Source organism: Oncorhynchus mykiss, chromosome 2, assembly GCF_013265735.2.
Source record: "Oncorhynchus mykiss isolate Arlee chromosome 2, USDA_OmykA_1.1, whole genome shotgun sequence".
Taxonomy (NCBI): domain Eukaryota; kingdom Metazoa; phylum Chordata; class Actinopteri; order Salmoniformes; family Salmonidae; genus Oncorhynchus; species Oncorhynchus mykiss.
In genome coordinates this window covers 23,938,017-24,082,195 of record NC_048566.1, presented here as the reverse complement: position 1 = coordinate 24,082,195, position 144,179 = coordinate 23,938,017, and the positions used below count along the sequence as shown (strand labels likewise).

At 41.7% G+C, this 144,179-nt stretch overlaps 7 protein-coding genes across 17 annotated transcripts; all 7 read right to left on the bottom strand.

Annotated features, from left to right (window-relative positions):
* Nucleotides 1-1,180: 1,180 nt before the first annotated feature.
* On the bottom strand, nucleotides 1,181-4,521 carry tmem147 (transmembrane protein 147). 3 transcript variants are annotated; one of them, XM_021625604.2, is made up of 7 exons: nucleotides 4,248-4,521; nucleotides 3,851-3,967; nucleotides 3,380-3,449; nucleotides 2,802-3,004; nucleotides 2,526-2,610; nucleotides 2,240-2,361; nucleotides 1,181-1,823 (listed from the first exon to the last, which is right to left on the bottom strand). In XM_021625604.2, exons 2-7 carry the CDS (start codon nucleotides 3,925-3,927, stop codon nucleotides 1,703-1,705), a joined length of 678 nt encoding a protein of 225 aa, XP_021481279.1. In that variant the 5' UTR covers nucleotides 3,928-3,967; nucleotides 4,248-4,521; the 3' UTR covers nucleotides 1,181-1,702. The 3 variants fall into 3 exon arrangements, with proteins under 3 accessions (XP_021481279.1, XP_021481289.1, XP_036798959.1); XM_021625614.2 differs by having other exon boundaries at nucleotides 4,238-4,454; XM_036943064.1 differs by lacking the exon at nucleotides 4,248-4,521 and adding an exon at nucleotides 4,092-4,110.
* A 1,449-nt stretch (nucleotides 4,522-5,970) lies between these two features.
* On the bottom strand, nucleotides 5,971-12,827 carry LOC100135863 (glyceraldehyde-3-phosphate dehydrogenase; the record flags this gene model as incomplete). The annotated part of the gene is given in 10 exon segments (NM_001124246.1): nucleotides 5,971-6,377; nucleotides 6,518-6,615; nucleotides 7,798-7,960; nucleotides 8,208-8,359; nucleotides 8,503-8,584; nucleotides 8,725-8,843; nucleotides 9,114-9,204; nucleotides 11,364-11,470; nucleotides 11,667-11,763; nucleotides 12,768-12,827. Coding segments are annotated over 10 exon segments (1,008 nt in total). The 3' UTR covers nucleotides 5,971-6,307.
* Nucleotides 12,828-27,531: 14,704 nt separating this feature from the next.
* LOC100136301 (potassium-transporting ATPase alpha chain 1) lies at nucleotides 27,532-40,515 on the bottom strand. 2 transcript variants are annotated; one of them, XM_036943049.1, is made up of 23 exons: nucleotides 40,448-40,515; nucleotides 39,635-39,762; nucleotides 39,385-39,495; nucleotides 39,203-39,262; nucleotides 38,887-39,090; nucleotides 36,655-36,768; nucleotides 34,597-34,731; nucleotides 33,945-34,062; nucleotides 33,100-33,368; nucleotides 32,699-33,007; nucleotides 32,453-32,587; nucleotides 32,090-32,282; nucleotides 31,541-31,716; nucleotides 31,244-31,380; nucleotides 30,864-31,014; nucleotides 30,600-30,768; nucleotides 30,281-30,435; nucleotides 30,062-30,185; nucleotides 29,697-29,842; nucleotides 29,051-29,184; nucleotides 28,756-28,857; nucleotides 28,567-28,658; nucleotides 27,532-28,372 (listed from the first exon to the last, which is right to left on the bottom strand). In XM_036943049.1, the coding sequence occupies exons 2-23, from the start codon at nucleotides 39,644-39,646 to the stop codon at nucleotides 28,344-28,346; spliced, it is 3,075 nt and encodes a 1,024-aa protein (XP_036798944.1). In that variant the 5' UTR covers nucleotides 39,647-39,762; nucleotides 40,448-40,515; the 3' UTR covers nucleotides 27,532-28,343. The 2 variants fall into 2 exon arrangements, with proteins under 2 accessions (XP_036798944.1, XP_036798949.1); XM_036943054.1 differs by having other exon boundaries at nucleotides 39,635-39,730; nucleotides 40,448-40,479.
* A 25,736-nt stretch (nucleotides 40,516-66,251) lies between these two features.
* Nucleotides 66,252-80,631, bottom strand: LOC110538629 (transmembrane protein 91). The gene is made up of 2 exons (XM_021625568.2): nucleotides 80,036-80,631; nucleotides 66,252-66,908 (listed from the first exon to the last, which is right to left on the bottom strand). Exons 1-2 carry the CDS (start codon nucleotides 80,414-80,416, stop codon nucleotides 66,756-66,758), a joined length of 534 nt encoding a protein of 177 aa, XP_021481243.1. The 5' UTR covers nucleotides 80,417-80,631; the 3' UTR covers nucleotides 66,252-66,755.
* Nucleotides 80,632-84,833: 4,202 nt separating this feature from the next.
* LOC110538573 (phospholemman) lies at nucleotides 84,834-97,877 on the bottom strand. Of its 8 annotated transcripts, none has more exons than XM_021625488.2 (10): nucleotides 97,701-97,840; nucleotides 96,413-96,499; nucleotides 95,902-96,018; nucleotides 90,274-90,321; nucleotides 89,798-89,836; nucleotides 89,564-89,590; nucleotides 89,315-89,389; nucleotides 89,090-89,126; nucleotides 88,895-88,938; nucleotides 84,834-85,742 (listed from the first exon to the last, which is right to left on the bottom strand). In XM_021625488.2, the coding sequence occupies exons 3-10, from the start codon at nucleotides 95,906-95,908 to the stop codon at nucleotides 85,723-85,725; spliced, it is 297 nt and encodes a 98-aa protein (XP_021481163.2). In that variant the 5' UTR covers nucleotides 95,909-96,018; nucleotides 96,413-96,499; nucleotides 97,701-97,840; the 3' UTR covers nucleotides 84,834-85,722. The 8 variants fall into 8 exon arrangements, with proteins under 8 accessions (XP_021481163.2, XP_021481189.2, XP_021481180.2 ...); XM_021625514.2 differs by having other exon boundaries at nucleotides 89,798-89,833; nucleotides 97,701-97,839; XM_021625505.2 differs by lacking the exon at nucleotides 95,902-96,018 and having other exon boundaries at nucleotides 97,701-97,839.
* Nucleotides 97,878-107,237: 9,360 nt separating this feature from the next.
* Nucleotides 107,238-111,786, bottom strand: LOC110538617. The gene is made up of 5 exons (XM_036943026.1): nucleotides 111,464-111,786; nucleotides 110,870-111,042; nucleotides 110,444-110,588; nucleotides 110,143-110,265; nucleotides 107,238-110,040 (listed from the first exon to the last, which is right to left on the bottom strand). The coding sequence occupies exons 1-5, from the start codon at nucleotides 111,603-111,605 to the stop codon at nucleotides 109,991-109,993; spliced, it is 633 nt and encodes a 210-aa protein (XP_036798921.1). The 5' UTR covers nucleotides 111,606-111,786; the 3' UTR covers nucleotides 107,238-109,990.
* A 1,095-nt stretch (nucleotides 111,787-112,881) lies between these two features.
* LOC110538566 (serine protease hepsin) lies at nucleotides 112,882-135,423 on the bottom strand. The gene is made up of 13 exons (XM_021625461.2): nucleotides 134,942-135,423; nucleotides 134,341-134,466; nucleotides 128,615-128,713; nucleotides 123,840-123,881; nucleotides 123,602-123,740; nucleotides 121,973-122,092; nucleotides 121,852-121,892; nucleotides 121,381-121,546; nucleotides 121,007-121,203; nucleotides 117,224-117,319; nucleotides 114,664-114,806; nucleotides 114,221-114,385; nucleotides 112,882-114,122 (listed from the first exon to the last, which is right to left on the bottom strand). Exons 2-13 carry the CDS (start codon nucleotides 134,357-134,359, stop codon nucleotides 114,069-114,071), a joined length of 1,281 nt encoding a protein of 426 aa, XP_021481136.1. The 5' UTR covers nucleotides 134,360-134,466; nucleotides 134,942-135,423; the 3' UTR covers nucleotides 112,882-114,068.
* Nucleotides 135,424-144,179: the final 8,756 nt, after the last annotated feature.

Sequence of the window (144,179 nt, the reverse complement as noted above, 5' to 3'; positions counted from 1 at the left end):
GCCAATGATTTCAAGTCTGTATGTAGGCAGTAGCCTCTCTGTGTTATTGATGGCTGTTTAACAGTCTGATGGCCTTGAAATATAAGCTATTTTTCAGTCTCTCGGTCCCAGCTTTGATGCACCTGTACGGACCTTGCCTTCTAGATGGTAGCGGGGATGAACAGGCAGTTGTTGTCCTTGATGATCTTTTTGGACTTGTGATATCGGGTGGTGTAGGTGTCCTGGAGGGCAGGTAGTTTGCCCCCGGTGATGCGTTGTGCAGACCACACCACCCTGTGGAGAGAGCCCTGCGGTTGTGGACGGTGCAGTTGCCGTACCAGGCGGTGATACAGCCCAACGGGATACTCTCAATTGTACGTCTGTAAATGTTTGTGAGAGTTTTAGGTGACAAGCCAAATATCTTCAGCCTCCTGAGGTCCCCCAGAGGGCTTGAGATGGGATGGATGGCCAACACAAGAAGCAGTAAACCCAATTCAAGAAAGGAAGGAGCGTTTGTAAACCTTTTCACTGTCTATCTGTTCCCCACAGCTATAGGGTATGCAAACAATGAGACGTCTCACCTAATGTTGCAACCATTACAAATAGGTCTACCTTGCCATTGACAACAAGTTTCAATACAGATTGGTCAATAGGTTTCCACACAGACTATTCTGGTCAACAGGGTTCTATACAGACTAGACTGGTCAACATTGTTTCTACACAGACTAGACTGGTCAACAGGTTTCCACAGACTAGACTGGTCATTGTAAGGCTAACTACAAGGGGAACAATCTATTATCTCCAGTGAATTAGAAGTGGCATTCCGGTGGTAGGTGTGGAGCACCGATCCTTCAGATTGGAAAGGCAATATGTGTGGGAATCTGGACACAACAAGAGTATTCATCATTCAAGGACAAGCCCACTACTGTACAGACACCAAGTCACCATGGAAACCAGCCGAATTGGGTCACACAGTACATAATGGGGTTTGTAGTAACAGTATGCGTGCACGTCAGGTGTGAAAATGTGATTTTCTTCTCCTTACAACACCACACCATACATAAAGCTCTCATACGAGGAGCCTGAACTACACCTCAAAGTTGAGTACAAATTTGACCTCCATCTCCTCCCTTTTGTAGATGTTTTAATTAGATTTTGTATAGTATATATTGTGTAATAAGCACAATGCACAACTCAAAAGTAGCATATGAAGTCATTTATTGGCCATTCACACACACCTCACTAAATTTCCATAGAGTAGCATAACCCACTGTTACCATGTCATGTAATCTTACAACATAAATAAGCCATTATGCTGCTTCAGTCATGTGACAAGAAGTGTGCCAACATTTGTATTTCATCATGTTGAATGAGATTAAGTTAATCTCTTTCATACCTGCAGTAATGCAGCTGAGCACACACAGTGTAACAACAGTATTGTACCATCTGCTTACATGTTAAAGTAGTATAGTAATTGTACTACAACGCTTAAGAGTCATCCACTTGTTATAAATACTCAATCTACCGTACTAATTCCAGCACAATAATAAATCATACATTTAAAAAAAACAAGTATCATAACAAAAAAAGTCTGAAATCATGAATGCTCATATTCCTGCCATCTTTCTGAGCGATACAAAATTAATCTGTACAGGCGCAGTCTGGTTGAAAGGCCCTGTGTGTGTGTGTTAAAGACCCTCTTTGTTTGGGCTCCCAGCCAGTCTCAGTTGCTGTGCACCAGTGTGACGAAAAGGAAGAGAGAACAGAGGGAGATGGATCCAGTGAGCACCGCCTTCACCAGGAGGGCTGTCCAGCTCCCCAGCAGGAACACATGGACAAACAACCTGAGAGAAGTTAGAGGACAGAGGAGAAAATGAGTAGATGTCTATGAACAATTATGATTATGGTTGTGTAGCTTTGTTTTTTACCAATATGTCAGTTGTTGGCTACCATGAAACTGATTGTTGCTAACATAATTACAATGGATTATGACATGAACTTGGAGGTGTCATTGTTTTCAGTACCATTTCAATACTGTATTGTTTCTTTTGAAAAATAGGGGTTGGTTATCCAGACCATTACACAACTGTAGCTAGCTGTGTTTATAATGACATCTAGTGGTGTAGAGAAAAACTTCAGTTCCCTCCCCAGAACAGATGAGCACTATGAGCTGAAAACCAGCTCTGTGAGGATGACCATTTCTACAGTATGCAGTTCCACGGTTCCCTTCCCTGGGTACGTTGAAGTACGTGATACTCACTCCATGAGGAAGGCCTTGTATACACACAGCCCTAGCAGTACAGTCACAGGCAGACGGAAGCTCTTCGGGAGGTCGTACCGCGTGAACATCCACACCACTGCTGCCATGGCGATATAGTGCACCTGAAATAGAACACGACACCAAATTTCCTTAAAAACTAGACTTCTTCCAAGCCTGCCACAGGAAATGTAATGTTGATGAGTATTCATTATCTAAGTATTTACTGGAAGTCTAAATAAATGTATATTTGATTCAGCAGTATAAGTGTCAGTGCAAGGGGATTTACCAGGCTGATGTTGGAGTCGAAGCTCATCTGTATGTACTTCCAGTCAAACTCAATGCCTCTGGCACCCACCCATAGAGGTATACACCTGGATGACAGGGCAAGAGGATTAAATACAAGAGACACCATTGCAATTAAACATACTGACAACTACACTAGTGAGCTTGGGTAGTGAATGACTATAATCTACACTGAAATTAATGTGAATCTGGAATGCACCCAAAGAGATTGAAAGAGAAACAGCAGGGGGACAGAGAAAGATAGAGAAAGAGAATGTACCTTGACATAACGAGCTCTGCTGTGGCCCATCCCATCGCTGCCACCATGATCTTGTACTCTCCCTTCCCTGCGTTCCTGGACATGACCAGATGCAGGCCCAGAAGGTCTGCTAGGTCCACCGTGGCCTTCATAAACTCACCAACAAAGTCATACACGCCAGCTCCTCCCTCCCACGTAGGGAAAAATGTGGCCAGAAATAGCATCTGTAACAGAGACATTGTTAATGCAGTAACACATTTTTTTGTATTGTCACATATACCGGATAGGTGCAGTGAAACATGCTGTTTTACATGGTCAGCCATAGTTGTACTGCACCCTTGTAGCAAATTAGGGATAATTGCCTTACTCAAGAGCACATTGACAGATTTTTCACCTTGTCGGCTCGAGTATTCAAACCAGTGACCTTTCGGTTACTAACCGCTAGGCTACCTGCTGCCCTAGTAGGATACATATTAACTAGTAATAACTAATAACTAGTAGGCTACATTAGTAATCAAGCAGTTTTTAGTTCCTTTGACAGAATGATGGTACTTTTATTGCTTTTCAGAAAACAGACAGTTCGGACAGTCAATGTTCACCTTGCATAGCTGCACAAATAGGTAGGTAGCTCCTGCTTGAACACATCTCCAGAATGCATTATATTCTGATCTACAATAGGGATCAAGAGAAAGACATTGTTTAAAACATTCTAGTATACAGACACATGGCTGCCTAGAGTGGCAGGAGGATTGGCTGACTTCCTCTCAATCTGCTGACATTTCCATGTAGATTACATTTCACCCTCTAAAATATTAATTATATTTAACTCTGCAAATTAGTTAAAATCAAATTATTATTTACAATGACGGCCTACACTGGATTCGAACCAGGGACTGTAGTGATGGCTCTTGCACTGAGATACAGTGCATTGTGCCACTCAGGAGCCCAGTAAGGGTGACTAGCTAGTGAACAGATCATTAAAAAATATATGTTCAGTAGCTAAATGTATGGGGTAAACTAACAAATTAATCCAATGCATTTTATATAGTATGAGAGGTGCTGATACTTACAATCCACTGCATTTGTAGGTTATAAAGTAGGGAAAATAAGCCAAGGCAAAGCAATTCCCGAAATGAAATAGCGTCATATTGCCAGGGAGTCCAACACTGGCGAATCCTCCAACGAGTCTGTGAATGAATGAAGACATGATGGCTGTTAGCTAGCAACAATTATCGACACAATATTAGCAGGCTAACGTTAGTTACTTTAGAAGCATTGGAGCAGATAATCTAACAGTGACGTTAACGTTACTTGCTAGCATCCTCTCTTCCTGCACGCTCAAAAGGTTGCTTCCGTGCAAGGTCTAACCCATTATAAATTTAAATATGTTAGATAAGTTAAATGCGTATAAAGAACACACGTCTAAATGAAGATCGACACGAATCATTTAGAAATACCTGTACTTACTCAGGTTGACCGAGGGATTATTAAGATGCTAATGCTAGTTTGCTAACGCGTTGGTAGAAGGACGGAAACTAGTTTTCCAGTAGTTACCACAGCCACAAAGTCGTAATTGGCTATATCGTAGAAAATTAAAAACAAAAATGTGCCTTTTGGTCTTAATTTAAGGTTAGGGTGGTTATGCATAAGGTTAGCAGTGTGGATTTTCTAAGGTTCCAAATCAGATTTTAAGAATATAAATTGTAGAAATAGGCGGGGTTTATAACTTTGTGGCTGTGGTAACTAGTAACGACCCGGAAACTACCAAAATCCTACCATTAAATGATTCCGCTATTCCTTGATGTCCCCGACCTATGGTTCCGCTCGTGCATTTGGACAGAAACTCAAATAGGGTCGTGTAAAGCAAATGGACGGAACGACAGAACGGAGTCATGGTTAACCGTAATAATTTCAAGGCAGGACTTCGGCAGTTTCTGACAAGATTGTTTCGTATGAAAAGGTTTACAAACTCTGATTTCTGATGTTCATGCAACGAGTAAATAGTTCATGCATTGTCGTTGACATGAAAAAAACAACTAATGACAATTTATAGGTTTAAGGATATTTGCAGCACTATAGCAAGCCTGGACAGCCGCTAGTTGGCGCTATTATCCACTGACAAACGACGTTAGGAATAATAGCGTTATCTTGCGGCGGCAGGGCTACACTAGTCAAACGTCGAGTTAAAGGCCCAGTGCAGTCAAAAACGTGATTTGTGCGTTTTAAAAATATTTCCAAACTATGAGCTTGGAATAGTACTCTGTAAACTGTAAAATTGTGATAATGCCCTTTTAGTGTATGAGCTGTTTGAAAAGACAGCCTGAAATGTCAACCTCTTTTGGTGGGATGGAGTTGGTCTGCTCTTGCTAAGAAAATTTGTTTTCAATTAAAAATGGTCAAAAATAAATCACAGTAAGGTACTTAATTGTTACCCAGAAATTATTTGATTGAGCTATAAAATGGCTACATTGAACCTTTAAAGCTCATTATGGTCATTCAGGCATCTACAATGTGCAGTAGTCTAGGCTACTGTCTAATATAGAAATGTACAACCATGCGATAATGACATTCCAAAATAATGGATGTTGTGGCATTTCATGTGAACAGTGTTGAATGCAGAAAATATACCGGTCATTTGGTTTACCTTATTGTGCTACAATATTTGCCACTAGATGTCTCCTGCGATTTCCGTTAGGGCATGATTAAATCACTTGCAATTGTGGACTAACAGAACTTTCAGAATGCATTTGCATGTTCTTGGAGAGTTGATACTTGATTGAGAAACTCAGTCCCATGGCCTTACACCCATTCAATTCTGTCAGATAACCTGGCTGAGAAGTCATCCAGTGCAACATGCATAACCAGATTGATATTGAATTTGCCAATCATGTTTGACTCCTGGTCCTAGGTCCCAACAAGGGTATGCAGACTTTTGTTCCAGCATAGTATTAAAACTGGCCTGGCTAAAGCATCAGCTATTTAAACTGTAGTTTAGGGATTAACATGTGTATGTTCAAATAATGCAAATGTGCATACAAAAGTCAAATCCTGTCATTAATGTAACAAACATCAACAAGCATCATCTTCATGTTCTGCATCCTGAATGCAGATGACGACTTATGTCATTGTGAGAGAACATGTTCTTATAACACTGGGCAAACAGGAAACATGAACAACAAGGCAAGACAGAGACATTTGTAAAGATTTATTACTTTTTTAGTTACAGTAGCTTGTCTTTCTCACTTGACTCTTAAACTAGAATTATTTTAACACCAATATTACATGGTAACAGCCAGTATGGAAACATCACAGCAATGTTCTGGGAACACATACTGTCAAGTCAAAAACGTCTCAGTGGGACTCTCATAAAGGAAAAAACAAATACTTGTACACACAGCCTACTACAGAGACTAAGTTGTGTTGTAGAGAGTGGTGGAGGGCTGGGGGTACTAGGGGTGTGACACTGGAGGGTGTGAGTGCATGTAAAAGGGGGGTGGGTCCCATTGCAGCTTTCTGGAGCCGGACAGTTACTCCTTAGAATGCATGTACAGCAACAGGTCAGCGACACGGTGGCTGTAGCCAAACTCATTGTCATACCTGGGGAAACACAGACAGACAGAGTCATAGTTTAGTGGAGGGCTGAGAATAACCAAAAAAGGGGTCCAGCATTAGCAGGGGAGGAACTATAGAATTAAGAATGATTGAATATTTACTCTAATTCTAAGGGAGTTATTTACCAGGAAATGAGTTTGACAAAGTTGTCGTTGAGGGAGATGCCAGCGCCAGCATCAAAGATGGAGGAGTGGGTGTCGCCAATGAAGTCAGAAGACACAACCTGGTGGGACAGGAAATAAGCAGTGAGAAACCCACCAACAGAACAGCTGCAGTATACAGAGATCTATGTCATCTGGGAGCCCTGCTTTTAAACTACAACTTACTAATAACGCATATAATTGCCAGTAAAACTGAGCTCCATTGCCACCTCTGCTCATCTTTCATGTTGACATACATATTTTGTAATTAACTTCTAGGGTAGGGGGCAGCATTTGGAATTAAAAGCATGCCCAAATTAAACGGCCTGCTACTCGGGCCCAGATGATAAGATATGCATATAACTGGTAGATTTGGATAGAAAACTCATTTCCAAAACTGTTAAAATAGTGTCTGAGTATAACAGAACTGATTTGGCAGGCAAAAACCTGAGAAAATTACAAAACCTACTTCCTGAATGGATTTTTCTATTCAATGCCATTACAGTATCCATTGACTTAGGACTCAAATTGCATTTCCTATGCTTTCTACTAGATGCCTGTCTTTAGAAATTGTTTCAGGCTTGTATTCTGATAAATGAGGGAGTAAGACCAGTCTGAATGAGTGGACCCTGACGTGTCAGAGCTTTTTCATGCGCAATCCCGAGAGAGTACCTTTCTTGTTGACCTTTAATATTGACAACGTTATTGTCCGGTTGAAATATTATAGATCATTAAGGCTAAAAACAACCTGAGGATTGAATATAAACATCATTTGACATATTTCTATGAACTTTACAGATACAAATTTGGATTTGTCTGCCTGTTTTGACTGCGTTTGAGCCTGTGGATTACTGAAGAAACCGCAAACAAAACAGGATTTTGGATATAAAGACTTCAAACAAAAGGAACATTTATTGAATAAATGAATGTCTTCTGAGTGCAACCATATGAAGATCAAAGGTAAGGGATTAATTTTCTCTCTATTTCTGACTTGTGTAACTCTTCTACTTCTCTGGCTACTGTTTAATGATTTATCTGCTGGGCTGTGTTCTCAAATAATTGTAAGGTATGCTTTCGCTGTAAAGCATTTTTAAAAATCTGACAGTGGTTGGAGTCACAAGAAGTTAATCTTTAAACCTATGTAAAATATGCTTTGTTTTCTGAATTTTTATAATGACAATTTCTGTATTTGGCGTTCTGCAATCTCACTGGATGTTGGCCAGGTGGGACCTAGCGTCCCACCTACCCTAGAGAGGTTAACTTACAGAGTCCTCAGTGTATCCCAGGTATCCCTTCATGGGTCCTTCGGCGGCCTTCTTGACAGCCGCCTTGATCTCAGCGTAGCTGCCAGGCCGGGACAGGCGGCAGGTTAGGTCCACCACTGATACGTCAGCCACGGGCACACGGAAGGCCATGCCAGTCAGCTTGCTGACAGAGAGAGAGAAGACTTACATCAGCACTTGTATAATCAGTCTTTTTCATCACGCACACATCTGCATTCAGCATCTTTGATAAGTAGTAGGCACAATCACATAAATGTATGCAAACACCCATCACAGGAGGCTGCTGAGGGGAGGACGGCTCATAAATGGCTGGAATGGAGTCAACCACATGGAAATCACATGTTTGATGTCATTCCAACCAGCCTCCTGTGACACACACACCATCTACTGACCCGTTGAGCTCAGGGATGACCTTGCCCACAGCCTTGGCAGCTCCGGTGGAGGCAGGGATGATGTTCTGGTGGGCACCACGGCCATCGCGCCATGCCTTGGCAGAGGGGCCGTCCACCGTCTTTTGGGTGGCGGTGTAGGCGTGGACTGTGGTCTGAGGACCAGAGAGAGAAAAAGATGAGCATGGTTTCCATAGCGTCAGCAGATGTGTCAATATGGACCACAGGAACAAGAGACATTCAGATGCTCCCTGCTCATGAAGATGCATGGACAGTCTAATGGAAGAAAAACACTGACCATGAGGGCCTCCTCGATGCCGAAGTTGTCGTGGATGACCTTAGCCAGGGGGGCCAGGCAGTTAGTCGTGCAAGATGCATTACTGTGGATGACCAGAGAGAATTACAATAGGTCACCAATTCAGATGAATCAATTATGCTACCCTTATTAAAAGGTTGACAATTCTTGTGAAGAGTTTGCCCTTTGATCATGAATGTATTGGTCAGGAATTAAGGGACTCACCTGACGATGGTCATGCTGGAGGGGTCGTACTTGTCCTCGTTGACTCCCATGACGAACATGGGGGCGTCAGGTGAGGGGGCGGACACAACCACCCGCTTGGCACCACCCTGGATGTGGGACTGTGAAAACAGAAAATAAAACACATTGAGAAAGTCTCAAATCTTGAATGCACATCTAATACATCATATTTTATGTTTGTGTCTGGATCTGACTGGTCCTAATACACCTGAGAACTGTTGATAAAGTCTTTAGAGTTTCATAGGTTTATTTTGGAAAAGTACATTAGGGTTACTTATCTGGCTGGCGCAAGGCATTGTGGAGCACTATAGTCATCAGTGCTTGACAAGGACACAAGTGTGTCAGTCTTGTGTCTGGGTACTGCTACTTACAGAGGCCTTGTCAATGCTGAGGAAGACTCCGGTGGACTCAACGACGTAATCGGCACCGGCTTTACCCCATGGGATCTCATGGGGCTTCATACTAATGGGGAGAGAGATATTAAGGAAAGCTTTGACTATGTACAGTCGTGGCCAAAAGTTTTGAGATTGACAAATTCATTTCCACTAAGTTTGCTGCTTCAGTGTCTTTAGATATTTTTGTCAGATTTTACTAGGGAATACTGAAGTATAATTACAAGCATTTCATACGTGTCAAAGGTTTTTATTGACAATTACATGAAGTTGATGCAAAGAGTCATTATTTGCAGTGTTGACGCTTTTTTCCAAGACCTCTGCAATCCGCCCTGGCATGCTGTCAATTAACTTCTGGGCCCCATCCTGACTGATGGCAGCCCATTCTTGCATAATCAATGCTTGGAGTTTGTCAGAATTTGTGGGTTTTTGTTTGTCCACCCGCTTCTTGAGGATTGACCACAAGTGGGATTAAGGTCTGGGGAGTTTCCTGGCCATGGACCCAAAATATCGATGTTTTGTTCCCCGAGCCACTTAGTTATCACTTTTGCCTTATGGCAAGGTGCTCCATCATGCTGGAAAAGGCATTGTTCGTCACCAAACTGTTCCTAGATAGTTGGGAGAAGTTGCTCTCGGAGGATGTTTTGGTACCAGTCTTTATTCATGGCCGTGTTCTTAGGCAAAATTATGAGTGAGCCTACTCCCTTGGCTGAGAAGCAACCCCACACATGAATGGTCTCAGGATGGTTTACTGTTGGCATGACACAGGACTGATGGTAGCGCTCACCTCGTCTTCTCCGGACAAGCTTTTTTCCAGATTCCCCTTTCTGATATTTTGGGGCTTAAGAGAAAGTGACTTTACCCCAGTCCTCAGCAGTCCAATCTCTGTACCTTTTGCCGAATATCAGTCTGTCCCTGATATTTTTCCTGGAGAGAAGTGGCTTCTTTGCACCAGGCCATCCTCCAAAAGTCTTCACCTCACTGTGCATGCAGATACACTCACACCTGCCTGCTGCCATTCCCGAGCAAGCTCTGTACTGGTGGTGCCCCAATCCCGCAGCTGAATCAACTTTAGGAGACGGTCCTGGCGCTTGCTGGACTTTCTTGGGGGCCCTGAAGCCTTCTTCACAATAATTGAACCGCTCTCCTTGAAGTTCTTGATGAGCCGATAAAATGGTTGATTTAGATGCAATCTTACTGGCAGCAATATCCTTGCCTGTGAATCCCTTTTTGTGCAAAGCAATGATGACAGCACGTGTTTCCTTGCAAGTAACCATGTTTGACAGAGGAAGAACAATGATTCCAGGCACCACCCTCCTTTTGAAGCTTCCAGTCTGTTAGCATGACAGAGTTCTCTAGCCTTTTCAACACTCACACCCGTGTTAACGAGAGAGTCACAGACATGTCAGCTGGTCCGTTTGTGGCAGGGCTGAAATGCAGTGGTAATGTTTTTTTGGGGTTCAGTTCATTTGCATGGCAAAGAGGACTTTGCAATTAATCTGAGCACTCTTCATAACATTCTGGCGTATATGCAAATTGAGGTAGCAGACTTTGAAAATGAATGTGTCATTCTCAACTTTTGGCCACGACTGTACAGACTCAGTGAGCATAGCCTTGCTATTGAGAAAGACCTGGATCTCAAGATGAGACTATGTGCACACAAAATGAGGTGGAAACTGAGCTGCACTTCCTAACCTTCTGCCAAATGTATGACCATAGAGACACATTTCCCTCAGATTGCACAGACCCACATAGAATTCAAAAACGAATCCAATTTTGATAAACTCCCATATCTATTGGGTGATATACCACAGTGTACCATCACCGCAGCAACCAGTGAAGAACACCATTGTAAATACAACCCATATTTATGTTTATTCATTTTCCCTTTTCTACATCATTACAACACTGTGTATAGCCATAATGACATTTGAAATGTCTATTCATTTGGAACTTTTGGGATTAACATTCAAAATGGGTGAATATTTCCTTTAAGCCTCAGTGTTAACACTGAGCTGGGCCTTGCAGACAGGTGGCACCAGCCCTCAAAGGCCAATAGCAACACTGAGGAGATACTGGCCAGAGGGATTACAGACCACTGAGGTAATACTCTGAGCCAGGGAGAAAGGGGCACACACATTCAATCAACCTAGCCCCATAGAATGGAACTTCACTCAGATGTACAGAAACGCTGCACGCACGAGCACACGTGATGATGTCGTCACTCACCACTGGAATACGGAGATGGAGTGGTCATCCACAATCAGCTTCCCGTCCTCCATGCTCACCTCACCCTTGTAACGGCCGTGGGTGGAGTCATACTTGAACATGTAAACCTGTGGAGAAAGAGAATGTTGGAGAAAACCTTGATGTTCTCTGACAATGTCAGTTTTGTTTATCAGTTCATTACACATGGGGTAATTGGTGTGTTATTACAATAAATACTACCACATAATACTACCACTGATTAATATGGCAGGGTGCCATGTTATATGAAGGCTGTTGGTTGAGGGACTGAAAGACTCAGCTCACCATGTACTGCAGGTCGATGAAGGGATCGTTGATGGCAACGACTTTGATTCCCTTCTGCAGGCAGGCCCTGAGGACCAGGCGGCCAATACGGCCAAATCTGGACAGAGAGGGAAAGGCTGGATTCAGTACAGACACAGGGCGACATGGGATTTCTACCCTAAAAAAAATAAAAATCTAAAATCCCCTCGTGATGCTGCTAAACTAACATGTTTGAGTTAGGATTTACAAATCATGTGGAAGGGTGAGTGAAGTAGTGTGTACTTAACTGTGTGACTCAGATGCATGTGCATTGGTGTGTTGGTTTACAGTGTAATCCTTATTATCTGTTAACAGTGCGGTCCTCCTCTTCCCATCTAACACTACGGACTCCCCTCAACACCACACCTTCTGGGGCTGGTTGCACCAGTTGGTCGTAACTATGTCCAACGTAAAATGTGCTCTACGCTGGACCTAAAAATGATCCCTGTTACACCACATGTTTGACCACACACGGCTATTACTTTAAAGTATTTCAATTAGCCTACTTTATTCCAATATCTTCGTAATTTAGAGGGTCATTCCCACAGTAATTATTGATTGACCCATCCAGATGTGGTTTAGAAAACATGCATAGTGGTGGGCTTTGCAAAGTGATGAGACGTGCCTCGCAAAGTTCAGAATGGTCACGAGGATGGTAACAGCCTAGTAAATGGGCGCAGGCTAGCAACCATCATTATAAAGCATCAAATCTCATGAACGCCCATTGCTTACGCCGGACTTAGCTACAACTAAATTCTTATCCCAAAGTTGGACGTAGCTACGCCCTAACTAAAATGTAACAACTTTTACACTCAACTGGTCACTGATGACAACCTCAGGCTCTGTGGGGGCTGACAGATACCCATAGGAAGACGACCAATGTCTGTTCAGTGTTCACTGTTTGCTGCTCCTAATTGCGATTTACACCATAGATCCTTCAGTTATCAGTGTGTTTTGCAATTGCATTGCTTCATAGCCTGTTATTATTACATAACTCTTAACAGGGGCTGGATGTCTGTGGGTCATTTTCCATTATTTTTAATGGCAGTGTTTAACACCGTTTTTGATAAATGTAATGCTTACCCGTTGATTCCAACACAGAGGTCTGACATAGTTGCTGTTGATTGGGTTGTAGTGGTGAACCTGAAACAAGACAGAACATGTATTGCAACAAAAGTATCTCCCTGTAGAAACAGCAAAGTCTTGCAAAATGTACAGCTTTCACAAAGAGGGTAGGCCTAACTAACACCGACTCCTCCCAGGCCGTCTATTCCCACAGAGCCTAGAATCGGCAATCACTTTTTTTCTATAACAGAGATAGTAGTACCACAGTTTAATTTGTCCAGTTTAATTTGTCCAGTTAAGTAACAGCAGTTAGCTAAGTCAAACACTTGTTCTGCTATGTAGTGAAGGACTAGGTGGCCTAGTGATGGGAGGTGTAGGTTAGATTTGTGTCCCTAACTTGGCTACGTGAGGCTCCATTGTCTCCAGGCCTGTTTAACATGCCAGACAGAGAAGCAGCAGGCCCAGACTTCCTATTCAGAGGACTTCCTTTGTCGACTCCAGGGGAAACTAGCCCAGTATGGAACAAACACTGGGTTCTGGGCTCCTCCCTTCTAGACTGTCTCAATCCACAGGGGATATCAATCAGTAGCTCTCCTCTGCAATGTTAACTCTCACTGTATTACCAGCCGGTAGGACTGGTGCCAGGCCAGTCTCATTACTTTCCAGAGGCTGCGGTGTGTAAGGAACGATAAAATACAACCTTCTGGTTTAATAGGAGACTAGGCTATTGGTCTACTTTGACTTTTCCAATGGTCCCATAATCAGAGGATTGGACACAGACATGCTTTCTGTTCTCAGCTCAACTTGCATGGAAACGTATAAATATGAGCCTTAGGATAGGCACATTACTTATGAGCAAGCTGCTGTATGTGTGGCATTTCTGACAGTGGCTGGCTGTTCTCTGAATTTCAAGCGCTAGACTAGTACTTTTAATTCACCACTGGTGCAGTGAATGGAGTTTGAGGCCCAGATGGCATTAATTTTGTAGTCGGTGTGACTGCGTAAGGTGAGGAGGATTCACTGTGAGCTTGGCCCAGTTGGTTCATTATAGGCCAGTCAATCCAGACAGCATATGCAGTGCATTCTATGGCTCTTTAAAAAGACCATGGGTTGGAGGAACAGGCAGATTAGGATAAGCCAGCTGGGTTAGTTGCAGACACTTCCTGTAACTAGAAAGCAAGTTATTACAGCTGAGACTATAAAAATAAGGCTTTATAGTTTAACTCGTCTTTACATACTGTTTGACCAAGTCAAAGAAATGTGCAACCAAATTATATAGCCTAGCAAAAAAAAAAAAAGAAAAAAAAGTGGGTTAGCAGTGCTGAAGGTAATTTGAGGTTGGGAGAGGTTTGAACACATTTAAGGCAATACTTGCAAAATACAGTTGACCAATAACAATGTCTGGTACGTGTTGGAGGATGGACCGCATAACTAAGTTACTACCGTTTGCTAACAAAGTGATGCAAGAATCAGGAAATTCCTGCTTCTTCATTTTGCGTCGATGAAAACATTTGTTGGAAATTGATGTGGCAAACTCTTCTCAATGTTGAAACACTGCTGTTATAAACAAGTCCTAGCCCTGGGCTATAGATCTATCAATGCATCATATTTATCATAATCTGTATTGCTCTATACAGTGGCAAGAAAAAGTATGTGAACCCTTTGGAATTACCTGGATTTCTGTATAAATTGGTTGGATTTACATCTACGTGGACAGACAATTTCTCTAGTCTATATTGAATACATAATTTAAAACAGTCAGTGTAGGTTGGAAAAAGTACGTGAACCCCTAGGCTAATGACTTCTCCAAAAGCTAAGTGGAGTCAGCTAACCTGGAGTCCAAGCAATGAGACGAGATTGGAGAGGTTGGTTAACGCTGCCCTGCCCTATAAAAAAACCCTTAACATTTGAGTTTGCTATTCACAAGCAGCATGGCCTGATGTGAACCATGCCTCAAACAAAAGAGATCTCAGGAGACCTAAGAATTGTAGACTTGTATAAAGCTGGAAGAGTTACAAAAGTATCTCTAAAAGCCTTGATGTTCATCAGTCCACGGTAAGAAAAAGTCTATATGGAGAAAGTTCAGCACTGTTGCTACTCTCCCTAGGAGTGGTCGTCCTGAAAAGATGACTGCAAGAGCACAGGGCAGAAGGCTCAATGAGGTTAAGAAGAATCCTGGAGTGTCAGCTAAAGACTTACAGAAATATCTGGAACATGCTAACATCTGTTGATGAGATGTTAGCATTCCTCCTGACCGTTGTGCAGGTCTGATCCGCAACTACAGAAAATGTTTGGTTGAGGTTATTGCTGCCGACAGAGGGTCAACCAGTTCACATACTTTTTCCAACCTGCACTGTGAATGTTTACATGCGTGTTCAATAAAGACGTGAATTTATAAGTGTTTTTATCTTACCTTTATTTACCCAGGCAAGTCAGTTAAGAACAAATTCTTATTTTCAATGACAGCCTAGGAACAGTGGGTTAACTGCCTGTTCAGGAGCAGAACGACAGACTTGTACCTCGTCAGCTCGGGGATTTGAACTTGCAACCTTACGGTTACCCTGTTTAAGCACATTGTCTATTGTAGTGACTTAGATGAAGATCAGCTATGACAAATTTATGCAGAAATCCAGGTAATTCCAAGGGGTTCATACTTTGCCACTGTAGGTGACATTTAAACCAATAAATCAAATGACAGACCCACTATTAATCCAGTTCAACTGAAAAATACTTCCCTATTGATTTGTCCTAGTCTGTCATGACAGTGATTTTGGCTGCACATGGAGGTCCAAGCGAACAGAAGTAAAATAACATTTAGGTCTCAAAAAAAAAAAAAAAAAAAAATCCGTGACCATGTTCAGTTCAAAGGAAAGGTAAATGTAGTTTCTTCTCAAGTTAAGATAAATCATTGGGCCATAACCTAGCCTCGCTGTAACCTTACCTAATTAAAACTCAGAAATTCTAAGGTTATTAACACATCAGCAACTGACAGTATGAGCAGATGTTACGCCTAAAATGAGACCATGAAAAGGCCTGAGTGCCTCTTTGTAAACTAATCAACAAGTGAAGGGGGTCACCATAACCTCAAAACCAGACACTGATATAAAAACCCTGGACAGATACCTTCTAGCCATGACTCTATAGGCTATCCAGCTTGTCAAATTAACATCAATAACATTTTAGCTAACCCTAATCCTTTTCCTAACTTTAACTTGCGCAGCAGGTTAGGATAATTAGGTTATCCGAATCAGCTACGAAAAGTCAAATCTGACGTTCATTTGACAAAAGCTGGATCCCTATTTGAAGGGAGTCCCAGTTATCCTCCATTAGCTTTTCCACTGAGCGGAAGGTCACCGAAATGGGTGCACAGAAACAATCCATACACGGAACAGAACTAGTACTGAACTCTGGGCATTAGGCTAGACTAGTGGGAACAAAGCCCTTGGGGCAAAAACACCTCAGACCAATCGAAGCAACACTTTGGGCAATCAACACAAAATAGCTATAAATAGGCCTAGGTTCTTCCAATGGATTATCTGGTTGTCTAATGTCTAGCACCCGGTTCAAACTGTCTGGGTGTAGGCTATAACGTGAGGGCTATGCAAAACTACATATTTAATTGGACTAGCTAGTATCATAAGGTCAAGTAAAGTACCTTACTGAATGGGCTTAGGATCTGTAGTATCCTCCAATGAGCAATAAATCATAGATCTCCTCACAACTCCTCTCTACAGCTTGCAGGCCTATATGTAAAACTGCTGTGCTGCAGCAAGGGAGAATTTAGCACTGTCTTTGAAAGGACACAGGATTGCCCTTGCATCTGGTTGGTGTAACGTTAGACGACTTGATAATCTGTGCCTGTATTCCTGTGTGTGGCTCCCACCGCAACTAACCCAGCTGGTTTATCCTAATCTGCCTGTTCCTCCAATCCATGGTCTTTTTAAAGAGCCCCAGAATGCACTGCGTATGCTGCCTGGATTGACTGGCCTATAATGAACCAACTGGGCCAAGCTCGGTGAATCCTCCTCACCTGACGCAGTCACACCGACTACAAAACGAATGCCATCTGGGCCTGTCTGGCCATCTTCAATTCTCCTTGCCACAGGCATCACAAGGTGACCCAGCCATTAGTGAGACAGTCAAACAGGCAGTCCGAGAAGGCTCCATGTTAATATCGTGTTCACACCTTCCCTTTCAGCATGGTTCAATCCACAAATCAACTCCATTGCACTAGTTCTATCACCTCCATGTTGCTTCTTGAGAAAAAAAGAGTAGACAAGCCTCACGCCTGTCTCGTCAAAAGAAAATGTAAGCCGGTTGTGTTATTGTGCCCGTGTGTATTATTGTCTGAAGTACTACCACCCCACTTTTGGTCTCAAGAGTATGCAAGTGGGCGGACAAATAGAATCCTTTGTCGAGGGGACCAATCAATACTGGACTTGTGTTCTGGATGCCTCAAGATGTCAAATGGCTCTCAAGAGCTGAAATGGAGGAATTCAACAGGCACAGGCTGCTGACATGGTGGTTACTTAAAGCCCAGCACAGACAAACGGCACTGTTTGTACAGGCCTATAGGATCCACCTCTGCTTCAGACTCAACCCCAATCAATTATCTGCCTGTTCTACTGAAAACTGACACTCAACATCAGGTTTAAATTAACCATATGTCTGCATACCAACAGCCCATGATCAGGTTCCAAACACTGAAAAGAGTAGTTTGATTGTGTCATTCAAGCAAAAGCCTGAGCCATGGTATATTTAGAGCTGGCACAATTACTATATAACATTGTAACAGATGAAGACTGTCATGAAAATAAAATGACCTTCATAACACACGAGTACCAGTCAAGTCTGGACACACCTACTCATACCAGGGTTTCTTTACTTTTACAATTTTCTAGTGTGCAAAGACGTCAAGGCAAAAGGGTGGCTACTTTGAAGAATCCAAAATATATATTTATTTGTTTAACACTTTGTTACTACATGAGTCCATATGCTTTACTGCATAGTTGCGGTGTCTTCACTGTTATTCTACAATGTAGAAAAGTAAATAAGTAGGTGTCCAAACATTTGACTGGTACTTGTTCCGGAAATTTCTCATGGGAAGTTATTCCTAGGAATTTTGATTAAATTCAGAAAGGCTAGCTTATAACAGTGAACCTTTGTGGGATACATAAGGCAATTCTAGGTCTTGTGGCATATTTCGGTAAAACTATCCCCAATTCAATGGCATTGCAACCCTCTGCATGCACAGTGCATTCTTCCATCACATGCACAGCTGATTCAAGATCTTGCACACTAATGGGATGCTATTGAGCCCACACTACTACACTGTCTGAGCCAAGGACTACATGCCTTCTGGTAAGTTGATTACAATACTGGGTGGGGTGAATATATTTTATGACATACATGATTAGTAAATAGTAGCCTACAGCAAAGTGCATTTCTAACTTGTTAACAATTTTTGCAAGTTAGTTTTTGCTACCATGTGAGTTTTAGCTTGCTAACTGAGGAGTGTTAATTCACCTGTTTCCATACATGTTTCATTTTAAAACACTTCTTACAATGGAGTTGTTTAGTTTAACTATTTATCTGTACATGGATATTTTTTATTTTTTTACTAATCTTTACAGAAAAATGCCACAGGCACTATCTGATGTGTGGAGACATTTCACTGCAACTAATGTTAAATGAAAAGCTGTGTACATTTGCAAATACTGTGCCAAATCATGTGAAGAATACAACAAAGATGCAGAATCTGCCCAAGTGCATAAAGTTCCCTCAGTGCTCACAACAAGCAACTTCTGACAAGTCCCTCTACTTCTATTTGAGGTGAAAATGATGATTCAGACACCTTATCGATAGCAACAGCTTATGGTCCTACTGGAATCAGAAGTTTGACTCAATGGAGGAACTTAGTCGGAGATGCTGTTGAAGGTCTTGCTCGAGCTGTGTATGCAACTGGTTCCCCTCTGATGCTCACAGGCAATGTGTATTGGAAGAGAATTCTGAATGTTCGTCCCCCAGCATACACCCCTCCAACCTGACATGTTTTATCTACTCATTTGCTGGATGCAGAGTTCAAGTGAAGGTCAAAGAAATTATGAAGAAAGCAGACTGTATTGCAATCATCTCTTATGGGTTGTTGAATGTTTGTGGGCAAGGAATAATTAACTACATCTCCACCCCTCAACTAGAGGTCGACCGATGATTTTGCAACGCCGATACCGATTATTGGAGGACCAAAAGCCGATACAGACTTTTTTTTTGTAATAATGACAATTACAACAATACTGAATGAACACTTATTTTAACTTAATACATCAATAAAAATCCATTTAGCCTCAAATAAATAATGAAACATGTTCAATTTGGTTTAAATAATGCAATAACAAAATGTTGGAGAAGTCAAAGTGCAGTATGTGCCATGTTAGCTTTTTTACATTTGAGTTCCTTGCTCAGAACATGAAAGCTGGTGGTTCCTTTTAACATGAGACTTCAATAATTCCAAGGTAAGAGGTTTTAGTTAATATATTATTTATAAGACTCTATAGCATTTGTATTTCATATACCTTTGACTATTGGATGTTCTTATAGGCACTATAGTATTGCCAGTGTAACAGTATAGCTTCGTCCCTCTCATTGCCCCTACCTGGGCTCGAACCAAGAACACAGCGACAAGTCACACTCGAAGCAGCGTTACCCATCGCTCCAACAAAAGCCGCAGCCCTTGCAGAGCAAGGGGAATAACTACTCCAAGTCTCAGAGCGAGTGACGTTTGAATCGCTATTAGCGCGCACCCCGCTAACTAGCTAGCCATTTCACATCGGTTACACCAGCCATTAGGCTGATAGGCCTGAAGTCATAAACAGCTCTGTGCTTGTGAAGAGCTGCTGGCAAAACGCATGAAGGTGCTGTTTGAATGAATGCTTACGAGCCTGCTGCTGCCTACCGTCGCTCAGACTGCTCTATCAAATCATACTTAATTATAACACACAGAAATACGAGCATGTCATTAATATGGTCGAATCCAGAAACTATCATTTCGAAAACAAAACATTTATTATTTGTGAAATACGGAACCGTTCTGTATTTTATCTAACAGGTGGCATCCCTAAGTCTAAATATTCGTGTTACATTGCACAACCTACAATGTTATGTCATTATTACATAAAATTATGGCAAATTAGTTCACAATGAGCCAGGCTGCCCAAACTGTTGCATATACCCTGACTCTGCGTGCAATAAACGCAAGAGAAGTGACACAATTTCACCTGGCTAATATTACCTGTTAACCTGGATTTATTTTAGCTAAATATGCAGGGTTAAAAATATATACTTCTGTGTATTGATTTTAAGAAAACCATACACACCAATGCCTAGGTATACACAGGACACGCTAGATAAACTAGTAATAGCAACCATGTGTAGTTAGTTATAACTAGTGATTGTTTTTAATAAGTCTAATGCTAGCTAGCAACTTACCTTGGCTCCTACTGCATTCGCATAACAGACAGGCTCCTCATGAAGTGCAATGAGAGGCAGGTGGTTAGAGTGTTGGACAAGTTAACTGTAAGGTTGCAAAATTGGATCCCGAGCTGACAAGGTGAAAATCTTTCGCCCCCCCCCCCCCCCCCCCCCCCAAAAAAAAAAAAAGATTTCCGTTTATGAACACTTGAAAGCAACCCTAATAAAGCAGCCATTCCGATTAATCGGTCGACCTCTACCCTCAACCAGTATTCAACAAGAGCATAGACAGTCTCTACATTGCAGATGAGCTGAAGGCAGTTAAGGACCTTGAACCACAGAAGGTATTTTGCATTGGTGACAGACAATGCAGCAAACATGAAGGCTGCTTGGTTTAAAGTGGAGTCCTACCATCACATCACACCCATTGGCTGTGCTGCTCATGCATTGAATCTGCTCCTCAAGGACATCATGGCACTGAAAACAATGGATACACTCTACAAGAGAGCCAAGGAAATGGTTAGGTATGTGAAGGGTCATATAGCAGCAATCTGCATCACCAAGGAAAGTGAGAAGAATAAGAGCACCACATTGAAGCTGCCCAGCAACACCTGTTGGGGTGGTGTTGTCATCATGTTTGAAAGTCTTCTGGAGGGGAAGGAGTCTCTTCAAGAAATGACCACATCAGTCTGCCGATATGGACAGCCCCATCAAGAAGATCCTTCTGGATTATGTATTTTTGGAAGAGAGTGGTATAAGCAGCCTGAAACCTATAGCAGTAGCCATTGCACAGATTGAGGGAGACAATGCCATTGTCTGATGTTCAGACTCTGCTTGCATATGTAAGAGAAGAAATCCGTACTACCCTGCCCACTTCACTGTTGCTCCAAGCAGAGGAAACTGCAGTTTTGAAATACATCAAAAAGCGTGAAGACCTCAGCCTGAAGCCCATACATGCCGCAGCTTACATGTTGGACCCCAAGGATGCTGTCTGGTGCAAAGATCAACAAGACCTATGGTGTCATCACTACCGTGTCTCGCCACCTTGGGCCTGGATGTGGAAAGGTTCTTAGCAGTCTTGGTGAAGTACACTTCCAAGCAAGGGCTTTGGGATGGAGATGCAATATGGCAGTCGTGCCAACATCTCATCATCCACATGGTGGAAGGGACTTTGTGGCTCTTTCCCCTGTTGCCTCCATCATCCTCCAAATCCCACCAACAGCCACCTCAGAGCGCAACTGGTCCTGGTTAGGGAACGCACGCATCAAAGCATGCAACAGGCTGACCAATACAAAGGTTGAAAAATTGGTGGCCATCCGGGCAGATATTAGGCTTTTAGAGCCTGACAACGAGCCATCCTCAACAAGGTTGGAAAGTGACAGTGAAGATGAGGTCTCAGAGTGATGTTCAAGAGGTGGACATTGAGGTCCAGGGAGAAGGCATGGAAGCCTGAGAGGAAGACAGTCTAGAAACTAAAGCTTTGGTTATCATTTTAGATGTTGAAAACATTTTTGGGAGATGTGATGGATCATTCGGTATTCTGTTGTACAGTGAAATCATCCCATGTGAAGAGTCAACTCATTTAAAGCTCAATTCGTAACATTTTTATTGGGAGGATTTAATCATTTGCAATGATGTCTATTTAAGGTAAGGTAAAAGGTTTGTGCTAGTCTCCATATGATAAATATATCCAATGCAAAAAACAAAAAAAAATCTATATTCAAATGGTATTAATTTGCATACATTTCCATTAATTCCCATGGAAAGTTGCCACCTCTGAATATTTCCCAAATTGTGCAACCCTACTGGTACACACACACTATTTGGTGTGTGGAAAGAACAGCTGACTTAAAACAGGAGCCGGGCATTCATGCGGTTGACGCCATTTCAGCTGTAACATGGACTCTACAACCTGATGAAACTTTGTTGCTCCTTTCTGAACCAAGCAAGATGCTGTAGCAAACTAATATTTGGTTGTCTAAGTGATTCCCCCTCCCTGCAGCAGCACCTGGAGTCAGGAGTGGAGGAGAAAATGTGGATCTTACATCTATTCCGGTGACAGCGGTCATTTGGTTGACCAATAACCGCCATCCAAAATTCCATGACCTGACCGCCACATCCCTAGGTATATTGACCATCATACCAATAATATGTCATAGCAAGGTATTAAAAATGCCTGGGGTAATAAAGCTCAATAAGTACTTTGTTTTAAACATCCACCATTGTTAATTGTCTGGCTAGACAGACTTGGAACAATCAGTCAAGTGCTATGGGGCTACTCTGTTGGGGTGCAGCTGTCCACCCCTCCACTCACCCAGACAGGCACTGGTCCACAGCTACAGCACCAACCCATTACTGGGGAGAAACAGGGTGCCTGCAGTAAGTGGGTCATTCACCCCAGGAGCATACAGATACACTCAGGCAGAAAATGGCCCAGACAATGGGACAAAAATAAAGTGGGTGCGTCTCAATATGGAAGTTTATGAAAGAGTTGGCCTTTTACTACAATATTCATTCAAATGCTGACAATCAAGAAACAAAGCAAAAACCAGCGTGTGGCTGTGTTGAGGGATGAGGCAGATGGAAACCATTCCTGTTAGCAGAGGTGAGCCTGGGAGCCATTTTGAGGAAGTGCTGTGTCATACCACCACGTCCATTTACTGTGCTGCACACAGGAAGAATGACACGCAACCAGGCAAATATGATGCAAGAGGCAGGCTGAGTAATTGTAGGTAGATATTTACAATGCAATAACAATAAATATACTATAATTTCCATGACCAGCATTGTCATTTGCATAGAGAGAGGACACACATTAACCTCTGTTGACCTCTACAATCTGTCTTAACCTCAGCAGAGAGAGAATGAAAACATGCTGCCTCACACCCACCCTCTCACTGGCATTTTCTACATTCCCAGGCATGTCTTGAAATGATTGTAGCTCAGTAGTTTTCCACTGTTGAGACCTGAGCCATGAGGGGCAGGCCCTGATACTAGAGACTGAAGACTGCTCAGTATTCACCATTCAACCTGCTCACGGACTGCCACACGCCTTTGGAAAATAAACTGCATTAAAACTCACGCAGCCCCACAGCTAGAATATTATTTTCAGTAAATCAATATATCAAACATCTTCTGTATTTATGAAACAAACGCGATTACCTAACATTTTTGGTCAAAAGCATGTTTCATGATCATTCTGAATCGTTTGAAAAGTCTGATTTTATAGCCTGCAGCTAAACTATTGTATGTGGGCTAATCTCAAATGTAGCAAATAAACCTCTGATAACATTCTCAGACTGAGAACCAGTACAGTCTAATATGGTTGGGCAGCTGTCAGAGAGAGCGGCATGATTCTACAAGCCTCAGCACCTTGCCTATTTACTGTCACATGACCGCCCTCACTGCAGACAGCCAGTCAACTCACGCAACTAAGTATCACACCATCAAGGCCTAGTAATAGACGAATGTAGTCAGCTTTGTCTGGACAAAACCAGAAACTTAGGAGAAACACAACATCCATGTGATAATTTACTAATGTCATCTTTGGGGAAGTGATAGCTAGCTCTAACCCCAGCATCAAGAGAGGACACCGTCAGCAAGAATCAAATTCAAGCCTAGTAGAGCCAGGAGGTGTGGTTAACGATCAACCCAGGCAGTTATACAGCTAGTGATGGGCTGCATGTTGCATCAGCAGTGCTTATCAAGTTCTCACCACTATATATAAAAATAGGCCTACATAAGGCAGGTAAAGAACAATGTGTTCCCTTTCACAGACAAAACTGATTCAACAGCCACACACTAACAATACAGGTATAAAGAACACACGGATAGGATTCTTCACACACACACATACTGTAAATAATGGTGGGGGAAATATCTCCATGGTAACCTCAAGGTGATTAAGTGCATACCAAAAAAAGGAAAGCGCATTGAGCAGGTCAGAGAGAGGGAGTAGAGTTTGAGGGAACCACCTCTTTTTACACAGGAAGACACTGGTCGTGGTCGACATTGCAGACGACTTCAAAAGAAAGTCGAGACTGGCTGATTAACTTGCACCATAAACAACTAATCCATTTAATTTGTAGATCAGTCTCAATTTTCCCATGATACATCACAGTTTCTCTCGAACACGGTCTTTGAGTCAGAGTCTCTTAGCTGCAGGCATGTTCAGGCCTAAAACAGGACTAGGTCCTATCAATAATCACACGACCAAACCAGTACATCATCTTGTTTATATTAGGCCTTTGCAATCAACACCCTTAGCAGTCTTCCAAAAGGATACTTGACACAATGCACATAAGCAGGCCAAACTGGATAAATTAGCAGTTTACTAATTTGGATGATGATATGCATTACATATTGGTCATTGAATACATTTTGAAATATATAATTATTTCAACATGCCATTTCTGTTCTTTTGGATGAGGAATCATTTTATATCCAGAATATAATAAGTGGTTTATGCAGGAAACAATTAATTCAGCAGGGAATCATTCACTCAAATAGGCCAGGTCTGTAAAATGACCTTACAGTATGATACGACCTTCATCGCAGTGATGAAAAGGCCCATCTGGCGATGGCTGCCTCTCCATCCTCCATAGTGACCGTAGTCGAAACCTGTTGTTCGTGTCTTTGCAAACGGTTGACATCTTGATTAAAGTTTAAAAACATGTATATTTTAGCAACTAATACAATTAGCTACAATTCGGACAAAGTAACCTAATCGGTAGGCACATTGATGCGACACGGCACACCATGGCTTCTCCCTTCAGAGAGCGTCATTGGAATCATGCGAGTAATCTTCAATCATTATTACTGTCATACCCAAAATTAAAACTGTCAACATGAATGTATCAATTACAATTCAACATCCACTTCATAAAAAAAAAGTGGGCTCGGCTTAAATTTGGCTACATTTCTTGGTTTAGATTTTACATCATTGCCACGGTAACATTCTAGAATGCTCTGACGCAATCAAAAGAATTCATCATGAGTATGTGGTGAGGCACGTAGCCAGTTAGCTAGAGTAACATTTCTGGGATTTCCTGTACAGACATCTATGCCAGAACTCTTTATTTACACCGAACATTTGATACAACTATTTAGGGTCAGATGTGGGGAAACAGATTAACTGGTTATTTATTGCATGAAGACAATCTAAATGTTGTATAAAGCCACAATATTCGTTCTCAACAGTCTTCCGAAAAACGCATCATCGTTCGAGCTACAGTGTCACATAACCTCTGCACATTTTACCTTCTAATGGATGAATAATGCATTATCTTGATGGTCTCAATAAACGCTCAACTCGTGTCTTAATAAATAAGATTAGTATGTGCTTTGCATTAGTTGGCAAACTACACGTCATATTTTCAGAAATCAAGTTGTACAGAAACGTGAATTATTACACAAGGCCATAGGCGCATCCTTTCCCCGCCTCCATCATTTCCTGGCTTTGTAATGTTAAAGCGAAAGGAGAGGCTCAGAAGTAGCTACTGCTACACTATTACAACAGTATTCAAAAAAACAAAGACACATATTAAGCAATAAGTACTACAATGACTGTTGTAGAATAAGTCATTTTGTCGATTATACATACCTTGAGGAGATGCTGCAGTGACTGTGCAAGCTGAGAGAACAGTCTTCCAAATTTATAGCAGACACGTGACACGCGTATTGGTCTAATTGCCCTAGAAACATGACGTCACTTGATCTTCTGCTGGGTCACGGCTGCTATGGAAACCATAGAGAACTGGGGGAGGTTGCCAAATTATGGGCTCCCGTACCGGGAGGATGCTGCAAACTGATTTTTTAAATTAATAATTTTATTTAACTAAGCAAGTCAGTTAAGAACAAAGTCTTATTAACAATGACGGCCTACACCGGACAAACGGCCAACTGCCCTATGGGACTCCCAATCACGGCCTGGAATCGAACCACGGTGTCTGTAGTGACGCCTCTAGCACTGAGGTGCAGTGCCTTAGACCACTGCATCACTCGGGAGTTCATGATGCCCTGCACATCCAACCAAGCATCAATTGAGTATTTAGAAATATAAAAAAATAGGCTACGAATGTTTTTTTTTTATGAACAGAAATCGAAATGAGTATTTTATATTATTTTCACACACTGAACCATAACCATACTAACGGATCATTAATGACAAAGTCGTTAATTTGCATAATTTGATGGAAAAATCTGAGAGTACCGCTCTAAAATTCCACATGCTGCAGCACGTGACTATCTGGGCACGTGTTCTGCAGAGCATCCGGTTTCTGGGCTACGTGAGCTATGGTGCGTGCTTTGTGGAATGGATGAAAACCGTGTGAGACCACATTGTGGTGAATCCATTGTAGTTGCACGCGATCTCAATGTAATAACGTATTTCACTAATCTAATTTCTGAGTGTAAAATAATATCTCAGGGAAAAAACATTTAAAATATACAATTCATTTATGGAAAGGGGATACCTAGCCAGTTAACTGAATGCATCTTCCGCATTAAACCCAACCCCTCTGAATCAGAGAGGCGTGAGTTCTGTCATTCACGTCATCGGCGCCCGGGGATCAGATATTGTTGGGTGTTAACTGCCTTGCTCAAGAGCAGAATGGCAGATTTGTCCACCTTGTCGGCTTGGGGATTCGAACCTGTGACGTTTTGGTTACTGGCCCAAAGCTCTTAACCGCTATGGTTATGTATGCTACCTAAACGTTGAGTTTTGAAGTTGATTACAACAGACTGTATATTAAATGTTACATCGCATATGGTGAGTTGCGTAAAAATATCTAAATGTATAGGAATAATAATAATATGTGAAGCCAATTAGCTGTCAAACCACACAGTCCATTATGTCAAACCATGAACACATTGTTGCCCACTTTTCTCAATGGCGCCATCGTGTGGTAGTGCACTGAAATGATCCAAAAGAAAAGGAAGTACATCAATGACTTCATATCCCTCAGATCCCCCTTTTCTTTCAGCAATATCTTTCCCCTAGGAGAGCAGCACCACCAAGAGAGTCAGGAAGTGAATTCTGTAAAGTCATCCAGGTGAGAAGTCTACCCACAACCCAGCTCAGCCAATGGCAGTCCAGCTCAGCTACCCACAGCAAAGCAGACTGTCTGATGCTATGTGGACCGATGTAGGAGGACAGGATAAGATTGGATCGACCAGAGGTAGACTGTGCTACACAATGTACAACCCCCCGAGTGTCTCTGGCTTTTAATAAAATGGATTAATTCATTTGAATTGAAATTATAATGGTGGTGCAACATTTCAGGTATCTATCTAGAATATGAAGTCATACAATACGTTATATTTGACACACTTTATTAATACAAATACATAAATACAATGCATATAGGCTACTGTACTACCAACATTATCACCAAGAAAGAACCCTTGACGGCAAATATGTGTGATGTTATACATAAAAAGGCAATGGAATTCAGAAACAAAAGGCAATCACCCACAGACATCCACATACTACATTTACAAAAGGAAATGATTCCAAATTCAAATTGATATGACAAACTCACATCAAGCATTCTATTTTTTTGTATTAGAACATGGAGGTGTGTCTTTACAAACATATCACAAAATAATTCATGGTTATTGTTTCAATGTATAAGATTTGGTTCCATATCAGAAATGGTTAAGGATATTCAGAGCTATACTTGTACAGAGTTTGGCAAACCTTGTTTGATATTTAAATTGTATTGTATTGTATTGTAATGGAATGTTTGGGACCAAGATGGAGGACAGTTTGCTATCCAGACTTCTCTGTATAGCAGGTTGACGTTTATAGTCATGAGTCTTGTCCTAGAGGCATAACTGAGAAATTTCCTCTTAGGCCAGCTGCAAAGTCAAATTGGGTATATTGTAAAAAATAATGAAAACAAAAATGTGTTTTTCGGTCTTAATTTAAGTTTAGGGTTAGCCATTTGCTAGTGTGGTTAAAGTTTGGGTTAGGGTTATAATTAAAATCTGATTTTATGACTTTGTGGCTGTGCCAGCTAGTGACCACTGCAGAGCAGAGCTGCCTCCAGAACAAGATTCATGATGGAAAATGCTAACCTGCATCTTTATACCTATGTCTCTGGTCTAGATATATGCCCTCTTCTCTCAATAATACAGCTCCTGGTCCCACCAACCTGTGATAGGGGAATGGAAATAATCTGAATTAGGGCTGACTACTGCAAGGAATGGATGGATCGATGGATGATAAATAGATGGATGGATGGGTGGATGGATGGATGGATGGATGGATGGGTGGGTGGGTGAATGGATGGATAGATGCATGGAGGGTGAACGGATGGACAAGACAGAGGCAAGAAAGGCTACTTACTTCCTGGATGTCTTCTGACCCCCAGCTTCCTGATCTCGTCATAGACAAAGATTAGAATTCCGTACGGGATTGGAACGAACCACCATTGGCCCCTGTAAGGGGGGAGTTACACGCATGAACAAACCAACATGAAAGTCATCAAAACAATGACAGAGAAGATGAATCGACAACCATTCAACAGTACAGTACCTAATGGGCATGAAGTTGAAAATGTTTGGCATCCCTGGGCAGTAGCACAGCAGGTTACCCAGTAACAGCTGGAAGACGATGGCACTCACCAGCACCTTGTTCCTGCACACAAAGGGAAAACATGGAGGATGGTCAAATAATGTTTTATTAGTCCCATCAAGATTGATACTTCCCAAGTTATTATGTTGGAAGCCTTCTCTGCCACCATCCTTTCATAAACAATACATTTCATAGAGTATATTATTGTTTGTAGGGAGTAAGAGACATTTGTTCCATGCAGTTAACATCCACTGACCTAAAGAAGCCCTGCTGGAAGATGGACAGACGGCGGGTTTTCCTGATCAACACATCAGCAATCTGGCAGATCTCAATACTGATGAAGAAGACAGTGTAGCAGGTGTACTGCTGATACAGACGCTGGGCGTATGTCTGCAGAACAGAGAAGACAGGATATTTTCAACTGGCATTTCCAGGAGTTACAAGTAAGTGACGGCGCTGTAAAGCCACATGCACTTGTCCATTCCTGGCAATAAGACACACACACACACACGCTTATCCTACAGTAAGCCACCCACACTCAACCACTCCTGGTCATATCTATCCTACAGTAAGCCACACACACTCACCCACTCCTGGCCATGTCTGTCATACAGTAAGCTGCACACACTCACCCACTCCTGGCCATGTCTGTCATACAGTAAGCCACACACACTCACCCACTCCTGGCCATGTCTGTCATACAGTAAGCCACACACACTCAGCCACTCCTGGTCATATCTATCCTACAGTAAGCGACACACACTCAACCACACCTGGCCATATCTATCCTAGGGTAAGCCACACACACTTAACCACTCCTGGCCATATCTATCCTACAGTAAGCCACACACACTCAACCCCTCCTGGCCATATCTATCCTACAGTAAGCCACACACACTCACCCACTCCTGGCCATAGCTGTCCTGCAGGTCCTGCAGATGGACGTCCTCCCAGTGGGACCTGAGCCCCACACACAGCAGGGGATACCAGCCCTCCTGGGCCATCGCTGTAAAGTAGTCTGTGAAACCAGCGAAAGACTGGATTGCGCCTGGAGAAGGGGATAGGGGGAGAGATAAACCAAAAGAGAGGGAGGGAGGAGAGAATTGAACATGAAATATGTACAAATAGACTATTTGTAGGTTATCACCTTGAATATTGGTCAATAAATCATTCAGCTTCAAGGATCAATCGGACTCAAAGGACCTAGTGAAAAAGCAAGGCCTTTTTCATACATTTACATACTACAGGAGCAGACATGAACCCTCACCAATCTGGAAGTAGGAGTAGGCAGCCAGAGATTCGTTCACCAACCTATCCTTACGCGGGTTCCTGGGTTTCAGATGCATAATATCACTCTCAGCCTTCTCATAGGCCAGAGACACAGAGGGAAACTGTAGGATAGAAGAAGGATAATCGGCATCATTCTAGAATGGTCTTATAGTGCAGGGAGATGAGGGGTGAGGAAGAGGAAGAGGAGAAGACTTACAATGTCAGTGGCCAGCTCAATCATGAGGATGGTGATGCAGCCCAATGGCAGAGGAACACTGACAGTGATGTAGATGAGGTAGGGTGTGAGCTCCGGAATGTTCTTGGTCAGTGTGTACGCAATAGACTTCTTCAGGTTGTCAAAGATCAGACGGCCTGGGTGTCAGATATGGTCGAAATCAATCCCTCAATATCAGTATTACTTAGTATCATGAAGGCTTATCTTTGTGAAACCAAATATTGGTTCACAGGATACATTTCAAACCCTGTTAAAATGTCTGTTGTTGTGTTTTGCGATTTGCGAAGACACTCTCACTCACCCTGCTCCACCCCTGTGACGATGGAGGCAAAGTTGTCATCCAGCAGAATCATGTCAGCTGCATTCTTAGCTGCATCGGAGCCAGCTATGCCCATGGCAATACCGATGTCTGCCTTTTTCAACGCAGGGGAGTCGTTCACCCCATCGCCTGTCACAGCCACAATGGAGCCCTTAGTGAGAGAGAAAGTGAGAGAATGAGACAGAGAGGGGGGGAGAGGGTTTGAGAGAGAGAGAGGGGGGGGGGGGGGGGGGGGGGGGGGCTCACCAGGCGCTGACAGCTCTCCACGATGATGAGTTTCTGCTGGGGGGAGGTGCGGGCGAACACCATTTCAGGGTGACTCCTCAACGCTTCGTCCAGCTCTTCACTGCTCATGTCCTTCAGCTGACCACCACTGATCACACAGGCACGGGCATCCCTGAAGACCACATAGAATAGATGAGAATATGATAGAATAGAATAGACATGTCAAATCCACTGACAGGGCGTTATTACCTCCAGGAAGTATTAGGAGTTCTCACTCCTTCTTACGTGATATACAAACTCTGTATAATTAGTCAAATATGTCACAGGAGATTCATCAACCACAGTGAGAGTCAGAGTCCTAATCCTGCAAGACTGTGTTGGTGTTGGGGACCAAGACCCACCTCCTGTTGACCTGCTCCACTGGGATGCGTTTCCTGGTAGCGATGTCCTCTACTGTCTCACTGCCCTCTGTGATGATGCCAACGTTCGCAGCGATGGCTCTGGCCGTGATCGGGTGGTCGCCTGTCACCATGACTACCTGAGTGAGGTCACAGTGGAATGAGTTGATGTTGGTTGGCGTGACACAATGAGGGAGACTGTGATGGCCTGTTACATTGTATTAGCTATGTTCTAAGTCTCCTTTTTTCTCTTTCTGTCTTTCTCCTTTGCCCCATCTCTCCCCCATTTTACCCTCGTACCCTTATTCCAGCCGTGCGACATTTCATGACAGCGTCAGGCACAGTGGCGCGGGGCGGGTCGATCATGGAGATGAGTCCAGCGAAACACAAACCAGACGTGGTGAAGTTCATCTCATCGGAGTCAAACTTGTAACCACGAGGGAACTCATTCTCATTTAGATAGATGTGACAGAAACCTGGAGACAAATGTTTGGACAGATTGGAGGGGTTAGTGGGTATTTATGGGCCTAAAGAAGAGATACCATTAAGTGTTGGGGAAGCTACTCTGAAAATATTGTTTACCAAGCTACAAATTAATTCACACTGGAAGAAGTTAAGCTACACTAAAGCCACCATTAAGAAAAACTTAGTTTACTTAACTAAAGTTACTTAGAAAAGTAATTCACATCGTGATATGATAATTTATCACAAAGTAGTTTATCTAAATCTGAAATGTCATAGACTACAAATTGCAAGAACAGATCACTCTGCAGTCAGATGTTAACAAAATGTAGTTCAATTACTAGTTGTATTACATGTAGTTCACTACACCCCAACACTGTCCCTTACCCAGCACTCTCTCCCCCAGGCTCCCCAAGTCCATGTATGCAGTCTGGAAGGCCTCTCTCCACTGTTCATCCAGGGGCATCTCCTGGCCCCTGATCAGGATGGTGGAGCAGCGCTCCAAGATCCTCTCTGGCGCCCCCTTCATCACCAGCAGGTAGCGCAGGTCCATGGGGTCTTCCAACTCATGCACTGACAGCTACTCGCCACCGGTGGGAGAAAGAGTACGATTCAAACACAAATAGCTCCTTCTGGTAATGCCATTAAAGTATGCCTAATAGTCACATGACACACCTATACAACATACTGTAGATTATATAACACACTTTCAACTGCCTTGAAATCAGATCAGAAAACCAGGCCTCTTACCTGGAACTTGTTGGTGGAGTTGAATGGTACTTCAACAACCTTTTTGAAGCGTTCCCTGTATTCCATCATGTTCCCTATGGCCAGCTCAGTGAACTTCAGCAGAGCCGTCTCTGAGGCGTCGCCCACCACTATTCTCTGTTCCACATAGGTGCATTGGAAAAAAGATAACTCATAAATCATATAGTTTTCATTGATGCTGTGTCTGTGAATGAATGTGTCTGTTGAGGCTAGTGTTTATCAGCTCACCCTAGGAATAGGCAGAGACTCCTGGTTGGGTTTGAAGATGGCCCGGTTACAGAGTCCTGCCACTCTTGCCAACGATCGCCATGTCTCGGATGATTGGTCAAAGCTCTGACCTGATTGGTCCTCTGTGGTGTCTGCGGCATGGATCACATTGTCGAACCACAGGTGGGCCACGGTCATCCTGTTCTGGGTCAGAGTGCCCGTCTTGTCGGAGCAGATGACCGAGGTGGAGCCCAGGGTCTCCACAGCCTCCAGGTTCTTCACCACACAGTTCTTCCTGGCCAGACGCTTGGCCGTCAGCGACAGACACACCTGGGGGGAGAGAGAGGGAGATGGTTGATGAAAACTGTTAATAACCAACTTGATATAGGCCTAGACAGACCAGAGCCTCAGTGTTGACTCACAGTGACAGTAGCCAGCAGCCCCTCAGGTACATAGGCCACCACGATGGCCATGAAGAAGATCATAGCCTCCAGGAAGGCATAGCCGATAAACATGGCCACCACAAAGAAGGTGAAGCCAAAGAAGATGGCCAGCCCAGCAATGATGTCAACAAAGTGCTCAATCTCTATGGCAATTGGCGTCTTCTCATTGCCTACGCCTGACGCCAAGCTGGCAATGCGGCCAATGATGGTGCGGTCACCCGTGTTGATGACCGTTCCTGTGGCCACTCCTGGTAGGGGCCAAGCAGAGAAAAGGGGATTTTAGATTACATTATGAGTGTAATGTTGATGTTTTTGCAAATTTTTGCTGTTATGAGTGTAATGGTTTCTGTGGGAATCTTTTCTGTGTGTGATTTAATAAGGCTTGTGTGTCTGTCAAAGGAGGCTGGTGGTGGAATCAATGGAATGGTACCAATACTACCAAACACATCAAACACATGGAAGCAACATGCTTGACTCGGTTCCATTTATTCCATTTTAACCATTAAAATGAGCCCATCTTCCTTTAGCTCCTCCCACCAACCTCCTCTGGTGTCTGTCTGTAGTACCTTTCAGGCAGTGGTGGCATTGTGTATGTGTGTGTGTTTATGTGTGTGTGTGTGTGTGTGTGTGTGTGTTTATGTGTGTGTGTGTAGCATAGATTGGTGGCACCTTAATTGGGGAGGACGGGCTCATCGACCGGAATAAATGGAATGGTGTCTAACTTAAACACATTGTTTCCATATGTTTGATGCCATTCCATTTACTCTATTCCAGCCATTATTATGAGCCGTCCTCCCTTCAGCAGCCTCCTCTGATGTGTCTACCTTCCAGGCAGGTGGTGGAGAAGAAGGCAATGTTCTTAGTCTCTAGGGGGTTCTCGTGGGTACACTCCGGGGTTTTGCTCTGGGGCTCTGACTCTCCTGTCAGGGATGAGTTATCCACCTGGAGAGGATGAGGAGATCAAGGAACTGACAGGGTTATAAACATATGAAACCGACCAGGGTTAAATTATGGGTCTTCTGCATAACCTAACCCTAGCCCTAACCCTAGCTTCATGCCAACACCCCGGGTCAACCTTAAACCTAGCCCTAACCCTAGCTTCATGTCAACACCCCGGGTCAACCTTAAACCTAGCCCTAACCCTAGCTTCATGTCCACACCCCGGGTCAACCTAAAACCTAGCCCTAACCCTAGCTTCATGTCCACACCCCGGGTCAACCTTAAACCTAACCCTAACCCTAGCTTCATGTCCATACCCGAGTCAACCCTAACCCTAGCTTCATGTCCACATCCCGGGTCAACCATAATCCAATCTTCAAACCTAACTCTAACTATAACCCTAACACTAATCCTAACCTGAATCCTAGCTCTATGTTCACATTCCTGCTCAACCTGCATCAACACCCTTAGCCATTACTTCTAGGTTGAAAGTGTGTTAGTAGTCTATAATGGGAACTGGTGGCCTAGTGTACCTACCTTACAGCCCTGGGCAAAGATGATGCGGATGTCAGCAGGCACGCGGTCACCACCCTTGATCTCCACCAGGTCGCCCACCACCAGGTCCATGGCATTGATCTGGTTCTTCTGCCCGTCACGGATCACCAGGGCTTGCTAGAACGAGATATATGATTATACCAAATCCCCGTATTTCAATGATTGATTGCCTTGGATCAGTGCTGTAGTGAGTGGATTATGATCTGTGTTGATGAAAGGAATAGTTTTGTCTTGAAAGTAAACGGTTTCTTACAATAACAAAGTAACTGTTGTATGGGTATTTAGGGCCAGGAGTGTTTCCTGGTCTGGTAACATCTTCAGGAAACACTCATGGCCCTAGTTCTAATGTATTTCCCTAGTTCTAATGTATTTCCCTAGTTCTAATGTATTTCTCTAGTTCTAATGTATTTACTTAGTTCTAATGTATTTACTTAGTTCTAATGTATTTCCCTAGTTCTAATGTATTTACTTAGTTCTAATGTATTTACTTAGTTCTAATGTATTTACTTAGTTCTAATGTTTTTACTTAGTTCTAATGTATTTCCCTAGTTCTAATGTATTTCCCTAGTTCTAATGTATTTCCTTAGTTCTAATGTATTTCTCTAGTTCTAATGTATTTCTCTAGTTCTAATGTATTTCCCTAGTTCTAATGTATTTCTCTAGTTCTAATGTATTTCCCTAGTTCTAATGTATTTACTTAGTTCTAATGTATTTCCCTAGTTCTAATGTATTTCCCTAGTTCTAATGTATTTCCCTAGTTATAATGTATTTCCCTAGAGAATACATTATAACTAGAGAAATACATTATAACTACAGAAATACATTATAACTAGAGAAATACATTAGAACTAGAGAATACATTATAACTAGAGAAATACATTATAACTACAGAAATACATTATAACTAGAGAAATACATTAGAACTAGGGAAATACATTAGAACTAAGTAAATACATTAGAACTAGGGAAATACATTAGAACTAAGTAAATACATTAGAACTAAGTAAATACATTAGAACTAAGTAAATACATTAGAACTAAGTAAATACATTAGAACTAGAGAAATACATTAGATCTAGGGAAATACATTAGAACTAGGGAAATACATTAGAACTAAGTAAATTAGTTATAATGTATTTCCTTAGTTCTAATGTATTTACTTAGTTCTAATGTATTTACTTAGTTCTAATGTATTTCCCTAGTTATGTATTTCCCTAGTTCTAATGTATTTCTCTAGTTCTAATGTATGTCTCTAGTTCTAATGCATTTCCTTAGTTCTAATGTATTTCCTTAGTTATAATGTATTTCTATAGTTATAATGTATTTCTGTAGTTATAATGTATTTCTATAGTTATAATGTATTTCTCTAGTTCTAATGTATTTCTATAGTTATAATGTATTTCTCTAGTTCTAATGTATTTCTCTAGTTCTAATGTATTTCTCTAGTTATAATGTATTTCTCTAGTTCTAATGTATTTCCCTAGTTCTAATGTATTTCTCTAGTTCTAATGTATGTCTCTAGTTCTAATGTATTTCCTTAGTTATAATGTATTTCCTTAGTTATAATGCATTTCCTTAGTTATAATGTATTTCCTTAGTTATAATGCATTTCCTTAGTTATAATGTATTTCTCTAGTTATAATGTATTTCTCTAGTTATAATGTATTTCTCTAGTTATAATGTATTTCTCTAGTTCTAATGTATTTCTCTAGTTCTAATGTATTTCCTTAGTTATAATGTATTTCCTTAGTTATAATGCATTTCCTTAGTTATAATGCATTTCCTTAGTTATAATGTATTTCTCTAGTTCTAATGCATTTCCTTAGTTATAATGTATTTCCTTAGTTATAATGCATTTCCTTAGTTATAATGCATTTCCTTAGTTATAATGTATTTCTCTAGTTCTAATGTATTTCCTTAGTTATAATGTATTTCCTTAGTTATAATGCATTTCCTTAGTTATAATGCATTTCCTTAGTTATAATGTATTTCTCTAGTTATAATGTATTCTGTAGTTATAATGTATTTCCATATCTTTACCTGTGGCACTAGATTTTTGAAGCTGGCGATGATGTTGGTGCTCTTAAACTCTTGGTAGTAACCGAAACAGCCAGTCACCACAACAACAGTGATCAGAGTGATGGCGAGGTACAGCTGTAGACAGGTGTGGTCACAGAGAATTAGTGATGAAACAAACAGTCACAATATGTTGACGCTGTAATACATGTTATTATCGTATGTATTCCCCTTTCTTCACATACAGTATTTTCTCCTTCAGCCTCCTAGTGCAACTTTAGCCTTTCCTTCACCCTCCTAGTGTAACTTTAGCCTTTCCTTCACCCTCCTGGTGTAACTTTAGCCTTTCCTTCACGCTCCCAGTGCAACTTTAGCCTTTCCTTCACCCTCCTAGTGTAACTTTAGCCTTTCCTTCACCCTCCTAGTGTAACTTTAGCCTTTCCTTCACGCTCCTAGTGTAACTTTAGCCTTTCCTTCACGCTCCCAGTGCAACTTTAGGCCTTTCCTTCACCCTCCTAGTGTAACTTTAGCCTTTCCTTCACACTCCCAGTGCAACTTTAGCCTTTCCTTCATCCTCCCAGTGCAACTTTAGCCTTTCCTTCACCCTCCTAGTGTAACTTTAGCCTTTCCTTCACCCTCCTAGTGTAACTTTAGCCTTTCCTTCACCCTCCTAGTGTAACTTTAGCCTTTCCTTCACGCTCCCAGTGCAACTTTAGCTTTTCCTTCACCCTCCTAGTGTAACTTTAGCCTTTCCTTCACGCTCCCAGTGCAACTTTAGCCTTTCCTTCACGCTCCCTGTGTAACTTTAGCCTTTCCTTCACCCTCCCTGTGTAACTTTAGCCTTTCCTTCACCCTTCTAGTGTAACTTTAGCCTCTCCTTCATGCTCCTATTGTAACTTTAGCCCCTCCTTCAACCTCCCAGTGTAACTTTAGCCCCTCCTTCAACCTCCCAGTGTAACTTTAGCCCCTCCTTCATCCTCCTAGTGTAACTTTAGCCCCTCCTTCATCCTCCTAGTGTAACTTTAGCCCCTCCATCCTCCTAGTGTAACTTTAGCCCCTCCTTCAACCTCCCAGTGTAACTTTAGCCCCTCCTTCATCCTCCTAGTGTAACTTTAGCCTTTCCTTCACCCTCCTAGTGTAACTTTAGCCCCTCCTTCACCATACTAGTGTAACTTTAGCCTTTCCTTCACCCTCCTAGTGTAGCTTTAGCCTTTCCTTCACCCTCCTAGTGTAACTTTAGCCTTTCCTTCACCCTCCTAGTGTAACTTTAGCCCCTCCTTCATCCTCCCAGTGTAACTTTAGCCCCTCCTTCATCCTCCCAGTGCAACTTTAGCCCATCCTTCATCCTCCCAGTGTAACTTTAGCCTCTCCCTCAAATCAAAATCGAATTTATTTATATAGCCCTTCTTACATCAGCTGATATATCAAAGTGCTGTACAGAAACCCAGCCTAAAACCCCAAACAGCAAACAATGCAGGTGTAGAAGCACGGTGGCTAGGAAAAACTCCCTAGAAAGGCCAAAACCTAGGAAAAAACCTAGAGAGGAACCAGGCTATGAGGGGTGGCCAGTCCTCTTCTGGCTGTGCCGGGTGGCGATTATAACACCCTCCCAGTGTAACTTTAGCCTCTCCCTCACCCTCTCATTGTAACTTTAACCTCTCCCTCACCCTCTCATTGTAACTGTAGCCTCTCCCTCACCCTCTCATTGTAACTGTAGCCTCTCCCTCACCCTCTCATTGTAACTGTAGCCTCTCCCTCACCCTCTCATTGTAACTTTAACCTCTCCCTCACCCTCTCATTGTAACTGTAGCCTCTCCCTCACCCTCTCATTGTAACTGTAGCCTCTCCCTCACCCTCTCATTGTAACTGTAGCCTCTCCCTCACCCTCTCATTGTAACTGTAGCCTCTCCCTCACCCTCTCATTGTAACTGTAGCCTCTCCCTCACCCTCTCATTGTAACTGTAGCCTCTCCCTCACCCTCTCATTGTAACTGTAGCCTCTCCCTCACCCTCTCATTGTAACTGTAGCCTCTCCTTCACCCTCCCAATGTAACTTTAGTCTCTCCTTCAACCTCCCAGTGTAACTTTAGCAAACACTTCAACTCTCTCCTTATCCATCTGTCAACAATCCCTTCCTCACTATTCTAATATTGTTCAACATTCCTGCCCTATAGTCTCCTACTTCACCTCTTCCTCCACCTCCTCCTACCCTTCGTCTCTCCTCCCCCTTTTTGTCTCCCCGCCCCATCCTCCTCACATCGTCAAAGCAGCCGAGGGTTCCCCTGGAGAACTCGATGCCGAAAGCAATGAAGCAGATGACGGCTGCCACCCACATCAGACACTGCAGCCCTCCGGCCAGCTGACGAGCAAATTTGACGTACTCTGGGGTCCCTTTGGGGGGCAGCAGTTCGTTGGGGCCGTCCCGCTCCAGAACCTCCGCTGCTTTGCTGGACGTCAGGCCCTGAGGGGATTTAAGGGGGAGGAGGGGGGAGAGAGTGAGATATTTACTCTATATTAGCAGCAGTCTGTTTCATCACACAGACAGACGGACAGAAACCCCATAGCTTAGTTACCTTGGTAACACTGGTGGTATACCTCATCTCTAGCTCTTCTATTGTGATCTCGTGGTCATCCTGTAAAGATTGACAGACTGTTAAAGCTACAATGAATTTATGCTGCAATTCTGTCCCATTTAATTTAATTTGGCATATTCTCTCCAGCGCTCTCTCCTTCTGGTCTTGTGAACCACACTCACAATGTCCATCTCCTTCTTCATGCCCTCTAGCCTATCCTTTTTCTTTATCTTCTTCTTTTTCTTCATCTTGACGTCCACCTCTCCATTCATCTCAAACATGTCGTAAGAGTCCTGGAGACAAAGAGATGACATCCTGTATCATCTCGCTAGGGGGTGAATATACAATATCCTTGATCATTGAAGGAAAATCTCATCTAATTCATGACAATTTGATCAGAGCTTTGATTAATCACACAAATGGGTCACCTACCCCTTTACTCATGGTGGAGGGCCTGCCCAAATCAATTGAAGTCCAACGCTCAGTCCTCTCTCCCCCCGAAATCTTGGAAGCGTCTTTATATCCTCACTAGGAACGTTCCTCACAGTAAAATCACCAACCTCCAGAGCAGGACCAGACTGTTGGCTCAGCTTTATATACTACTGCACCACCTTCACCTTCTCTACCCGCCCCAACATGGCAGTGTTATTTTAAGTGTAGCCAATGTCACCCCTATTAAGGTGAATGGCAAAGCGTCCCCTACCCACTTTCATATCAGTGCCAATGGCCTTGTGCGTAGGGCTTGTACCTGTCTTATCAGAATACACATGTTTCTACGTTCCCTGATTAACTGTAAAGCTATCAAGAAGGTCAATGCCGTTCCAAAGTCACAACTACTTCTTTCACTTGTGATAGGACAAATCTGTATTACATCAAGGGTGATTTTCTTCTCAACTCAGATACACATTAATTGACTGATATATTGACACTGAGACAATGACTGGTTCACCCCATTCAATGACTGGTACAGATATAGAAGACATGAATTGGATGAAACACATCTAGTGAGAAGTAGATTCAAATGCCTTGTATATATAGTATTATAGTTCATTATTTGCCCTCAGGAGGGCCTAACTTACAGTGTATATCAGTGTAAAAAATGGTAATGGTCAATTCAAATAAAATACAGTGGTATGGTCATGCCAGGCCAGTAGGCATTTAGAAATTGAGACTTTTTTTCTACATTTCCTGTTTAGGGGCCAATGTCAGAACACCTTATCAGTGGAAGAGTGTGTAAATACTTACAGTATTTGTACCTCAGACTGCTAAAAGGTGTGATGGTGACACACTCCACATTGGCATCACTGCTGTGTCATCTGCCCTTATAAGGAAAGAACAGTTGAACATTAAAAACGAATTGACACTCACAACCTCTTATGTAATGCTCCGTGTTCCCATCACAAAGACACCAGTTGGGTTTGAGATGTACTGGCGTAATACTTTTATTACTGTTATTGAACTACCACAATGCCTATTATAACTCTTATTGAATTAAGTGAAATAATGTTTCTTCACTGGGCAACATCCATCCAACAGTGAATTCTATCATCTGTCATTTTATCAATAATTTTCCATCATGTTTGTAAGACATGTATTGTAAGCACCCTGAACAGGTGATTTTTATAACTAACCCAAGTCTAACCCATGACTTGCCTAGTTAAATAAAGGTTAAATTAAAAAAATATATATTTTAAAAGAAAAAATGTGCCAACCAGCGTTGAGCTAAACTGAGCCAGCTCAACTGTGAATGGAAGCCAGTTTGGATTTTGGCGTCACTCCTATCAAATCCCATTAAGAGCATACGTCATTGACAGAAAAACTTGAATTGTTGCATCTGGTTGTGTTGTTGTCCTCCGGAAGCTAGCTAGCTAGCTAAAACGGGCCCTTTCCTAAATTAGCCATTGATGGAGATAGGGATGTGGACTTGTGGTTTAACTTAATTCTCCGTGCTGACCAATGATTATAACAGCAACTCTGATCTAACCATTAGTTCATACATTGTTGTGCCCCTGGCCTGAGAGGATGAAAGTTCAATATGTAGCTAGATGTAGAAGGCTAATGTTAACTAGGTAACGTGTCCCATGAATGGAAGTTAGGCCAGCAAGCAAGCATTTTAGCCAGGTAGCCTAGGACAACAAAATAAAGTGTGTACTGTATGACAGAGTGGTAGATCGTTTCGTCAACATGAAAGAGAGGAGGATGGCATTGGCGTTTCTCTACAAGTAGGGTGAGTCAACATGCTTGCACGAACGCGCACACACACACACCCACACAGAAATCAGAACCATAGACAGCCACATCATATTTAGCTTCCCTTGATTGATCTAAATTGTTTTTGGTATCTTTTAGTTGTCGCCTTATTAGACTAAGCAGAGGTAATTTGATGATGTTGAAATGTTGAAGTTGAAATGGTGCTGGAATAGTGGAGGCAGCTCCTGTTTTCTTTGCGACTTGCGGTAACTCTCTGTGGTTCTAAATCAACAGTTGTTTAGTGGTCCGGAAATGTCAGAAACATTAACTTGTTTGACCATGCTGTAGGTCATGTAACTAACTGTCTGTCACATGCAGTATATTCTTCGTGGACTTCACTGGACAGAGGTTGCTATGATTAAACAAAGGTGTGGTTGAATTTATTCTGCCACTGTGCTTCTTATTGTCTCACCCTTTAGGCCTTTATATCAGTCGCGCGGCATATGAATTAACAGGTTATAGAGCAAACAATGCAATTATCACAATACATAGGTTGTAATATGTTTTTTTTTTTTTGGGGGGGGGGGGGGGGGGGGTGATGTAACCCACACACCGCTGCTGTTCATCGACGAGATTATGTGCAAAATGTAAGCAAAAATCCATCTCGCTCCATCTGATCCCACTGCTGGCCACTGGGCTTCCTCTCGTTATCATATTTGGTAGTGAGGGGAAACGCCAAGCGGATGCTTCACACTTATACATCCGGTTCAATTTCTGGCTCATTGTTCTAACTGTGGTGGAACTATTAGAACAACATGAAACAACATGGAGATGCTTTTCAAACAGGACACTAGTGTCCTAATCTCAGTAGGGTAGAGTGGGCTGGAATTGGAATGTGTTCCACTTTATAAATCAGAGAGGTAGTGGAGTGCCCACCGCTTGGAAAACACTTACACCAATCACTTAACAGCTTATCCATGGCTTGGATAAATGCACAAACTACAATGGTCCTGTGACAATACAGCATTGAGAGTCAAGTTTAATATGTCGAAATACCATGCACAATATGTAAACACGTTAAAAAAACAAGTTCTGCGAAATGTAGGCATTTCACTAATAGGTGAGCAGTTGTTGTCCAAACCCAAAGTGAAGTGGTCAGAATATCCTGGCTAAGGTGGTGGTGACACCTCCCATGCAGGCCTACAGGGGTTCCTTTAGACTACTGTGTGTAAATAGATTTACAGTAGGACCTGGGCCTGAGTTCGTTAGTCCACCAGGCACTTTGTTCTGCTATCTGATCACAGAGGTTATCTCTAACTGAGAGAGAGAGACGGTATGCACATTGTTACAACACTGTACATAAAACATTTGAAATGTCTCTATTTTGAATCTTTTGTGAGTGTAATGTTAACTGGTCATTTCTGATTGTTTATTTCACTTTTGTTTATCCGTTCCACTTGCTTTGACATTGTGAAGATGTTTTCCATGCCAATAAAGCCCTTTGAATTGAGACAGAGACACAGATAGACAGAGAGACCGAGACAGAGAGAGAGGTAATAAGAGAGAGAGAGAAAGAGTGGACACATACAGTACACAGTAGCCTCAGTTAACCTCTACAAGCGGTTTTAACCTCATGTCTGTCGACATGACAGTAGGGTCATCAACTCTCTGTGGTTCTAAATCAATAATTGTTTGTTTCACTTCTCAAGTTGCACTTCCTTTCTCCTACAGAACAATAAGGTTAGAGAGAGCATATTTGTGTGTGTGTGTGTGTGTGTGTGTGGGGGGGGGGGGTCTTTGTTACTCCTAAATACTATTTTCCTCCCTGTTACTGTAGTTAGTATTATTGTAGTGAGTATTGTTTCCAGCCATATGTCTTCTACATGAGCCTGGCAAGCTAAGCTATACAGTTGTCTACACAAACCAAAAGGTGGCAGCAAGGCAACACTGGCAAACCAGGACACACCCCTCATCCAAAGCAGGCCAATGGACTCTCTCATGTGGGTGCATTGCACCCCCTGAGCAAGACTTACTGGCTTTGATACTGTGTGGCTTTGTGTGGAAATAGACTAAATGTGGGTGAGCAGACTTACTGGCATTGACGCTGTGTTTGTTTTCTAGCGTTAAGTTTTAGTACTCCTTTTTTGGTTCAGTTCGTAGAGCACAGATTTCTCAAGCAGTACGTTATTTTCAAGAGATAATCCATTTATCTGTAATATAACTTCTAATTTTAGATATGAATTTCCTTCTGTATTTTTCAGGCATAGTCCATAGGCGGACCAGAACGGGGTCAATACGGACCGTGGGTCCTGAAAGAAATTGAATCATAATGTTTAAGGAACTCCGTTGGGCTTTCAACTTAGTCTTGATTTTGTTGTAACGTTTGAGTCACTCTGATAAATAACAATATCCAGCCAGACCTTTTGCCACCTATCAAATTTGTGTAACCGGACTTTCACAAATAGTATTTGAGAACCCCTAACCTGGGTTAACAAGTTGAGGGATTTTCAGTAGGCCTACAATATAAAATGTCATTTCTGGTAAGTTAAATCTATGCTAGTAAAACAAACATCCTAAACTACATAAATCAGGAACCAAAGATAAATACAGCAGAGGTTACTGGTTACCCTCATTGTTTTACAAGTATTGTCATTCTCAGTGGAAGTGAGATGTCTGCTCACAGTAACTGGTTGATTACATTATACTGTGTTGAAGTAGTCAAACACTGCCTTTCCTTCTAGCCACTCAGAGGAAACATTTAGAGGACCATTAACGAGATTGCGAAACCTGCATGCTGTCACACTGCTTCAAGTACAATAAGCAGCCATGTATAAGCTGTCTGTGCAATAAACATGTCGGTGTTATCACGCAGATGGTTCATCTTAAATGAAGTGTGCTCATTGATAGGGAAATATAAACAGGGTAAACTCTGTTCAATCGTAACAAAACAAACGTTATCAGCCTACATGGAAGGATTATAACAAAAACAGGATATTGCTTTTTGGGTTTCATGAGGTTCAAGCGTTGCAGAGGTAGCGTTTGTAGGGGAGAGTGGGGTAAGCCATTTTTTTCCATTCAGCATCACTCCATCAAGTGAAATATAGTATTCTTTGTAACAAAGATATCTACATATACTTCAGGATGTTGTATATCCCTGGAAATGATCAGAATTAATGTAAACATAGCTTGTCCCCCAAAAAAGTAGTCTCTTGGCACAAGTTAGCCCAGGTATGGGGTAAGTTGAGCAACCTACACATTTATGTATTGAATTAAATATTACTAATACCTTTTCAAACCATGTCTATCTATATTTCCCAAACACAATTCAACACAATCACGATCACTTTTTGTTTTTAAATCAATATTAAGCATATTTTAACACAGGCATAACACCAAACAAACACTTTGTACTTTCTTTTAACACTTGTAACATAGACTAGGCCCTGTTGTTACCTTGCATCCCAGCGATAATGCCTTGCATTACGCCTGGGGGAAAAAAACTTTAATTTGATCAATTGCCATTGGCTCAACCAAGGCACACAGCTACAAGGAAACTTATAGAGACCCCAACTGATGTATTTAATAATACTAAAATGACTTGCTTTGGTTTAGATACAAGCAACATGAAACCTCACACAATATATTAATTTGACTGTAACGGGATTCTTCCTGGGAAGGAGATTACCGAAGGTGACTCCCCTTCTTGTTCGGGTGGCGCTCGGTGGTTGTCGTCGCCGGTCTACTAGCTGCCACCGATCCTTTGTTCTGTGTTCGTTTGGTTTCGTCTAATTGGTTTCACCTGTTCCTTGTTTGGTTGTTAGGGTGGGGTTATTTAAGTTCGTTCAGCCCGCTTCTGTTTGTGCGGGCTTGTTCATCTGTATGTGTTAGAGTGGTTAGTGTTTTCGTTGGGTTTCTCGCTGTCCTTGTTTTTCACGATAGGGTACATTTTTGTTTTGTAGTTATACCTGGTTTGTGTATACTATTTTGTTCCTGTGATTATTTTGGACATTAAAGCGTGTTTTTTCCCGCATCCTTTGCTCTCTGCGCCTGACTCCACACCTATTCACTCATTGAGCGTTACAGAAGCCCGCACCTTATGATGGAGTCAGCAGGAGCAGCGACCACCCCTCTCCCCACGATGGAGGAGAGTCCTTCATCACACGTCCATCCTCCATCGCATCGGATCAGCAATGGATCAAATGATGGAGAGGATGGATCGTTGGGAGAGGAGTGGTCTCCCTACTACCCCACCTACCCTCCCACCAGCAACTCTACCATCTCCCCCAGCGGAATCCGGTTCAAGCGCTCTGCGCATTACGCCTCCGAGGGAGTACGATGGAGCAGCGGTGGGGTCCTCGTCTCTTGCCTTACGGGTAGAGCCCTGGAGTGGGCCAATGCTGTCTGGAACGGGCCCGACTCAGCGAGGGGCAACTACCCGGAGTTCACCCGACGTTTCCGGGCTGTGTTCGATCACCCTCCGGAGGGCCGAGCGGCGGGTGAGAGGTTGTTCCATCTCAGGCAGGGGACGAGGAGCACGCAGGACTTTGCGCTGGATTTCCGGACCTTGGCCGCTGGAGCAGGGTGGAACGACAGGGCCCTGATAGACCATTACAGGTGTAGCCTGAGAGAGGACGTCCGCAGGGAGCTGGCTTGTCGGGACACTACGCTTAGCCTGGATGAACTGATAGACCTGTCGATCCGGTTAGACCATCTGCTAGCTGCTCGCGGACGTTCTGAAAGGGTCCTGTTAGTTCCACCTCCTGACCCTCCCGCTCCTATCCCGATGGAGCTAGGAGGGGCCGCATCTAGGGAGATCGGAGGAGGAGACTCCTCCTGTACCAGTTGTGGGCGGAGAGGACGTGCTGGAGGAGTTCATCTGGGAGTCGAGAGGGCAGGCAGAACACTCCTCGGTTACCCCAGGTGAGTCAGCACCACACTTTCCCAGAGTTTCCTGTTGATCACATGTTTTTATTAATTTGTTTCCTTAAATTTTTTCCCTCTCTCCAGCATAAGGCGCTAGTCGATTCAGGCGCAGCTGGGAACTTTATAGATCGCGGACTTGCTCAGAGGTTGAGGATTCCGTTAGTAAAAGTAGACCCCCCTTTTCCCGTGCACTCTTTAGATAGTCGACCATTAGGGTCAGGGCTGGTCAGGGAGGCCACAATTCCTTTGGAGATGATTACGCAGGGGAATCATAAGGAGCGGATTAGTCTGTTCCTTATCGATTCACCTGCATTTCCGGTGGTGCTGGGGATTCCCTGGCTGGCTATTCCCAATGCTACAATTTCGTGGAAACAGGGAACTCTCCAGGGATGGTCTGATGAGTGTTCAGGCAGGTGTGTAGGAGTTTCCATCGGTGCGACAACGGTGGAGAGTCCAGACCAGGTTTCCACCGTGCGCATTCCCGCTGAGTATGCCGATTTGGCTATCGCTTTCAGTAAAAAGAAAGCGACCCAATTACCACCCCATCGACAGGGGGATTGCGTGATAAACCTCCAGGTAAACGCTGCACTCCCCAGGAGTCATGTGTATCCTTTATCCCAGGAGGAGACGTTGGCTATGGAGACATATGTCACCGAAGCTCTGGGACAGGGGTACATTCGGCCCTCCATGTCACCCGTCTCCTCAAGTTTCTTTCTTGTGAAAAAAAAGGATGGTGGTTTGCGTCCGTGTATTGATTATAGAGGTCTCAATTCCATCACGGTGGGTTTTAGTTACCCACTACCTCTCATTGCTATGGCAGTGGAATCATTTCACGGAGCGCAGTTCTTCACGAAACTGGATCACAGGAGTGTGCATAATCTGGTGCGTATTCGGGAGGGAGATGAGTGGAAAACCGAGTTTAGCACCACATCTGGCCATTATGAGTACCTCGTCATGCCGTACGGGTTAAAGAATGCTCCAGCTATCTTTCAATCCTTCGTGGATGAGATTCTCAGAGACCTGCACGGACAGGGTGTGGTAGTGTATATTGACGATATTTTGATCTACTCCACTACGCGCACCGCACCGCGCATGTGTCTCTGGTGCGCAAGGTTCTTGGGCGACTGCTGGAGCATGACCTGTACGTGAAGGCGGAGAAATGTGAGTTTTCCAAACGAGCCGTTTCCTTCCTGGGTTATCGCATTTCCAGCTCGGGGGTGGTAATGGAGGGTGACCACGTCAAGGCCGTACGTAATTGGCCGACTCCGACCACGGTAAAGGAGGTGCAGCGGTTCTTAGGGTTTGCCAATTACTACTGGAGGTTTATCTGGGGTTTTGGTCAGGTAGCAGCTCCTATTACCTCACTGCTGAAGGGGGGGCCGGTGCGTTTGCAGTGGTCAGCAGAGGCGGACAGAGCTTTCCGTAGGTTGAAGGCGCTGTTCACTGAGGCGCCGGTGTTGGCGCATCCGGACCCTTCTTTGGCGTTCATAGTAGAGGTGGACGCATCCGAGGCTGGGGTTGGAGCGGTGCTCTCACAGCGCTCGGGTACACCACCGAAGCTCCGCCCCTGTGCTTTTTTTTAGAAGAAGCTCGGGCCAGCGGAGCGTAATTATGATGTGGGGGACAGGGAGTTGTTGGCTATGGTTAAGGCCCTGAAGGTGTGGAGACACTGGCTTGAGGGGGCTAAGCACCCTTTCCTTATCTGGACTGACCACCCTAACCTGGAGTATATCCGATCAGCTATTAGACTGAATCCTCGTCAGGCAAGGTGGGCCATGTATTTCACCAGATTTCGTTTTACTATCTCGTATCGACCAGGTTCCCTCAACACTAAGGCCGACGCGCTGTCCCGCCTCTATGACACTGAGGACCGGTCCATCGACCCTACTCCCATCATTCCGGCGGCTAAGCTGGTGGCACCAGTAGTATGGGAGGTGGACGCGGACATCGAGCGGGCGCTAAGGGAGGAACCTGCGCCTCCACAGTGTCCGGAGGGTCGTAGGTACGTGCCGCTCGCTGTTCGTGATCAATTGATTCGATGGGCTCATAGTCTACCCTCGTCGGGTCACCCAGGTATTTCAAGGACAGTGCGAGGTCTTAGGGGGAAGTACTGGTGGCCCACCTTGGTGAGGGATGTGCGATTCTATGTCTCCTCCTGTTCAGTGTGCGCCCAGAGTAAGGCTCCTAGGCACCTGCCACGAGGGAAGTTACAACCCCTCCCCGTTCCACAACGGCCTTGGACCCATCTATCGGTGGATTTTCTTACTGACCTTCCCCCCTCTCAGGGGAACACAACGATCCTGGTCGTTGTGGATCGGTTCTCTAAGTCCTGCCGTCTTATCCCGTTGCCCGGTCTCCCTACGGCCCTGCAGACTGCGGAGGCCCTTTTCACCCATGTCTTCCGGCACTACGGGGTGCCCGAGGATATTGTTTCTGATCGGGGTCCCCAGTTTACCTCCCGTGTGTGGAAGGCATTTATGGAACGTCTGGGGGTCTCGGTCAGCCTGACCTCAGGGTATCACCCGGAGAGTAATGGGCAGGTGGAGAGAGTGAACCAGGAGGTGGGTAGGTTTCTGCGGTCGTATTGCCAGGACCGGCCAGGGGAGTGGGCGAGATACATCCCCTGGGCCCAGAACTCACTAAGCCACTCCTCTACCAACATGTCATCATTTGAGTGTGTGTTGGGGTACCAGCCGGTCCTGGCACCATTGCATCAGAGCCAGACTGAGGCTCCTGCGGTGGAGGAGTGGGTGCAGCGCTCTGAGACCTGGAGGGCCGTCCAGGAGTCATTACGCCAAGCGAGTGGACAGCAGAAGAAGAGCGCTGACCGTCACCGCAGTGAGGCCCCCGTGTTTGCACCGGGGGACAGGGTCTGGCTCTCGACCCGAAACCTGCCCCTCCGCTTGCCCTGCCGGAAGCTGGGTCCACAGTGTGTAGGGCCATTTAAAGTCCTGAGGAGAGTAAACAAGGTTTGTTATCGATACTTCGTATTATCGCATTAACCCCTCGTTTCATGTGTCTCTCCTCAGGCCGGTGGTAGCTGGTCCCATGCAGGAAGGTGAGGTTCCGGAGGTCCCTCCGCCCCCTCTGGACATCGAGGGGTCCCCGGCGTACACGATACAAGCTATTCTGGACTCAAGACGCCGGGTGAGGGGCCTGCAGTACCTCGTTGACTGGGAGGGGTACGGTCCGGAGGAGAGGTGCTAGGTCCCGGTGGGGGATCTTCTGGATCCATCTATGTTGAGAGAGTTCCATCGCCTCCATCCGGATCGCCCTGCGCCTCGGCCCCCGGATCGTCCCCAAGGCCGGCGTCGGCGCGCTGCGGGAGCTGTGCGTCAGGTGGGGGATGGGGGGGGGGGGGGCAAACTATGGTCAGGGTACTGTCACGAATATTACCGAAGGTGACTCCCCTTCTTGTTCGGGTGGCGCTCGGCGGTCGTCGTCGCCGGTCTACTAGCTGCCACCGATCCTTTGTTCTGTGTTCGTTTGGTTTCGTCTAATTGGTTTCACCTGTTCCTTGTTTGGTTGTTAGGGTGGGGTTATTTAAGTTCGTTCAGCCCGCTTCTGTTTGTGCGGGCTTGTTCATCTGTATGTGTTAGAGTGGTTAGTGTTTTCGTTGGGTTTCTCGCTGTCCTTGTATTTCACGATAGGGTACATTTTTGTTTTGTAGTTATACCTGGTTTGGGTATACTATTTTGTTCCTGTGATTATTTTGGACAATAAAGCGTGTTTTTTTCCCGCATCCTTTGCTCTCTGCGCCTGACTCCACACCTATTCACTCATTGAGCGTTACAGCGTGGTTCAACATAATACAAAACAACAAACATGGAAAACCGAAACAGCCCTATCTGGTGCAACAAAAAACAAAGACAGGAAACAATCACCCACAAAACCCAACACCAAAAAGGCTACCTAAATATGGTTCCCAATCAGAGACAATGACTAACACCTGCCTCTGATTGAGACAAACTAGACACACAACATAGAATGCCCACTCAGATTACACCCTGACCAAACAAAACATAGAAATATACAAAGCAAACTATGGTCAGGGTGTGACATTGACTTGGTGAAAATCCGTTACATTTTTTTTACCTAAATTGCTTAACTTTTTCCGTGTGGTTTTCTTCCTTCATAGACTCCATGAAATGATGGCCTCTTCCTAAATATTTGGTCAAATGATTCATTTTGTGTATGGTATCTGAGAAAAAGGTTGGCTCAAATGATCCCTTTTGCTCAACTTACCCCACTCTCCCCTACTTTGTATCCACTTCAGTATGGTAATGAGACTTCTTTCTGCATAATGAGGTGTGGCGCCAGCAGGAAACCTGTGGTGACTGAATCTTAAAAGTGACTCGCTCTCAAATACGTTTACATTCTAATGAGATGAACGGTTCCATACCAATACCGCACCATACTAAAATATAGGGAAAAAAATAGTGGCCATACATTGAACTGTGGGGAGGAAGAGGAATCGAGCATGTGGACGATGTTGTTAATTAATTCACAAAGGAACCATACGTGCATGCTCATTTACTCAGATACGTGCAATCTCACCTTCCATTACTGATTTATGAGAGGACAAGTTCAGCGTTTTAGTTGTTCTAACCACACCACTCTCAGAATATCCTGTGTGCAAACAGAAGATGTCGGTCACAATGCTTCCCACAATGTCAACTGTCAACTGTGTTGTGGATTTCCCATCACATTTGTTTGCACAGGTGCATCTGAATTAACAGACAGGCAATGGATTTAAAGACTTTAATCATGCAAGCCGCAATGGAACATAAAACCAAATACTAAGAGCTAAATGTCAAGCCACTCTATAAAAATATGGTCCACTCTAAAATGTCATGGGTAAAAGATGGTTAAGAGAATACACTGGCAGGTACCGGCAATGAAATAACATGAGTATGTTGGTTCTAATAGAGGAGTCAAACGGCTGATGTGTTATTATATCAGCCATATTTTCAGTCTCTCATGTTGCACTGCTTTGCTTTACCTTGGCCAGGTCGCAGTTGTAAATGAGAACTTGTTCAACTGGCCAACCTGGTTAAATAAAGGTGAAATAAAAAATGTAATAAAAAACATCAGTAGGCTATACACTGGCTGAAGAGTCTTGACCTAAACTAGTGTCCTTGAAATGAACAACACAACAATGAAGGCTAATAGACTACTTCAAAATATCAAATTACAAGTAAACTCCAGTACGGGAAGAATTTAGAGCTGGTACACCTACAGTATACTGTATATGGGGATTTATACATAGCAGATAAAGGAATAAAGAAAAAAATTATACTGTATTCCTACATTTCCAAACATCATGGCAAAGACCTGTGGTAAAGATGGTGGGGTTTAGTGGATTCTTAATAATGTCATGGAAGTACTACCCTATGCGCAATCAATAACTTTCATAATCTAAATCATTTGAAGAGTCAAATTAATGACACAGATTGGCCATAAAATTATCATCAAATAAATATTCATTGTAAATTGAAACGACAGTAGCTGTTACGTTGTATACTGATACACAAAAATAGCGTACATCATGACATTGATAGAGACGAAGCCGAAAACAAACATATACCTGTATATACAGTTGAAGTCGGAAGTTTACATATACCTTAGCCAAATACATTTCAAATCTGTTTCACAATTCCTGACATTTAATCCTAGTAAAAATTCCCTGTCTTAGGTCAGTTAGGATCACCACTATTTTAAGAATGTGAAATGTCAGAATATTAGTAAAGAGAATTAGTATTTGGTAGCATTGCATTTACATTTTTAAACTTGGGTCAAACGTTTTGGGTAGCCTTCCACAAGCTTCCCACAATAAGTTGGGAGACTTTTGCTTCATTCCTCCAGACAGAGTTGGTGTAACTGAGTCAGGTTTGTAGGCCTTGCGCGCACACACTTTTTCGGTTAAGCCCACAAATTTTCAATAGGATTAAGGTCAGGGCTTTTTGATTTCCACTCCAATACCTTGACTTTGTTGTCCTTCAGCCATTTTGCCACAACTTTGGAAGTATGCTTGGGGTCAATATTGATTTGGAAGACCCATTTGCGACCAAGCTTTAACGGATGTCTTGAGATGTTGCTTCAACATATTCACATAATTTTCCTTCCTCATAAAGCCATCTATTTTGTGAAGCACCACCACAACATGATGCTGCCACCCCCGTGCTTCACGGATGGGATGGTGCTCTTTGGCTTGCAAGCCTCCCCCTGTTTCCTCCAAACATAACGATGGTCATTATGTCCAAACAGTTCTAATTCCTTTCATCAAACCAGAGGACATTTCTCCAAGAAGTACGATCCTTGTACCCATGTGCAGTTGTGGAGGTCTACAATTTTATTCTGAGATCTTGGCTGATTTCTTTTGATTTTCCCATGATGTCAAGCAGAGAGGCACTGAGTTTGAAGGTAGGCCTTGAAATACATCCACAGGTACACCTCCAATGGACTCAAATGATGTCAATTAGCCTACCAGAAGCTTCTAAAGACATTACATAATTTTGGGGAATTTTCCAAGCTGTTTAAAGGCACAGTCAGCTTAGTGAATGTAAACTTTCTGACCCACTGGAATTGTGAATCAATGAATTATAAGTTAAACAATCTGTCTGTAAACAATTGTTGGAAAAATTACTTGTGTCAAGCACAAAATAGATTTCCCAACCGACTTGCCAAAACTATAGTTTGTTAACAAGAAATTTGTGGAGTGGTTGAAAAACTAAGTTTTAAAGACTCCAAACTAAGTGCATATAAACTTCCGATTTCAACTGTATGTGTCACGTTCTGACCTTAGTTCTTTTGTTATGGATTTGTTTTAGTGTGGTCAGGGCGTGAGTTGGGTGGGTTGTCTATGTTTGTTTTCTTTTTCTGAGTTGGTATTTCTGTGTTTGGCCTGGTATGGTTCTCAATCAGAGGCAGCTGTCAATCGTTGTCCCTGATTGAGAACCATACTTAGGCAGCCTGTTTTCACCCTTGATTTGTGGGTGATTGTTTTTTGTTTTGTGTATTCACCGTACAGGACTGTTTCGTTTCGTTCATTCTCGTTATTTAGTTTTTGTGTTCATGATAATAAATTATCAATATGGACACTTACCACGCTGCGCATTGGTCCTCCGATCCTTCCTACTACTCCTCGTCAGAGGAGGAAGAAGACCGTTACAGTATGTATATATCGCACAGGGCTGTAACTCAAACCAAAGAGCGAGGTGTAAACCTCTAATAAATACACGGGACGAGACCCGTATTAACAATACATGGGACGAGACCCGTAACAACAATACATGGGATTAGACCTGTAACAACAAGTGCACCATATGTAAACCGTAATACAATGTACAGTAAACGTAGCATGAAAGCCAATACCACAGAGCACAGGTACTCACTCACAAGACCAACGGACATGGATTAATAGTCGACAAGGACAATGGGAACAGAGGGCACAGTTAGTAACAGGCTAATCAGGGGGAATAGGAACCAGGTGTGCGTAATGAGACAAGACAGTCCGGGGTTGAACAGTCAAAATGTGAAGAATAACTTTCAGCCAACAACCATGAAAAATATTTTCAATATTTACATATTTTAAGAACTTACTTCACCCTCTGCCACAGTCCCATTCTTGCCCTGGTTTGGCAAGGCTTTCACATACACAGCAGAACATGATTAGTGGAAGGAATGTAAAAAAACAAAACATAGATGTACCTCCGAGGAGGCTGGTGGGAGGAGCTACAGGAGGACAGGATCATTGTAATGGCTGGTATGGAATCAATGGAATGGTACCAAACACATTGAAACAACATATTTGACTCCATTCCATTGAGTCCATTCCAGCTTTTATAATGAGCCCGTCCTTCTATAGCTCCTCTCACGAGTCTCGTCTGATGGTATTCTGTTGAGGGTATTCAATTTTATATATATATATTTTTATCCCAGGCCCCCGTCCCTGCAGGAGGCCTTTTGCCTTTTGTAAATAAGCATTTGTTCTTAACTGACTTACCTAGTTAAATAAAGGTTAAATAAAATTAAATAAATATATACACAGTACCAGTCAAAAGTTTGGCCACACCTACTCATTCAAGGGTTTTCCTATATTTTGTACTATTTTCTACATTGTAGAATAATACTGAAGACATCAAAACTATGACAAAACACACATGGAATCATGGAGTAACCAAAAAAGTGTTAAACAAATCAAAATCTATGTTATGGCCTCCTGGGTGGTCTAAGGCACTGCATTGCAGTGGTAGCTGTGCCACCAGAGACTCTGGGTTCGAGCCCAGGCTCTGTCGCAGCCGGCCGCGACAGGGAGGTCCATGGGGTGACGCACAATTGGCCTAGCCTCGTCCGGGTTAGGGAGGGTTTGGCCGGTAGGGATATCCTTGTCTCATCGCGCACTAGCGAATCTTGTGTCGGGCCGGGCAAGTGCATGCTGATCAGGTCGCTAGGTGTATGGTGTGTCCTCCGACACATTGGTGCGGCTGGCTTCCGGGTTGGATGCGCGCTGTGTTAAGAAGCAGTGTGGCTTGGTTGGGTTGTGTTTCGGAGGACCCATGGCTCTTGACCTTCGTCTCTCCTGAGCCCGTACGGGAGTTGTAGCAATGAGACAAGACAGTAACTACTAACAATACCATAAAAAGGGTGAAAAAATATCTGTTATATTTTAGATTATTCAAATTAGCCATCCTTTGCCTTAAGGACAGCTTTGCACACTCTAAACATTCTCCGAACTTCATGATGAATGCTTTTCCATAGTCTTCTAAATTATTGTACAATGTAGAAAATAGTACAAGAAAAACCCTGGAATGAGTACACTACCGGCCAAAAGTTTTAGAACACCTATTCATTCCAGGGTTATTCTTTATTTGGACTATTTTTTCCATTGTAGAATAATATTGAAGACGTCAAAACTATGAAATAACACATACATGTAGTAACCAAAAAAGTGTTAAACAAATCTAAATATGTTTTATTGGCATTCTCTCAACCAGCTTCATGAGGTAGTCACCTGGAATGCATTTCAATTAACAGGTGTGCCTTGTGCAAAGTTAATATGTGGAATTTCTTTCCTTCTTAAAACCTCTTAGGGATAGGCGGGACACAAATGTCTCAACTGGCCAATTGCCAGGGGAAATGCAGAGCGCCAGATTCAAATAAAATGCTACAAAATTCAAACTTTCATTAAATCACACATGTAAGATACTCAATTAAAGCTACACTCGTTGTGAATCCAGCCAACATGTCAGCTTTTTTAAATGCTTTTCGGCAAAACCATAAGAAGCAATTATCTGATAGCCTGCACCATCTGCACCAGAGCTAGCTTATTTCAACCCTGCAGGCACTACACAAAACGCTGAAATAAAATATAAAACATGCATTACCTTTGACGAGCTTCTTTTGTTGGCACTCCAATATGTCCCATAAACATCACAATTGGTCCTTTTGTTTGATTAATTCCGTCCATATATATCCAAAATGTTCATTTATAAAGCGCATTTGATCCAGAAAAAAAAACAGCTTACAAAACGCCACATCACTACAAAATATTTAAAAAGTTGCCTATAAACTTTGCCAAAATATTTCAAACTACTTTTGTAATACAACGTTAGGTATTTTTAAACGTGAATAATTGATCAAATTGTAGACGGGGCAATCTGTATTCAATACAGGAAAGAAAACAAACCAGCTCTGCTTTTCACGTCTTGCGCAACTCACAAAAGTGTCCCCAGTTCCGAGTTGGTCTACTTCTTCATTGCACAAAGGAATAAGCTCAACCAAATTCCAAAGACTGGTGACATCCAGTGGAAGCGGTAGGAACTGAAAATAGAGCCCTATGAAATATCCCATGGCAAAGACAATTCAGGGAACAGAGAGGGGGAAAAAAATAAAATAATTCTGAACAGTTAGTCCTCTGGGTTTTGCCTGCTACATAAGTTATGTTATACTCACAGACAAGATTCAAACAGTTTTAGAAACTTCAGAGTGTTTTCTATCCAAATATATGAATAATATGCATATCTTATATTCTTGGCATGAGTAGCAGGAAGTTGAAATTGGGCACGCTATTTATCCAAAAGTGAAAATTCTGCCCCCTAGTTTCAAGAATTAATGCGTTTGAGCCAGTCAGTTCTGTTGTGACAAGGTAGGGGTGGTATACAGAAGATAGCCCTATTTGGTAAAAGACCAAGTCCTTATTATGGCAAGAACAGCTTAAATAAGCAAAGGGAAATGACACCCCATCATTACTTTAAGATATGAAGGTCAGTCATTCTGGACAATTACAAGAACTTTGAACATTTCTTCAAGTGCAGTCACAAAAATAATCAAGCACTATGATGAAACTATCTCTCATGAGGACCGTCACAGGAAAGGAAGACCCAGAGTTACCTCTTCTGCAGAAGATAAATTCACCAGAGTTAACTGCACCTCAGACTGCAGCCTAAATAAATGCTTCACAGAGTTCAAGAAACAGACACATCTCAACATCTGTTCAGAGGAGACTGCGTGAATCAGACCTTCATGGTCAAGTTGCTGCAGAGAAACCACTACTAAAGAACACCAATGAGAAGAAAAGACTTGCTTGGGCCAATAAACACGAGCAATGGACATTAGACTGGTGGAAATCTGTCCTTTGGTCTGATGAGTCCAAATTTGAGATTTTGGGTTCTAACCGCCGTGTCTTTGTGAGATGTTGAGTAGGTGAACGGATGATCTACGCATGTGTGGTTCCCACCGGGAAGCATGGTGGAGGAGGTGTGATGGTGTGGGGCTGCTTTGCTGGTGCCACTGTCTGCGATTTATTTAGAATTCAAGGCAAACTTAGACAGCATTCTGCAGCGATACACCATTATATCTGGTTTGCGCTTAGAGGGATTATTATTTGTTTTTTGACAGGACACTGACCCCAAACACACATTCAGGCTGTGTAAGGGCTATTTGACCAAGAAGGAGAGTGATGGGGTGCTGATTCAGATCACCTGGCCTCCACAATCACCCAACCTCAACCTAATTGAGATGGTTTGGGATGAGTTGGACCGCAGTGAAGGAAAAGCAGCCAACAAGTGACCAGCATATGTGGGAACTCCTTTAAGACTATTGGAAAAGCATTCCAGGTGACTGCCTCATGAAGCTGGTTGAGAGAATGCCAAGAGTGTACAAAGCTGTCATCAAGGCAAAGGATGGCTACTTTGAAGAATCTCAAAAATATATTTTGATTTCTTTAACACTTTTTTGTTTGTTAAATAATTCCATATGTTTTATTTCATAGTTGTTATGTATTCACTGTTATTCAACAATGTAGAAAGTAGCAAAAATAAAGAAAAACCTTGAATGAGCAGGTGTGTCCAAACTTTTGACTGGTACTGTATATTTAATACAATTGCTAATATACATAAATCAGAGGGTAAAGAGAGAAATGTTCCGTTTTAAGATTAATCATGCTTTTTTAGTTGATCAGTTGGACTTGGAGGTGGATTATTAATGGTACCCTGCCACCAGTAAAAAGGCTTTTGATCTAAATGTGTCTGAAATGAGAGTGTGCGATTTATTTACCCGTTGAACTTTATTTTAAAACAAATTTGCTTTACATATCTGTATTCTTAAAATGTATCAGGCCTCAGCATAAAACCCAGATGCAGACAGTTCGAAGTAACACACATTTATTACAAAAACATTGGGCAGGCAAACGACTAAGAAGTCACGACAGAGTGAATTATAACAATTAAAATGCTAATCCTTTACACATGAATGCTCACTCATTCAGGAACAATTGCAATCAATGTATATATTTACGCTCAGTGTGTCGTCTTGATCGCTGGTGAAAAGTTTGTCTTTCGTAGAATTGTCCGTCTCTCTCCCTCTCTCTCTCTCTCTCTCTGTCTTGGTTAGAGGGGATAGTTCAAAGTGACATTCGTTATAGAATGCATGTTTCGGCGGTTGTCGTTCTTCGCGTTCAATGATACCAAATTCCTAGCTGCAGACTAGTAATTAATATCAAAGACTTGTTCTCATTCTGTTGGTATCGATAGTCTAAGAGTTTAACCACGTAGTATGGTTAAAAGATTCAGCAATGGTCTGCAACCTTTGTCCCCCTCCGAATGGAGAAAAACATGGTCTGCTGATAATTTCTCAAAGTTGGGTTTTATTCAGAATGGCAGTCCCAGGATGTCTGACCCTAACTGGGCTCAGGGGCAGTCCTCTGATTTAGTTCAAATCCAATTCCCTTTTTTGAGTTTTCCTTCATTAAACAGTCCAAAATCACATTGTAAAATTGTGTAAACAGTATCATACTCACTCATTCATGTAATACTTCAATTATATGTAAACCTTATCTCTGGGGCTATTATATAAACAGCGTTATGGTAATGTGGCCACACCGTCTCCCATGAGCTTCCAAAGTTGTGACAAACGGACCAGTTCGTAGCTTGATTCTTCACCGATCTTTTACACTTTCTCCGGAACATGAAATTTTTTCGTACCTCAAGTTCTGTGAGGTGAAAGGATTTCCTTTGCCTCCATGAAAAACGACTCTCTATAACTGTGTGTCCATGAGGTCTTCTCAGGGATTTACGACCTCTGACCACAGCAGCCTAGTTGAAGGAGGCAAGGAGGAGGCAGGGGGAGGCAGGGAGAGGGGGATGGGGTTGCTATACTCAAAGAGGCCAAAGTCATGACATATACATAATCTGGCAATATGTGACTATAGATTACATTGATAGTGTGGACATTTTTACACTATGAATCAATTTAAGGACAAACTGGAACAGTGCTGCAATTGATTTTTACTTCAAGAGCTAGATTCAATCTGTACCAAAAGGAAAACATAAATGTTCCTTTTGCATATGGAGACTGCATTTGCGGTAAATGTTTCATATGTCGACTCAATCAGAAATTACCTTTAAATTTCAATCGTGCTTTACAACGGATCTTCCATGTTACAGACTGAATGTAGACCTTAGTCTCCACGGTTGTCCAAAAATAAGTTGAATTGAGTATTGCTTGTGCCATTGCTGACAGCACAGAACACTGAATTGAGGATATTGAGACATTTGTGCAACAAAAAGTAAATATTTGACATTGAGTTGTAAATTGTTTACTCTTGTGAGTGGTAGCCTTACTGGCACTCTGTGTATTGACATCCAGGAATTACATGTCTTCTAAGACTTTAAGAATAGTCTCTTTCACCTGCATTCTCATAACATTGTCAAATCTGTCTCCAGTGGTGTAAAGTACTTAAGCAAAAATACTTTAAAGTACTACTTAAGTAGTTTTTTTGGGGTATTGTACAACTTTTATTTTTACTCCTCCACATTCCTAAAAAAAATGATGAACATTTTACTCCATACATTTTCCCTGACACTCAAAAGTGCTTGTTACATTTTGAATGCTTAGCAGGAACATGGTCCAATTCACACACTTATCAAGATAACATCCCTGGTCATATAAAGAATATTAAGCATCCCTGCTTAATATAAGGAATTTGAAATGATTTATACATTTACTTTTGAAACTGAAATATATTTAAAAGCAAATACTATCAGACTTTTACTCAAGTAGAATTTTACTGGGTGACTCACTTTTTCTTGAGTCATTTTCTATTAAGGTATCTTTACTTTTACTCAAGTATGACAATTGGTACGTTTTCCAACACTGTCTGTCTCTAAACTCTGATTTGACTTATCCACACACGTTGAATAAACATACACTATCCTTATTAGGACAATTATTACAAATATTCCAAAATACAATTAGTGTCCATCATTTGGTGTTTATTTATTTATATTAAATGTACAATTAAACGGGTAAGAGAATCAATGGCTTAAACTAGCCGGTCTGCAGGTATTAAAAAATGTAAGTCTTTATTGCCATCAAATACTCTTTCACTCCTTGTTAATGTAGTTAGTATTATTGCACTAAGTATTGCTCCTAGCCATATGTAAGCCTGGCAAACTAAGCTATACAGTTGCCTACACTAACCAACAGAAGGCAACACTGATAAACCAGGACACACCCCCATCCAAAGCAGGCCAATGGACTTTCGTGTGAGCAGACTTACTGGCATTGATGCTGTGTATCATAAATTGTGTTGTGGATAATTATGACAGTCTGGAAATCCTGGAGGGAGTCAAGTTAATAAATCAAGTTTTGGTTCTCCTTTTTGGTTCAAATCAAATCAAATTTTATTGGTCACATACACATGGTTAGCAGATGTTATTTGGAGTGTAGCGAAATGCTTATGCTTTTAGATCTGACAGTGCAGCAGTATCTAACAGGTAATATCTAACAATTCCACAACAAAACCTAATATCTAACAAATTCCACAACAACACCTAATACACACACTCGTGTAAAGGAATGGGATAAGAATATATACACTACTGTTCAAACATTTGGGGTCACTTAGAAATGTCCTTGTTTTTGAAAGAAAAGCACATTTTTGTCCATTCAAATAACATACTGACTCCGACAGTACATCCAAATAGAGCCATGTTTCCGTGAAACAGAGTATATTACAATCCCTGATGTCTCTCTGGAAAGCAACCCTTGCCCAAATCTCGTAAACTTTTTTTATCTAGGGACTGGACATTAGCAAGTAATATACTCGGAAGAGGTGGGTGGTGTGCGTGCACCCGAAGCCTCACTTGACATCCGCTCCGGCATCCTCTCCTCCGGCTGCGTTGTTTTGGGTCGGCCTTTGGAATCAGTTCAAATGCCCTGGGAAGTGCAGACAAAGGATCCGCTTTGGGAAAGTCGTATTCCTGGTCGTGGTGCTGATTGCGCTGGTAAGTTGAAGTCTGTCTGATATCCAATAGTTATTCCCGGTTGTTTTCTGGGCTAACAATGTAAGAAATAATACATAAAAAACAAAATACTGCACAGTTTCCTAAGGACTAGAAGCGAAACTTCCATCTTTATCGACGCCATTTTGCAGGTCATGTGGCACTGTCTCAAAACAGTGGTTCATATAGTCCTGATTTCTCAGGCAGTATGTTATTTTCAAGAGATAATACAAATATCTGTAACATAACTCATTTAGATTTTGACCTAGGCCAGCAATACTCAATAGCCGGACTGTGATCCAGAATGGGGTCAATACGGACAGCAGGTAAAAAAATCAAAATAATAATAATAAACTCAACTTACTTTTGATTTTGTTGTAATGTTTGTGTCACTCCAATAAATAATAATATCCATCTGGATCTTTGCCACCTTTAAACTTGTGTGACCGAACCTTCACAAATAGCGTTTGTGTACCCCTAACCTTTCATTTGTTTTATTTATTTTATTTAACCTTTATTTAACTTGGCAAGTCAGTTAAGAACAAATTCTTATTTACAATGACGTCCTACCCCAGCCAAACCCGGACGATGCTGGGCCAATTGTGCAGGACTCCCAATCACGGCCGAATGTAATACAGCCTGGAATCGAACCAGGGACTGTAGTGTCGCCTCTTGCACTGAGATGCAGTGCCTTAGACCGCTGCGTCACTCGGCAGACCTAGTATACTAAGTTGAGGGATTTTCAGTAGGCCTAAAATACAAACATGACATTTCTGGTAAGCAACATCTATGCTAGTCAATAATCTAGGTAAATCAGTAGCCAAGGATAGATACAGCAGCACTTACTGGGTACTGTTATTGTTTTACAATTATTGCTTTTAACGGTCATTCTCAGTGAAAGCAGGGAAGTCTGCTCACAGTAACAAGTGAAGTAGTAAAATACTGCATTTCCTGCTAGCCACTCAGAGTAAACATTTAGAGGATCATTAACGAGATTGTGAACCCTGCATGCTGTCTCACTGCTTCAAGTACAATAAGCAGCCATGTATAACCTGTCTGTGCAATAAACATGTCGGTGTTATCACGTATATGGTTCATATTAAAAGAAGAGTGAGGGCCAGTGTTACTTATCATAAGCTTTTCAAAAATTCATCCTTATTCAAACTGCTGATGAACACTGATGTTTTTTGGACATTGATTCCTCAAAAAGCTCATCGATAGGGAAATATAAACAGGGTAATTACATTGCATCAACTTATTGACTCTGTTAAATCTTTATATATATATAAAAAACGTTATCAGTCTATATGTAATGATTCAAATATAAAAACAAGGTATTGCACTTTGGGTTTCATGAGGTTCAAAGGTTGCAGAGGTTGGGTTTGTTGGGGAGAGTGGGGTAAGTTGAGACATTTTTTACATTCAGCATCACTCCATCAAGGAAAATATAGTATTCTTTCTAAAAGATATTTAAATATATTTTAGGATGTTGTTTATCCCTGGAAATAGCTTGTCCAAAAAATTGGTCTCTTGGCACAATTTACCCCGGGTATGGGGTAATTAAGCACTTACAAATGAACCCCTTTGAGTTCTATGTAGAACCCTTTCCACAGACGGTTCTACATGAAACCCAAAATAGTTCTACCTGGAACCAAAAAGGGTTATGCTGTTGGGGACAGCCAAAGAACCCTTTTGGAACCCTTTCTTCTATGAATGTACATTTACATTCTACTGAGATGAACAGTTCAATACAAATAATGCACCTTACTAAATAGGAAAGAGAATAGTGGCCATACATTGAACTGTTGGGAGGAAGAGGTATCATGCATGTGAGCAATGTTGTTAATTATTCACGAAGGAACCACAGACACACGCTCATTTCCTCATTCCATCAAATAAGTGCAATCTCACCTTTATTGGTTTAGAGGACAAGTTCCACTTTTTGGTTATTCTTACCACACAACTCTCAGCGTAAACTGCATGTAAGGCAGAGGTTGTGAATCAAAATGCTCCCACATTGTCAACTGGCAACCCACTAGGCAAAAACTGGTTGAATCAACGTTGTTTCCACGTCACTTCACTAAGATGCAATAACAGACTACTAAGAGCTAAAGCCACTATCAAGCCACTATCCAAATCTGGTCCACTCTAAAACGTTTGGGTAAAAGATGATTAAGAGAATACACCGGCAGGTACCTACAAAGAAATAACATGATTATATAGGTTGTAATAACAGCTGATGTGTTCTTATGTCAGCCTCACATTCAGTCTCTCATGTTACATCAGTAGGCTATACAATGGCTAAAGAGTCTTGACCTAAACAAGTGTCCTTGAAATGAATCACACAACAATGTAGGCTAATAGACTACCTCAAGGATTCAATTACATGTAACCTCCAATAAGGGTAAATTGCCCGCACTGAAGACGTCTATATTTGTCCGCTAATACAAGACTAGTGAAGGCCCAGTGCACAAATGTTTTGAAAACATTTCAACTAAATGTGTTTGTGTGTTTGCAACTTGAGTTTAATAATTATCTGTAGAAAACAGTTAATCTGTTTTCTACATTGTAGAAAAATAATGAAGACAAAAAAAATACAAAATAACACATATTGAATCATGTAGTAACGAAAAAAAGTGTTAAACAAATCTAAATATATTTTATAGTTGAGATTCTTCAAAGTAGCCACACTTTGCATTGATGACAGCTTTGCACACTCTTGGCATTTTCTCAACCAGCATCATGAGGTAGTCACCTGGAATGCATTTCAGTTAACAAGTGTGCCTTGTTGAAAGTTAATTTGTGGAATTTTGTTCCGTCTTAACGAATTTGTGCCAATCAGTTGTGTTGTGACAGGTTAGGGCTATCATCTTTATACAACCCCTATTTGGTAAAATACCAAGTCAATATTATGGCAAGAACGGCTCAAATAAGTAAAGAGAAATGACTGTCCATCGTTAATTTAAGACATGAAGGTCAGTCAATGCGGAACATTTCAAGAACTTTGAAAGTTCATTCAAGTGCAGTCACAAAAACCATTAAGAGCTATGATGAAACGGGCTCTCATGAGGACCGCCACAGGAAAGGAAGACCCAGAGTTACCTCTGCTGCAGAGGATAAGTTCATCAGAGTTACCAGCCTCTGAAATTGCAGCCCAAATAAACAGAGTTCAAGTAACAGACACATCTCAACATCAACTGTTCAGAGAGAGTGCGTGAATCAGGCCTTCATGGTCAAATTGCTGCAAAGAAACCACTACTAAAGGACACCAATAAGAAGAAGAAACTTGCTTGGGCCAAGAAACACGAGCAATGGACATTAGACCAGTGGAAATATGTCCTTTGGTCTGATGAGTGTAGAGGTTCATGTCTGTATTATCGAATGAGGAGAGACAAACAAGTCAGAGTTATACTTAATCTAAATCTGTATTCACTTATTAATAAGGAAAGCATGTCACACCCCACACTCAAGTGAATTATGTGAGTACTCTGCAATAACGATGGCTGGTCGACAAACCACTCTTAGATGCTTTGTTGAGATCCCTGAGACAAAGAATACAAACACCTTTTATAGCAAAGATACACCCCCTTAGTCTACATGACAAACAACGGATGTGTGGAATGGGTCACAAGGTGAGACTTGATAAATGAGAAAGGAGTATCACCCAGCCAGATAGTATTTGCTATGAAGACTGTTCTTGTTGTACAGAGTTTGGCCCCTAAGACAAGGCTCTGATCTCGTCCCTAGTACTTCATAGTACAGAAACATCAATTCATTCTATGGAATGCGAGCTCCCAGAGAGGACAAGACCATCATTAATCAGTTGCTAGAGTTAAATCTCAGAAGCTCCTCTCAGTTCACACAGACACAAAAGAGTTCCAACCCTATTCTGATGCATAAAACAACCATTCGATGCAATAACAGTATTATAATAATCTTGTAATTTCTCCACAATATGAGTCCAAATACACACCTCCAGGCTGTGTAAGGGATATTTGACTAAGAAGGAGAGTGATGGAGTGCTGCTTCAGATGACCTGGCCTCCACAATCACCTGATCTGTGAAGGAAAATAAACCAACAAGTGCTCAGCATATGTGGGAACTCCTTCAAGACTGTTGGAAAATGATTCCAGGTGAAGCTGGTTGAGAGAATGCCAAGAGTGTGCAAAGCTGTCATCAAGGCAAAGGGTGGCTACTTTGAAGAATCTAAAATATAAAATATATTTTGATTTGTTTAGCACCTTTTTGGTTACTACATGGATATATATGTGTTATTTCATAGTTTTTGTGTCTTCACTATTATTCTACAATGGAGAAAATAGTAAAAATAAAGAAACTTGACTGGTACTGTATATAATACAAATGTTAATATACATAAATTAGAGGGTAAAGAGAGAAATGTTCAGTGTTAAGATTAATCATGCTTTTTTGTTGTTGATCAATTGGACTTGGAAGTGGATTATTAGCTGTAGCCTGCTGCCAGTCAAAAGGCTTTTGATCTAAATGTGTCTGAAATCAGTGTGTGATTTATTTACCCTTTGGACTTTATTTGAAAAAAAATGTGGTTTACATATCTGCATTCTTATAATGGTCTCTGCTTTTGTGTTTTCGCAAACAAAAATACATGATACAAGGTCAACACTTTTTCCAACAACTACACACTTTAGAGAAGGATCAAGTACAACCCCTTGGTAAATAGAAGAGGTGAGAGTCACTGAATATATACTAAAATAAAATATATACCTAATATAGAGAGTGTTATACATAATCTGGCAATATGTGACTATAAATTACATGGAATAGTGTGAACATTTCACCAAATTAATCAACTGTAAGGCCAAACTGGAACAGCTCTGCAATTTCTTTTGACTTCTAGGGTTGGATTAAATCTGCAGAGTGGAAGGCCATGTTCCTGCGTTCGCGGAGACTGCATTCACGGTAAACCCTGCATATGTTGACTAAATCGTAAATGACCTTTACATTTAAATTGTGCTATACAGAGGATCTTCTGTGCCACAGTTTGAATCTAGGTCTTAGTCTCCACGGTTGTCCAAAATAAATTGAGTTGAGTATTGCTTGTGCCATTGCTGACAGCACAGAACAATGAATTGAGCAAATTCATACATTTGTACAACAAGAAGTAAATGTTTGACATTGAGTTGCAAAATGTTTATTCATGTGAGTGTTAACCTTACTGGCCCTTTGTGTATTGACATCAAGTAATACATGTCCTCTCAGACTTTAAGAATAGTCTCTTTCTGATGCATTCTCATAACATTGTCAAATGTGTCTCTAAACTCTGATATGACTTATCCATACACAGTGAATACACATACACTATCCTTTAGACATTTATTAGACATAGTCCAAAAAACTATCAGTATCCATAATTTGTTGTTTATTTATGTATATTAAAATTCAAATTAAACAGACAAATGAATTAACAATTTAAACTATCCTGTCTGCAGGTATTTAAAAAAGCAAGTCATTAGATATATAGTTTTAAAAAAAGCATTGATGAATAAACAGCATTATGTATCTCTTTGGAAAGTGCCTGTAACTGGCACCTACTGTATGTGGTCAAGATCAGGATGATTTTGGGGGCTGGGGTTGAGAGAAGCGGTGGCTGTGGTGCTAGCCGGTGTTTATGTGTCAGATCAGTGGATATTTTTGGCCAGGATGACGACGTAGACGATGTACAGGATGATGACGGTGATGCCGATACCCAGGGCGGAGTGGTTCAGTATCCGTGCTAGACGAGAACTCCTCTCAGCAACCTGCTGCTGACCCTGGTTGTTGGCGTCTCGAGTCTGAGAGCAGAGGGGGGAAGGAAGGAAGGAAGGAAGGAAGGAAGGAAGGAAAGGAGGGAGGGAGAGTTGTAATTGTTGTAATCATCATTCAGGAAAGAGAGTGAGAGAGAGACTTCAACAGAGAGAGTTCAACGATGATTTAGGGCCATGCTCTTATTTGATTGGAGTTATTTCAGGAGAAGCAGTATTCATTCACAAACACAATGCTTAGCCAACATGCCATCTAAGTCAGAAAATAAAAACCAGAGAGACATTTTTCTATCTCACTGTAGAACATCTACAATAGATCATAGTAATACCTACTAGTGATGATATAACAACTTGAACACTAAGTTCCTGTGGCCACACCCCAAGCAGCACTAAGTTGAAACAGCTGTGGATGGAGCACCAACTGTACCTGTGTGCCAGATTCACTCTTGTAGCTCTCTCCCCTAGCTACAGTCTTAGGAATGGTGCTATATTGATTGTGAGACACATTTTGACACCTGTTATGTTTTCTCTTGGGGGAAGAACAAGGTTTGACAGGCAATGCTAAACTTTCAGTCAACTAACTGAAGTCTCAGTGTCTTTGACTCATCACTCCTTGCCATGGACTTTACACTATAGACATCTCGGAGTAGCTGCCTACCAGTCAGTATGAGTCACACACTAAGCAACAGTAAAGCTCTCAGCAAATTTTGCACAGCATGTGTGTGTCATATGTGGTCTTGGATTACTTTCTGGCTCCAAATCAGGAAGAGTCTTGTGACAAACAGGAAGTCCCTATAAAACACGAACAACAGGCACCAAAATACCCACTCTTTAGTCCATGTTTAAAAAAGAACAACATGCCCTCACACCCCCCTATAAGATCACTCCCACTCAACATCTACTTACTCAAGTCTCAATTGAATCAACCTCCCCCTAGTCACATGACGTTGTTAACATGGCCTCCATCTGTTTCTGTCCTCTGGTGAAATATGTGAGTTGGCTTCCACAGCAGGGCTAGGGTTGACTTAAGGTTTAGGCAGAGAAGGTCTGTGTTGATTTAGGTTAGTGTGGCGTGAGAAGGCCTGCCTGCTATTGTAAACCCTCCTCCTGATTACTGACAGCTGGATCATAATTGTTTCTACACGGCTAGCTAGAGGAGAAGGGCTCCTTGGATCTCTTAACAGTGGACAGTTGTTGTGTTTCTGAGGGTCTGTGTACTCGCGTGTCTTGAATAATTATCTGGGCACTCAACCAAACGATTTTCTTCCATTTCCTTGAGGTTCACAAGATTTCCTCCATCCCATCTGTCTGTCTCTATGCTCTGTTTGCTGTGCTATTGCAAAACTTGAAATACATATAGCCTATCCATTTACTAGGCTACTACGTCCAATTACATGAGAGATGTGCGTGGTCATTTGTTGTATGGAATATGAACCCATCACAGCCAGAAAAGTTGAGGAATACTGTATATTCTGGAACACTGTATATTCTGGAATACTGTATATTCTGCAATGGTTATGAAAATAAAATAAATAGGACAAATATTCCTATGTCTAATTATTTTAGATTCTAAAAATATAGCATGTTTTCGCTCTCCTCACTGATGGCAAATAGTTGCATTCTTGTTAATAATATGTTTTCCTGTTGATTTTTGTTTATACCCCATTCACACAAAATACTCACTTGCAAGCTTGCAATACAATATTTCAACCACCAGCAGATGTAAGTATGCATGGTATAAAGTTTGCAGGGAGGTGAGTACATTCTCAAGTCTAGTTAAAAAAATATATATATAAAACTGGCACACGCACATTTTGGGATATATTTTGAATGTATGCACGGTTTATAAATGAGGCCCCAGAAACCTACTGGAAGCTTGATTCTATTCACTTACCCACATAATACTCCATTCCTGATTTCCCCACAGGCCTCTATCAGCACTGCAGCATATTGCTCATATGACTCATCATAATATAATCTGTTGGGCCAGGCTCCTTGAAAACCACATTACATACAATACCAACTAAATTCCAAATAAAATATTCTGAACAAGTAACTGAGGAGTGGTTATTCTACTCTTTTATAAATACTGTATCTGCAATCTGGGATTTGTTCTAAGCAATGTGGGGAGTGCAATGGGATGACAAAGTGAACATTTTATGAATTGTATATGTGGAGGATGTACAACTGAACACATTGTATTGGGGTTTCTGTGTGACCTCATGGAGAGGGAAGGGCAGGATGTGAGATGCTTGATATGTGAGAAAATCCCAAGATCAAACAGAATCAGATCATTAATGGAGTCTGTCTTTCTAATCTCTGCGATATGAAGGGCCTTCTCAGTGACAGTACAGAAATACTGGTGAATGGGCCATTCACTGAGCAACCCAGTGAGCATTTATATTTTTTGGGGTCGTTTAGCAGACAATCTAGAGCAACTTCGTACTGGTTCCCAGTGGGAATCAAGCCCAGAACCCTGGCATTGCAAGTACTATTGATTTACACTGTCAACAGATTTTTGCTCTTGTCTGTGACTGAAGAGAAGGTTGTCAAAGTGTAGTCAACTTTGTTCTAAAGGCAGAAAGAATCTGATTGGTTTAGGGAAGAACAAATCCGATTGGTTTCTAAAAGGTCAATGGGCGGAGTTTAACAGATGCACATCTTGAAAACATGGAGGTTTGACTGAGCTTCTTGTAAATGAAAGTTTGAGTTAAAAGTTGTAATGTTTTGAAATATTTGTGATACAGTAGTCAGACAAATGTGACAACATCTCTTAGATACAACTAGTCTCCTGACTTGAAGCAAAGAGTAAAATGTAGCAAACTAGCAGCAACATGCTAAGATAATCAGAGCAAGCTAGCTAGGTAAGCATTTAGCAACCACTTAGCTACTTATGTTGAATTAATAGACATACAAGTAAGTCAGCTAACATTTGTTTTGTTGAAATGTTAAGTTGAAATGCAAAAAAAAAATGGACAGTTATGGACAGTTAAAATGCTAAGCTAAACAGAGCTAGTTGAATAGAGCTAATCTGGTTTCCTGGATGGTACTGTTGACTAACCACATTCCGTACAAATTTGCGCAACAGCGGCATTCAAACGAGGCTGCAATGAAAACTAATGGGACTGTCGTGACTGTGTTGGCATCAAAATCTGGGGTGTGAACTATGTTTCTATTAAAGCTTTGATTGACATAGTAATGACCCGATAGTATTGGAGTAAAGTTGAAAAAAAAAAAGACCTCTCCGACACTGTACGTTAAATTGTGATGTGTCATGGCGTAACATACAGCACGCATAAAGCAACTCATTCTGTGTCTTACAGCTTCTCTCCACCAGGTGTAGTGCTTCTCTTGCAGTTTAAAAATAAGAAAGGGACAGGGACAGGGTAAGGGGTAAGGGGGATGCCTAGTCAATTGTACAACGGAATGCATAATTTTTTTTGCGTCATCACTGCAAGCCATCATGCCTCTTAAAAGCCGCGACAGCCGCTGTTAAGTTCTGAAGATAACTTTAGCGCCGACCTAAAAACCAGATTCAAATTCGACACAAACCTTCAAATAGGTACCGTTTAAGTCAGAAGTTAACATACACCTTAGCCAAATACATTTAAACTCAGTTTCACAATTCCTGACATTTAATCCTAGTAAAAATGCCCTGTTTTAGGTCAGTTGAGATCACCACTTTATTTTAAGAATGTGAAATGTCAGAATAATAGTAGAGAGAATGATTTATTTAAACTTTTATTTCTTTCATCACATTCCCAGTGGGTCAGACGTTTACATACACTTACTTAGGTAGCTTTGCCTTTAAATTGTTAAACTTGGGTCAAGTGTTTCGGGTAGCCTTCCACAAGCTTCCCACAATAAGTTGGGTGAATTTTGGCCCATTCCTCCTGACAGAGCTGGTGTAACTGAGTCAGGTTTGTAGGCCTCCTTGCTTACACATGTTTTTTCATTTCTGCCCACAAAGTTTCTATCGGATTGAGATCAGGGCTTTGTGATGGACACTCCAATACCTTGACTTTGTTGTCCCTAAGCCATGTTGCCACAACTTTGGAAGTATGCTTGAGGTCATTGTCCATTTGGAAGATCCATTTGCGACCAAACTTTACCTTCCTGACTGATGTCTTGAGATGTTGCTTCAATATATAAATACATTTGATTTGATATATCCACAGAATTTTCCTTCCTCGTGATGCCATCCATTTTGTGTAGTGCACCAGTCCCTCCTGCAGCAAAGCACCCCCACAACATGATGCTGCCACCCCCCTGCTTCATGGTTGGGATGATGTTCTTCGGCTTGCAAGCCTCCCCCATTTTCCTCCAAACATAACGATGGTCATTATGGCCAAACATTTCTATTTTTGTTTCATCAGACCACAGGACATTTCTCCAAAAAGTATGGTCTTTGTCTCCATGTGCAGTTGCAAGCCATAGTCTGACCTTTTTTGGGTGGTTTTGGAGCAATGGCTTCTTCCTTGCTGAGCGGCCTTCAGGTTGTGTCGATATAGGACTCGTTTTACTGTGGATATAGATACTTTTGTACCTGTTTTGTCCAGTATCTTCACAAGGTCCTTTGCTGTTGCTCTGAGATTGATTTGCACTTTTCGCACCAAAGTGCGTTCATCTCTAGGAGACAGAACGCGTCTCCTTCCTGAGCGGTATGACGGCTGCATGGTCCAATGGTGTTTATACTTGCGCACTATTGTTTGTACAGATGAACGTGGTACCTTCAGGCGTTTGGATATTGCTCCCAATCATGAACCAGACTTGTGGAGGTCTACAATTTTTTTTTAGGTCTTGGCTGATTTCTTTAGATTTTCCCATGATGTCGAGCAAAGAGGCACTGAGTTTGAAGGTAGGCCTTGAAATACATCCACAGGTACACCTGCAATTGACTCAAATTATGTAAATTAGCCTATCACAAGCATCTAAAGCCATGATATCATTTTCTGGAATTTTCCAAGCTGTTTAAAGGCACAGTCAATTTAGTGTATGTAAACTTCTGACCAACTGGAATTGTGATACAGTGAATTTTAAGTGAAATAATTTGTCTGTAAACATGCACAAAGTAGATGTCCTAACCGACTGGCCAAAACTATAGTTTGTTAACAAGAAATTTGTGGAGTGGTTAAAAAACGAGTTTTAATGACTCCAACGTAAGTGTATGTAAACTTCCGACTTCAACTGTACTGTATGTAATGACACATTATAAAAATTCTTTATAGTGTTTCATTTACATTTTAGAGGTGATAAGTTGGACAGATCGGGTGAAGAAATCTGTTTATCTCCCCCTTTCCCCTATCCCGCAGTAGGCTTCAATCATGCAGAGACGGGCAACATGAATGTCTCGTCATTGATTTGGCTGGAAACTGGAAACGGGAGAAATTGTGCTTAGAATGGTATTCATATTACAGTTGATCTGGAAGTATTATGTTTTTGGGGCGCTAAAATAAGGTAAATTGTACATTACAGCTCGATGTACAGAAGAAGTGCGTTAGATTAGTAACTACATCCTTTCTTATTCCACTAAGATATAATCAATGAAGGGATACTTACAAGAGTAGACCAAAAACAAACTCTACCATATTCTACCTAATATACAGTACGTACGTGAGGGTAGAGTAGGGTACTGTCAGTAATGGGGATAAGAGGGATGCGTGTGTATAAGCAATATGTTGATAGATAAAGGGGCTATCAAAGGGTTAACTGAAACAATGCTGTTACTATTTTCATTGACAGCTGTGTCTCTACACTTCACCTAAAATATGACAGAAAAATTTGGAGTGTGGACTGTATTAATTGTGTAATTACTGGGAGTGGAACACAGACGTTGTGGTGTTTGGTGCATCTGAGCTCTCCATTAAATGATTCTCCCTTAAATTAGCTCATTTTCAGCCACTTTCCCTTTCCACCACATGTTGCTTATAGGTTCAGCTTAACACATGCCGGATTCATGCCACTAACGGTCCTGCTTACAAAGGAGCTGTGTTCGACAATGTTTCAAATTCATAGATTTGTTAGTTGTTGAGGCCATGATTGTTTATGTTTTTCTAGTCTAAGGCATGGCCACTATAACTTATTTTCTGCATCTCTGTTTCCTCAAAGTGCACTCTGTGACGTTAAACACTAAAAAACAGAGCCTAAAAGATAACAGATAATAAATAATATGTCATAAATGGATGTCTGAAAAAACAGCTTCATCGCAGACATGGCCAAATATTGAAGTACTATTCTCAACATATCGTGACAGTCACAATAAAGATAACATTCACAATGAAGTTCAGGGTTTAGAGCAAATACCAACAGCATAAGCAACATCCTACTTGGACCTGTGGTAATGACCCTATTCATTCCCAACAACCCATGGGGCCCAGACAGGGGCCGCTTCATAAAAGGAGGCTGGGGTATCCTAGCAACTGGTGTTAATAGAGTTAGTGTGTGTAATCATTTTCTGATATTGCCAGAGTACAGTATAAATAATATTCAAATAATAACTGTGTAAGCACCGTTTTCTTCAGAATGTTAAGAAGACAGGAAAATAGGTGTAATGGATTACTAAATGTACTTGAAACTTGACAAGGGAAACAATAGACAAGCAACCCCTTTTGAAGACAATTGCCAGGAAATTGTGTACAATCTCTAAAAAGGATATGTTCATTGTCCTGTCCGTATTTTATGGCAAATCACTCTAAAACATTTCAAAACATACTGACTGGAAAACACACAGCCTGCGACACAGACACAAATCTAAAACACTTCCGGCCACAGACACGCAACCACACACAAGCACAGACACACAACCACGCACGAGCACACATACAGGCGAGCACACACACAGGCAACCACACACGCACACAAGCACACGCACAAGCACACAGACACAATAGCTTCTTTCTGCTCTCTGATTATGCCCTCTTGTCCGCCATGTTAGAAAGGCCCCACTGTGTGAACGTTGAATTTCCAAGAGGCAGATTCCTGTTGTCCTCCCCTCCCCCGGCCTGTACCCCTATTTGACCCTCCAACAGGCCTTTTCCCTTCCTCCTACCCATCCCAGACAACCTGGCGAAAATCCCAAACACAACAGATCCCAAACATAATGCTACTCCCCCTCTCGTGTGTTAGGCCAGGAAAAACACGCTGGAATGTGGAAAGTCCTATAAATCACGACATAACAATATCCTGTATAGATCACGAACTAACCTAAAACAATCCAAACTCAATAAAATAGGGAATGCAACTAACCAACAATGCATTCGGCAAATATTCAGACCCCTTCACTTTTTCAACATTTAGTTACATTGCAGCCTTATTCTAAAATGGATTAAATAAGGAGATGACTGAGGACTACAGGAAAAGGAGGACCAAGCACGCCCCCATTCTCATCAACGGGCTGTAGTGGGGGAGGTTGAGAGCTTAAGTGCCTTGGTGTCCACATCACCAACAAACTAACATGGTCCAAGCACACCAAGATGTGAAGAGGGCACAACAAAACCTATTCCCCCTCAGGAGACTGAAAAGATTTGGCATGGGTCCTGAGATCCTCAAAAGGTTCTACAGCTGCACCATCGAGAGCATCCTGACTGGTTGTATCACCGCCTGGTAAGGCAACTGCTTGGCCTCCGACCGCAAGGCACTACAGAGGGTAGTGCATATGGCCCAGTACATCACTGGGGCCAAGCTTCCTGCCATCCAGGACCTCTATACCAGGCGGTGTCAGAGGAAGGCCCTAAAAAGTGTCAAAGACTCCAGCCACACCAGTCATAGACTGTTCTCTCTGCTACCGCATGGCAAGCAGTACCGGAGCGCCAAGTCTAGGTCCAAGAGGCATCTAAACAGCTTCTACCCTCAAGCCTTTAGACTCCTGAACATCTAATCAAATGGCTATCCAGACTATTTGCACTGCCCCCCACCCTTTACCCTGCTGCTAATCTCTGTTATTATCTCTGCATAGTCACTTTACAAAGTTGACAGTGCATGTCAGAGCAAAAACCAATCCACGAGGTCAAAGGAATTATATGTAGAGTTCCGAGACAAGATTGTGTCCAGGCACAGATCTGGGGAAGGGTACCAAAACATTTCTGCAGCAATGAGGGCCCTGAGAACACAGTGGCCTCCATCATTCTTAAATGGAAGAAGTTTGGAACCACCAAGACTCATCCTAGAACTGTCCGCCCGGCCAAACTGAACAATCGGGAGAGAAGGGCCTAGGTCAGGGAGGTGACCAAGAACCCGATGTTCACTCTGACAGAGCTCCAGAGCTCCTCTGTGGAGATGGGAGAATCTTCCAGAAGGACAACCATCTCTGCAACACTCCACCAATCAGGCCTTTATGGTAGAGTGGCCAGTAAAAGGGACATGACAGCCCTCTTGGAGTTTGCCAAAAGGCACCTAAAGGACTCTCACACCATAAGAAACAAGATTCTCTGGTCTGATGAAACCAAGATTGAACTCTTTGGCCTGAATGCCAAGCATCACATCTTGAGGAAAGCTATCACAATCCCTACGCTGAAGCATGGTGTCGGTAGCATCATGCTGTGGGGGTGTTTTATCAGTGGCAGGGACTGGGAGACTAGTCAGGATTGAGGGAAAGATGAATGGAGCAAAGTACAGAGAGATCCTTGATGAAAACCTGCTCCAGAGGGCTCAAGACCTCAGACTGGGGCAAAGGTTCACCTTCCAACAGGACAATGACCATGAGCACACAGCCAAGACAATGCAGGAGTAGCTTTGGGACAAGTCTCTGAATGTCCTTGAGTGGCCCAGCCAGAGCCCGGACTTGAACCCGATCAAATATCTCTGCAGAGACCTGAAAATAGCTGTGCAGCAACGCTCCCCATCCAATCTGACAGAGCTTGAGAGGATCTGCAGAGAAGAATGGGAGAAACTCCCCAAATGCGGTTGTGCCAAGCTTGTAGCGTCATACCCAAGAAGATTCGAGGCTGTAAGCACTGCCAACAGTGCTTCAACAAAGGACTGAGTAAAGGGTCTGAATACTTATGTAAATGTGATATTTCCGTTTTTTTATTTGTAATAAATTCGCAAAAAATTCAAAAAATCTGTTTTGGGTTATTGTGTGTAGATTGATGGGGCTTTTTTTTATTTTTTAGAATGACGCTATAATATAACAAAATGTGGAAAAAGTTAAGGGGTCTGAATACTTTCCAAATGCACTGTATGTAATCCAAGGGAATAATTTCCACAACAGTAGTCGGCAGGAAATAGGAAGTCATAATAAGCTTTCCCATACAGGACATAACTCCATTTCTTTTTGAGGAAAAAGCAATGTACTGTAACACATTTTTTAGAACATACATTTTCCCAGATACTTAACTCCTTTGTATCTCTCCCTGGCTGGGAATAGTTTTAAGATTTTATTTTAAACTTTATTTAACTAGGCAAGTCAGTTAAGAACAAATTCTTATTTTCAATGACAGCCTAGGAACAGTGGGTTAACTGCCTTGTTCAGGAGCAGAACAATAGATTTATACTTTTCAGCTCAGGGAATTTATCTTGCAAACTTTCAGTTTCTAGTCCAATGCTCCAACCACTAGGCTACCTGCCACCCCAAGATTGGCTGGTGGTGTACTATATGTGAGTGGGCATTAAGTCTATGTGCCAGTCAGACAGTGCTGCTGACTTGGAGACACAGAAAAGAAAACTGTGTTTGCAGTCTGGCTTGTCACCTCTGTACGCAGTGCCACGCCAAACACTGGCAACTAGCAGCTTGTCGCAACTGAGGCAGGGTGGGAAGGGCTCGGTGTGGGATAGTCATGCCAAGCTTCCTGGCAGAGCGTCAAGTAGCCTCTTAGCGAGATAATACACCACTCACCCATTACCGTATATCTCCTCCAGGCCAGAACTGGGTGCGGTCACGCCTACTTCCGCTCCCATTGTCAAGCACACGAGACTTCATCAGGCAGGGTAGCCTAGTGGTTAGAGTGTTGGACTAGTAACCGTGAGGTTGCAAGTTCAAATCCCTGAGCTGACAAGTTACAAATCTGTCGTTCTGCCCCTGAACAGGCAGTTACTGTTTCTAGGCTGTCATTGAAAATAAGAATTTGTTCTTAACTGACTTGCCTAGTTAAATAACTGTTTTCTCACCTCTAGGTTATTTTATTTTAAATGCTATTGTAAGTGCTGTAACAATATTTTAAGATAACTACACAAGGCATAGGACTAAAGGTCAAGAGGGAATTAACGATCAATGGAAATAGTTGTTTTTATGTAATAGGGAATCATTGATTCATGGGCCAGATACTACACGAGAAGAATTTCAGTCCGGGACTCATAGCTACATGTGGCAAGTTTTAATTGGTCCGAATTGTTTATAGATTGAGCCTGAAACAAGATACTTGTTATTTGGCCATTGATCCAATTTTACTGCAAGGAATTCTAATTGGTCAACCACAGGCTAAGGTTGGGTTATAGGTTTCACCCTATCTCTTCGTTCTGTGGAGAATCTCTCAGGCCAGTGAGGAAGGAACATCTGTCATCTACTTTACAGCATGACAACTATGATGTGTTCTATTTGAATAAATATAAATTTTCTCCACCTGATTTGCTTTGGGGTCTGTGTAATTGAAGAATAACATCAACTGCTAACAGTTCCTATTAATATACTTTAAGTGCTGACAGGTATGATCGCAACACTGCTGATCAGCCATAAATTCCCTTGTTACAGGGGAGATGGAAGTTTGTTGTGTTCAACGGGGGGCAATTGAATGCAAGCTTCACACTGTTTATTATTATTGTGAAAACATGTCTAGCCTGTCTATCTATGTGTAACAGGTTTGACTTGTTATGCTCAACCCACTCAGTTTCTACCACAAAACACCAGAACATAGCCAAAAAAGTAGAACCAGCTCATCTGCTTTTACACTATTAATAATAATGTTCAGTGTTTCTTTTGAAAATAATATTTAAATGAATATTTAAAAATGAATAATTTCACCATATTAAAACGAGAGTTCAGTTCAGCAGGGTTGACCTTTAAATGAGGGACATGTTGTTGTTTTCCCCCTTAACATTTTAAGGGGGAAAACAACAACAACATGAACCACTAACAACATGAACCACTAATCACAAAATAAATAATAATCTACAGAAATGACATTGTGAAAGTAACAAAATAGGTCATGGTGGAAAGTTTTTTTTTTTTACCTTTATTTAACTAAGCAAGTCGGTTAAGAACAAATTCAATGACGGCCTTGGAACAGTGGGTTGTTGAGAACAACAGAATTGGACCTTGCCAGGTTTGAACTTAGAACCTTCCGGTTACTAGTCCAACGCTCTAACCACTAGGCTACCCTGCCGCCCCAGTGGGTTAAATTGCACAGAGGGACGTCTCAAAATGTGTCAAAATGCAGAATATATGCACTTTTAGCAAGTCTTTATTTATATATAAAATCAGATTTATTCAAAATTCCATTTGGACTTTATTAAAACCAGTTAAATGTAATCGAAAATGTAATCTACATCATCCCCAAAAGTAATTATTTATCATGAGAGGGCTATAAATAATAACTAGTAATCCTACATACTCAAAGAAATGTTAACATCTCACCTTTTTGGTAAAAAAAATAGTTGCTGATATGAAGTACAAATATGAAATATTTTACAGTATATAATAGCCCTTGACTTGCCCAGGAGAGGAGGAACTTTACTGAGCGATTATGTCTATGATGGATGTGGCTGAAGTTAATTCACCAGCACATTGATCAACCTCAGTTGATGTGGTTATTACATAAGTCATCCACTGGGTTTTGATACTTGATAAAAAGCCACTGTCTCATTGTGAAATAAAGATGCCCATAATAACATCTTAGAGGTCTTCAACCTCCATTCTCTCTTTACCAGGCTTTGACCCGGATGTTTCCTCCATTACCCACATTGATCTATATGAGTCATACCCGGTCAACAATTAGCTGTCCATCCTGATATGCATTTGTAATTCCAGTAAGTAAGTAAAGAGACTTGCAATGTGCACACTGCCCACAAAAGGAGGTGGAAACTGAGCTGCACATCCTAACCTCCTGCCAAATGTATGACCATATTAGAGACACATATTTCCGTCAGATTACACAGACCCACAGGAATTCGATAACAAATCCACAGTGCGCAATCTGTGAAATATCACAGTGTGCAATCACAGAGGCAGGATTTGTGACCTGTTGCCAAAAGGAAAGCGCAACCAGTGAAAAACAAACACCATTGTAAATACAACCTATGTTTACATTTTATTTATTTTTCCTTTTGTACTTTAACTATTTGCACATCATTACAACACTGTATAGAGACATAATGACATTTGAAATGTCTTTATTCTTTTGGAACTTTTGTAAGTGTAATGTTCACTGTACATTTTTTGTTTATTTAAATTTAGTTTATTATCTATTTAACTTGCTTTGGCAATGTAAACATATGTTTCCCATGCCAATAAAGCCCCTTAAATTTAAATTGACTTGGGGCTTGTAGGGATAGCTCAGGGTTTCCAGCCCTTTCCTACCTCTCTTCTCAGTGTGGCTGTCCATTCAAGGGTGGGGTTTGGCAAAGGACAAGGGGGAGGGTTGTTGGAGTTCTGCTTTTTTCTTTTGCGATTTGATAAGCCCAGTATACCTTTTACATTTTGAATACCACCTCCTCTTACGTCACTCACACAGTCAAGTCATCCGCATGTTTAACCACCCATATTTAACCACCCATTTTTAACCACCCATATTCCGGGAAGGGTCCCTCCCTTTCTTACACACACTCTCCCCAATTCCCACTTCGTGCCCCTTCTCCCCTCCCCCGATCCCCTCAAACCACCAAATCCCGAGGACCTTATTCAAAACAGAACTCAAGACTGTGAGATACCCACAGTGTAAGGCCAAAACTATCACAAACATGTCCTTCTCCCCAGCTACGCAGCCCTCCACCAAGTAGAGAGAGAGAGAGAGAGAGAGAGAGAGAGAGACCGTTATTTAAACAAAACCGGTAACTGGGTTTCTTGGATAAAGCTAAAAAAAGACTAGAGTGAGAAATACACTACTGACTACTCTACAAAATGAAAAAAGTTATGTTCTGTGAATTATTTGGGATACATATCTACTGGAAACACATTAGTCTACATTACATTTGAATACTCTTAAAACAGTAATAAAAGTCCCACTCACCGAGATGGAGTAGATAAGTGCAGCGATGCCAAGTGGCAGGCAGCAGCACAGCATGGTGAAAATGGAGTAGCCCAGGTAGTCTGGCAGAGGGTAAGGCAGAGCTCCACGGGTCACAAACACCGTAGGCTGGACTGTGACGGTGGACTGGGGGTACTCTCCCTGGGGGTATGGCTGGCCGTAAGGGGCCCCAGGAGCTCCTCCATACTGGGGCGGTGGTGCGTATCCCTGGGGATTGGCGGGGTAGCCTGCTGGTACAGGGTATCCTGTGTTGGGGTACTGGGGGTGGTCCTGGTAGGGTGGAGGAGCTGGTTGTCCCATCCCAGACTTCTCATCTGGGTTCCAGCCTGGTGGTGGGGCGTTTGGCATCTTGTTGGGATCCATTTTTTTGCTGTTGGTGATTTGTTTCCCTTTTATCTTACTTCTCTCTTTTTTTTATTTTGTGCCTCCTCTCAATCTCTCCAAGCGTTCTTCTGTGTCTCTCTGCCTAAACTGTCTGCCTGCCTACAAGCTGTGTAAAGCAAGCAATTACGTTCTCTCTCCCCCTCCCCTGTCCGTCCCTGGCAGCTCATTATGTTTAGAGGAGGCCTGTGTGGGTGAGCCGACAGGGAAGGGTTAGGGGTGGGGAAAGACTGAGTAGCTGACTGGAGTCAAATAACAAGTCCAGCAGTCAGGCAGAAATGCTGTCCATCTAATGCAGAGATACCGTATTCTGGATAGGAGTTGTGCGCAACCCCCTGGTGATATTATGAACTACACAAGTAACAGTCACAATGTATTATTGTAGTTATTGATGACTCTTCAGTGCAAGATGTTTAAATACTTATTTTTCTTTGTTATGATGAAGAACGGTATATTTGATACTGTAATAAGGTAAAACTATAACAAAAGTGATGCTTAAAGTATTTGTTTATGGTAAGTGAACACAGGAAAAAACAGCAAAGACTGTTGATTGAAGAATAAGAAGAAAAAGTAACAAAGATAATGTAACAAACAACAAGGCAATAAGATAATGTAACATATATGATGATGTAACAAGATGATGTACCATAATGATAATATAACAAGATAATGTAACAAACAATAATACAACAAGATAATGGAGCATCGATAATGTAACAAGATAATGTAATATATTGGTGAAATAGCGAGACAATGTAACAAAGTATAATGTAACAATATAACGTAACATAAATGACAATGCAACAAGACCATGTAACATTATGATAATACAACAAAATAATGTAACATAGGCGATAATGCAATAAGATAATGTAACATAAATAGACAGATCCAGTCGGCCGGCCAAATAGGTCCAGTTGGCCTGCTGGCCAGATAGGATAGGGCGGAGGGCCAGATGAGACCAGTCGGTCATCCAGCCAAATGGGACTAGTCAGCCGGCCAGGTAGGTAGGTCCGGTCAACCGGCCAAGTAAGTAGGTCTGGCCCGCTGGCTAGGTAGGTAAGTTCGGCCAGCCGGCCAGAAAGATAGGTCAAGTCGGACATTAAAGTAGGTCTGGCCTGCCTGCCTGCTAAGTTTGAAAAAAATGTGGTGTGACTGCGTTCAGTCATTATGGTCCAGGCCTTTGAAACCAACCTGGTCTCAGAGCATTTCCTATTATTCTGTACGTAAATCCGAAACACTCCGTATGATATGTTGCGTTTTGTATGGTATGTATTAATTTGTGGATGTCCATCACTCATTTCATATGATATGTTACGAATTACAATTCAAATTTTATCTTACGAAATTGCAAAATATAGAGTATGTTACGAATTTGCTAAACGTACTATATGTTAAAAAAATGGCCAAATGTATGATGTTACAAATTCTATGTAGGTGGCTAACGTTAGCTAGCTGGCTAACATTAGCTAAACTAGGGGTTAGGATTAGGGGTTAAGGTTAAATTTAGGAGTTAGGTTAAAGAGTTAAGGTTAGGGGAATGGTTAACTAACATGCTAAGTAGTTGCAAAGTAGTTAAAACGTAGTAAGTAATTGAAAAGTTGCTAATTATCTGAAATGCTGAAGTTGTTGCTGACGAGGTTCAAACTCGCAAACTTATACGTCCACTCATCCACCCCGAACAACCAACCTACTTTCGCTTTTGCCTTAAGTAACTGTAATGGGAATTTTTATGTTTGTGCTTTTCTTATAACTCATTTCTGTGTTCTATTCACGGGCTGTTCTATAAACCAATTTATGTGTTCATGCAAGTGGTTGACTGTACACATCCTCACTATCAGTAGCTGCAATTTGGCAGTACGCCCAGAGCTTGTTTTGAAATATATCTCAGTTTCAAGGTCTCAGCTTAGAGAGAAGAAGCCTCGTGAGGTATTTCTTTGTTCACAAGGCCATTGTCATGATGAAACAGGAAAGGGCCTTCCCCAAACTGTTGCCACAAAGTTGGAAGCACAGAATCATCTAGAATGTCATTGTATGCTGTAGCGTTAAGATTTCCCCTCACTGGAACTAAGGGGCTTAGCCCAAATCATGAAAAACAGCCCCAGACCATTATTCCTCCACCACCAAACTTTACAGTTGGCACTATGCATTGGGGCAGGTAGCGTTCTCCTGCCATCCACCAAGCCCAGATTTGTCCGTCGGACTGCCAGATGGTGAAGCGTGATTCATCACTCCAGAGAACACGTTGCCACTGCTCCAGAGTCCAATGGCAGCGAGCTTTACACCACTCCAGCCGATGCTTGGCATTGCACATGGTGATGTTAGGCTTGCGCGGCTGTTTGGCCATAGAAACACATTTCATGAAGTTCCCGACAAACAATTATTGTGCAGACGTTGCTTCCAGAGGCAATTTGGAACTCGGTAATGAGTGTTGCAACCAAGGACATTTTTACCAGCTTCGCGGTTCAACACTCGGCGGTGCTATTCTGTGAGCTTGTTTTTTTTTTTTTTTTTTTTTTTTACACCTTTATTTAACTAGGCAAGTCAGTTAAGAACAAATTCTTATTTTCAATGACGGCCTAGGAACAGTGGGTTAACTGCCTGTTAAGGGGCAGAACGACAGATTTGTACCTTGTCAGCTCGGGGGTTTGAACTTGCAACCTTGCGGTTACTAGTCCCAACGCTCATTCGCAGCTGAGCCATTGTTTCTCCTAGACATTTCCACTTCACAATAACAGCTCTTACAGTTGGCCGGGGCAGCTCTAGCAGGGCCGAAATTTGGAAAGGTTGGAAAGGTTGGAAAGGTGGAATCCTATAACGGAGCCATGTTGAAAGTCACTTAGCTCTTCAGAAAGGTCATTCGACTGCCAATGTTTGTGTATGGAGATTGCATGGCTGTGTGCTCGATTTTATACACCGGTCAGCAATGGATGTGGCTAAAACAGCCAAATCCACTAATTTAAAGGGGTGCCCACATAGTTTTGTATATGTAGTGTATGTAACTGTATTGACTCACTCTTGTCACATTGTTTGAAGAAATGGAATTGAGCATTGGAAATACAAATAATACATGCGGGGCCTGTCTCCCGGACCCAAATTAAGTCTACTTCTGGACTAAACAGCATGGTAAACTGAGTTTCCAAAGTGAGTATTCAGTCCAGGAGTATGCTCAATATGGGTCCGGGCAAACTACTCTTGCACAAAAATGTGTAGGTCTAATGCTCTTCTTCAGCTTGTTTCTTCTTGTCTAATTCACACCCTCTGTGACCTTCTGGTTGTATCATACAATACAGCCCGTATCAGCCTCTTATCTCAGTTACCATGGCAACACATGACCCGTCATGACCACTTTTGAATACACTGTAACCCATGATAAGGTGATTTTGTTATCATTACCATACTCTATTCAAGGTAGAATGCCTGTGAGTAGAGTTTTGGATTTGGACTGTAGCTCGGAAACTGGCAAGGACATACTTAATTGTGCTGGAGGATATTTATGACCTTGACACACTTTCACTTTTAAAATAATGACATAAGCTGGTGTTCATACCATAGACCGTATGGTTCATATTGTAAAGGACTGTTTCCTCAGAACAGCCTCAATTCGTCGGGGCATGGACTCTAAAAGGTGTCGAAAGCATTCCACAAGGATGTTGGCCCATGTTGACTCCAATGCTTCCCACAGTTGTGTAAAGTTGGCTGGGTGTCCTTTGGGTGGTGAATCATTCTTGATACACATGGGAAACTGTTGAACATGAAAAACATGAAAAACGTTGCAGTCCTTGATACAAGCCGGTGCACCTGGCACTTACTACCATACCCCGTTCAAAGGCACTTGCATATTATGTCTGGCTCATTCACCCTCTGAGTGGCACACACACACAATCCCATGTCTCAATTGTCTCAGGGCTTAAAAAGGGTTATTTAACCGGTCTCCTCCCCTGATTGAGGTGGATTTAACAAGTCACATCAATAAGGGATCATAGCCTTCACCTAGTCAGTCTATTTCATGGAAAGAGCCGGTATTCCCAACGTTTTGTACAGTCAGTGTAATGTTGATGAATGTATGTTTGAGAAGGCAACTACATTTAAAAAAAGATTTTTACTGTTTTGCAAAGGCCACAGATTTTAGTGTCTTGTGAACACTGTTTCGAAAAATATTTTTCAAAAAAATGCTTGTAATGCGTTTGAGAAACACTGTACCAGTCTTTTTGCAGTGTCTCATGTAATCCAGTAGATGGCGATGTAGAAGTATATTTGAACCACTCAGGACATGGGCCTTACATCAAATAGAGAAAAGTATTTGCAGGATTTACATTTGAGGAGCCTATCAGACTTATTTTATTTAGAGATTCAGCATCTATTAGCATAATGTAATGTAACATTGGACACCTTCATAAAAGGTAACTCTTTTAATTTGAATTACAAACATAGACACCATCTACTCATTTGCCAAGAAACATCTTGTAGACCGTGACTCACTAAAAGCCAATTGGGGAGAAAACCCTCTTCAGGGACAGTAATTGTTTGTGTGGTATCTAACAAACTAAAATAACATTAATGTTGTTTTGGTGGCAAACACTCTCAATCAAAACTATATCATCAGCTTATTGAAATAATTTTTATATTCTGTACTATTAAAAAAACATTGCATTTATCATACAACAGATTCTTCTGCATAGACCAGTGCACTTTTCTACATTCAACTAAAAAGTTAATATAGGAATAATCAAGATAAAAGTGTGTGAATAGTTATTGACATTATAATAGTTTATGGCTACCGGTACCTATTTTACAGTAATGTATATGCATGTAAGATTATTAGGAGACAGTATGTCAATTCAAAACACACACAAACAGTCAAATCTACTGCATATTTTCCACATACAGGTGGAGCTACTAGAGGTGAAAAACATTGCAATGAAATAATGAGTGAGTCGACACAGCATCTTTTGGTTATCTGTTTAAATACAAAGAACATGGGGAAAAACCGTGTCCTGCTTTGTCTGTCTGTGTGTGCTTGCTGGTGGTGAGTTACAGTGTGAATATTGGGCGGAGCAGAAACAGGAGTAATGGGCGGAAGGGAGAACAGCAACACAGGTAAAAGCAGCACACCTCTGATCACCAATGGCACAGTACCACCTCCCTCTTGGGAAGACAGCACCACTCTCTAAAAAACAACCTCCACTGGACAAAAAACAAGCCAACTCCACCCATCAATTTCTATCTCTTGATTGATGCAGAACCAGGAAGTCGATTTGACCTGCTGCCAGGTGGGAGTTTGGTTCCTAGCACTCACTGGCCCGAGCTGTGGACAGAAAGAAAGATGACTTGATATCTGGAATCATTAAAAGGCATTCATTACCAAGCCATGTGAGATAACACAGACATACAGCTCTCCGTTGGGCAGCCATAATGATCATGTTCTCCATGTCCGCAGATCACAGGCAAAACAGTGACAGCTATGGCTATAGTTCTGGACTGGACAAGAGTTTTATGAGAGATTAAGAGTTTTTTGATGATAAGCACATTTCATATTAGCAGCACAGATGCACAGTGCAGTTCTGTTCAGCAGTGGGAAGGATGTGCCTCACCCAGCTTACATCAGCTGGTGAGCTACAGGGGAGCAAGCGATGAGTGTGGGTAGATAGGCAGACAAGCTCCGCTCCGGCTCCGCCTATACAAGTTTTTCAATGAGTTGTAATATTTGTAGCTACTTTTTAAGTAAATACCTGCAGTCAACTTGTGCAATAAATTAGGAGATGAAGCAGATTGCGTTCTTCATTTCACGTGTTATATTATGAAGCTTACTGTAGTTCACCAGAACAGATGAGCCAGTCACGTGTTTGTTTGTAAATAGCACAACGGGAGAAAGCGGGAGCAGGTGAGTCCAGCTGTTTATTTGGTTTAACTTGCTAGTAAGCCAAATAACTGGCTGAATTAACAAGGAGACGGGGCATCATATAGTGCTAGCTTTCTACTGTGTTTGAGAAGTCAAAGCGCTTATCTATACAGAGTTATCTATACAGCTGTCACTGCTATCTTGATTTCCTAGCATGTGTTCTCTCTGTTCTCGGCAGCCTCAGTCTGCTCCTCTGCCCTTTTCTCCGAGCAGAGCAGGCAGACAGGCCGTGGCCCTAACGACTCCACACAGACACAGCGTGTACACATGCTGCTCTAGAGAAAGCGTCAAAACTGATTCATTTGCACAATTTCTCGTTGACATTTGCTTGTAAATGTCCAAACTCACCAAAAAGGACATTCAGTAGCTTCTACCTATATATGTATAACTTCATGAACTGGATTGCCTGTCTTTGCTTTTAGTTTGTTTGCTTGCACTCATTAGCATATCTAGCATATCAGCCTCCATGGAAATTACTATTACTTGTGTATTTATTGTTGTTGTTGCGTTTTAATGGCCCCTTGTTGACTAAGCCGGTAATACCGTAAATCCCAGGATGAAAGAAGAACGGATTGACGATGTGAAAATCTGGATAGCACTCAACCCTACAGGCAATTCTCTTGCTTCCCCGTAGCTAGCCAGTCACCACCACTTCTAGTTAGCTACCCTTTGCCTGGTAAGAAACACAAGCTGCTTTGCAAAATTAAAAACAATAGCAGCATTGAATTTAATAGTAAAACAACAGTCTAGCTATGTTTTAATAGTAAAACAACAGTCTAGCTATGTTTTAATAGTAAAACAACAGTCTAGCTATGTTTTTCTCTCCCTTGAGTATCGAAAAGTAGGCTGTCTTTGAATTTGTAGTCTCGCTCAGCCCTCCTACTTTCCCCACTTGTAAGGGGTGCGTATCTGGTGGCAGGGAGAGCAGAACTTGATAATAGCCGGAGCAGTTTAATAGTAAAACCAATGGCATAAGAAATACAAAGTATGGGCACAATAACCCGACCCGCACCAGTCAAACAAAATGTGCACAAGCACTTACAATTAACAATACCACACAAAGACATGGGGGAAACAGAGGGTTAAACACCGCCCGAACAAGGAGAGGCATCGACTTCGGTAGAAGTCGTGACACCACTGCATTTCATAGCCAGGTTCTGTAGCCAATGAAGCCAAATCTCCCTTTTTTCCTCAGAGAAACAGCTTGATTCTAGCCCTTATCATTCAAAAGATATGACCCATAATCACGGCGCTACGTTTTTTTCTTTCTATCCTGCATTGATGGACAATCTGGGGCGCATTCAGCAGGATGCAACATTTTGGAATGTTCAGATTGAAATATGCTATGTAGAACAAACATGCCTCTGACATGTTGAATAAGGAATAACGTTGGCTCTATTCATGGAATTTCTATCTGCAACATTCGAGAACGTTTTGCAACTGAACGTGGCACTGGTACATTACAATTAGCCTACAGTATATGCAGACATTTGGTGACACAAAGAAAACAATTTATTGACTAAATTCCTCTTGCCACTACACTATATTTGACTGGGTAAATTACTTAATTTTGAGTTAATGTGGACCCAGTGAATCACTTGAGCACTTGGACTAGGACTCGAGCACTGGGACTACTACTTCAGCCAATAGGGACTCGTGTCTCGACCATTGGTGACTCAGAATTGGACTCGGAAGCGAGCACAGGGGGCTCGATTCGGACTCAAGGTTTAGTGACTCGACTACATCACTGAGCGAAACAGTCATTAGCTCCCATTTAAAGTCATTAGCCCCCGTCATACTTTTGGACACTAATGTGGCTGAGGCCTCTGTGGAACACTGATAACAATGGCAATGACGTGGCTGAGTGATGAAGGTGCAACCAATACTATTTTGTCAAAACCATGCAGCACCATCTGGTGATTGTGCTACTCTCTCTCTCACTCTCTCTCTCTGAGCTTGTATGTGTCTGTCAATACGGAACATTTCAAGAACTTTGAAAGCTTCTTCAAGTGCAGTCGCAAAAACCATCAAGAGCTATGATGAAACTGGCTCTCATAAGGACCGCCACAGGAACGGAAGACCCAGACCTTCATTAGAGTTACCAGACTCAGAAATTCCCGGCCAAATAAATGCTTCACAGAGTTCAAGTAACATCAACATCAAATGTTCAGAGTAGACTGCATGAATCAGGCCTTCATGGTTGAATTGCTGCAAAGAAACCACTACTAAAGGACACCAATAAGAAAAATACACTTGCTTGGGCCAAGAAACATGAGCAATGGACATTAGACCGGTGGAAATCTGTCCTTTGGTCTGATGAGTCGAAATATGAGATTTTTGGTTCCAGCCACGTGTCTTTGTGAGACGCTGAATAGGTTAACGGATTTCTAATCCCTTTTCTTGAAGAGGATATTTTGTAATGATCACTCAAACATGCCAGTCAGTTATATATGTTCATTATATTCCTAGCCAAGACTTATGCATCCAGATGGCTAGGAATCATCCAGGGTAAAGTGTGGGCCAATCAGAGAGGAGATTGAGAGGTCAGGAGAACAGACCTTGGTCGTTGAGGGGCTGGGCGGCGTTGCTTCCTGACCTCCTCCTGCAGAGAGAAAACCACAGTACATTTTATTATACATTACGACACCTAGCTAACATAACACACACACATACCTGAAACGTACAGTTTCACACAAAGAGTGTGCCCTGATCTGGACTGATCTGAGCATGCACTGATATGATAGATCATTTACCTTTTGTCCTGGTTGAACTTGCATCTGCAGTGTCCGCCTGTTATAAGAAGGGTCACAAGGTAATCTGTGTCCTATGTAAATACATGCTCTGACTGTGTCACTGTGTGAGTATGTATGTAAATACATGCTCTGACTGTGTCACTGTGTGTGAGTATGTATGTAAATACATGCTCTGACTGTGTCACTGTGTGTGAGTATGTATGTGTTTATGTGATGGAGTCTTACTGAAGAGGATGGTGATGCCAATCAGACACAGAACTGCTGCCAGGATCAACCCCCCAACACGTAGCCTGTGATAATCTGAACACAGAAAGAGGGAGAGAGAGAGAGAGAGAGAGCAGGAGAGAGAGAGAAAGAGAGCAGGAGAGAGAAGAATGGGAGAGAGAGTGAAAGGAAAAAAGCATTAATCATACACAGTAAGCCAGGAATGTTGAGAGTTGTTGAGTGTTCTAAAAGATGTATCTCTCTGCTCACCAAAGGTAAATGGATCTTCCTCCTCCACTGTAGGGGCAAAAACATGACAAAGGTCAGTTTATACAGCATCTAGACACCTTCAATAATAATACAAAGAACTGGAATGCACCCAACCTCAAAATGGGCAAATAGCGAATGGCCTACTTTAATTTGTGAATCAATGATTTATCTGGAGACCATATTAATGCATGTCAAAAGATTTAGAGTAATAAAACTGTATTGTCAGTTACATACTTTCTTTCTGCTCCTCTGCGAACACAAGGGACGTAACTGCTAACAGAAGAGACACAATGGTAAGCACACAGCATAATGCATTGACAACATGGCATCCCAACAATGTCCCAAACAAGTCAGCTTTCCGTCCCTGTGACAAGTGCACTTGTAACTTTAGTGGTCTCTCAACGGCTTTGACCTTGAATAGCACTGGAAAAGGTCAATGAATCTATCCTTCCTCTATTTAGTTCTAGATTGGTATACTATTCATATCCATAACCATATATATTTCATAACATTACATAAATATATTCTCTCTCTCACTCAAAACATACAGTAGTATCTACTGTTCTGAATACTGAGCCAGAGTTGTGAGTGAAGACTGGGCAAAACAAGATGAACAGAGATGGTAGCTTTGGGGAAAACCTAAGCAGGAAGTGGTGATATTAGTGTGTATGTATGGTGTGTATGATTGGTCTTTAAGACCTTCCACTCACATGTCAATAAAATCAAAGCAGAGATATTTGCCATCTTCAAACTCTCACCTGGAGAAGACAGAACATAAACAATTGAGGGAAACAGTAATGGCATAATAATATGATCATATTATAATATTAGGCTGACTTTATATGATAAAGTAGCTGAGCATTATGACTGCAGTGCACCCTAGCAAATTGGCACTCATCCTCCCTGCCCTTTTCACACCCACATAAGCAAGAGCTCTGCTGCTCAAAAAGCCTCCACTTGTTAGAATTAAATTACCCTTGTCCCACTACCTATTTGACTTGATTATACCTTTTCAAACCCGGGAAGCTAATGGCAACTCATACAGTGTCCAAAACTGGCTCACACCAGTTACAATATCAACAGAAACCTGACACAACATTTAGCTTTCCCCTGGAGTCCCATATTTGATTTAGATTTGTACAAAATGGCTTCTAAGCAGCGTAACCCATGTGATTTTGAATGTTGCCCAGAGTGCTTTGCTTCATCTCATGCCAAACCTTCAAACCTAATTATGTTTCAGCTATTCCTTGTTGTCACGATCGTCGTATTGAGTAGACCAAAGCGCAGCGTGGTGTGGTGTGAATGCATGATTTAATGAAAAGACGGAAAACCACTAACTAAACACTGTGCTAACAAGCAACATAACATAGACAATAACCCACGAACCACAATACAAAACAGGCTACCTAAATATGGTTCCCAATCAGAGACAACGACAAACACCTGCCACTGATTGAGAACCATATCAGGCCAAAACACATAGAAACAGACTAACTAGACATGCAACATAGAATGCCCACTCATATCACACCCTGACCAAACAAAACATAGAAACAAACAACGCAAATAATGGTCAGAGTGTGACACTTGTTCAATATATATTTTGGGTTATAATGTCTTTATAATCATATAACTGTCAAATTATATAAAGAAGTAGAAAATCCACAAGGGAAAAAATGCTGGATCATTGAGCATGGCTCCAGCGCCAAAACGTAAAGTAACTAGACCCCAGTGATTTTCCATCACACCTTATGAATAAAAGACAAAGAGAGGAAATCACCTCACCCATCAGCACACTTACAACAACCTACAAACAGGTTTCTAAAGTATCCATGAGGGAAAGAGAGACAATGGAAACCACATAACAAACATGTTGGGGCTTGAGCAGAGTTCCAGGGGTTTGGCCTTCTTTGATCATACTCTGCCTAACATGATGTTTCTGGAAGGGCTGGATACTGATTTGGACAGGAATGGAGTCTCGAGGAGATTTGGTAGCTAAATCCCTTATGTCACAACTGTCTCACGCTCCCCTTTGGTTTCTGCTCATGATAAGGCTACATTTATTTTCAGCCACATACTGGACAAGCACCAGATACAATCTTCAAGGATTCAGACTCCCTTCATTCTTCTCACTATATCCTATCCAGGTTCCAGGGTTTAAGAGGGTACACTACACTACTAGACCATGTGTGTTGTGGTTTTTCACTATGAGCTAAAAGGGGTTTAATAGACTTACACTTTGCCATTGCATAGCGAGTAGTAAATGTTACAATACGGGAGTACCATAAATTACTTTGCTTTTGGTCACTTGGTATTTTCCTGCCATGGTAGTATAATGAAAAAACTACAACTACTATTTTGTCATTGTACTACCATGGTAAAGTTTTGTAAAGGCAGCTCCTATAACAACACTACAGCTCCTATAACAACACTACATATCCTATAACAACACTACAGCTCCTATAACAACACTACAGCTCCTATAACAACACTACATATCCTATAACAACATTACAGCTCCCATAACTATACTACAGATACTATAACAACACTACAGCATCTGTAGCAACACTACAACTCCTATAACAACGCTACAACTCCTGTAACAACACTACAACTCCTATAACAACACTAAAGCTTATATAACAACACTACAACTCCCATAACAACACTACAGCTCCTATAACAACACTATAGCTTCTATAACAACACTACAGCTCCCATAACAACACTACAGCTCCCATAACAACACTACAGGTCCCATAACAACACTACAGATCATATAACAACACTACAGCTTCTAGAACAACACTACAGCTCCCATAACAGCACTACAGCTCCCATAAAAACACTACAGCTCCCATAACAACACTACAGCTTCTATAACAACACTACAACTCCCATAACAACACTACAGCTCCCATAACAACACTACAGCTCCCATAACAACACTACAGCTCCTATAGTGTTATTATGGGACCCTACACCCTACAGCTTGTATAACAACACTACAGCTCCTATAACAACACCACAGATCCTATTACAACACTACAACTCCTATAACAAAACTACAGCTTCTAGAACAACACTACAGTTCCCATAACAACACTACAGCTCCCATAACAACACTACAGCTCCTATAAAAACACTACAACTCCCAATACAACACTACAGCTCCCATAACAACACTACAGCTCCCATAACAACACTACAGATCCTATAACAACACTACAGCTTCTATAACAACACTACAGCTCCCATAACAACACCACAGCTCCCATAACAACACTACAGATCCTATAACAACACTACAGCTTCTATAACAACACTACAACTCCCAAAACAACACTACAGCTCCCATAACAACACTACAGCTCCCATAACAACACTACAGATCCTATAACAACACTACAGCTTCTATAACAACACTACAGCTCCCATAACAACACCACAGCTCCCAAAACAACACTACAGATCCTATAATAATGCTACAGCTCCTATAACACTACAGCTCATATAACAACACTACAGCTCATATAACAACACTACAGCTACTATAATAACACTACAGATCCTATAACAACTCTACAGCTCCCATAACAACACTGCAGATCCTATAACAATACTACAGATCCCATAACAACACTACAGATCCTATAACAACACTACAGCTCCTACAACAACAATACAGCTTTTACAATAACACACAGCTAAAACAAAGAGCCTCCCTCTATCTTATAGCAGTGTCATACTATTTGGCATTTGGCAGCAACCAGGGAAAAAATCCCTCCCTGGTTTCTTTCCAAGCGCACCCTCCATCTCCCCAGCAATGTTGGTGAGGGAGAGGGAATGCAAGAAGCGGGAAGCCCTCCAAAATATCGGTCGTGGATGGTTTACGATTCAATACAGGGAGAGAGGTAGACTCTCCCGGGGTTCTTTCTTTCCACGTTTTCAAGTTGGGAATCATATTAGAGTAAATGTTAGCAAAGGGTGGAGGTGGCTGACCTTGTGAGATTTATGTAGCAAAGTTTAGGGGTCTTGGTTGTCTGTTCAAGACAATGCTAGGCAGCGCTGCTGATCGTGCTTAGCCATCCCCTCAGTTCCCCACCAGGCAGATTCACCCTGGAGACCAGGCCTGGTCATAATGGGATTAGTGTTCTACCATGGGTCACGCTGGCCTCCCTGCCACTGAATGCCTGAAGCAAAGAAAGAATCGGCCGTTGTGTGGTAACAGTACGACTCGGTTCACCCCTGTCTCTTCGCCTTGCACTGCCCTCCTTTTATCCCACTTCACTCATTAACCTGCTCATTCACAATAGGGTCTTGTCTAAACTTACGATGAGTACACACCCACACCAGTCCCCCCCCCCCCCACACATTCACTCATTACACCTGTGCTTACTCCCTTATTCACACTCACTCCCTTTCTTTTTTCCTAATTTCCTGTCATTCCACCTGGCCATCTCAGTCAGTCACGACTCACCCATTACTCTACAGCGGGTCCAGACCCCTCCATCTGCAGTATCATTAAGAATCGCAGGAGATATATTCCAGAATGTCTGGTACAGTGCAGAACCCTGTATTCACAGTTATTTCTGAGGAAGAATAGATGCCTATAAGGTTGGATCTAAGGGCTTCAAAGAGCCTGTGGTCATTTTTCTTCAAATCACCCACAGGGATAAAAGGAGCTAACGATGAAGCTACTCATAGACTCCTGGCCCTGCCTGAAAAGGCCATTCATTTATAAGGTAAACTCATTACCATGTTGTAGTTCTCATTGTAATGGTGGATCACTGGAAGCTTTCAAATGAGATTATCCCTAATGTAATGTGTGATTTTATAACAAATGATTCAAAAGGTCGTCCTAGGACTACGGGAAATTACTTGTGTAAAGTTACTTGTAAAGGTACTTGTGAAATGGATTCAATCTAGGATTTTTTGGTTTTCTTTGTGTTTGTGAAGTCTCTTCTATTATTATATTTTCCCTCTATTCACTCTGCCTACCAACATGAGGAGGATTGGAGACCAAGGACTGGAGATCAAGTTTCCCCCACTACAGAGGCAGAGAGACGTAATGCCAGTTGGGTCCACTGCCATATGACTTATCTAAGAGTTCCATGAGGCCTCGGAACAGGAACGTTTGTCTTTTCAAATCCCACAATATGGGCTTCCGAGCGGTGCAGCGGTCTAAGGCACTGCATCTCATCGCTAAAGGTGCCATTACAGACCCTGGTTCGATTCCAGGCTGTATCACAATTGGGTTAGGGTTTGGCTGGGGTAGGCCGTCATTGTAAATAATAAATTAGGTCTTAACTGACTTGCCTAGTTAAATAAATACAAAAATACCACTGAAAGATTGTCAGGTTGAGGAGCAAAGCTTCAATGACAGCTGAGCATGTCCTGTGTGTGTGGATGAGTCTAGATGTGTATGTCTGTTTGTGTACTTCTCCCACTATGACCCAGTCCCCTCTCCATACTCATACAGGTTCACTCTTTGCTTCCCCATAGAGAGGATCTGGGATCTGGCCATGGGCTGGCTCATAAAGGATGTGGTGCCTGGACACAGGAATCTAGCGTGCAGCTAATTTTGGAACAAAACATGTCGCTGAGAATAGGCAGCACCCTTTGAGGTATAATAGGAACACACACACACTGGGAAACCATTCTAATGTGGTAAGGGACTGTGATAGAGCAATACAGTATTGCATGTATGTATTCATATTACATCTGGAATAAAGAATATGTGATATTTAACCTATTTCTTTCATGCTGTCAGAATTGAGATTAAAAATGTTATGGGTCCATTCTTCCAAGCTGTCTCACAACCAAAACTGAACCAGACAGAAACGAGTACTAGACATTTCTGTGAACGTTTTAAGTTAGCTGGGTAAACTGTAGTCGATATTTTTTCATACAGAGTGTTGTTTTTCTGTCAGTCAGCCATAGATGGCTATTGAAGCCACTACTTGTTGTTAGTGTTTGATGAAGAAATAGTTGCAGGAGCAAAGCAGGGCCATGTGTCCCTCTGGCTGCTCAATGGAGAGGGGGGACGTGGCATACTATAGCCATGACTCATCCCTCCTACCCACAGCCACAAGGTCAACAATATCAGCAACAGCAGCTCCACTGTTTAAAGAAGTCATGCGGCCTTCCCTTCAAGGGAAAGACCTTGGTGTTGCTTTGCTGTGCTTCTGAGGCAGTGAGGCCTTGAAATAAGCTATTCATATATCTGAAGTAAAGAGTGGTGGTGTTGCTATGGTGAATGTGTGATGAACCCTAATTATCTGAATCTGAGTCAAATGAGCTTTAAACTGCGGAAAAATAGAACCATGGCTTACCTATCATCTCTTGTGATTTGTCATGTCTCACAGAATAAATAAGCGTCACACTCTGTGATCACACTGCAGTCTCTCCGGGGTCCTCACTTTTGAACGTTGCTCATCTGTATTTTAGGTCTAGACAAACATTGTGCATGATTAGAGCCGGCAGTAGGCGACCCACTGAAGGCCGTAGAATACGTTTAGCTTTTGAGTGTGAGATAACATTTACATGTCAGTTTTAAGTCCGTCTGTCAGTATCAATCACCTTAGCGACAGCACTGTGCTGGAGTAACCACAGTGAATAAAGATCAGTCCAGGATAACAGCTCTATCAGGCTTCTTATCAGCTGGGCTGTTTGCACTATACCAGAACCCCAGACCCCTGTTATCACAGATCCATAAGCATAGCTTACAGGAGACTTGGGACAGGCACTTTTTGTATCAGACTTGAAATAGAACAGCAATTTCATAATAACATGTCTGTCTACTGATCAATCATTCATACCATTTCAAAATCTCTATTAGCTTACCCATGTCACACTAGTGAGCAGAACATAACTGAGCCATGCTGTACTGTGTTGGCATGGTTACGCATCACCATAGTTGCAGGAGCCATGCTGAAAAGGACAATGTGAAAATAAAATATCCAAGCCAGCACGGTAGCCTATGGTTTGGGTTGGCACAATAGTGTGTGAAGGGTACCACCAAGCTGTTGAACAGAATTGGTCATTCAAATGTAATTCCCCACACACAGGGGCATGTACACTGATGCATTTTCCATTACAGGAGGACAGCACACCAACTAGCCTACCAGTCCCAAACATATTATCTTACGACATTAATTTGATAAAATACTGAATATTTTGATCCAGTAAAAAAAAAAAAAAAGTGCTAATGGGAGAGGACCTGTAACATTAGTATCGCATCATGAAGCCTGACCACCCCTCCACCCATCAAAGCACAGCTGGATGATGAGCACCACAGACATTAACAATCTGGCTCTAGAAAAATGTATTGAATACAATAAAGGAAGGACCACATGTTCCGTTGTTTTCCATGAGCGCCAGATAACATACTGAATATCACGCATATTTAATTGGGTCCTCCCTCTTTTAGAAGACTGCCTGGACACCCTTGCAAAACGGAATAGAAAGGAGAAGAAAAGTTGCCGATGGTCAAAATGTTGCTTTAGGCCTATAGGTTATGGACGTTTTGTTTGAATATTACAAACAACATCCAGAACACTGTTATAGAACAGCCCGAGTAAATAACTGAATTCATAAAAGCAGGTTAACAAATACATCTGCGTGACGCAGAAACACTATATTACTTGCACATGGCTCTGGCTCATATGCGCTCGTTCTGTCTGTCTCGCATAGGCCTATACTGTAGGCTACAACCTGAAACTACATTACATGCAGGTTCGAGCTTTGTTCTATAAACATAATTAATATCCTAATAAAGACTGTACCCTTTGGAGTATTTTAGTTAGGCTACTCAACTTTTTCCCAAATCTGAGCAACTCTTGCCAGGAAAGAAAAGGATATGCCTATAAAGAGAAGGATATGCCTTATAAAGGAATTACACATATTTTAAGGTCTTACTAGGGATAGGCTACTACTACTAGAACATATAGAGTGATACGTTTGTCTTGGTCAAAGATGCGCTAAGCAACATTTTAGAAATGACTTAAAACAAGATTAGCCTATTATTCTCTTGAGATACATAGAATAAATAACGGTTAACATACTCATACTTTTGATAAAACTACAGCTGAGCATTCACTCGAACTCTAATTGTTAAAAAATTCAAACTTACCTCCGACACGCGTTAAACCCAAATGGAGATGTGTGTAGGGGGGAAAATAGGAAATGTCGGGCATGGAGCGACACACAATAGACGAACGTACTCTTGAGTCAGACAGACGCCAACACCCTTTTCCACTGACGCTCAACAGGTTTGCTCAGCTTGAAAATAGGCTGAGTTTAAATTGAAGTTGCATGCGCTGGAGAGGAGGAGGATTTTATCATTTGTTTGTCATTGGTTGCTTTCAATGACCTGTTGTTGCTATAACAAATCATTAGCCTATGTAAAAACGGTGATATGGCAGATACCAAATCGAACATTATCACATCAATATATTCAAAATAGTTGTGTACAGTACCTGCTTTGGTTACATATTGTATCGTGAGAGCATGCACAGTGCACATCTCTGAACACAAACAGTTTAACATGTTGTTTACTTCTAACAATGGTGTTCAATGGTATTTATTTGGCTTTTCATTAATAAGAATTTGCACAAACAATCGAAGGCTAATCGTTTTAGCTCAATAGAACTCTGTTTGACCATAATGCCCAGGGCCTATAGCTAAATTAAATGTATTTCAGTTGTTCGTATGTTACATCTCACTACCACGGGTAAAACACCTGAAAAGAAACTCATATATTTGAGCCAATAAAGAAACAAAACAGTAAATAGATGCATTGTGGTCCACCCTCCATCCGCTCTCACATCCATTCAGGTGTCATTACAGTGTCATGGCCAGAGCCCTGCCCCATTCCCACCCCCGAATCTTCATCATTAGAACAACAGCAACCAGTTAGTCAGATTCCATCCTTTAGAGATGCTTAGAGTTCACTTGTGTCATCTTCAGATTTTCTTTTGTTGTTGGAGAAAGAAAATAAAAATCGGAGACAGAAACAAGATGTTTTTAAATATTACACACACATAACAACAGTACAGTGTAACAATCAAATGAAAGGACATTTCTTATGCAGTATAAACTATTTGTCAAGCATTTATGTAGGCCCAGTAAAGGGTTTATAAAGACATGGATATAAAATAGGCTCTTACTTGTTCTTTCTAGTGCATTTGGGATCTGAAGAGAGAATAGTGAGATGTTACTACAAACACTGACAAAGTGTGAGTCTATCCTCTTGAGTTACATTCATAATGTAAGAACGTATTAGTAATTGGGCTATGTGTACTTACTAAGTAGGACAAACAAGCCACCTACTACAAGCAAGCCTGCAATGATCAGGCCTCCAATTCGTAGTCTCTCATAGTCTGGGAAATTCAACATTCAACAGCTTAGAATCACACAGGTGCAATGATTCATCCAATGTCAGAAGCATATTTCTGATGTGCTCATGTCATTTCATATCCAATAAGAATATGAATAAGCTACTTACTGTAAACAAATGGATCTGCAGATGAGAGAGGGGGGAGGAGAGAAAGGGAGAACAGAAAATGAACCTCAAGCAAATAAAACACATGTTGCTCTGACAGGCTGCACAGTGTGTGACTCTGGTTTAAGTGACAGTGATCAAATCTGCTGAAAATAGTTAGTTCTCATTCACAGTCACCTGAAAACAAGAACCTCATGAAAAACAGATGAGTCTAACAAAGAGCAAGCTTTGATCAACCCGTCAGACAACTAGAGACAACACTAAAGCACATGTGTCTTACTTGCTTCAGTTTCCTCGAAGAATGCACAGAGAACTAGGAGAGAAAAAGAAGAAACATTTTAAAAACGTTTGTCATTTGGTGGATAGATCTAAGTGTATATGTAGTTTTGATCATGTTAAGGGTCAAGGTCAACAATAATTTCTTGGAATGACACAAAAGGTCACAAAATGTCAAGTGCAACAAAACAATCCTGTAACATTCTTCGATCACAGATTTGTAGTTCCCACTGTAGCTTTCCATACTAATGTCCATAAAATCTTTAATAATATTTATTTCATTTTGCAGAATTCATCTGTTGCATTACCCCATGCATCTTTATCATGAAAATGTCTGATTTACCTGTCAGCAAAAGCAGAACTGAGAATTGGCCCATCTTGCACACAACCTGACTGGGAGCAAAATGAGAAAAGGCATCTATTATAACAGCATAACATCTCACAAGTCTCGGTCCAAGAGGCTTATAAACAGCTTCTACCCCCAAGCCATAAGACTCCTGAACATCTAATCAAATGGCTACCCAGAATATTTGCATTGCCCCCCCCCCCCCCCTATTTTACATTGCTGCTACTCTCTGCTATTATCTATGCATAGTCACTTTAATAACTCTACCTACATGTACATATTACCTCAATTACCTTGACTAACCGGTGCCCCCGCACATTGACTCTGTACCAGTACACCCTGTATACAGCCTCACTATTGTAATGGTACTGCTGCGCTTTGATTATTTGTTACCTTATTTGTTACTTTTTTAAGGTATTTTTAAGCATTTCACTGTAAGGAAGTAGTATTAGACGGATGTGACAAATAAGATTTGATTTGACATACCAATAACCATTGGGGTCATTCCTAGAATTTAACACCATCTTGAATTAACCCTTGTTATTCCTAGCTGAAGAGGGATTATACTGTTTGATTATACTCGTATGATCTATAATGAACTAATATCATTAAAACCATTGTGTCTATGTTGCCCTCCTGCACAGTCCCATTCTTGTTCCCAAACACAGTGAGGATAAAGGGGCAGAATGTCCTTGTGGTGTGAGACAGACACCGGGACGCAGCAGGAGGGCATTGTGGGTGTTTGGACAGAAAACAGCTGAGGGAGGAAATGTGGGGCGGACGCCACAGGCCTCAGGACACCCTTGGCTCGACCTTGGTCACTCACTGGGGTTTACACTGCAATGTTTTGGAAATATAGAAATACGACACCCATCTCCTTCATTCTGGTAAAAACGAGTTTGTTTTACAATGGACAATTCCACCATTTGAAGACCAGGTCAATGCTAGTAATCCAACTTTTCCTATCAGATTTTTTTAGAATGAGTTTTCTAGTTTTCTAATGCTCTCATACACAGTAAGATGTGGTTGTAGATGACTCTATCTCTCAACTCCAACTGACAATGATGGGAATTAGTCCTATGTCGAAATACTATTATGTGTATAGTTCACGTCAGAGCATTCACTTAGAGCATTCATACACTGAAACATAACACATACATTTGAACTTATAGAGGGAAACAGAATATTTCCATTCGTATTGTACTATATATCCCAATATATAGTATATATAGTACAATATATATTCCAATATGCCCAGAATGCCATTTTCCCTGTTGCAGACTAATAGTAGTGAAGGTCACATGCTGATCAGCATGTCATCCCTCAAGGTCAAGGATGCCTATCCATATATTTACTGCCTGACAACTGCCTTTCGCAGGGAACACACCAACCTAGCTCAACCAACTGAGAATATATTGACTTTACAAAGTGAATTTACATTGACTATCTAAATATATACAAAAATCACCATTACATCCATACAATCTTCAGAACCTAATGGTGCTATAGCAACACCCCACCCTATGGATGTGTAAGTGATCAGAACAACACAGATGGTTGTAAAACAGGGCCTGGGAAAGCCAGTGAAATCCCTTCTTACCTGAGAACAAGGTCTGTCTTGGCAAGGGGTCTGAGGATGTCTGCTGGGTAGCTCAGGTCGTCCTGCTGACTTCACACACCTAGTCTTTACTCTTTCCTTTTACCTTGAGGAATAGCCCCTCCCTTTTGTTGTCACCTTAAACACACTATAGGACGATGAGATCCCGTGTGCAGAATGTGTGTGGTGCATCCAGGTGCACTGTTGTGCCCCAAACACAGGCCTGTGCCCTTCTGTTCAGGGTTAAAAACACTGGGTGGGACGAGGTAATGAGTTGCCATACCAAGACCTACTGAGCTCTCATACTGATCACTATTTCATTGGATCTCTTTCGGTGGATTCGCTTTATGGTCAGTTATATTAGACTTTGTGCATGTCCTACTGATAAGCAGAATGAATGCTAGAGAAGCATTTGGTTTGAGCTGGAGAGAAATGGATTTGGGGCGTCCTTGAAATATTTGAATGCCTTACAATCAATCTCCATGATTACGCCACAGTGAGATACATTAATCCAGGAAGTTTCCTTCCAGTCCAGTAACCTTTCAATGTCATTCTGAGACATTCTAAGAGGACATTCTAAGAAGACAATCTAAAAGGACACAGAGAGACATTATGTACCGTCCCAAATTTTAGCATTGTCTGAAATAGGAGTGAGAAAAATCTAAATATTTTTGTAGTCTCTTTGATAAACGGATGTTAAAATTGCTATATGGGTAATACAAAAGGCCAACACACAACACAGAATTAACAGGAGTAGCCTTTGGCCAGAATGTATTGAATCAATGCAGTCTAATAGGTTCCCTCGAATAGAGATACACTACATGACCAAAAGCATTAACTTGGAGTTGGTCACCCCTTTGCTGTAGCCTCGTCACGATATCAACATTTTCAAACGATACGATACCAGGCCAAGTATCACGATGCCACTCAGGCTCCCGAGTGGCGCAGAGGTCTAAGGCACTGCATCTCAGTGCTAGAGCCGTCAATAAAGACTCCCTGGTTGGAATCACAACTGTCCGCGATTGAGAGTCCCATAGAGCGGCGCACAATCTTTTTATTTTATGTTATTTAACCTTTCTTTAACTAGGCAAGTCAGTTCAAAACAAATATAGTCCGGGTTTGGCCGGTGTAGGCCGTCATTGTAAACAATAATTTATTCTGAACTGACTTGCCTAGTTAAAAAAAGGTTAAAAAAAAATACATATATATATTTTTGTTGTTCCACGGTGGAAAAGATCTGTGGCATAGCATCCTTTTTGCACAGCCCCCGGGACGCTTGTTCACGTTTTCTAAACGTTCTCCAAAAACCTGTCACTGAAATTCACACTGCTACTCAATACAAAACATTGAATTTAACTTCACACTTTTTAGTGTATAATAGAATACTGCATAGAATGGCTGATTTACTCATATTCACAAAGCCCTACCTGTGATTTGGCTGGAGGAATGGGAGGAAGGAATAAACATGCATAATGATCTGTATGTCAGAGTCAGTAAGGTGAAAACACTACATGAAACCTTCTTTACTCTTCAGTTAACGCACACACACACTCCCTCCCTTCCTCACACACTCTGTCTCCCTCACTCTCATAAACACACACACATACACATCACTCTCTCTCACACAAACACACATACAGCGCAGTATTCAGACCTCTTCACTTTTCCCACATTTTGTTACATTACAGCCATATTCTAAAATTGATGAAATTGTTTTTTCCCTCATCAATCTACACACCCCATAATGACATAGCAAAAACAGGTATTTTTTTGTGTGCAAATTTATTAGAAATAACTAAAATATCATATTTATATAAGTATTCAGACTCTTTACTCAGTACTTTGCTAAAGCACCTTAGGCAGTGATTACCTTCTCGAGTCTTCTTGGGTATGACACTACAAGCTTGGTACACCTGTATTTGGGGAGTTTGTCCCATTCTTCTCTGCAGATCCTTTCAAGCTCTGTCAGGTTGGAAGGGGAGATTCGCTGTACAGCTTTCTTCAGGTCTCTCCAGAGATGTTCGATCGGGTTCAAGTCCGGGCTCTGGCTGGGCCACTCAAGGACATTCCGAGACTTGTCCTGAAGCCACTCCTGCATTGTCTTCACTTTGTGCTTAGGGTCATTATCCTGTTGGAAGGTGAACCTTCGCCCCAGTCTGAGGAGCAGGTTTTCATCAAGGACCTCTCTGTATTTTGCTCCATTCGTCTTTCCCTCGATCCTGACTCAATCCTGACTAGTCTCCCAGTCCCTGCTGCTGAAAAACATCCCCACAGCATGATGCTGACACCAACATGCTTGACCGTTGGGATGGTATTGGCCAGGGGATGAGCGGTGCCTGGTTTCCTCCAGATGTTATGGTTGGCATTCAGGCCTAAGTGTTCAATCTTGGTTACACCGGACCAGACAATCTTGTTTCTCATGGTCTGAGAGTCCTTTAGGTGCCTTTTGGCAAACTCCAAGCCACTCTACCATAAAGGCCTGATTGGTGGAGTGCTGCAGAGATGGTTGTCCTTCTGGAAGGTTCTCTCATCTCCACAGAGGAACTCTGGAGCTCTGTCAGAGTGACCATCGGGCTCTTGGTCACCTACCTGACCAAGGCCCTTCTTCCCCGATTGCTCAGTTTGGCTGGGCGGCCAGCTCGAAGAAGAATCCTGGCGTTTCCAAACTTCTTCTATTAAAGAATGATGGGGGCTACTGTGTTCTTGGGGACCTTCAATGCTGCAGAAATGTTTTAGTATCCTTCCTGAAATCTGTGCCTCAACACAATCCTGTCTCTGAGCTCTACGGACAATTCCTTCCATGAATGCTTGTGCAAATAAGGTATTTCTGTGTTTTATTTTGTATAAATTTGCATTATGGGATATTGTGTGTAGATGTATGAGGATTTGTATCTATTTAATCCATTTTAGACTAAGGCTGTAATGTAACAAAATGTGGAAAAAGTGAAGGGGTGTCACGCCCTGACCATAGAAAGCTGTTTATTCTCTATGTTGGTGTAACGGTTTTCTTTAGGTGAAGGAGAGTCGGACCAAAATGCAGCGTGGTGGTTATTCATGGTTTTTTAATGAAGAAAACTATACATGAATAAACTAACAAAACAATAAATGTGCGAAAACCTAAACAGCCTATCTGGTGACAACAAACACAAAGACAGGAACAATCACCCACGAAACACTCAAAGAATATGGCTGCCTAAATATGGTTCCCAATCAGAGACAACGATAAACATGCTAGAAACCCCTACTATAATACAAACCCGATGCCTAACAAAAACCCCAAGACAAAACACACCACATACAAAACCCATGTCACACCCTGGCCTGACCAAATTAATAAAGAAAACACAAAATACTAAGACCAGGGCGTGACAGTTGGTTGGGGCGTGATAGTGACTAGGGTGGGTCATCTAGGTGAATTGTATTTCTATGGTGGCTTGATATGGTTCCTAATCAGATGCAGTTTATCTGTGTCTCTGATTGGGGATCATATTTAGGTAGACATTTTCCCCATTGTGTTTGTGGGATCTTGTCTACAGTAGGTTGCCTGTGTGTACACCAGTATCGTCACATTTCGGTTGTACTTTTTTGTTTGGTGAGTTTCTATTAATTGAAATATGTGGAACTCTATGCACGCTGCGCCATGGTCTACTCCTTTTTGACAAGCGTGACAAGGGGTCTGAATACTTTCCGAATGCACTGTAGGCACTGTAGGCACACTGCTCTCAACTTTCAAAACATTAGGCACCAAACATCATTTAAGGAGCACCAGAAATAAATTGATTTTGTTTATAGTTTAGGCTTCCAGTAGGCCAATACGAACCCTACCTTTTGAAACACATCTCATGAGTAGCAGACCCTTTTCCTTTCTTCCTGTGTCAGTCAAATTTGCATAAACCTACTGGCAAGTTAGCAGGTTGTTAGCTAGCTAGGTAACATGACTGAACAACGTAATTTGTTATCAAACTAATAATTAGCGACCGGGATTAGTTTGTTAAATTATATTTAAAAAAGGCATCTTCTCTTAACAGTTTAGGCTAGAGAAGTCGTTTTCTTTGCTGTAAAGCTGCAGACATGCCTGTCGCGTGCTCCATTTCCCCTCTCTGACGTTCAGAGGCTGCATGACAGTGAACTACCAAAGTCTACTCAGACTGGTCTGTGCCCTAGGTTATAACAGGCGATGAAATTATACAATATATTAACATTGCTTGCTTTGTGCGCAGCTCCAATGTAACACATCTAACAAGAGAACACTCACCAGAGTTTGGGTCTGCATCCCCGCTGATATGCACATGAAAGTTTAGAAGCAAAACTGACTTCACAAACATTTCATAACATAACGCTCGCAGGTTTTTTATATCGGTGGGTTTAACAAGTCGGTAGTATCATATGAAAATGTACTACAGTATTCTAAAATGTTGGTATTATAAGTATCATAATATTACCGTGTTACCAGTATACCTTGCAGCGCTTCTTTGCTGCTAAAACAGCCTCCACTCTTCTGGGAAGGCTTTCCACTAGATGTTGGAACATTGCTGTGGGGACTTGCTTCCATTCAGCAACAAGAGCATTAGTGAGGTCGAGCACTGATGTTGGGCGATTAGGCCTGGCTCGCAGTCGGCGTTCCAATTCATCCCAAAGGTGTTCGATGGGGTTGAGGTCTGGGCTCTGTGCAGGCCAGTCAAGTTCTTCCACATTGATCTCGACAAACCATTTTTATAAGGACCTCGCTTTGTGCACAGGGGCATTGTCATGGTGAAACAGGAAAGGGCCTTCCTCAAACTGTTGCCACAAAGTTGGAAGCACAGAATTATCTAGAATGTCATTGCATGCTGTAGTGTTACGATTTCCCTTCACTGGAACTAAGGGGCCAAGCCCAAACCATGAAAAACAGCCCCAGACCATTAATCCTCCACCACCAAACTTTACAGTTGGCACTATGCATTGGGGCAGGTAGCGTTCTACCTGACGGTGCCATGCTAAAAGTCACTGAGCTCTTCAATAAGACCATTCTACTGCCAATGTTTGTGTATGGAGATTTTATACACCTGTGGCTGAAATAGCCAAATCCACAAATTTGAAGGGGTGTCCATGTACTTTAGTATATATAGTGCACCTTGTCCATATGGCTCTATTGTTATAAATAAATTACAACTGTATAGCAAATCACACACAGATCTATAAGTATCCCTCCCAAGCCAGTTTTGGAGTAAAAAGAAACATGACAACCGTCAGATTGAGATCATGCTCACCTCACAGAGAGGGAGGTGCCTTAAATACAATATAATGCTTTGGAATATTCCACATCTATTCCCAACTCAAAGAGACAGCTATCATAGCTCAGAGATCAGAACTCACTACTGGTGATGTCAGTGGCGCTCTGTCTCTCTGTCTGTCTGCCTGTCAAAACAAATAAAATATAAATGTATTTGTCACATGCTTTGTCAACAACAGGGTTTGTCTTCCTGCCTGCCTGCCTGTGTGATCATGTGCTTCTCATTTGGAGTAGTGTGGAAAGTAAATGAAAACACAAAGCCTTGAAAAAGGCTAACACAGTAAACTGAACAACAGAGTCAAGAACCTAAGGCTCACACCTCTTATGGTGGCTCCTCAGAGGGGACACATGACTGAACCTCTGCACATTATTGGCATGGTGACGTGCTGCTATCTGGGACTATTTATATCCCTGCGGCATCTGCGGAGGAATACGTATCCAGTTCTTCACAAGTGATAATACAACAATGTGAGTGACTATATCCTAGTTAGAGGGACCATCAGTGACATATTGAAGACCTGACATGAGACTGAGGTGGTTACCACCATGAAGGACTGATAAAACTGTGAGATAAAGTCCATTCTGTGCTGTCCATGTCTATGTGTGTATTGTGTCCAACATATGTGTGTTCCATTGTTGTACGTTCAAGCACAACAGCATTCCATGCAACCAGAATAGTTTTAAGACATTTATTACTGACGATAACACAACTTTTCCACAATGTTCAAAACTGACCATATAGTGCAAACAAATTGATTGGAAGACTGCATACCTGCATACCCAGTGATGTAAAATACTTTAAAGTACTACCTACATAGTTTTTTCTTTGGTATCTGTACTTTACTTTACTATTTATGTATATTTTTGACAATGTATACTTTTACTTCACTACATTCCTAAAGAAAATCATGTACTTTTTACTCCATACATTTTCCCCGACTCTCAAAAGTACTCATTACATTTTGAATGCTTAGCAGTACAGGAAAATGGTCCAAGTCACGCAAGACAACGTTCCTGGTCATATGTACTGCCTCTGATCTGGCAGAGCAACTAAACAAAAATACTTTGTTTGTAAATTACGTCTAAGTGTAAGAGGGCGCTCCGGGCTATCTGTAAAACAAATATGTAATAAAAATATGAGTGCCGTCTGGTTTGCTTTATAAAAGGAATTTGAAATTATTTATACTTTTACTTTTGATACTTAAGTACATTTTTGAGATTACATTGACTTTTGATACTTAAGTATATTTAAAACCAAATACTTTTAGACTTTTACTCAAGTAGGATTTTACTGGGTGACTCACTTTTACTTAAGTCCTTTCATATTAAGGTATCTTTACTTTTACTCAAGTATGACAATTGGGTACCTTACACATACCTCAGCTACATAGTCTACAGAACCAGTGGCCACAGGGAAAGGGTTGTCGTAGACTCACTATCCAAAGGGTAAAGCTGACACACAGGTACAACACACACATAAGACATTCCCTCCACAAAAACCCTGCTCTCTTCTTTGCACAACAACTCTTTAAAATAGTATTGACAGTGACATGTTTTGTTTTGGCTCTGTACCCCAGCACTTTGGATATTAAATAATATCATGACTGTGAGGTTGACGTGCAGTGTCATATTTAATTTGAGGATATTTTTATCCAAATCGGGTGAACCATTTAGAAATTACAGCACTTTTTCTACACAGTTCCCCCATTTTAAGGCACCAAAAGTATTGCGACAAATGTACTTGTATGTGTATGAAAGTAGTAAAAAGTTAAGTATTTAGTCCCATATTCATTAGCACACAATAACCACATCAAGCTTGTGACTCTACACATTTATTGAATGCATTTGCTGTTTGTTTAGGTTGTGTTTCAGATTATTTTGTGCCCAATACATAAGAATGGTAAATAATGGATTGTGTCTGTAACTTGTGTGTCTGTAACTTTCTCATTCATCATTATTCACGATTCATTCAGGATTATCCGTAATCATGGTAGCATCCACATTAATGCAGAAATGTTTAGGAACATATTTTATTCTTATTTTACAATTAAAGTGACTCCAAAATGACACGATACATTATTGACCATTCATTTATATTGGGCACAATATAATCTGAAACACAACCAAAACAAACAACAAATGCATTCAACAAATTTGCGTCACAAGCTTGATGTAGTCATTGCGTGAATGAATATGGGACCAAATACTTAACTTTCTACTACTTTAATACACATATAAGTGCATTTGTCCAAATGGGGGGACTATTTACAACAAGTGCTGTCATTTCTAAACGGTTCACCCGATATGGATGAAAATAACCTCAAATTAAAGCTGACAGTCTACACTTTAACATCATAGTCATTGAATCATTTCAAATCCAAAGTGTACAGAGCCAAAACAACAAGTTTCACTGCCCCAATACAAATGGAACACACTGTATTAATATAGTATGAATGCATCGTCACTGACACAACTCCGGTGCATAGCTTAGACTTAAACAAAAGTGTGGTATGTAAGTATGCCTGCATGCACTGACACAAGCACGCTCGTGCTGGAACACTCAAAACGTACACTACTCTTACTTGTTAGGAGGCATATTTGTCACTAAACAAACCATCTAAGGGCCTTTGAGCATTTGACCATATCCTCTGACAAGCCACTCTGAAGATGGGGAGCATGCATAAAAATAGAAATACATCTCAAAGAATGTATGTAATTCTAAACAAATTAGCAATGCATATTGTGGGATCTGGAGTGATGTGAGTTGTGTCCGTGTCAGAGTCATACCAGAGCATAGCAGGCCAGCTGAGTCAACATCGCACCACCTCTACTGATCCTCCACTGGAACACTTTAGACAGCTACTCAGACGTCCTGCTCTCTATTGTTTATGCAGTGAAAACAGGTGTTAGCTGGCTGCCAGCATAACTGTAAAACAATTAATGGAGCTATAAAACGCAGTATAAAAAATGAACATAAACTTCCGTATTCCGGAGTAGAGGAAAAGTCAGAGACGCACAATTATAGTACATGATCAAACGCTTTAGTAGTATCCCAGCATCATTGAACTTCAGTTTCTGTACTGTCATGGCTGCTCTCTGTTGGACAAATAGTAGAACTGCGACTGAACAAACCAAGGCAACACAAATCTAAAAGCTTATGGGTGAGAATATGATATATGGGACTTTGGTAAGAAATTTTCAAAATGCAACATTTTGTTTAACTTCCTATGTTTAGCTACATTTCATAAGATAAAAAACACAGGAAACTGATGCCAGTATCAGATATTGCATACTGCTAGATAAGCAAATAATAGAACAGTAAAACAAAATAGAAATTACAATCAAAATCTGCATATGCAAAAAACCCCACAAAGTGCCACCTTTAAGAAGTTGAATAAGTAAATCCAACAGTATTGAAAGGTGTGTGTTTAATCCTTTGTCACCATTGTGGTGACGTCATCCTCACGATCTTTCCCCCCTGTTGACACAAACACAGAAAAGAGAAGAGAACCATATGAACGTCACGCTGCATCATTCTCTGGTCCATCCTCTGTTAGGGCTGAAGGAGAGAGGTACTTACTGAAACAGAGCTGGAACCTCTCAGATCTCCTGAGCACAGTGTATGACAGACCAAAGACGATGAGGATACCAAAGAAACCACCAATGACGCAGCCAATGAGGGTGGCAAAGTAACTGCCGTCCTCTGAAAATGTATCCGAAGAGGACAGACAGACAGACAAACAGGATAGAGAGACAGACGGGATAGACAGACAGGATAGACAGGAAAGACAGACAGACAGACAAAGAGATTAGGGTTAGCTAATGATGACAATGTCAAATACCATACGCTCAGGGAAGGTGTATTAGAGAGATGTATTTACCGTACACCCAGAGGTATCCATCCACTAGTGGTCGTCCTGAGCTCTCACATACCACACGTGTGTGGTTGTCAGAGCGGGATGTCCCACTGATAAGCCATATTGCAAAGAGCTCCTTACCTGTGTTATCACAGTACCCTTTTATTGACTGAGAGGAGAGAGAGAGAGAGAGGAGGGGGGAGAGATTATATATTATCTCATCTGGTGATGCATAAAGACTCTAATTAGCAAGCGCTAAAGGGGCAATGAAAGTAACTGTTTTGCACTCCAACAGGCCTGCTGAATTGAGCTACTGTATGGATTTCTCAGTGATTTCAGCTGTACCAATGGTCATGCTAATTAGGTCACCTGCGACATCCAGGCCTGTACAGAGCAAATACCTGTAACCTGGATGGTTGGTATAATATAAGCTAAGGCTGTGCCACTCACCTGGGCAGCCAGATACTCAGTGTGGTCTCCTGGGCAGATGAGGGTTATGTTTCTATGGCTACCATAGAGAGTGAAGTTGAGTTGTCTAGGAGGGGACACACCACACTGGAAGGCAGCAGGCTTGCCAACAGCCACTGATACGTTATTTGGGAGCGTAGTGTAGTTGTTCTGGGCTGGAGGATGGATGATGATGGGGTATTAGGAAGAGATGGGTACAGTGAATGAGAGAAATGGGAGGGGAGAAGAGACAGCAAGGAGAGAAATGCAACATAATCAGTCATAGCTTGTGAAACAGCCTAGTCCTAATTTGCCTAGGAGGCAAAGTGCACTAGTTCTCATGGAAAGGGTTGTTTTGACTGTTTGACTATTACAATGTGAATTGGTCTGAGATTGTATTTTCCTGATACAAGGGACATCAGTGAAACCAAGGCACCACTGCAAATATTGCTCTCTGTCTACATTCTAGGTCTGGATGGCTGCTCTTGAGCCCAACCAATCTTGGCTAAAATAAACACAATATGGTAGCTTTACAGTAGCTACCTTTACATGTATGATTGGCAAGACAGACCCAACGGTCAACCAAGTCAGTCCTACCTGAGCATTGAAGATGAAGCAGAGCCAACAGGAACACAGACAGACCAAGCCCTGGTCCCGTCATCCCACATACAGACATTATTCTTCTCTTCATCAACAAACTTTCTACCAACCCGTCCAAGACATCCACTTCAGTGGACATTCATGTCCTGAGACTCTAGCTGCTGCCAATGATTCCAGCCTGAAAACAGAGAGAGAGAGAGGACATACAACTCTCCTTGAGCTACGACCTAAACGAATGAACAAACAACTTTATATATGGTGAAAAACAAATGAACTCCCTGGACTGATTTGCAAGAAAGATTCCTGGGAATTAAGATAATGAGAACAGGTTGAGCAGGGCTGGGCCGCATTTAGCATAGAAAGCGATGAGGTTATTTCCTTTCCTTTCTCTCTCTCTCTCATTCCTTCTCAGAGCACACCTGTGATTTGAGTAAAGACATTTCACTTCCAAAGCAGACACCCAATATTGTCCTCTTTTTACCAAGGGAAAAAGAGACAGTGTCTCACTATACCACAATACCACACAGTATACAGTTCACAAGTAATGCTAAAGACTTTAAGGTGAAAGGTTGTTATGTACTTTAAAAACCCTTTAGGTTTACTAACAACAGATGTATTTGCATGGCCAGTGGACATAAGTCTAGCACATTTGGGTCTGGGAAAATACACAGGCTAATGGGGTTGCCTGGCAGGGGTCATGCAGGGCAGTCATGCAGAGTTACCCAATAATGTAATGATACGTTAGATTACATTGACTGTAGAACTGATCATATAGTGAGCCATTTATAGTATCACCTTTCAGGATGTCTAAATAGTTCAGTTCCTGTAAACCAGGAATGTTTAGATTCCATAAAACCAGTTCCACAACTGTGTCCAGATACAAAGTGTTATGTATTGCGGAAATGACGGGCTTTTTACTGAGGCTTTAGCCGCAAAATATAATACTGGTACAGATGTAAGATCTTCATTTGATCACCCTTTTGAAGGAAATGTACAACTTGAAAAAGGCTTCTGGAGTTTGTCATTTCCACTTTGAAATTTCAGACTTGATTTTCCCTTACAGAAAATGTATCTACTACTACAAAAAGATCCATGAATTATAATCCACATAATTCATATTTCCTGTTGCTTCAGGATTGGTTTCCTTCTGTAGCAAACTGGCTCAAATTAAGATCACATATCTGTAGATGACATTTGACATACATCATCCAGTTTGTTAAATTAAATCTTTATTTCAATACAATATTCAATAGACAATTTACATTTACAGAAGGAACAGAGTTTAAATCAGTAACAATAACATTCTTACTAAGAATTTCATAATTTCTTCACAGAAAATATATATACATTCATCTGCACAGAGACTAGACTTCAAACAATATAAAACGAGGAAATGAAAGCATAAAGACCGTCAAATAAGCTTGATAAACTACATCACAATAAACTACAGCAAATTGAGCCATGATGATCAACAGACAATACAGAGTTTTTCTAGTGTTGCTGTGTAGCTAATTATCTACCAATAAGGTAGTTGTGGTTCTCAGCAGGTAATAGGCCTTTAACTGACAACACACAGCTGAGTATGATCTCTGTAGTGTAGTGCATCATCTTGTGATGAATATGTTATATGACTTGGTGTTGTTAACCGTTAATCCCTAGTAATTTGTGAAGCTGAAATGGCGAATAAGAACTTCATTCTGGTTGTTATTGCACATTTGAGAATGAAATCCATGGATCACTTACAAATAAACATCAATTTTCAAAAAAATCTGTTACTAATATTTACAATAAAGCCAAACAAATACAACACTGATTTAACTATGCATATCTCATACGTTCAACAGCTCCATTTCTAATCTACACAGGCTATAGAAATATCCTTTACATTTCACCTGTCCCTAAATTCATGTCCCCAACAAAAACAAAACTAAGAAACATCATGTATCATTATAGAAGGTAACAGTCACTCTGAACTGCAATCTGTGATACAAAAAAAGGATAGAGAGACAATTCAAGAGCTGAATATCTGACACTAATGTTTTTATTTGTGACGAACATTTGAGGTCTTAGGGAATTTCAGCTTCATGTTGTCTATGTTAAAATCTCTTCAGTAACTTTGGCATTATTTGTTCAAGGGAATCATATAAAGGAGAAACTTCACGGCAAAACCAGCCAGAATGTTATTTAACATCTGTTTGAGCGTTACATTTTGATACACAGACTGTGTCATAAGTTGGTTGCACCTAAAAGAGTCAAACTGTAAGAAAACTCTGAATACAAAAATGAACCCTTTAATGACATACACATGATCCCCATGACAGTACAATCTGCACATTGGCTGGCAGAGTGGTGATTTTCTATGACTTTGTCATGCATGTCCCATAAGTATTTTCATTTGATGCTTTCTCATTTCACAAGACCATACACCTATTGATTATTCTTTGGTCAAGCTACCATTTCAAGGGTTTCCTCCGGTAATCTAGTTGAATTTACCTATACATCCAATTTCTGCACAAGGTTCCCCTAAAGGATGGGTTTTTGGACAGGTGAAGTGCAGTAAGTCTGATGGATAATATTTTGGTAATTTCTGATCCCTTAAAGGTCAGTGCTCCCATGTACGCGCCATTTTGTGCACTCCTGGTGAATTGTGATACGTCTGTGAACATAAGACAGGAAAAGAAGATTATACTTGCATCTGTGTGTGTGTGTGTGTGTGTGCATGCGTACATGTGTATGTCTGTGTGCTGTACTCACCCTCATGGCTGAGGAGATCCAGGGTAGGAAGCGGGACACTCTGGTGTAGACGCCAGGCTTCTTGGCCATGGCACAGCCTGTTCCCCAGCTCACCACCCCCAGCAGGCGGTAGCGGCTGGCCTTGGACAGGGAGTCCTCAGCCACAAACGGGCCCCCGCTGTCCCCCTGAGATAAGAAAGTCAACCACTCACATACAGTACATTGTAAAAATCAGTCTCACTTGGGTAAATGGATTATATAAATATGAACAATTTCTCATGTAAAAGCTAGAATCTGGATAGAGAGACTGGCTCATATCCGACACATATCCGACACATTCAGACGTCAATAATTGACATGTTTGTAAGTGGAAGACAGAATACGGATGGAAGGTGACATTTTTTGTTCAAGTTTATTAATTGACTGTCAGGGCATGGAAATGAGATGTCACTATAGCTGGTTACCTGACAGGCATCGGTACCACCCTTCTCAAAGCCAGCACAGAACATGCTGGTGGTAATCTGGTTGTCATAGTAATCAGGGGCGTTACAGACAGCGTCGTTGATGATTGGCACGTTAGCCTCCTGAAGAACATCAGCAAGAGTACCTAAGAGAGAAAGAGAGTGAGAGATATATCGAGAGAACGAGAGAGGGATTGAAAGAGAGAAAGTGTGAGAGAGAGAGAGAGAGAGAGAGAGAGAGAGAGAGAGAGAGAGAGAGAAGCTATTAATCCCTCTATTCACATTAATGATGGCGTGATCCGACAACCATATCTGACCAAAAGATTGTAGATTCCTGGTCAATAGTGCTTGGCACATCTGCACACTATGACACTGTCCCTGTTTACATATTCAAAGGTCATACAGCGAGAGAGAGGAGGGAGAGAAAGAAAAGAGATAGGGAGAGGCTGTCTTGTCCAATGATAACAATGATACACCTACTCTGTCTTTCCATGGTTCCAGATAATGGTTTAAACCCAACTCCTACACTATCTATCTCTGGGAAAAGATGATGTTTAAACCCAGCTCCTACAGTATCGGTCTCTGGGACCAGATTATGTTTTAAACCCAGCTCCTACAGTATCTGTCTATGAGCCCAGATTATGTTTTAAACCCAGCTCCTACAGTATCGGTCTCTGGGACCAGATTATGATTTAAACCCAGCTCCTACAGTATCGGTCTCTGGGACCAGATTATGTTTTAAGGCCAGCTCCTACAGTATCTGTCTATGAGACCAGATTATGATTTAAACCCAGCTCCTACAGTATCGGTCTCTGGGACCAGATTATGATTTAAACCCAGCTCCTACAGTATCAGTCTCTGGGACCAGATTATGTTTTAAACCCAGCTCCTACAGTATCTGTCTATGAGACCAGATTATGATTTAAACCCAGCTCCTACAGTATCTGTCTATGAGACCAGATTATGTTTTAAACCCAGCTCCTACAGTATCTGTCTATGAGACCAGATTATGTTTTAAACCCAGCTCCTACAGTATCTATCTCTGGGACCAGATTATGATTTAAACCCAGCTCCTACAGTATCTATCTCTGGGACCAGATTATGATTTAAACCCAACTCCTACAGTATCTGTCTCTGGGACCAGATTATGATTTAAACCCAGCTCCTACAGTATCTGTCTCTGGGACCAGATTATGATTTAAACCCAACTCCTACAGTGTCTGTCTCTGGGACCAGATTATGATTTAAACCCAACTCCTACACTATCTATCTCTGGGAAAAGATGATGTTTAAACCCAGCTCCTACAGTATCGGTCTCTGGGACCAGATTATGTTTTAAACCCAGCTCCTACAGTATCTGTCTATGAGCCCAGATTATGTTTTAAACCCAGCTCCTACAGTATCGGTCTCTGGGACCAGATTATGATTTAAACCCAGCTCCTACAGTATCTGTCTATGAGACCAGATTATGTTTTAAACCCAGCTCCTACAGTATCTGCCTCTGGGACCCGATTATGATTTAAACCCAGCTCCTACAGTATCTATCTCTGGGACCAGATTATGATTTAAACCCAACTCCTACAGTATCTGTCTCTGGGACCAGATTATGATTTAAACCCAGCTCCTACAGTATCTGTCTCTGGGACCAGATTATGATTTAAACCCAACTCCTACAGTGTCTGTCTCTGGGACCAGATTATGATTTAAACCCAGCTCCTACAGTATCTGTCTATGAGACCAGATTATGTTTTAAACCCAGCTCCTACAGTATCTGCCTCTGGGACCAGATTATGATTTAAACCCAGCTCCTACAGTATCTATCTCTGGGACCAGATTATGATTTAAACCCAACTCCTACAGTATCTGTCTCTGGGACCAGATTATGATTTAAACCCAGCTCCTACAGTATCTGTCTCTGGGACCAGATTATGATTTAAACCCAACTCCTACAGTGTCTGTCTCTGGGACCAGATTATGATTTAAACCCAGCTCCTACAGTATCTGTCTATGAGACCAGATTATGTTTTAAACCCAGCTCCTACAGTATCTGCCTCTGGGACCAGATTATGATTTAAACCCAGCTCCTACAGTATCTATCTCTGGGACCAGATTATGATTTAAACCCAACTCCTACAGTATCTGTCTCTGGGACCAGATTATGATTTAAACCCAGCTCCTACAGTATCTGTCTCTGGGACCAGATTATGATTTAAACCCAACTCCTACAGTATCTGTCTCTGGGACCAGATTATGATTTAAACCCAACTCCTACAGTGTCTGTCTCTGGGACCAGATTACGTTTTAAACCCAGCTCCTACAGTATCTATCTCTGGGACCAGATTATGATTTAAACCCAGCTCCTACAGTATCTATCTCTGGGACCAGATTATGATTTAAACCCAGCTCCTACAGTATCTATCTCTGGGACCAGATTATGATTTAAACCCAGCTCCTACAGTATCTATCTCTGGGACCAGATTATGATTTAAACCCAGCTCCTACAGTATCTGTCTCTGGGACCAGATGTAAGTTTAAGGATGTAGAAGCCAACACAGTCACTCACCATAGTAACCTACATTTCCCCAGCCTGTCACTGTCCCTATCTGGCCGTCAATCAGGCGCTGGCCGTAGTGGGGTAAACACACCGGCTGGATGTAGTCTGCAGAAAACAGAAGGTTTATTATTTCTTTTTAATTTCACCTTTATTTAACCAGGTAGGCTAGTTGAGAACAAGTTCTCATTTACAACAGCGACCTGGCCAAGATAAAGCAAAGCAGTGCAGCACAAACAACAATACATGGAATAAACAAACATACGGTCAATAGGTCATAAATAGCCATAGTGGCAAAATAATTACAATATAGTAATTAAACACTCAAATCAAATCAAATCAAAGTTTATTTGTCACGTATGCCGAATACAACAGGTGTAGGTAGACCTTACATTGAAATGCTTACTTACAGGCTCTAACCAATAGTGCAAAAAGGTGTTAGGTGAACAATAGGCAAGTAAAGAAATAAAACAGCAGTAAAAAGACAGGCTATATACAGTTGCGAGGCTATAAAAGTAGCGAGGCTACATACAGACACCGGTTAGTCAGGCTGATTGAGGGAGTATGTACATGTAGGTATGGATAAAGTGACTATGCATATATGATGAACAGAGAGTAGCAGTAGCGTAAAAGAGGAGTTGGCGGGTGGTGGGACACAATGCAGATAGCCCGGTTAGCCAATGTGCGGGAGCACTGGTTGGTCGGCCCAATTGAGGTAGTATGTACATGAATGTATAGTTAAAGTGACTATGCATATATGATAAACAGAGAGTAGCAGCAGCGTAAAAAGAGGGTTTGGGGAGGGTTGGGGGGCACACAATGCAAATAGTCCGGGTAGCCATTTGATTACCTGTTCAGGAGTCTTATTGCTTGGGGGTAAAAACTGTTTTGTCCTAGACTTGGCACTCCGGTACCGCTTGCCATGCGGTAGTAGAGAACAATCTATGGCTGGGGTGGCTGGGGTCTTTGACAATTTGTAGGGCCTTCCTGGATGGCAGGCAGCTTAGCCCCAGTGATGTACTGGGCCGTACACACTACCCTTTGTAGTGCCATGCGGTCAGAGGCTGAGCAATTACCGTACCAGACAGTGATGCAACCAGTCAGGTGATGCTCTCGATGTTGCAGCTGTAGAACCTTTTGAGGATCTCAGGACCCATGTCAAATCTTTTTCGTTTCCTGAGGGGGAATAGGCTTTGTTGTGGCCTCTTCACGACTGTCTTGGTGTGTTTGGACCATTCTAGTTTGTCCAGAGTATTGGTGCTGGGCGGGCAGGCAGAGTTGTATGACATTGAAGCTCGTCTGGAGGTTAGTTAACACAGTGTCCAAAGAAGGGCCAAAAGTATACAGAATGGTGTCGTCTGCGTAGAGGTGGATCAGAGAGTCACCAGCAGCAAGAGCGACATCATTGATGTATACAGAGAAAAGAGTCGGCTTGAGGATTGAACCCTGTGGCACCCCCATAGAGACTGCCAGAGGTCCGGACAACAGGCCCTCCGATTTGACACACTGAACTCTGTCTGAGAAGTAGTTGGTGAACCAGACGAGGCAGTCATTTGAGAAAGCAAGGCTGTTGAGTCTGCCGATAATAATGTGGTGATTGACAGAGTCAAAAGCATTGGCCAGGTCGATGAATACAGCTGCACAGTATTGTCTGTTATCGATGGCGGTTATGATGAGGTGAAGAGAAGGGAGCGAGAGATGAGATTGAATTATACTTAACTTCACTAGGGTAGGAGGCAGCATTCGGTATTTTGGATGAAAAGCGTGCCCAAATTAAACTGCCTGCTACTTAGGCCCAGAAGCTAGGATATGCATATAATTAGTTGATTTGGATAGAAAACACTCTACAGTTTCCAAAACTGTTAAAATAAGGTCTGTGAGTATAACAGAACTGATATGGTAGGCAAAAACCTGAGGAGAATCCAACCAGGAAGTACTATTATTCTATTATTTTGAAAGGCTGTTTTTCCATTGAAAGCCTATCCACCATTCAAAGACTTAGGACTAAGTACACAATCTCTATGGCTTCCCCTACATGTGGCCAGTCAGGCGTTTACTCTGAAAAATGAGGGAGATACAGCACTTTCAATGAGATGCCAGTGGAAATTTCCAGCCATGAGCGCGCATTTCTTGTTTCTCTTTTTCTATTGACGTAGCTTTTGTCCGGTTGAAATATTATTGATTATTTATGGCAAGATTTTTGGACATAAAGAGGTACATTATCGAACAAAACAAACATTTATTATCTAACATGGAGACCTGGGAGTGCCACCAGATGAAGATTATCAAAGGTAAGTAATTAATTTTAACGCTATTTCTGACCTTGGTTGGATAATGGTTGTATGGTTTTTGTGGCTAGGCGCTGACCTAACATAATCGCGTCGTGTGCTTTCGCCGTAAAGCCTTTTTGAAATCTGACACAGCGGTTGCATTAAGGATAATTTTATCTTTAAATGTATGCTAAACACTTGTATCTTTAATCAATGCTTATGATGAATATTTCTGTAATTTGATGTGGCTCTCTGCATTTTCACCGGATGTATGTTTGAGACAATGATTACTGTACATAACGCGCCAATTTCAACTGAGGTTTTTGGACATAAAGATTAACTTTATCGAACAAAACACACGAACATGAAGTCCAGTGAGTGCCATCTGATGAAGATCATCAAAGGTTAGTGATTAATTTAATCGCTATTTCTAACTTTTGTGAGCCCTCTCCTTGGCTGGAAAATGGCTGTATGGTTTTCTGTGACTAGCTGCTGACCTAACATAATCGTTTGGTGTGCTTTCACCGAAATTGGATTTACAAGAGTTTACAAGAAGTTTATCTTTAAAATGGTGTAAAATACTTGTATGTTTGAGGAATTTTAATTATGGGATTTCTGTTGTTTTGAATTTGGCACCCTGCAAATTCACTGGCTGTTGTCGAGGTGGGACGCTTGTACCAGAGAGGTTAAATGTATACTTGCACAAAAATTGAGATAGTTTACTTGCGGGCATGTATGTTGTATTCACTGTGGATAATGTTAATCTTGGCGGCTGATGTTGCATGTTCTCAATTTACCCACCAGTGAGTTATTATATCATGAGAATAGCTGCAATTCGGAGTCCAACCACTAGATGTCAGACAAGGCCCAATATATATGTCCTTGATAAACAACAGGAAGTTCACTGCATAACAACTACATCCTAGATCAGTTTCCCAAAATCGGGGATGCACGTTTTGTTTAATGCCCTAGCACTACACAGCTGATTCAAATAATCAACTAATCATAAAGCTTTCATAATTTGAAACAGCTGTATAGTGTTAAGACAAAATGTGCACCCCTTGGGGTTTGGGAAACGCTGTCCTAGAGAGTTTTCTCTCTCACATTATAACAATGTAATGTTTTTCTATGTACGTCCAGCGATTCCACGAAAAATGACAGTAAAACAGAGGGCAAACTATTCTGTCCGGTTCTGATATCATTGTCTTTTGTCCAGGGGACAGCAGGCAGGCAGTAAAGAGGGCCTTTGTTTGGTAGTCTGACTGGAAACCTGAACACTGAAGAAGGGAATTACCATAGTGACTCGTCCCTCATCTCTATCTGGCTTTATCACTTCTCTCTACTTCCCTTCTCTCTCTCTCTCTCTCTCTCTCTCTTTCTCTCTCTCTCTCACTCTCTCCCTCCCTCTCTCTCTACCTATTCTACCTCTAAGCACACTGTGGCTTCGTCTGATGTGCCTTGAAAAAGAACAACAAATCATCACAGTATAATAAGAATATAACAATATGGGCCCGGATGTGTTTACCTGTGAAGTGCAGAGGCTGGGCCAGAGCAAGGACAGCGATGTCTCTGCTGTTGTCGTCTATGTTGGGGTCTACGAAGGGCAGGTAGCTGCTGTGGTACACCACAGTCTTTACCTCAAGAACTCTAACATTCTTATGGGTGAGCTTGTTGTAGATGGAGCCCAGTAGCACCCTCCATCGAGACACCTGACGGTTCCTCCTGAGGACAAACAGAATCCATGAGAAGAAGTGTGTGTAAGCGAGAGAAGAGATAGAGAGAGAGAGCAAGTGAGACAGAAGTGAGACAGTGTGTGTGTGAGAGAGAGAGAGAGAGAGAGAGAGAGAGAGAGAGAGAGAGAGAGAGAGAGAGAGATGGAGAGAAATATTCAGGGCTTACTCTGGGAAGCAGTGGGCTGCGCTGACGATCCAGCGGTCTGAGATGATGGAGCCTCCACACTGGTGCACCCCGTCATACTGCAGACTGACCTGCCACGGCCAGCTACCCTGCCTAGCATCTACACCACCTACTATACGGTCCTCTGTCAGACTACGCCTGCCACAGTCTAGACAGACAGAAAGAGAGGGGAGGGAGGGATAGGGAGGAGAAAGAGATATGGATGGGGAGGGAGGGAGGGAGAAGGAGAAGACAGAGAGAGATAGGGAGGGAGGAATAAAGAGAGAGGTAAGAGAGGGAGAGGTACAGGAGGAGAGAAAGAGAGATAGGGAGGAGTAAAGAGAGAGATAATGGGGGGATGCAGGAGAGAGAGAGTTAAGCCATCTTGTACAACTCTCAGGTTGTTTTTCATCACTTTGTGTAAAAACTGTATCACGGTGTCAGGACCAAACCAAAGCTCTCAGCAGAACCTACCTTGACAAAGCAGACTTAGGACCTGGCCAGTTTCACAGTCACTGAAAAACAAAACGACAACAGTCAGACACAGCAGCCTGGAACCCATCTATGAGATATGAGTGTTATAAGAATGTCTGACCAGGGATATAGAGACTCTTTGATCTTCTTTCCATAGGTCAGCTCCTTCTCTTTGACACAGAAGAACTCCTCACGGTCGTTACTGCCTTCAGGGATACTGGACACGGAGTAATTCACCACGCTGGAGGGGACATAAGGCATGCATCTCTTTATTCCTGAGACTTCTATCACTGACAGTTGAAAGATCCCTGGCCTAAACCAGATGAAGTTGTATAACTTTTTGGGCGACCTTACCAAATCCACATAGCAATGTAAGGTAAAACATACCCTCGTAAAACTGACCATCTTACCGATCCTCGACTTCGGCGATGTCATTTACAAAATAGCCTCCAACACCCTACTCAACAAATTGGATGCAGTCTATCACAGTGCCATCTGTTTTGTCATCAAAGCCCCATATACTACCCACCACTGCGACCTGTACACTCTCGTTGGCTGGCCCTCGCTTCATACTCGTCGCCAAACCAACTGGCTCCAGGTCATCTACAAGACCCTGCTAGGTAAAGTCCCGCCTTATCTCTGCTCGCTGGTCACCATAGCAGCACCCACCCGTAGCATGCGTTCCAGCGGGTATATCTCACTTGTCAACCCCAAAGCCAATTCCTCCTTTGGCCGCCTCTCCTTCCAGTTCTCTGCTGCCATTGACTGGAACGAACTACAAAAATCTCTGAAACTGGAAACACTTATCTCCCTCACTAGCTTTAAGCACCAGCTGTCAGAGCAGCTCACAGATCACTGGACCTATACATAGCCCATCTATAAATAGCCCAAACAACTACCTCTTCCCCTACTGCATTTATGTATTTATTTTGCTCCTTTGCACCCCAGTATTTCTACTTTGCACACTCATCTCCGGTCAAATCTACCATTCCAGTGTTTTAATTGCTATATTGTATTTACTTCGCCACCATGGCCTATTTATCGCCTTTACCTCCCGTATCTCACCTCATTTGCTCACATTGTATATATACTTATTTTTCTACTGTATTATTGACTGTATGTTTGTTTTACTCCATGTGTAACTCTGTGTTGTTATATGTGTCGAACTGCTTTGCTTTATCTTGGCCAGGTCGCAGATGTAAATAAGAAATTGTTCTTAACTTGCCTACCTGGTGAAATAAGGGTCAAATAAAGAAAGAAAGAAAGATCTCTCATTGAAAGGAAGTCTGAGAAGTGGTAGATCCATTCTGTATGCACTATTTTTTATACTTCCTGTCCTTAAGTTTAGTTTTCGCCTCCTTTTATTTTCAGCTTTGTATATCAGCTGAAAATACAATCTTTTTTGTTTTTGAAAATATATTTCACAGCTGTTTAGAGTCTCTAAACTATACATTGCTTGCTTTGTGGCCATAAACTGAAATTAGGCAAACCATTAGAATTTTAGCAACCAGGCAAGGGTGGAGCACTTTCTGTGCAGCCTTCTTGCATGGCATAGGGGTATCAGCCCCCCCACACCTCTCTGATTCAGATGAGTTGGGCTAAATGCGGAAGACACATTTCAGTTGAGTGCATTCAGTTGTACAACTGACTAGGTACTGCTTCCCTTTCCCTTTATCATGCTGTAGATAGTGACTCCCACTTTGGGATTTAATCTAAAGTCTTTCATATCACAATCCATCAATCTCCTCACCTGACAAAGCCCATCTCCTCACAGCTGATGTTGGCCAGGAGCTGGTTGGCCTCTGAGGAACAGAGGTGTCTCCACCGTCGCTCGGCCGAGTCAAACACCCGGAGACGTAGGTCCGAGCTTGGATTGGAGTTCACCTGGACTGGGTTGGAGCAATGAAATACTGGATCAAACAAACCATTCTATCGATTCAGATACGATATGAGGTTGGCTTTGGTGGAGTGGTTTCCCTCTCACTTACCATCATATAATCCTGTGTCTTCTTCTCTGATACAAAATGTTACTAGGATTTGAAAAACAAACAAACAAAAGTCAACAACATGTAATATAAAACTGTAAAGTGCATACACACCCTGTTGATGAAACAGCAAACCTCACAGAGCCTGCAAACAACATACTGACTGCAATCAAACAATGTTGGTAATATCTGTACTAGAGTTCGACCGATTATGATTTTTCAACGCCGATACCGATTATTGGAGGACCAAAAATCCGATACCGATTAATCGGCTGATGTTTTTTTTTTTTTTTTGTAATAATGACAATTACAACAATACTGAATTAACACTTATTTTAACTTAATATAAAACATCAATAAAATCAATCTAGCCTCAAATAAATAATGAAACATGTTCATAATGCAAAAACAAAGTGTTGGAGAAGAAAGTAATATGTGCCATGTAAAAATGTGTGCCATGTAAAAAAGCTAACGTTTAAGTTCCTTGCTCGGAACATGAGAACATATGACAGTTGGTGGTTCTTTTTAACATGAGACTTCAATATTCCAAGGTAAGAGGTTTTAGGTTGTAGTTAATACCTCTTGAAACTAGGGGGCACTATTTTCATTTTTTGAAAAATAACGTTCCCAAAGTAAACGGGCTATTTTGTTAGGACAAGATGCTAGAATATGCATATAACAGCTTATGACAGCTTAGGATAGAAAACACTCCAAAGTTTCCAAAACTGTAAAAATATTGTCTGTGAGTATAACAGAACTGATATTGTAGGCGAAAGCCTGAGAAAAATCCAATCAGGAAGGGACTCTTATTTAGAAAGCTCTGCGTTCCTATGCGTCCCTATTGAGCAGTGAATGGGATATCAACCAGACTCCTTTTTCTATGACTTCCCTAATGTGTCTAGTGTCACAATACATAGTTTCAGGATTTTATTTTGAAAAATGAGCCTGAACGACAACATTGCGTCAGTGGTCAGCTGGAGGCTCTCAGAGTGATTTGTGCGTAATAGACAAATGCGACCATTGTTTCTCTCTATCCTACTAAGAAGCCACCTGTCCCGGTTGATATATTATCAAATAGATATTTGAAAAACAATCTTGAGGATTGATTATAAAAAACGTTTGCCATATTATGGATCTAATTTGGAATATTTTCCAGCGTTGTCGAGAACGCAGTTTCCGGTGGATTCCTCAACCAAACGTGAAGTACAAACGGAGGTATTTCGGCTATAAAAATAATCTTTATGGGACAAAATGAACATTTGCTGTCTAACTGGGAGTCTCGTGAGTGAAAACATCCAAAGCTCATCAAAGGTAAACGATTTAATTTGATTGCTTTTCAGATTTTTCGTGACCAAGCTGCCTGCTGCTAGCTAGGCATAATGCTATGCTAGGTTATCGATAAACTTACACAAATGCTTGTCTTTCTTTGGCTATAAAGCATAATTTCAAAATCTGAGATGACAGGGTGATTAACAAAAGGCTAAGCTATGTTTCAATATATTTCACTTGTGATTTCATGAATATGAATATTTTCTAGTAATATTTTTTGTCCGTTGCGTTATGCTAATTAGTGGCAGTTGATGACAATTCTCCCGGATCCAGGAGAGGGAGTTCCAAGAATTATAGGACTATTTCTCTCTGTACCATTTGTATTTCATATACCTTTGACTATTGGATGTTCTTATAGGCACTATAGTATTGCCAGTGTAACAGTATAGCTTCCGTCCCCCTCCTCACCCCTACCTGGGCTCAAACCAGGAACACATCGACAACAGCCACACTCGAAGCATTGTTACCCATCGCTCCACAAAAGCCGTGGCCCTTGCAGCGCAAGGGGAATAACTACTCCAAATCTAAAAGCGAGTGACGTTTGAAACAGTATTAGCGCACACCCAGCTAACTAGCTAGCCATTTCACATTGGTTAGACCAGCCATTAGGCTGATAGGCTTGAAGTCATAAACAGCGCTGTGCTTGCGAAGAGCTGCTGGCAAAACACATGAAAGTGCTGTTTGAATGAATGATTACGGGCCTGCTGCTGCTCAGTCAGACTGCTCTATCAAATCAGACTTAATTATAACATAATAACACACAGAAATACGAGCCTTTGGTCATTAATATGATCGAATCCGGAAACTATCATTTCGAAAACAAAACGTTTATTATTTCAGTGAAATACGGAACCGTTCGGTATTTTTTTTAATATAACGGGTGGCATCCCTAAATCTAAATATTCTTGTTACATTGCACAACCTTCAATGTATGTCATAATTACGTAAAATTCTGGCAAATTAGTTCGCAATGAGCCAGGCAGCCCAAACAGTTGCATATACCCTGACTCTGCGTGCAATGAACGCAAGAGAAATGACACAATTCCACCTGGTTAATATTGCCTGCTAAACTGGATTAGTAGTTATAACTAGTGATTATGATTGATTGTTTTTTATAAGATAAGTTTAATGCTAGCTAGCCATTTACCTTGGCTTCTACTGCGTTCGCGTAACAGGCAGGCTACTCGTTGAGTGCAATGGTTAGAGTGTTGGACTAGTTAACTGTGCGGTTGCAAAATTGGAACCCCTGAGCTGACAAGGTGAAAATCTGTCGTTCTGCCCCTGAACAAGGCAGTTAACCCACAGTTCCTAGGCAGTCATTGAAAATAAGAATGTGTTCTTAACTGACTTGCCCAGTTAAATAAAAGGTATAAAAAAATAAAAATATTATAAATATATATATATTTTTATATAATCGGAAATCGCCGCCCAAAAATACTGATTTCCGATTGCTATGAAAACTTGAAATAGGCCCCAATTAATCGGCCATTCCGATTAATCGGTCGACCTCTAATCTGTACCAAAGATGGGAGGATGAATTAAGATAGTTCAGTCAGGCCGTTTACCATTGAAATAATTGGTCAGTTCCTGTCTCCTTAAGGGGGTGGCTCTCCCATAGACACCAATGTGATAGAAACTGGTTCTGGTGTACTTAGTTAATTGACTTCCATTCAAACAGAAAACAATGAGGGAGTGGGATGTCTCGCTTCCTCTTTCGTCTCTGTCTGTACTATGAAAAAACTAAAACTACAGTGCCTTGCGAAAGTATTCGGCCCCCTTGAACTTTGCAACCTTTTGCCACATTTCAGGCTTCAAACATAAAGATATAAAACTGTATTTTTTTGTGAAGAATCAACAACAAGTGAGACACAATCATGAAGTGGAACGACATTTATTGGATATTTCAAACTTTTTTAACAAATCAAAAACTGAAAAATTGGGCGTGCAAAATTATTCAGCCTCTTTACTTTCAGTGCAGCAAACTCTCTCCAGAAGTCCAGTGAGGATCTCTGAATGATCCAATGTTGACCTAAATGACTAATGATGATAAATACAATCCACCTGTGTGTAATCAAGTCTCCGTATAAATGCACCTGCACTGTGATAGTCTCAGAGGTCCGTTAAAAGCGCAGAGAGCATCATGAAGAACAAGGAACACACCAGGCAGGTCCGAGATACTGTTGTGAAGAAGTTTAAAGCCGGATTTGGATACAAAAAGATTTCCCAAGTATTAAACATCCCAAGGAGCACTGTGCAAGCGATAATATTGAAATGGAAGGAGTATCAGACCACTGCAAATCTACCAAGACCTGGCCGTCCCTCTAAACTTTCAGCTCATACAAGGAGAAGACTGATCAGAGATGCAGCCAAGAGGCCCATGATCACTCTGGATGAACTGCAGAGATCTACAGCTGAGGTGGGAGACTCTGTCCATAGGACAACAATCAGTCGTATATTGCACAAATCTGGCCTTTATGGAAAAGTGGCAAGAAGAAAGCCATTTCTTAAAGATATACATAAAAAGTGTTGTTTAAAGTTTGCCACAAGCCACCTGGGAGACACACCAAACATGTGGAAGAAGGTGCTCTGGTCAGATGAAACCAAAATTGAACTTTTTGGCAACAATGCAAAACGTTATGTTTGGCGTAAAAGCAACACAGCTGAACACACCATCCCCACTGTCAAACATGGTGGTGGCAGCATCATGGTTTGGGCCTGCTTTTCTTCAGCAGGGACAGGGAAGATGGTTAAAATTGATGGGAAGATGGATGGAGCCAAATACAGGACCATTCTGGAAGAAAACCTGATGGAGTCTGCAAAAGACCTGAGACTGGGACGAAGATTTGTCTTCCAACAAGACAATGATCCAAAACATAAAGCAAAATCTACAATGGAATGGTTCAAAAATAAACGTATCCAGGTGTTAGAATGGCCAAGTCAAAGTCCAGACCTGAATCCAATCGAGAATCTGTGGAAATAACTGAAAACTGCTGTTCACAAATGCTCTCCATCCAACCTCACTGAGCTCGAGCTGTTTTGCAAGGAGGAATGGGAAAAAATGTCAGTCTCTCGATGTGCAAAACTGATAGAGACATACCCCAAGCGACTTACAGCTGTAATCGCAGCAAAAGGTGGCGCTACAAAGTATTAACTTAAGGGGGCTGAATAATTTTGCACGCCCAATTTTTCAGTTTTTGATTTGTTAACAAAGTTTGAAATATCCAATAATTGTCGTTCCACTTCATGATTGTGTCCCACTTGTTGTTGATTCTTCACAAAAAATACAGTTTTATATCTTTATGTTTGAAGCCTGAAATGTGGCAAAAGGTCGCAAAGTTCAAGGGGGCCGAATACTTTCGCAAGGCACTGTACATTGCCCACAAAAGCACTGCTCATTGCCAAAAGGTACACATCACTACTGTGTGAGAGCAGATGCAGAGGTCTCTCACCTACAGCCCAGACAGCAGCTCCAATCCCCCCAAGTAGCACCACGGTCAGACACACGCCCGCCACGCGACATGGGGTCAGGAAGGTCACCCCCGCGCCTCCTGTAAAAGACAATACACACAACAAAAACAACACACACAACAAAAACATACCATTACGTTCAACGTCACACTGAAAGTAGTCTGGCCCAGGAGTGTGAAGGTGAACGGCAAGGTACTGGAATGACAAACCACCCTTGCTTTGCTGTCTCTGCCTTGCGGGCTCCCCTCTCTTCACTGGGATTCTCTACCTCTGACTCTATTAAGTCCTTGGCTTACACGCGCTCTCCCATTCTGTCCCTAGGAGGGGTGCATCACGTTGTGCCAGGCTTTTTTCGGTGGTCTGTCTGTCTGTCCTATCTGGTGTAATTCTCCTGTCTTATCTAGTGCCCTGTGTGATCTTAAGTAGGCTTCCTCTAATTCTTCAATCTCTCTCTCCCCATCCGGAGGACCTGAGCCGCATGCCTCAGGACTACCGGGCCTGATGACTCCTGGCATTCCCCGTCCCCAGTCCACCTGGTTGTGCTGCTGATCCAGTTTCTGCTGTTCTGCCTGCGTTTATAGACCCCTGATCTGTTCACTGGTCGTGCTACCTTGTCCCAGACCTGCTGTTTCGACCCTCGCTCTCCCCCTCTCTCTCTCCCCCTTCTTGTTCTCTCTCCCCTTTCTACCACACCTGCTGTCTCGACAATGCTCGGCTATGAAAAGACAACTGACCATGCTGGTCATCTATGACCGTCTGAACATCTTGAAGAACGATCTGGCCTTAATGGCCATGTACTCTTATAATCTCCATTAGGCACAGCAAGAAGAGGACAGGCCACCCCTCACAGCCTAGTTCCTTTCTAGGTTTCTTCCTAGGTTCCTTCCTTTCTAGGGAGTTTTTCCTAGCCACCATGCTATATGTATAAGCAATTTGTGACTGCTGATGTAAAAAGGGCTTTATAAATAAATGTGATTGATTGATTGACATTTACACCTGATGTGCTGACCTGTTGCACCCTCTATAACCACTGTGATTATTATTTGACCCTGCTGGTCATCTATGAACATTTGAACATCTTGAAGAAGTGAAAGTGTTTTAATCAGATAGGTAAAAAGGAAGAGAGAGTGTCATAATACCACACTGGCAAATTGGCACATTGAAAAAGTACAAATGAATAGGATCAATAGTCCAAAGTCTGCTCCATTTCCATAGAGCTAAAACAAACTGCAAGCTTGATTTCAGTGCCATCTCAAGCCCCAACAAATTGTCACTGTGTCCCTAGCTAGAACACAAGGTTGGGCAGAATGAGAGGTCATTTCATTGCATTAAATTGCTGATGATGATGAAAGGTCCATGAACTGACCAGTCACTAACTGTTAAAGTTTGGTTGAACCAAAACAAAGCCACACTTGATTATTCAAGCACTGTTTCCAACTTAAGCCACACTTATGCGCCGCACACACACACAAACACACTTGTTTTACTGTCCTTGTGAGGACTTCTGGTCCCCACAAGGATAGTAAAACCAAACCATACACACACACACACACACACACACACACACACACACACACACACACACACACACACACACACACACACACACACACACACACACACACACACACACACACACACACACACACACACACACACACACAGGTAGCATGCGTAAATCTGCTGTGTTTGCAGACAGGTATCTGAGGCGCAGAGAGTGAAGTTCTGGAGTGGTCATTAACCTTGCAGGCTGGCCAGCCAGCTTCAGCCTGTGCAGAGAAGTGCCACATACAAGACCAAACCAGCAGAGCAGACCAGCAGAGACACCGACTGACTGCAAGGCATAATAAGCTCCTGACTCAGTGCAAAGAAACACACTGTCTGTGTGTGGATCCAACTCAGGTCTAACACACGTTATAAGAATGCTCTGTAGGTAATACACAGGTCTATAAGTCTGTTATTACTGTGTAGGTATTCACAAGTCTTTATGTATGCTATAGGACCAAGACATTTTACTGATCTGGTCATGTGGCCCTTGCTATGTGGGCAATACACCAGTCTGACAGACACTTAGGAACAATCTCCTAATCTCCTATTGGGCATCAATACATGCCCAACAGTGAGGACATCATTCAACCATTCGACACCAACAACACAAACAGTTGCACTATATTTCACATTTGAGTCATTTAGCAGACGCTCTTATCCAGAGCGACTTACAGGAGCAATTAGGGTTAAATGCCTTGCTCAAAGGCACAGACAGATGTTTTACTTAGTCGGCTCGGGGATTCGAACTAGCAACCTTTTGCTTACCAACGCTCTTAACCGCTAGGCTACCTGCCACCCACTACCTGGATCACCCTAGCTGCCTGTACAAGCAGAGTCTGCCGGATGAGCATGTCTCTTATCAACAACATAACACTGTTTCCCATTGTGCCTTATGCAGGGAAACAAGCATCAACCTGATACTCTGCCAATCAAAAGAGAGGAAAATCAACATCGCACACAAAGGAGGGAGACTGGAATTCAGTGAGAAAACACTGTGGGTTCTGTAAGGCCATGGGGTCTGAAGTGTGTACTCCCTACCTCAGGATATGGGCACAGTTTACAGGCAGCTGATGGCTTTTCAGAGAGTGATGGGGAAATATTCCACTTTTTTCTCCCTTACTCACCACTGTCAATCAGTGTGGACCATGCATCAACAATAAGATACATGGGTTTCTACTGAGAGGGCATTAAAAAAATAACATCAAGTACTGTTGCTCTTTAACACAGTGAAAATTAAGATGTAAAAATGTATTTGAAGGCTTTTGTATACTGTACGGTTTTTAAAACACACAATTGACCTGCATAACATACAGTGAAGCTCTGTTAGAGTGATGACTGTACATTATATAATAAAATTGACTTTTTCCAAACAATAACAGATGTTTTGGTGCAGTCACCTATGGCAACACCAGAGAACCCTGACTGAGCACATGTTATAGGCTGCTGATTCAAGGGCTTTTCCAGATATCAGTCTGGAGCCCTGATACACTGGCTCGTGGGTGTGCTGGCTTTTGTTCCAACCCAGCACTAACACGCATGAAGACCATGATTAGTTGATTGTTTAAAACAGGTATGGTCTAGAGAGCAGAACCCTTCATACCCAGTCACATTGCAGAACCCTGCACTACAGATTTAAATTAGAACATTCCTTCTCTGTACAAAAGCGATTCTCAACCTTGTTGACTTTCAGGAGACTTTCTACTTCGAACAAAAACGTTCTACAACCACAAAACCCATCCCTAACCCATCCACCTATGTCCTGTGAGGCCGTATCAGTAGATTAATGTGTTATTGTTCCTGCCCAGGACTCTATGTAATGACAGGGGTGAGGAAGGGACCACAGATCCTATTGACATAACCAGATCTTGTCTAAGGGCTGACTTTATCTCAGGCCAGTCTCCCTTCCAGTATTCCAGCTGCTGGTTCCAAGAAAGCCCCACATTTCCTAAACCCACTCCAGTGGATCCTGGAGTCATAGGCCTGGAGCTGGAGAACAAGCCCTGCTATTGTTTTAGCCTCTACCTGAGTACAACCGATGTGTGGGAAATACACATCTCCTTTGCTGAAGAGAGATACATACTTCTATAAGGTGAAAGGCCTAGTTACCTTGTGTCTCTCTCAGGAAGATTATATTCTGCCTAATTTCACAATAGAAATATTGTTTCATAAAGCTACATCTGTTTCAGAACTGTGACTAAAATGTCTCACACAACAATCAATGAGTCATGGAATGCCACTGATCAGCAGTTCCAGCGACTAAACCACAGATAGACCACAGTGTTGTACACCTCAGCCCACACCTCAACCCAGATCAAAATGAAACCAGACAACACAACAATCACCAGTCATGCTATAACTGTTTCAGCTACACTGTACAGGATCAACTCAGAAGGAGACAGAGATGTTGTTCATTGGATTGTGAGGTTTGCCAATGGCTTTACATTGAAACATAGAATCTGTCAGAGAGTCCTGGTGAGCATCTCCATCTCAAGACACACGGAAGTGTCCATGCTTGAGAACTTAGGAGCATTTTTAATTCTCCAAATGAAACGCCACACAATAAATGATGTCTGTGTCTGATGTCTATGTCTGATAAAAAAGCAAACAGTATAACTATGGTCTAAAAAATATTTTAAACTCAAGATTACCCGTGTTATTACCACTGTTTTGATTATTTGACAGTACATACAGGTATAGCTTTCGAAATACTGAGTAAAGATCATGATTAGGATCACCTACTACTAGTGATAATTAGATAACAAAGAAATACTGAGTAAAGATCATGATTAGGATCACCTACTACTAGTGATAATTAGATAACAAAGAAATACTGAGTAAAGATCATGATTAGGATCACCTACTACTAGTGATAATTAGATAACAAAGAAATACTGAGTAAAGATCATGATTAGGATCACCTACTACTAGTGATAATTAGATAACAAAGAAATACTGAGTAAAGATCATGATTAGGATCACCTACTACTAGTGATAATTAGATAACAAAGAAATACTGAGTAAAGATCATGATTAGGATCACCTACTACTAGTGATAATTAGATAACAAAGAAATACTGATATGGTTCCAAGCCAGGTACACTTGGGCCTTTATCTTATCTGTCATTCCATAAACATAATCACACAAGACATTACCGTGTCATAAAGTAGTTAAAGTAGTTAGAATGAAAGTAGTTAAATAAGGTGTATGGTCTGCCACTACAACTGAAGAGACAGCTGAGAAGTGAATGCAAGAACCCAATGGATTTAGTAAACATTGTTACATGAGTGATAATGGTGAAAGATAATGTTCTCCGTTCAGAATTAACTCTAGACGCCCCAATTAGATAATAAAAGAGGTTCCTTGTGTAATAGATAATAATACAGTTGAAGTCAGAAGTTTACAGACACCGTAACATACATTTAAACTCAGTTTTTCACAATTCCTGACAATTAATCCTAGTAAAAATTCCCTGTCTTAAGTCAGTTAAGATCACCACTTTATTTGAAGAATGTGAAATGTCAGAATAACCAGAGGACATTTCTCCAAAAAGTACCATCGTTGTCCCCATGTGCAGTTGCAAACGGTACTATTTTTGAATGACTCCAACCTAAGTGTATGTAAACTTCCGACTTCAACTGTAAATACTCAAAACATTTCTAAACAGAATTAAAGAGGCATGGATAAAGTATCACTGAACTCTTAAGGTTTCTTTGGCTGTCCCCATAGGATAACCCTCTTAATGTAGGTTCCAGGTAGAACTATTTTTGGTTCCAGGTAGAACACTTTTGGGTTCCATGTAGAATCCTCTGGTAAAGGTTTCTACATAGAACCCATAGGGTTCTGCCTGGAACCAAAAAGTGCTCTTCAAAGGGTTCTCCTATGGGGACAGCACCTTTTTTTCTAAGAGTGTGTGTACTTTAATAAAAGCTCAATTATTTGCAAGATCTTCGTCAAAAACAGACTGTAGAAAGAAAATAAAACATTTTTAAAAGGTTCCTAATCTAGATCACAAACTCGACACCACAAAAGGTAGTTTACCCCATCAAACATCAAGCAGTGGCCAGTTCTATTAATCTTTAACACTGAGTTCTTCTGATGTCAAATATAGAGGGAAAAAATGTGGCATGGACAATGTCTGGATGTGTGCGGAACACTCACCATTCTTTTTCTCAGTCATGTTTTCTCGCTCAAAAGTAGAAAATGAAAAGAGGTAGCTGAAGTTCAGAGTGGCCCTGCTTCACAGCTCCTGTGATGGTCAACTTGCCACCCAGGCTTATCCCCAGCCTGTATAAATAGATAGCACAGAACATAAACGTTAATACACTTTTTGACTGGAGAGAGGTGGGTTAAACAAGTTAAATAAACCAAAGGGCAAAGTGAGTTGTTTTTAGCAGATTTGACTAATAGTCCAGGCTGAAGGGAAAATTGTTATTTTTCTATGGAATAAATGTGTAATAAACATGTCTCTACTGATGAGTGGTAGCTATATTGTAATTTACCACAGAATTAGGATATGCTGTTTCTCCCCAGTATGCATACTAGCTAGCTACCAACAGGCCTACCATCCAGCATAGAATGATTAGGCCTACATACCTTTCATATCGAGAAACTCATAACAATCACCATTAGACGTGAACACTGGACAGAATGTAACTGTTACTTTTCCATAGCTATGTTCATGATCAAAAACAACTCAATGTGCTTTAAAATGACAGAGTAGTAGGTTACTCAAAATCCACACCATTCTCAGAGCACTCACCTCTCTTTTGCAACAGGTGTAGGTAGGACTGCTTGTCAAGTCAAGCGTGAGAAAAAGTTACAATCTCGGCGATTACTCTCGAGGCTCGCTGTTCCGTCCGGGGTAAGCAGTATGAATAGGCTGTAAACTCCACCATAGATATTCCCAATAGTTCGACAAGTGGTTGTATGGCTACAAAGAGTACGAAAATAAAACGTTCCCCACTTTCTCCCCTTCTGCGAAAGTTTTCCGTTCAAAACTGAAAATAAAATATAATTTCCTATAGATAAAACGTGTAGCTATCAACGTATTTACACGGTTGTTTTTTCTGTAAAAACAAGACTGCTCAGCAGTTAAACTTGTTCAACTCCCGGATCTGCGCTCATAGCCTTTTAGAAACGGTCAACGTAGTGTACAGGTGACGTCATGAGATATCGGTCAAATGGCACCTGCAGAGCAGCGCACAGGCTTAACAACCCCTTCAATTGATATACCGTTTCCTAGTTTTACATTTATGTGTTAAGTTCAGGTAATGTTCCAGGTGCAATAGACCAAAGTGCATTGAAGTTGAGGCATGAGTAGGCCAGTCCTAGGCTTAAACCATGCCACAGGAGCTTAAATGGACCTTGCAACATTATTGTCTAAACAATAGGGTGAAAATGTAGCCGGTGCTTTACTGCACCGCTGTAACTCTGCGTTGTGTGTGGTTGATTGAGACTATAAACGTGGACTTTGGAGATCAGGTAGTTTTAATCAAGCAGAACTGACTCTCTGCATCCTGCATCTGCATCCAAAAGGAAATAAAACATTTGTTGAGCACATATGTTCGGAGAATCGTCGCCTCTTTCTCTCTCAGTGCATTAAAATGATTTTCGAATACAAAAATTAATACACTCTCTCCTTATTATACATAACATATTTTACATAGATAAAACCACATACCTGCATCCAAAAGGAAATAAAACATTTGTAGAGCACATATGTTCTGAGAATTGTCGCCTCTTTCTACAACAGATGCACAATAGGAGGGACTGGGATGATTCGAGGAGCTAGCCATCGTTCACACATACAATAGCCTGCTAATACCTTAGCTAGCTATTAACCACATGTTGATTTCAGAATATTGACATCATCCTAAAAAGTACAATTACAAGTGCATCTTAACAATACCATCCACTTATGAGTAACCTCTAAATATACATCATTATTCATGAACAAAACACTGTGTGTATGACTTTGTACTTAAAATAATCAAACTTTTCTGAAGACAGAAAAAGCGTGCCTACCTCTCTCAGTGCATCAAAATGATTTGAGCACGAACACGCCGGGCAAAACGTAAGTACACACTCCCCTTCTCCCAGGATGCAGGCATGCATAACAAATCAACACAACATATTGATATATGAACCTGGTGAAATTCACATAGTACTTTAACAACTGTTACACAAACAGGGGGTTGGGATATGATTAGAACTAGACAGGTCTGTAGGCAGAACAGTCAGAGGTAAAGGCATAGATCTGCATATAATGGATGCTCATTGTAAACAAGGTCTCAATAGACAGAACCAAAAACAGGCTCTGGCTTGTTTAGTGACAGTGACATTATAAGCCAGCAACAGGGCCTTGGCTTTTTGTTGCAGGCCTATAATGTTGTGAGGGAGCGTCAGAGATGGCTTTGGGAGTCTTCCAGACTGGCTGGAGGAGGCTGCTCTCACTTATCCTGCAAGGTAAGACTTACATCATATTCATCATTATATTATACGGAGCACACTTTTAGTATGGTATGTGAATAGACATACAAAGTATTGTATCCCAGGCTGCTGTGTGTGTTCCCTCCGCTCTACTGTGTGCCGTGGCTGTCTTGTCTGTGGTTCTCCTCTGCTCCTACGGCTACCCTCAGCCCTACAGGGTGCTGTCTGAGATGTGGTGCCGGGACCAGAGCCGCTGCATCACCCCCAGATACGTGTACCATAGCCAAGGCATCTTCCCTGAGCCAGCCTCCCAGGGCAGAGTGGAGTACCAGGAACTGCTCCCTGAGGATCTCTGATCTGAGGAGGTCTGATAGTGGGACATACAGTGCCTTGCGAAAGTATTCGGCCCCCTTGAACTTTGTGACCTTTTGCCACATTTCAGGCTTCAAACATAAAGATATAAAACTGTATTTTTTTGTGAAGAATCAACAAGTGGAACACAATCATGAAGTGGAACGACATTTATTGGATATTTCAAACCTTTTTAACAAATCAAAAACTGAAAAATTGGGCGTGCAAATTTATTCAGCCCCTTTACTTTCAGTGCAGCAAACTCTCTCCAGAAGTTCAGTGAGGATCTCTGAATGAGCCAATGTTGACCTAAATGACTAATGATGATAAATACAATCCACCTGTGTGTAATCAAGTCTCTGTATAAATACACCTGCACTGTGATAGTCTCAGAGGTCCGTTAAAAGCGCAGAGAGCATCATGAAGAACAAGGAACACACCAGGCAGGTCCGAGATACTGTTGTGAAGAAGTTTAATGCCGGATTTGGATACAAAAAGATTTCCCAAGCTTTAAACATCCCAAGGAGCACTGTGCAAGCGATAATATTGAAATGGAAGGAGTATCAGACCACTGCAAATCTACCAAGACCTGGCCGTCCCTCTAAACTTTCAGCTCATACAAGGAGAAGACTGATCAGAGATGCAGCCAAGAGGCCCATGATCACTCTGGATGAACTGCAGAGATCTACAGCTGAGGTGGGAGACTCTGTCCATAGGACAACAATCAGTCGTATATTGCACAAATCTGGCCTTTATGGAAGAGTGGCAAGAAGAAAGCAATTTCTTAAAGATATCCATAAAAAGTGTTGTTTAAAGTTTGCCACAAGCCACCTGGGAGACACACCAAACATGTGGAAGAAGGTGCTCTGGTCAGATGAAACCAAAATTGAACTTTTTGGCAACAATGCAAAACGTTATGTTTGGCGTAAAAGCAACACAGCTGAACACACCATGCCCACTGTCAAACATGGTGGTGGCAGCATCATGGTTTGGGCCTGCTTTTCTTCAGCAGGGACAGGGAAGATGGTTAAAATTGATGGGAAGATGGATGGAGCCAAATACAGGACCATTCTGGAAGAAAACCTGATGGAGTCTGCAAAAGACCTGAGACTGGGACGGAGATTTGTCTTCCAACAAGACAATGATCCAAAACATAAAGCAAAATCTACAATAGAATGGTTCAAAAATAAACATATCCAGGTGTTAGAATGGCCAAGTCAAAGTCCAGACCTGAATCCAATCGAGAATCTGTGGAAAGAACTGAAAACTGCTGTTCACAAATGCTCTCCATCCAACCTCACTGAGCTCGAGCTGTTTTGCAAGGAGGAATGGGAAAAAATGTCAGTCTCTCGATGTGCAAAATTGATAGAGACATACCCCAAGCGACTTACAGCTGTAATCGCAGCAAAAGGTGGCGCTACAAAGTATTAACTTAAGGGGGCTGAATAATTTTGCACGCCCAATTTTTCAGTTTTTGATTTGTTAAAAAAGTTTGAAATATCCAATAAATGTCATTCCACTTCAAGATTGTGTCCCACTTGTTGTTGATTCTTCACAAAAAAATACAGTTTTATATCTTTATGTTTGAAGCCTGAAATGTGGCAAAAGGTCGCAAAGTTCAAGGGGGCCGAATACTTTCGCAAGGCACTGTATGTCTTCTATTTTATCACCAACCACCCAGTGGAGGAGTCTCCTGGACAGCCTGGAGTAACCCTGCTAGTGGCAGGTAAGACCACAGTGCTTATTATATGTTTGTTTTTTTTACAAGTATTTTGTGTAAATATGCCTTGTGGTCAATGATTATATGTAGATAGCAACTGACCAGTGGCGAGTTAATAAAGCCTCTATTTTGCTTTCTAAGTAAGGCAGCTCCAAAATGCAGGTGTTTTTCGGCCTAGCTCGGTGCTTTCTGTGGTGGTGGGACAGGCAGCAGAAAATACAGAGCATAGGGGATGGTAATGTTCTCTCGTTGCGCCGTGATTGGCTCAGTGTTCTGTCACTCATGGGGACACTATGTCACCACAAAACCTACAGGGGAGAGCTCGAAAATTAATTCCCCTTGGGTGCTGCCATAGATTTACATTAGAAGTGCCCAAACAAGAAGGCTCAAGGTCATTGTGCAGTGTGCCGTCTTTTGGATGGGATGTTAAACGGGTGTCCTGACTCTGTGGTCACTAAAGATCCCATGGCACTTATTGTAAGAGTAGAGGTGTTAACCCCGGTGTCCTGGCTAAATTCCCAAGCTGTCCCTCATTCCATCACGGTCACCTAATCATCCCCAGCTAACAATTGGTTCATTCTTCCTCCCAGGTCGTTGCTGTAAATGGGAATGTGTTCTCAGTCAACTTACCTGGTAAAATAACGGTAAAATTGAAGTTAAAAAAAACATTGGCCACAGACTAAATTACTTTAAATCACGTTATATCTACCGTAGCTTTGATTGGACTGATCATGTCAACATTATACTTTCAAAATCTTAGCTAGCAAGCTAGATAAGCAGTCATCATCATGAATCAAGTCGACAATCTACTGGCAAATCCTTTTCAATCCTTGTCATATGAAGGTAAATTATAGATAAAACGTATCAGTGCTCATTGACCAATTCAACAATGAGTGGTTTGGAAGCAATCAGTGGCTAACTGCAAGCATTGCAAATCAATCATTAGTCTGCTATTCAGTGAAGTGGCTGTGTGGTCCCAAGTCTAAGATTAAGGGTCTCTTTTCCTAGTTTAAAAGATAAACTTTCAACATTGGCCATGCTGTCAATGAAGCATGATTTTTTCCGCGCTCAAAACAACTGTTAACTCTGAACTACAAAATCTGACTTTAGTGAGTTCAAGACAACTCGGAACTCGGGGAAAAACGAGCTACAATTGGGAAAATACGTTTTGAACTTTCATACAACTCGGAATTGTAAATCCGGAACTCTTTTTAGAGCTACGACCCGAAGATCACTGACATCATCATGATTCAACTTTTTTGTTGTTGTTGAGTTCCCAGTTGGAATTTTGTTTTTTTTATTAGGATCCCCATTAGCTGTTGCAAAAGCAGCAGCTACTCTTCCTGGGGTCCACAAAAAACCTGAAACATGAAATAATACATTAACATTAATAGACAAGAACAGCTCAAGGACAGAACTACATACACAGTTGTCTTGAAAGCACCATAAATCCAGAGAATGTCAGACTTTGATGACAAAGTTTGAAGGCAAAATTTGCCCACGAAGGACCGCCGTGCCATGTACCTGTTCAAGTGAGCACAGCACAACAAGGTAAGTCCAAAAATGTATTGTATGCTGCTGCATAAATGATGTAATATGCCAGGGAGATATGTATACTGCCATTGTTCTGAATTCTGTCGTCGGTCCTAGCTCGCTCATTAACAGTTGATGTTGAGATGTGTCTGTTACTTGAACTCTGTGAAGCATTTATTTGGGTTGCAATTTCAGAGGCTGGTAATTAACTTATCCTCTGCATCAGTGGTAACTCTGGGTCTTCCTTTCCTGTGGCGGTCCTCATAAGAGCCAGTTTCATCATAGTGCTCGATGGTTTTTGCGACTGCACTTGAAGAAACTTTCAAAGTTCTTGAAATTTTCCGGATTGACTGACCTTCATGTCTTAAAGTAATGATGGACTGTTATTTCTCTTTGCTTATTTCAGCTGTTCTTGCCATAATATGGACTTGGTCTTTTACCAAATAGGGCTATCTTCTGTACCACCCCTACCTTGTCACAACACAACTGATTGGCTCAAACGCATTAAGAAGGAAATAAATTCCCAAATTAAGTTTTAACAATGCACACCTGTTAATTGAAATGCATTCCAGGTGACTACCTCATGAAGCTGGTTAAGAAAATGCCAAGAGTGTGCAAAGCTGTCATCAAGGCTGGCTACTTTGAAGAATCTCAAATATAAAATATATGTTTATGTTTAACATGATTCCATATGTGTTCTTTCATAGTGTTTATGTTTTCACTATTATTCTACAATGTAGAAAATAGTAAACATAAATAAAAACCCTTGAATGAATAGGTGTGCCCAAACTTTTGACTGGTACTGTACATTTAGTGTGTAACTATTTGACCTATGAGAATAGGAGAGCTGTTGAAGTTGTGGTCAGCTTCCAGCTTGTCTTCACAGAGATCAGGTCTGACCACAAGCCTGATCTCTGTGAATGTTAATGTCATCATCATTTCTGAGTCACTCTGAGAGGAGCCATTGCTTCCTCGTTTCAGTATTATCACATGATTCAGAGAGACTCTCATAGTGTCCTTACACTTCCTCAGAAAGTTTGTCAATATTTACCAATTTTCTCATTAACATCCTGAAAGACTCTCTGAGTAATAGTGACATTGATATCTGTATGTACAATACCAGCTGTTGGCAACAACATTGAGAGCTCTCTTGTAATTAAGAAGTTATTGTACTTTAAATCCTGATGGTATGGTGGCATGTCCTACGACAACAACGACTGTATGCAAAAGTTGCGGAATTGTAGCAGGAAGTCACATGGTCTTGACTGTCGGTATGGAATCATCCTTTGGGCGACCACCCAACGCCTCTGATTCACATTGTTTGGTTTTTATTTTTCAGAGTAAATAACCCACAGACACTAGAGAAGCTTTAACCAAGTTTAATTCTTCCCAAAGGTTCTGTACAGCTGTAAACAGCCAACCCAACATTTGTCCCATCCAGATATTTATTAACTGAATGATTGATCTTGAAATTTCATTGGACGACAGTTGCTTTTTTTGTGCAGCCGCTGGGGGAAGGTGCTGGTAAAAGGGAAGTGGCCATGTGACTGGTTTAGTTTGTAACTATCTGACTAAGTTTGAGAGAATCTTGTTTATTTATCTTGAATTGAAGTTGAGGTGCAGCCGCTGGGGGAAGGTGCTGGTAAAAGGGAAGTGGCCATGTGACTGGTTTAGTTTGTAACGATCTGACTAAGTTTGAGAGAATCTTGTTTATTTATCTTGAATTGAAGTTGAGGTGCAGCCGCTGGGGGAAGGTGCTGGTAAAAGGGAAGTGGCCATGTGACTGGTTTAGTTTGTAACGATCTGACTAAGTTTGAGAGAATCTTGTTTATTTATCTTGAATTGAAGTTGAATTCATATTTTGTTTGATCTCCCCTCGACTGCACCAGAACCTGTATTTTTGGTTGTTTAGTTTGTTGGTTTTATTAATTATGTACTGTTATGACCTCCTTTTTGACCAGGTAGAGAGGGTCTCAGTAATCCAGTTTGTATTCACTAATGAAGGGGAATATCATTTTTTGAACTTGCAACCTGTTGTGACTTCTTTATTTTGCCACTCAACCCAAACTTGAAGAACCTGTGTATAATTTGTAATAGGCTTCTGAGTGGCGCAGTGGTCTAAGGCGCTGCATCTCATTGCAAAAGGTGTCACTACAGTCTCTGGTTCAAATCCAGGCTGTGATTGTAAGTCGCACAGTTGGCGTAGGCCATCATTTTAAATAAGAATTTGTTCTTAACTGACTTGCCTGGTTAAAAAAATTGCGTACACATCTCTTGTCTAATTGCAGTGTCCCTCAGTCCCACTGGTGATGTTGTTGAGGGCAGCTCAGTGATGTTATACTGCTGTAGTACTGCCCACACTCCAGCGGAAAGCCCAATAAGACATACCAGACAGATAACAGGACGGGGCACATCATATTATTTCTCTATTCTTGTTTTAAATGGAAATACACTGGAATGTCTATCCATATGTTGTTGTTGTGTTTGTAGTGGTGGTTGTCTGGGCATTGATGTTGTTGGGTTTGACAATTTGAACATTGAGATATTAAATAAATGATAGAGAAGAAGCATAGAATAAAAGGAGAAAGTTAAGGGTTCTCTGTGGGAAGCCAGAAGGCTTTGGAATATGTTTGATGGAGGAGAGAAGAGTGACGTGATGATACAGGAAAGACAGATGGACATCTGTGTATTAGATGAAAGAGGGGTTGAGGCCAGGAGGTGAGGACAGATTCTCTTAAGAGAGTAATAAATGTTTGGTATCCTGATACCCTCTTTATTAGCTTCTTGTAGAGCCATACAATGTAAGGATTGGAAAGGAGGAGGAGTGTCTTAAGTGGGTTAATAAAGATCTCTACAGGTCGGTGTCCCACCCTCGGGAAGGTTGAGCTAATGTGCGCTAATGTGATTAGCATGATTTTGTAATTAACAAGAACATTTCCCAGACATAGACATATTTTATATGGGCAGAAAGCTTAAATTAGTGTTAATCTAATTGCACTGTCCAATTTACAGTAGCTATTACAGTGAAAACATGCCATGCTATTGTTTAAAGAGTACACAGCTATCTACCTTAACATGTATATATTGACCAATTAGGCATATTTGGGCAGACATTTTAACATTTTGAACAGGAATGCAATGATTCATTGGATCAGTCTAAAACTTTGCACATACACTTCTGCCATCTAGTGGCCAAAATCGTAATTGCGCCTAGAGTCCTAAGTCCGATAATGGTCTTTCTAAAGTGTTATATTCTCCTACATTAATTTCACATTTCCACAAACTGCAAAGTGTTTCCTTTCAAATGGTATCAAGACTATGCATATCCTTGCTTCAGGTCCTAAGCTACAGGCAGTTAGATTTGTGTATGTCATTTCAGATGAAAATTGAAAAAAAGGGTCCGATCCTTAAGCGGTCTTAACAAGATAGAAGCATGCACAAGCAATGGACGCTCATGGACACACCTGAGACACATACTGTATATTACAAGTACAGTACAAGACATATACAATGCCTTCGGAAAATATTTTCCACATTTTGTTACGTTTTTGCCTTATTCTAAAATTGATTAAATCATTTTTTCCCTCTCCAAACAATATACCATAATGACAAAGCAAAAACTGTTTGTTAAATATTTTTTTGCAAATTTATAAAAATAAAGAACTGGAATATTACATTTACATAAGTATTCAGACCCTTTACTCAGTACTTTGTTGAAGCACCATTGGCAGTGATTACAGCCTCGAGTCTTCTTGGGTATGATTGGGTATGATGCATTCTATGTGTTGTTCTAGTTTTGGTTTTCTATGTGTTCGGCCTGGTATGATTCTCAATCAGAGGCAGCTGTCAATCGTTGTCTCTGATTGAGAACGATACTTAGGCAGCCTGTTTTTCCCACTTGAGTTGTGGGGGATTGTTTTCTGTCTGTGTTTTCACCATACAGAACTGTTTTGTTTTTCGTTTC

Excerpts from the sequence above, each read along its gene's own strand:
- LOC110538617 (XM_036943026.1), bottom strand. The coding sequence starts at position 111,605 with ATGTCCACTGAAGTGGATGTCTTGGACGGGTTGGTAGAAAGTTTGTTG. Across the intron at positions 110,266-110,443 it reads TGGATACCTCTGGGTGTACG|AGGACGGCAGTTACTTTGCC; the intron begins GTAAATACATCT and ends ATACATTTTCAG. Across the intron at positions 110,041-110,142 it reads GAGGTTCCAGCTCTGTTTCA|GGGGGAAAGATCGTGAGGAT; the intron begins GTAAGTACCTCT and ends TTGTGTCAACAG.
- LOC100136301 (XM_036943049.1), bottom strand. Across the intron at positions 36,769-38,886 it reads CCCTCGGCTGCTTTGACGAT|CTGTACCTCGCCATCACTCT; the intron begins GTGAGGAGGATG and ends ACCTGTCTACAG. Across the intron at positions 28,858-29,050 it reads TTCCAGCAGGGCTTCTTTAG|GAACAAGGTGCTGGTGAGTG; the intron begins GTCAGTGGATGT and ends CTTTGTGTGCAG.
- tmem147 (XM_021625604.2), bottom strand. The coding sequence starts at position 3,927 with ATGACGCTATTTCATTTCGGGAATTGCTTTGCCTTGGCTTATTTTCCC. Across the intron at positions 3,450-3,850 it reads ACCTACAAATGCAGTGGATT|ATCAGAATATAATGCATTCT; the intron begins GTAAGTATCAGC and ends TCCCTATTGTAG. Across the intron at positions 2,611-2,801 it reads GCAGAGCTCGTTATGTCAAG|GTGTATACCTCTATGGGTGG; the intron begins GTACATTCTCTT and ends CCTGTCATCCAG.
- LOC110538629 (XM_021625568.2), bottom strand. The coding sequence starts at position 80,416 with ATGGATCCCAACAAGATGCCAAACGCCCCACCACCAGGCTGGAACCCA. Across the intron at positions 66,909-80,035 it reads CACTTATCTACTCCATCTCG|ACTCGAGACGCCAACAACCA; the intron begins GTGAGTGGGACT and ends CTCTGCTCTCAG.
- LOC110538566 (XM_021625461.2), bottom strand. Across the intron at positions 123,882-128,614 it reads AGCTGCTGTCTGGGCTGTAG|TAACATTTTGTATCAGAGAA; the intron begins GTGAGAGACCTC and ends TTCAAATCCTAG. Across the intron at positions 114,807-117,223 it reads GGGAAATGTAGGTTACTATG|GTACTCTTGCTGATGTTCTT; the intron begins GTGAGTGACTGT and ends TTTCTCTCTTAG.
- LOC110538573 (XM_021625473.2), bottom strand. The coding sequence starts at position 97,764 with ATGCCCGACATTTCCTATTTTCCCCCCTACACACATCTCCATTTGGGT. Across the intron at positions 90,322-97,700 it reads GGGTTTAACGCGTGTCGGAG|GTGAGAGTTTGAAGATGGCA; the intron begins GTAAGTTTGAAT and ends TGTCTTCTCCAG. Across the intron at positions 85,743-88,894 it reads CCAGCCCCTCAACGACCAAG|CTCGGGCCAGTGAGTGCTAG; the intron begins GTCTGTTCTCCT and ends TTCTGTCCACAG.